This window comes from Sorex fumeus, unplaced genomic scaffold (assembly GCF_029834395.1).
Source record: "Sorex fumeus unplaced genomic scaffold, SorFum_2.1 ptg000037l, whole genome shotgun sequence".
NCBI classification, from domain to species: domain Eukaryota; kingdom Metazoa; phylum Chordata; class Mammalia; order Eulipotyphla; family Soricidae; genus Sorex; species Sorex fumeus.
Genome location: NW_026606094.1, coordinates 45,884,746 through 46,011,395, shown reverse-complemented (window position 1 = coordinate 46,011,395; position 126,650 = coordinate 45,884,746). Strand labels below are relative to the sequence as shown.

Here is a 126,650-nt window from a genome sequence, read left to right as displayed (position 1 = left end):
TATACCTTCCCACTACCATTATTTCCAGTTTTTGAGGAGAAAATATTTTAATGAAAGTGGGGAAAGAAAGAACATTTCTAAGATTTCCTTTTCTTTTCTTTTCTTTTTAAAGTGTATCTTCAGATTTCTTTAATTTCTTTTTTTTCTATTTTAATTTTATTGAATCACTGTGAGATAGTTACAAGCTTTCATGTTTGGGAAAAGTCAGATCAAAGTGGATTAAAGACCTCAATATCAGACATGAATCAACAAGGTGCATAGAGGAAAATGTAGGCAGAACTCTCCACGACATTGAAGCATAGCAACAGTTTTAAATGGACTGAATAGGTCTCTTCAGGTCCAACTCAGTGCAACCGCAGAGCATGTATCCTGTAGTTGAGGGGTTGCCCTGGGTTCCCACCATGCCGCCTTGGTGGTGAGTCACTGGCAAGATGGCCCTGCTGCCATTTCTTTCCCAGACCAGCCCACACCGCCCACAGCATATGGTGAAGCAGGGCCTCCCTGAGCATCAACTGTCTGGAGACCATGGATGGGCCGTGGCTTCATGGTCAGGTTCTGCTGGACTGGTGGCTGCAGCCTTCTTAGAGTGCCCAAGTCAGGAACAGTAGGAGCCTTGGTCCCAGTTCAGGTCGTTGCTGCTGTTACCACTGGGACCCGGAGGACACGGTGCCAATCTGGACCTGCGTCAACCTGGACTTGTGGGGTGAGTACATTGGCAGTCCTCAGGAGTCTGCAGGCTTCCTAACATCCCCAAAACACAGCTCTGCTTCTAGCAGTACTCCAACAGCTCAGGACCAAGTTTTTTGAGAAATTAAACCACGAAAGTAAGGTACGCAGGAATCACAGCCACAAACCACCTTCAACTCTGCCATATAAGCTCATTTATCAGCCTTGTTTCAGAGACTAAATGAATCTTGAAAAAGATCAAAAGCTGCGGTTAATCTTGAACCCACGCAAAACTGAATGAGAGGCACAGGGTGAGTTAGCCCAGTGCCAGCCTAAATAGAGCCCTCAGCAACTGCTTGCTCTCACAACTCAAAATTGCTACCATACCCTTGGCCTAACTCCACCATCTTGGAACAGACATCATGGAGATATTAGTCTGCTGGAATTCAGGTATGTGGGTTTTGTGACTGAAATGTATGGACTTTCTTGGATCAGGACGTGCTACCTCTCCCCACCTCCCTGTACTTTTGGAAGCCCCAGCAATCACATCCACACCCCAAAGCCACCACCATAAAAAACATTTTTATTTTTTAAAAAAACCTACTCTAGCTGTACCTTCCTGATAAAAATACTGAAAACTTTGACCAAACATGATGAGCTCTTAGCACCTATATTGTAAACCATGATACATAAACGAAAGAAGGGAAAGAGAGAAAGGTGTGTATGTATGTGTGTGTATGTGTGCGTGTGTATGTGTGTGTGTGTGTGTGTGTGTGTGTGTGAGAGAGAGAGAGAGAGAGAGAGAGAGAGAGAGAGAAAGGTGCCTGCCATCACAGCAGGTGCAGGGTGGGGAATAGGGAGGAAGGGAAATTAGTGACAATCATGGTAGAAAATGTGCACTGGTGAAGGGATAGGTGTTGGAACATTGTATGACTGAAACTCAATCATGAATAACTGTAATGGTCTATCTCATGGTGAATCAATTAAACACACACACATACACACACAGGAAATAAAAGAGGGGACAGAAATAGAAACTATGAGTTGTTTCTTAAAAAAAAAAAACAACCCCAGAAAAAAAAACAACCAAGACAGGGCCAATTTTGTATTTTACTCAATCATCTTATCCAAACATTTACACATATGAGTATGTGTGTGTGTGCCCTTATCTGTATGCAAGATAACTTCTCAAATATTCTTTGAATTAGTTTTTTCTTTTTATGTAATTTATTTTTATTATAGTTACAATATAGTTATAATAGAGTTAACATTTTTGGTTTTGATGCAGAAAGTTATTGCACTCACTACCACCTGTGTGCCTAAGATCCTCTCTCACTGTCCATATGTCACCTCTAGCCCACTTCATTCCTCCTTCCCTTCCCTCATAATTTGGGAAACTGAGTTTTATAATCGAAGGCCACTGGTGTGCCATCTTTCAACAGCCAATACTATTTTTTTGTTTTAGTTCCTACCACAAATGAGTGTGATTACTCAGTATTTTTCCTTTGATATGTTGCTTCCCCCGACCCCTTTCCTGGCTGGAGCAACAGCACAGCGGGTAGGTATTGCCTTGCACACAGCCAACATGGCCAACCCAAGTTCTATTCCTCTGCCCCTCTTGGAGAGCCCGGAAATCTAACGAGAGTATCTCGCCCACACAGAAAAGCCTGGCAAGCTACCTGTGATGTATTTGATATGCCAAACACAGTAACAACAAGTCTCATGATGGAGACATTACTGGGCCCGCTCGAGCAAATCAATGAACAACGGGAGGACAGGGACAGTAACAATCACTTCCTGTTTTCTGTTTTTGGTTTCATTTTGTTTGGGAGCCGTACCTGACAGTGTTCAGAATTACTTCTGGCTCTGCACTTAGGAATCACTCTTGGCATGCTCATGGGACACATGAGATGCCAAGGATTGAACTTGGATTGGTTGCATGCAAATACCCTGCCAGTTGCACTATCTCTGGTCCCATCAGTATTTCTCTTTTTCTCTGATTTATTTCACTTAACATATTATCCTCCATTTCATTGACATTGCAGTAAATTCAAGATTTCATCTTTTCTTCTATGTGTATACTATTTCACTATGTAGCTACATATATACATAAACATACACACAAATTGTTTATTCATTTTTTGTTGGACATTTGAGTTGTTTCCATATCCTGGTTTTTATACATACCACCGCAATGCATATCGGTGCATATTTATCTTTTTGAATTAATGTTCTTTTGTTTTGTGAGTAGATACCAAGAATAAATGAGTCAAGTGGAGCCCTTTTAACATTATACTGGTTTTCTCATGAATGCATGAATTCAATAACATTTTTATTGTTGTGCCAGAATTGAACCCAGGTCTCAGACATGCAAGGCAAGTGCTTTATTGCTGAGCTTAATCTCTGGACATCAATAACCCTTTAGGGGCTGGAAAGGTGGCCTCCCAAGTGGTACTCAGTTGGGTCACACTAGTATTCCTAGGGAGCTTATATGGGTTTGAATTCAGGTCTATGACTATTAAGCAATCTCTTTGACCATCAATAGTATTTTTTCACACATACTCATATTACATTTGAATGCAACATTTTATTTTTGCAATATTATACTTCAATAGAAGGCTGAATTGATTACAACTAAATTTTAGAGCTTTCCTGGCGTTAACTTAGAAATTTTATTACTGTAGATTTCCTTTTATTTCCTTTGATTTATGCAATTTTAAATTTTCTTAAACTTTTATCCAGAAGTTAATATCATATGTGTTACGAGAGATAGTGGGTACAGTACTTGCTTTGCATGCAGAAAACCTGGGTTCAATTCCCAATCCCCTATAGGTCCCCTGAGTCTAGACAAGATTATCCCTGAATGCAGAGCAAGGAGTATACCCTGATCACTGTCAGGTGTGGCCCCACAAATAAAAAATTGTCACTATTGCTGTCCTCCCGTTGTTCGATTTGCTCAAGTGGGCCCAGTAACGTCTCCATCATGAGACTTGTTGTTACTGTGTTTGGCATATCGAATACATCACAGGTAGCTTGCCAAGCTTTGCTGTGTGGACGAGATACTCTCAGTAGCTTGCCGGGCACTCCGAGAGGGGCGGAGGAATAGAACTTGGGTTGGCCATGTTGGCTGCGTGCAAGGCAAATGCCCTACCCACTTATATCATAAAATTATTAATACTTATAGATAAATTTGGGCTGGAGTGACAGCACAGCTGGTAGGGCATTTGCCTTGCACGTGGCCAACCCAGGTTCAATTCCTCCCTCCCTCTTGGAGAGCCCAGCAAGCTACCAAGAGTATCCTGCCTGCATGGCAAAGCCTGGCAAGCTCCCGGTGACGTACTCAATATGCCAAAAACAGTAACAAGCCTCACAATGGAGACATTACTGGTGCCCGCTTGAGCAAATCAATGAACAATGGGAGGACAGTGCTACAGTGCTATAAATAAATTTATTTTCATGTTTATCTTGTGAAGTTTTTCTACTTAAACATTCAGAAGTATAAAATGTGACTACATGGATTTTTCTCCAACATTTGATGGTATTCATATTAGGGTAGTTAAAAAAATAACAGTATAGAAAAATAACAGGACAAGATGTTAAGATTTTTTTATGTTTCCAATAATTAAATATTAAATATTTAATATTAGGGATTAAATATTAGGGATTTATAGCTAAAAATTCAAATATTAATTTATAGCTAATTTCTTGAGAATCTTGAGAAATCAATCACATAGCCAAGCTTTTAAATTCTTTATATTATTGTGGGCTGGAGTGATAACACAGTGGGTAGGCTGTTTGCCTTGCACATGGCCAACATGGCCGACCTGAGTTTGATTCCTCCACACCTCTTGGAGAGCCGGGCAAGCTACCGAGAGTATCTCGCCCGCACCGCAAAGCCTGGAAAACTACCTGTGATGTATTTGGTATGCCAAACACAGTAACAATAAGTCTCATGATGAAGACATTACTGGGCCCGCTAGAGCAAAGCAATGAACAACGGGAGGACAGTGCTACATTGTGTGCATTGTATTGCAATATTTTTAAGGACATAATTTGGTAGTTAAAAGATGTTAAATGAAACGTATATAAATTGGATGATCTAATGCAAAAACAAAGTATTAAAATATAAAATTTCAAAACTACTATGATATTATTTCACATCAATTAGGATAGCTAGTATAAATAATAAATAACAACTGTTGAAGAAATGGTGTATAAAGTGAAAGTTTTATGCACTATTGGTTGGAAGGCAAAATAATGTAGTGGCTATAGAAAACAGTATGGGGTTTTCTCAAAATAGTAAAAATAAAATTAATATATGACCCAAAAATCCCACTTTCTGGGCATATGTCCAAAAGAAATGAAAATGAAAAAAGAAATATATTATTTACGAATCACGAATCACGAATCACGACCATCCTGTTATTCGTCGATTGCCTCGAGCAGGCCCCAGTAACGTCTTCTTCATCCTAGCCCTGAGATTTTTTAAAAAGTGCTATATTCAAGGCTCTTTAGGAGAATGAGACCCATTTTCAGCTCTTAGAATATATTATTTACAATATCCAAAAAATGGAAGCATCTCAATATGTGTTATGTATTGTTTAAAATTATACCTATGTACACATATAATATTCCATCTTAAATTGGAAGGAAATTGATGAAGATGATGCTGGAGCGATGACAGAAATAGATTTCCTCTTTTAAAATCATGTTACATGTGACAACAATGATGAACTTGGTCCTTAAACTAAGTAAAATTATCCTGTCACAAGAAAGAAACATTATTTTCCCTCCTATCTACGGTATCCAAAGAAGTCAGATTAATAGAGACAAAGTAGAAAAGTGTTTGCCAGGGGATGAGGTGAAGCAAAGGGGGAAATGGGGAACCATTTACTGGGCACTAGTTTCTAAACCAAAAATTTTAAGGATGCATCGCACCACGATGTGCTTAACACTACTGACCTATATCCTTAAAAAAGATCAGTTGGTAAAGTTGACATAATAGTTACAAATGGAAAAAAAAATAAACGAATATAGACAGAACTGACTTTCTGGCTTGAAAGCGGAGTTACTGGAGTGTCATTGAAGGCTGACCAAAGCAGTTTCTCTTAAACTTGCCTTGAATGCGCTCTTAGAAGAACACGGCATGTGATTATGAGCACAGTGAGTATTGTGAATAAGTATCTAACACATTAAAACCTATAATCAAGCACTTACATTTTAAAAACATTTGTGACAGATTTAGTAAGCTTTGAATATAATAAAGAGAGGAAAATAAGGAGTAAGCTTTGAGATAATAAATAAAATAAAGTGTAAGCTTTGCGATAATAGGGAGGGGAAAAGAGCAGGCAGACGTGGGATCCTTGGTGAAGGGATAGGCTGCCTGCCTCTGGTAAATGCTGATTGTTTATGAAAAACTTCACTTATTTAATAGCCTCCTGCAAGCCCCAGAAAGCTGTTCCTTTCCGATTTCCTTTTGCCCTGAGGAAAGTTGCTGTTTCCATAGAAAAGGGATTCTATTTGTGTAACCTATACATTCCTTTCTAGCTGCAGACAAAAGAAACATTGTGAGGGAATTACTTTCACAACTCCTGCTCTAGCAAATGCCCTGTTAATAAGCAGCATTTTCCCTGTTTTGAAGTTAAACTCCCTATTTCTTCACTTTTCCACATCTTCTTTATATTTGGTTGAGGAACATTATGGTAATGTAAGGGACCAGAAGTTCAGTTCAAATACTGACCTCTCACCCCTCATCACCCCTTTCAGTTTTATGCTGTGGAACTTCTGGAAGAAATTTCATTCTTAATTTTACATATATCATACCCCAATTCCTCCCCTGAAAATGGTAACCATGGAAACTGTGGAGTAAGTAATTCGGTGACTTTTACAGAAATGCCTATATCTTATTTCTTTTGCCAAATCTGGAATGGCAATCATACATTTACCAGGAAATTATAGAACTTTGTATTATAAAATTCACTGCTATTATTTTTAGCATGTGTTCCATAACTATTTAACTGTATTCTCAGTAAGAAAATAATGATTTCTGTAATGATGACATCAGAATATATTTGTGCTTTGACACAGCAATATGGTGGTCAGTGAAAAAAGAAAAAGATTTGGATTTTATGACTTGTCTATATCTTTTCCTTATCTTCTGAGGCTTCAAAAGTGAATGCTATAAAGAGCTGTGAGTTTTCTCCTTTCTTTATTTTTAATTAAACACTGAAGTCATTCATTACACAAAATTGAAATAACATGGTAAAATGGTAAGGATGAGAAACCACATACTCATTAATTTGATTTAATCTTAGGTAATAATTTGATGCAAGTTTTTTCCAGTATTTTTCTTAACACTTAAAAAAGATAGCTAAGATTATTAAAGGCTTTTATTATAGTCGTGAAAGGATTACACATGAATTATGAGATGTACATGTACAATGTACAAAAACATGTAATTACAATTACATGTACAAAACGACTTTGTTTAATTATTTCTTTGTCACTAGAATTTATGAAAACTGTCATTTAGCATTTCCTCTTAATGGTGTGGTCTCACTTTTATTTTAGAACACTCACTTTGTCCATTAGCTATATAGAGCACTTGCAACTTTTAATTAGAAGTTTTCAATTTGAATTTATACTTGCTATAGAGGGCTGGAGCGATAGCACAGCGGGTAGGGCGTCTGCCTTACACGCGGCCAACATGGCCGACCCGAGTTCGATTCCTCTGCCCCTCTCGGAGAGCCCAGCAAGCTACCGAGAGTATTCGATATGCCAGACACAGTAACAACAAAGTCTCCAATGGAGACGTTACTGGGCCCGCTCGAGCAAATCGACGATCAACGGGAGGGCCTTTACCTTTACCTTTATCTTACTTGCTATAGAGAAAAAAAAAACAGACTTTGAGTAGCACAATGCAGAGCCTGAACTATTTGGGAAATACTGCAGATAGGTGAGTGCTATGGGGTTGAGGATGCCAAGAGGATATATAAGCAGTGATGAGATAAAACTTTTCTGGTTAAAGTTGGGTGATGGTTGTTCCTTGCATCTCTCATGTGAATGTACCTACCTGCATCTGATGGGGTTGGCTCTTATGATGATGGGGCATGATGACATAACATTGCCTTCAGAAAAAGTGGATTTTACTAATATAAACCTTCATAAAATTAAACGCTCTGGTAGACAAGTGAGATAAGTATTGTTTTTCTTGATGCTAATGGGTATTGTTTACCTATTTATTTTGTGGTACTGGTGGTTAAACCCAGCACGTCACATGTGCAAGACAATGTGCTCTACCACTGAGCTATATACCCACTCCTCTTATTTCTCTTACTTTACTTAAGGTGTGGTTGGGTATGCCAAACATTTCATCTTTACCTAAACATATATTACTATGGTACTCAAATTAACTTGTACTATTAGGATTTCAAATTAACTAAAAAATTTATCTGTTTTTTATTCTTAAAGTTTGATAGTAAAAATAGTTTGACTGGTGATACCATGAAATGAAGATAGGTGGGTCATCAATGGTAAAATTTCTTTCATGTGATGGTTAGAGTATCAAATACATTAAGCTTCTCTCACTCTAAGAAATATTCTTCAAAAGCATTTTTCTGTCCAAAATTGTTTTTCTTCTTCTTCTTTTCTATGTATTAACTTTAGTAGACCCCAATTGCAATGGCCATCCTTAACATATTTTTGTGGCTATATAAGTAGCATAATCTGTGGCCCAGAACTTTTAGTATAATCTTAAAATTAAATTTGAGTGAAAAATTAGTGGAACTGGTTCCAGAGAATATTATAACTAAAGCTAACTATGAATAAATTTGTAAATCTCAGAATCCTGGGATGTGCCTGTGGGGTAGGGGTAGGGTGGGGGAGAAATCACCCTGTGAAAACTTGATATTTTAGAAGGACACATTAGACCAGGACTTGGAAACTGGAAGTCATGTTCAGGACAGGTAGGTGAACAGGCTTCTACAAACCTTCTAAGTTCTGAAGCTGGAAGGATGCCGAGGAATTACTTAATATCATATCAAAAGTATCTTCAAGCACCTTAATTCATGAAGCTTCTTTACAACACACACAAAATGATTCAAGAAGGTATTTTGTTTTTTTTTTAAATTGAATCATAGGGATATACACATTTACAGAGTTGTTCATGATTGGATTTCAGTCACATCATGTTCCAACACCTGTCCCTTCAGAAGTGTACATTTCCCACCAATGTTGCCACTCTCCCTTCCGTCTCTGCTCTTTCCTTTTGGGCATTATTAAGATACTGAAAAGTTATCATATTTACCTACTTTCAACACTCAGTTATTGTCTAGCATGGTCATTTCCAACTATTATTGTCTTACTGGTCCATTCTCTATCCTAACTGTTCTCCGCCCCAAACACATTTGTGGTAGCTTCCAACCATTGCCCAGTGCTCCTGGACTCTGTTTTTTATTATTATTATTATTATTATGTAGGATTACTGCTATTTATTCAGCCACTGATTAGCTGATTGAATTGGGCATGAAATCCATCTTACTTTTTTTCTTAATTTTATTTATTATTTTTCTTCTTTATTTATTGAATCACTCTGGGAAAAGTTACTAAGCTTTCAGGTTTAAGTCTCAGTCACACAATGATCAAACACCTCTTCCTTCACCAGTACTCATTTTTCACTACCAAAAACCCTAATATAACCCTCTCCCACCCCTCCCAAAGCCTGTGAAGCAGATGATTTCCACTTAACTCTTCTCTACATTGATTACATTCATTATTTCGACAAAAGATGCACCATTATTGTTTAGAATGTCCCCCCCAACAATCAGAATTGCTGAAAAGGCATTGTGAAACACTTTGTTTTCTATAGCTGGTTATGAGAATCATATAATCTCGTGCGGCCACAATAGTGGCCTTGTAATTTTGGATTTCTGCAAAGAGCCAGATAATTACAAGATTGGTTTCTGTGCTTCTGGTGTTATGGCTGTGCCGGAGAGCCACTCGTGGGGGGCAACTCATGACTTCTGTAGGGCGCGAAGGACGAGCTGGCACGGCCCCCCTTCCCCTTCCCATGAGACTGCAGTTTCCCCATCAACGCCGGCTCATACCTGGCTTTCTTATAAGCTCTGAGGCAGCGGCCATCTTGCTGCTGGCAGGGAGGGAAAGGCGGAAGGGAGCAACACCCTTTCCCTCCCAGGGAGGCATGGTGCTGTAGTTTAATGAATGGTCCATTCACTTTTCTGACGCAAGCTGCCGGGCTCTGGATTAAGTCCTTTTGCCTCTGGAGCCATGGCCATGCCAGAGAGCCGCTCTTGGGAGGCAACTTGTGACCTCAGTAGGGCGTGAAGGACGAGCCGGTATCCTCCCCCTTCCCATAAGACTGTAGTTGCCCCGTCACCGCTGGCTCATACCTGGCTTTCCAATAAGCTCTGAGGCGGCCGCCACCTTGCTACCAGGGAGTAAAAAGGCAGAAACCTGGACTCTGTTTTCCCTAGCTTTGGATACTGGTCTCATACTATTTTTAAATAACCCACAATTGAGTGAAGCCATTCTATATATATCCCCTTCCTTCTGGTTCATTTCCCTCAGCCTGATACTTTCCATGTCCATCCATTTATAAGCAAATTTCATGACTTCAATTTTCCTAACAGCTGCGTAGTATTCCATTGTATAGATGTATAGATGTACAGAATTGTATAGATTACATAGATGTAGAGATAGCACAGTGGGTAGGGCATTTGCCTTGCACGTGACCCACCTGGGTTCTATTCCTCCATCCCTCTCAGAGAGCCTGGCAAGCTACCAAGAGTATCCTGCTTGCACGGCAAAGTCTGGCAAGCTCCCCGTGGCGTATTCAATATGGAAAAAAACAGTAGCAACAAGTCTCACAATGGAGACGTTACTGGGCCCGCTCGGACAAATCAATGAACAATGGAAGGGCAGTATAGATGTACAAAATCCAGTTGTCTTTTCTCAGGCACTCGGATTGTTTTTAGGATACTGGCTGTTGTGAATAGTGTTGCAATGAACATACTAGTGCTGATGATGTTTCTATTGTGTGTTTTTGGGCCCCAAGGTTATACTCCCAGAAGTTGTAATGCTGTGTCAAATGGGAGCTCAATTTCTAGTTTTTTGAGGAATTGTTTTCCAAAAAGGCTGGACCCAGTCAGAATTCCCAACAGCAATGAATGAGAGTTCCTTTCTCCTCCCATCCATTCCAGCACAGGTTGTTCTGTTCTTTTGGATGTGTACCAGACTCTGTGGTGTGAGATGATATCTCATTATTGGTTTGATTTGCATATCCTTGATAATTAGTGATGAAGTGCATTTTTTTCATGTGCCTTTTGGCCATTTGAATTTCTTCTATGAGAAAATTTCTGTTTTCTTTCCACCATTTTTTGATGGTAAAGGTAAAGGTAAAGGCCCTCCCGTTGATCGTCGATTTGCTCGAGGCGGGCCCAGTAACGTCTCCATTGGAGACTTTGTTGTTACTGTGTCTGGCATATCAAATACTCTCGGTAGCTTGCCGGACTCTCCGAGAGGGGCGGTTTTTGATGAGGTTGGATTTTTTTTCTTGTAAAGTTCTACCCATGCCTTGTGTATCTTTGATATTATTTTCTTATGAGATGGGTATTGGGTGAATAATTTTTCCCATTCTATGGGCTGTCTTTGTTTCTTGGTCACGGTTTCTTTTGAAGTGCAGAAGCTTCTTAGTTTGATATAGTACCACTTATTTATCTTATCCTCCGTTTACAAGCAAAATGGTATTTGATCTTCGAAGATGGTGTTTCATCTTTGAAGTGGTGTTCCCTCTTTGAAGATACCTTTAGCTTCAATGTCACTGAGCATTTTGCCTACGTTTTCTTCCATGCACCTTATGGATTCAGGTCTGATATTGAGGTCTTTAATCCATTTTGATCTGATTTTTGTGCACGGCATTATATAGAGGTCAGATTCTCAGATTCATCTTTTTTTTTTTGCACATAGCTGCCTAGTTTTCCAGCTCCTCTTCTTAAAGAGGCTTTACTTACTCCACTCCATATTACTTGCTCCCTTATAGAAGATTAAGTGGTCATAAATTAGAGGGTCTGTCAGGATATTCAACTCTATTCCATTGGTCTATGGGTCTGTCTTTATTCCAACATCATGTTGTTTTAAATTACTATGTGTTTGTAGTATAGTATGAAGTTGGGAAGGTGATGCCTCCTGTCTTCTTTTTCCCAAGGATTGCTTTAGCTTTTAATGGGGGTGGTGATGGTTACTTTTTCATATGAATTTCAGGAGTGTTTGATCTATTTCTTTGTAAAATGTCATGAGTATCCTTATAGGGGCTTAATTGAATCTGTATAATGCTTTGGGGAGTATTGGCATTTTGGCAATGTTATTTCTTCCAATCCATGAGCAGGGGATGTGTCTCCATTTCTTCCTTCTGTTCTCTTTTATTTCTTGAAGTAGCATTCTGTAGTTTTCTATGTATATGTCCTATACCTCGTTAGTTAAGCTGATTCTGAGGTACTTGATTCTCTGAGGCACAATTGTGAAAGGTATTGGATTTTAATATCACTTTCTTCTCTTTCAATATTTGCTTATAGGAAAGCTGTGGACTTTTGGGTATTTATTTTGTAATCTGATACTCTATTATACAAAGCTATTGTTTCTAGTAACTTTTTGGTAGAGACTTTGGGGTTCTCTAAGTATAGTATCATGTCATCTGCAAATAGTGAGGGCTAAACGTCTTCCTTTCTTTTCTGATTGACCTTAATATCTTTTTGTTCTCTAACTTCTGTGGCAAGTACTTCCAGTATTATATTTAATAGAAGTAGTGACAGTGGGCAACCTTGTCTTGTCCTCAATCTCAGAGGGCAGGCTTGTAGTTTTTCCCCACTGAGAATAAGGCTGCTTTGGGTAGGTGGTTTTGACTATACTGAGAAAAGTTCCTCCAACTCCTATTTTGTTGAGATCTTTACCACTGAGAGAGTGGGTTTTAAATTTTTTTTAAATTTTATTTTTATAAAGTTGTTCACAATATTTGAGTACATTTAATATTCAAACACCAATCCCACCACCATTACAACTTCCCACTACCATATTTCCATCCCGAACTCCAAATCCTGCCCCCAAAGCAGAACTGAAATAATTTTTTTGTATTGCTTGGTGTGAATAATCTGCTAAAAAATGAGACTAAACCTCATGGTGTTTCACTAATAAAAAAAATAAATTAAAAAAAATGAGACTAAAAGTTTCTTAGAGGAAAGTGTGTGAAGATTGTTGTATTTCACCTAGGATCCATTAAATCTTTTGATAAGGGATTAGTAATTTGATTGGGTTTAAAGCAGAAGGCAACCAATCTTAGGGGGAAATGTATTTATACAGATATATATATATATAAACATAGATAAATTTAGGTATACTTAGATATATATGTAGTTATATTTACATATCTATATATGTAAGCACATAAGACAGTGTTTTTAAAATGATGTTAAGAGTCATCATCTTTGTGCTATGCCTAGATAGCTGGAGAGACAGTATAGCAAGTAGGACATTTGCCTTGCACATGGCCCACTGGGTTCTATTCCTGACACTCAATATGGTACCCCAAGTACAGCCAGGAGAGATTTCTGAGGAAAAACCAGGAGTTAGTCCTGTTCACCATCACGTGCGGCCTCCAAACAAACATGCAAACAAAAACTTTAAAAACTGAGAACTGGTCATTAGTGGGAAATTTAGCAATGAATTCAGTATTGAGGCCGGACAAAAAAGGGGTTGGAGAGACAATGATGGCCATTCTGGTCATGGTGTACTGCTGAAATGTTTAATGCATGAAACCCTGCCATTAACAGTATTGCAAATCAGGGTGCATAAAAATAAAATAAAAATTAAAAAAACCAAAAATACTATATAATTGTTTGTGGACCCATGCTAAGACTCACTAGAAAAGTTAAAGTCCTCAACAACCGCAAATCAAAACTTTCTCAATTTTTAATTACTCCTATTTTTTTCATCAATGGGCAAAAACATTTTTCAGGCTATTATGAAAAGCTTTTCATAAATTAAAAAAAATACGCAGGGGTGGTGGGGGAGATGATAATTATTTCATGACACAAAGATTAAACATTTTGTTTTGTCATTTTAACATAAAATTTTGATTTTTTTTTGTTCAAGAATCTATTAAAGAGTATAACTTTTGGGTCTGGTAAGAACAGATTTTATATTACAACCATCAAAGAACAAAAACTGCATATTTCTGAAATTCTTCAAAGAAATGGATCAAACACTCCTGAAATTCATATGGAACAACAGACACCCACGAATAGCTAAAGCAATTCTTGGGAAAAAGAAGATGGGAGGTATTACCTTCCCCAACCTCAACCTCTGCTATAAAACAGTAATAATTAAAACAGCATGGTATTGGAACAACGGCAGGGTGGCAGACCAATGGAACAGGGTTGAATATCCTCACACATACCCTCAAATATATGATTATTTAATCTTTGATAAGGGAGCAAGAAATGTCAAGTGGAGTAAGGAAAGCCTCTTTAACAAATTGTGCTGGCAAAACTGGACAGCTACATGCAAAAAAATGGACTCAAACCTCTACCTAACACCATGCACAAAAATCAGATCAAAATGGGTTAAAGACCTCAACATCAGATCAGAATCCATCAGGTACACTGAAGAAAAGGTCGGCAAAACCCTCCACAACATTGAAGTTAAAGGTATCTTTGAAGATGACACTCCACTGACCAAGCAAGTGGAAACAGAGATAAACAAATGGGACTTTCTTAAACTAAGAAGCTTCTGTACCTCAAAAGAAACAGTGACCAGAATACAAAGACAGTCTTCAGAATGGGAAAGGATATTTACCCAAGATCCATCTGATAAGGGGTTGATATCTAAGATATACAAAGCACTGGTTTGACTCTACAACAAGAAAACAGCCAATCCTATCAGAAAATGGAGCAATGAAATAAACAGAAACTTTCTCAAAGAAGAAATCCGAATGGCCAAAAGCCACATGAAAAAATGCTCATCATCACTAATCATCATATCAAAACAACAATGAGATATCATCTCACACCACAGAGACTGGCACACATCCATCCAAAAGAACAAAAGCAACCGGTGTTGGTGTGGATGTGGGGATAAAGGGGCTCTCCTGCACTACTGGTGGAAATGCCAACTGGTTCAGCTCTTTTGGAAAACAGTATGGACATTTCTCAAAAAATTAGAAATTGAGCTCCCATTTGATCCAGCAGTACCACTTTTGGAATATGTCCCAGAGATGTAAAAAAGTACAGTAAAAATGGCATCTGCACTTGTATGTTCATTGCAGCACTTTGCAATAGCCAGAATCTGGAAAAAACCCTGAGTGCCCGAGAACAGATGACTGTTAAAGAAACTCTGGTACATCTACACAATAGAATACTACACAGCTGTTAGAAAAGATGAAGTCCTGAAATCTGCACATAAGTGGATCAACATGGAGAGTATCATGCTAAGAGAAATGAGTCAGAAAAAAGGGACAGACATAGAAGAACTGCACTCATTTGTGGAATATAAAGTAACAGAATGGGAGACAAACACCCAAGGATAGTAGAGATAAGGACCAGGAGGATTGCTCCACGGCTTGGAAGCTGGCCTCACATGCTGGGGGAAAAGGGACCACCAAGTAAATGATGCTTGGAGGGCCCGCTCAGTAGAGAAGGGACCACCAAGTAAATGATGCTTGGAGGGCCCGCTCAGGATGGGAGATGTGTGCTGAAAATAAACCATAGACCGAACATGATGGCCACTTAATAACTGTATTGCAAGCCACAACACCCGAAAGGAGAGAGAGAGAGAGAGCAAATGGGAATGAGCCTGCTACAGAGGCTGGGAGTGGGGGACGGAGGGGGGGTAGGATGGGGGTGGTGGGAGAGATACTAGAAATATTGTTGGTGGTAAATGGGCACTGGTGAAGGGATGGGTGCTCGATCTTTGTATGACTGAAACACTGAAATGTAAGCACGAAAGTTTATAATTCTGTACCTCACGGTGATTCATTAAAAAAAAAAGAACTGCCTATTTCATACTATGACTAAATAGATTAAATTGATTTTTACATTAGTAGTATAAGAATTGAGTAGAGCACATTTCACCAGGGCATAAAAATATAATTCTTTCATAATAATTTTATTAGTATTATTTTCTGGGTAATATTATATTATGGACCATTAACAAATCTCTTGATGCTGCCAATCTATTTTTCACAATATACAAATGAAAATTTACATGAATAACATTTTATGTATTGAAAATTATCTTTTCATTTGACAATTTCTTTCATGACTTTTCCTAATAGTGATGAGCTAACTAAACCTTACAAAACGTATCAAAGCAGCCTAAAATATTTCTAGCACCATAAAATATTGTTTTTTTGATTAGTTACGAATGTCATTTGTCAATTTAACATAGTACTATACTCTCAAAAGTTGTTTAGGGTTGGAGAGATAGAACAGCTGGTAAGGTGCTTGTCTGGCACAGGCCTACTCAAGCATCACATATGGTCCCTTGAGTAATGCCAGGAGTGATGCCTGAGAACAGAGTCAGTAGCCCCGAAAAAACAAAACTCAAAAAAATTGCATATTTTTTAAATAGAGTTTTTGGATTCTTGAGGTAGATGATAAGGTGGAATTGCTGGGTCATATGGAAGCTCAAATCTTGTTTTTGAGAAGCATCCATATTGTTTTCTATAAAGTTCTATCAGCCTACATTTCCACCTACATCAGGTACCACCAACAGTTTACCCATATCCATACCAAATACTGATTATTTTAGTTCTTTTTGTTGTGTGCCAAAATCACCAGTCTAAGGTGGTATCATCGTAATTTTGATTTAATTTTCCCAATAATATGTGATGCAAATGAAATGTTCAGTTTTACGCAGAGAGGCAGGAAATATAAAAATATTTAAAAATCATTATAAAATAAGTAGTAGATATTTGTCATTCTTTTTGGCTTGTTGGCAGTTGTAACATTCTATCTGTGTTTGAGGAATTTTTTTTTACCTTAAGCCATTGCCAACATAGAAGTTTTCCCATAATCTTAATGGTAAAATTTAATTGGTTAAAAAATAAATAACAGGAGCTTCAGGGAAAATACTCTTAACTTGTATTTTATTTAAATTTTTATTTATATATATTTTTATTCACTATCGCAATAGCGATAGCACAGTAGGTAAGGTGTTTGCCTTGCATGTGGCCAACCCGGGTTCGATTCCTCCGTCCCTCTCAGAGAGCAGGGCAAGCTACTGAGAGTATCCCACCTGCACAGCAGAGCCTGGCGAGCTCCCTGTGGTGTATTCGATATGTCAAAAACAGTAACAACAAGTCTCACAATGTAGACGTTACTGGTGCCCGCTGGAGCAAATTGATGAACAACGGGAGGACAGTGCTACAGTGCTACATATATTTTTATTACAGCACAGTGATCTACAAAATTATTCAGAGTTGACTTTCAGATATACAATGTTCTAATACCACTCTCATCACTAAGTGTGAACTTCCCTCTGTCAATGTGTCCAGCTTCCCTCCCAACACCCAGTCAGCCTCTAGCAATCACGTTTTTAAGTTTGGTTGTTGTAGTTTGTATCTCATGCTTTTAGTTTTGTTGGTTCTGTGGTTACGATATATAGATAAACCATACTTTACATTGTCAGTATGTTTGAGGTCCCTGCCTTTGACTCATTACTTCCTGTTTGCCTGCCTTTTCTACTCAGTCACACTGCCAGTTTCTTTCCTTTCTCAATTTCAAGTTCTTTAATCTAGGGACCTGGGTAATTTAGATAACCCTCCTTTGATACCTTTCATCCCCTTATCCTGTTATTCTATATACCACAGACAATTGAGTTCATCCGGTATTTGTTTTCCTTTTTCTAATATACTACAATTAATGTGATAACCTTCAATTCCATCCAAGTTCAGGAAACTGCAGATTTCATCCCTCCATGCACTTGCATGGTATTTCACTGTGCGTGTATACCACAACTTCATTATACATTCTACCTTCACTGGACACCTAGGTTGATTCCATGTCACAGCTATTGTGCTAAGTGCTACAATGAATAATGCTCCGAATATATCGTTTTGAATGAATGATTTTGTATTCTGGAGGTAGATACCAAGAAGTGGAATTTTGGGGTCATATGGCAGTTGTATTTTTATTTTTCTGAGAAATCTACATATTGTTTTTAACTTGTATTTTAGACAGAAGCATTGCATTTAGCCTCATTTATTTGGTCAATTAATTTATGACCAAAGAGCCAATAATAGATGTGGTGAAAGGAATGTTTTATTAAGGACATTGGGCAAACTGGACAGTGAGTCATATGCAAAAGAATGAAGTATGAAATTGGACCACTAGATTACAAGATACACAAAGACAAATTATAATACCCTTAGAAGAAGATATAGAGAGTTTCTGACATCAACAATCACTCTTTGCAATGATTTTTATTTATTATTTATTTTTTGGGCTTTTTGGGCCAGACCTGGCGATGCACAGGGGTTACTCCTGGCCCTGCAACTCAGGAATTACCCCTGGCGGTGCTCAGGGGACCATATGGGATGCTAGGAATCGAACCCGGGTTGGCTACGTGAAAGGCGAACGCCCTACCCACTGTGCTATTGCTCCAGCCCCTGTAATGATTTTTTAACCCCAAAAGCAAGAACAAAAAGTTCTTCAAAGGAAAGACAATCAAAAAGAAAGAAAGAAAGGAAGAAAGAAAGAAAGAAAGAAAGAAAGGAAGGAAGGAAGGAAGGAAGGAAGGAAGGAAGAAAGAAAGAAAGAAAGAAAGAAAGAAAGAAAGAAAGAAAGAAAGAAAGAAAACAACCTACTGAAGGGGAGAAATTATTTGCGAAGCATATACTTGATAAGAGGTTAACATCCAAAAAGTATAAAGAGCTTATATAACTTAATACCCAAAACACTGAAAACCTAAACTACCTGATTTTTATAATGAACAGAGGCTAGAGACAAGGGATGGAAATTTTGGGACACTGAGTGTGACCAGAACACCCATAAATACCTTGTACTATCTTTCTAGCTGCATTTTGTTCATTTTATGGACTACTTAAGAACAAGTACCCAATGATTCAAGGCTATGTAATAATCTTAATTCAGCAGTTTTCTTATGTAAGGACTGTTAAGGTTAGATATTAAATGGCAATGATCTTCCAGAAATTCACTTGCTCTCTCCAGTTATTTTCTTTGGTCAAAAATTACTTTATTTTGGTTAAAATAAGAGTAATTTTGTAAAATTTGTAATTTCTCTTGAGTTATTATGAAGCTTGTCTTTAGGTGTGTGTGTGTGTGTGTGTGTGTGTGTGTGTGTGTGTGTGTGTGTGTGTGTGTGTGCTTTCTTTAGGGATTAGGTAAGAATAGATTAAGAAATTTTGTTTTGTGATTAAAAGGGTTTCCTGGGAGTTAATTTGGGAGAATAAAAAGCCATATTTGTGAACGTTTCTCACTCTGAATTAAACAATACCAAGATGAGCATTTAAGAAATTCAGTTTGTTCTAGAAAAAAGCTCAATTATCAAAAACTAAGTTATTCACATTAGAGATTAAGCAGTACCTGATCACAAATGAACTAATTGGGCAATTATGGTACTACTAGTAGTTTGGAAACCCAGTTGGGGAGTCCCTGGCTACTCTCTTTTCAAACCCTTTGGGTCTCTATGGCAATGTTTCAGGGAGAGGTCTGTCCCCAAAACTGTATACCTTTAAAACCTAGTACATATCTGGTACATTTAGGAACAGGTAAAGGGAGATTCTCAATGTGTCAGAGAATAATATAGGTTTTGATAGCACACAATTTCTCAGTAGTAGAGCACTTGCTTTCCATATGTAAAACTCTGGGCTTCATATTCCACAAAAAAAGAAAAAATAAACTGTTTGGCACATTGAAATAAATTAATAAATTTAACGAACACAGACTCACCCCAACACTACAACCAAACACTCGTTTGTTCATTTATCTATCTTCTCATTCATCCAGGAACATTGAAAAAAAAGTATATGTTTAATACACATGCCAACACATGTTTATTTATTCATTCATTCATCCATCTCTTTAGTCTGTTTAAATAAGTCAATAAATTATTATGAATGCACACGTAGCACCCATCCTTTTACCCATCCATCCATTCATCTCTCCATCCATTCATTCAGGTTCTTCTCCACAGACATTCAAAGGAGCCAGAAAAAGTAATAAGATGGGAATTGGGTACATACTTAATTTTTCTGGAAAACTGTTAATGGCTTGGTAGTAAGTTATTATGTATTTTAAAAGCATAAATAAAATGTTTTCATATTTTCAGGTATGTATTCATTATTGAAACAATGTATCTTCGTGTTTTTTTTTTAAGTAGGGGCTATCTCTAGCAGGGTAGGTGGGTAATAGGGGTTACTCTTGACTCAGTGATGTGACTCTGGATTCAGTTCTGAACAGGAAACCAGGGTTATATCCTATTGTACTTTGGGGGCCAAGCAGAATGAGGATCAAACTCGGGATATCAAACATGTTAGGCATGTGCTTTAGGCTTTCTCTCTAGGCCTACATCTTAATTTTTAAAATATGTTCAAAAATGCCTATCTCTCTAGGCCTTCATCTTAATTTTTAAAATATGTTCAAATGAATATTTGTGTCTATCTGCCTCTACAACATTTCCTTCTTTCTTATGTCTTTTGATTGATCTGAAGATCATTAGTGTATTTAAGGTATGGATCAAAAGTAATTCTTAGGTTGGAAAGATAGTACGGGGTAAGGGTCTTGTCTTGCACTCAGACGACCTCTGAGTCATTGACCTCCGTGGATTGATCTCTGGTACCATATAATTTATCGAGCACCTTGAGGACTAATCCTTAAGCACAGTGCCAGCAGCAGCCCTGAGTCCCAATTGACATGGCCCCAACTTCCTCTTTCCCAGAATAAAAATGATTCTTATATAGTAGTTCATTACTTTTATATGTTTTATAAAGTTGTGTATTTTTTCATTTTAAATTTTGTGTTGCTGATTTATTAAATAAACTTTGAACTCAAGTCTCTAATCAACAAAATGCCGGCCTTTGTCAAGACTATGAATGAATATACATCTCTGTGCCTCTTTTTAAATAGGATTTTTTTCTTTTGGTGGTGGGGGACGGGGGTTGTACACCTGGCAATGTTCAGGGGTTTACTCCTGGTTCTGTAGTCAGGAATTAGTACTTATAATGCTCAAGGGACCATAAGAGATGGCAAGAATCAAACCAAGCCCAGGTTGGTGGAATGCAATACAAGCGCTGTACCCTCTGCTCTATCTGTCTAGCCCTTTAAATAAAATAAAAGTCATTTTGATTACTGATTTTAACTACATTAGCCAAGAGGAATTCTTTAGGAGTTTCTGCAATTACAATTAAAAAAAAAAACTTGATTTCTCTCTGGGAAGCCACTTCTTTTGTAAAATTGGTATGGGCTTCAACAAATATTGCCAGAATCATATAAACTGACTTATTATGATCTAAACTTTCTTCTGATCTAGTTGCATAATCTAATATAATCTTGAGATTTATCATCTATTTGTTAAATCATGCAGTTTATGAAGATATGTAGGGGTCAGAATAAGGCGCTGATGTTTAACAAAACAGAGATGGATATTATGTTTTATTTTCTTCTCCATGATTTCTATAGTGATTTGGTTTTCATGCCATATTGTTGAAATTATATGTAACCCCCTGGGTAGGCATATTAGGGTCATTTAATTGTATATGAAACCCCAAGCTCCTCAATACTATCCATTATCTCACAACAGGTGGGCTTCCAGATGGGGAATAGCCTCCATATAATGAAGCAGGGATTAATAGAGTATTTTACTTTCTTCTCATATATATTAGGGCAGTGATTTGACTTATGCCATATTGTTAAAATTATGTCAAACTCCCTCCAGTAGGCATTTTAAAGGCATTTACTTGTGTCCCATCCCCAATTTCCTCAATATTACTACCACCATCTGTACCCTGACAGCCTGAATTCTGGGTTTGATGGGTCATTATTCAGGGCAATAGAATTCCAAAGAAATGTGATTCTAGTTGTGTTATTACTCCAATTTTGTCATTATCAATATTATCTCTCCATAAACTGCTGTTTATGTCATCACCATGTTATATGAAACCAGCAATTCTTTAAAACTGCTAAGAATCCCCTTTTAGGTTTTCTATATGTAATTTATTCTAGAACTCTAATCATGTCATTGTATTCTGAAATCTGAAACAATGAGTACCTCATAAATGCCATTTGTGACTTTTCCTCAGATTGTTTTCAAAATCACTATTACTTTAGTCCTAACTGGTGTGTAAAAATATGCATGTTTCCACACATCACTACCTTATTTCATTGTCTTCCTGTTCTGTTCTAGTGTTATAATTTTTCTGCAAATTGCAACTAGTATTTGTATTTAAAAATTTTAATAGTATGAGAACAGAGTCACTGTTAATGGCCTGATTTTTTTCCTAGTGGTTGTTAATGTTGTTGACCCCATCCTTCCCACATCCAGCACCCCTCTCCCCACCTTGGTGGCCTGTTCTGCTGTTCAGTTCAAGACAGCTTTATTTTAAAGTTTTGCATCTTAATAGAATTTTTGTATCATATCAATCGTTATTATATGACTGTGTTTTGTGTGTTAAAATTCTGCAACTTAACTGCTTCTTATATAATATCAATAAGTTTCTACTATTTGGCTTTATTATTTATGTTCGGGTTTTATTGCTGGAATAATGTCATTTGTCAGAACATTATTCATATATGCTTGATAGTGGCAGTTCATACCACACAAACCCAATTCTAAATTCACCCCCCCTCCCTACCCTCCCATCTTCCCATCCCCCACCCATTCTATAGTTTCTCACTCCCCCTCTGCCCCACCCCTCAGTACATCTTCCTCACCCTTCCCCCATTCCTCCAACCTTCCCTTTACCCTCTTAATAGCTCCGCCCTGCCCTTTCCCATTCCCCTCACCCTTTCCCCTTGATGTTGGTGGACGCTGAAATGATCCGGGCACAGTTTGCACTTAACCACTAAATCTTTATTGAATTTTTATTATAACACCAATACAATATTAGTAAATAGAGAGAAATACAGTAAAGAGAATACAGGGATTAAATTGGGGAAGAGTCAGGAGGTGGGAAAGAAGGGTAAGGGTAAGGGAAAGAGGAGGGCAACTTGCAGGGATAAGCAAGGGTTCTTATTCATCATTTTCCTCTAATTTCCATGAGTATTTACCATCATCTTAGTCAATTTCAATCTAACAACTATTTCTCAAATGTTATCTATCCACCCAATAACTCTTAAAGGGGCTTTTCTTACCATCTTCATCCCAAGAGTTAATACCCAGAACAAAGGGCCTAAATTTAAATTATTTTTCCAATCACCTTTGAGCTTTTCCCTACGTAAGAGTGTTATCCATATCCCAGCTGTCCTAAAAAGGTTGACTTCCCTGCAGTTCCCTCGAGTTTTTTGAAATCCTTAAGGGTGGGTAAGGAATCACAAGTACACATGTTCACTTAAAGAGATATCTACTACATAGAATCATGCTAATTTTAAACTAATCCCACCCACTTAAAATCTAATAGTCCCTCCCATCCTAAACTACTTATGATTATATATGACCCTTATTACTTAAACTGATTAAACAAAAAAAAAAAAGACAAATTTTCCACAGACCAATTCAATAACATTGTACAATCTTAAACAACAAAGAACATTTAGTTCCCGCTGGGCTCTTAATCTTGGCAGGTGGTTCAGCCGCAGATGGTCCTTACTTCTCCCAGGTCTTTATAGTAGATTGTTCTCTGTTGCCAATCTTGGAATTCTATCTGATGTTACTTGTCTGTGGTAGATGACAACTGGATCAATTCAGGAGTCCAAGGAGGTACCTGCAAACTCAAACAGAAATCCAAACTGCACAATAAATATGTGCTCTCTCTTATAACTGTGCTATCTCACATGATCTAATCAGTCTCCATTTTCCAGTACCTTCCACAAATACTTTCTTGCTCAAACTAAACTGACCCTATGTACGAAAACTTCCTCCGTTTCAGTTTCTAGCATGATGACCATAGCTAGTTCTCACCAGGTTTGTTTTTAAATGGGAGCTTATTTTTCTTCAGTTTTTTTTTTGCAAACTGAAAATTGTAGCCAAAATTCAATCAGTTTTATCAATTTCTAAAAGAATTAGTTTTGCTTAAAATTCCAATGTTTTGTCTAATTTATAACATTTATGTTTTATTTTGCTCCCTTTCTTCTAACTTTAGAGATTAAACTCTATAATTTTTTCCATTTATGTGAATGAAGGCATTTCTGGGAAATGCTCCACCCAAATTAAAAGTATCCAATTAGCATAAATTTTTATCAACAAAAAATTAAATTGAAAGGAAACTTAGCAAAATAAGTCAAATGAGTAAAAGGAAACTTAACAAAATTTTATACTATAGAATTATCTTAACTTCTACATTTATAGATAGCATATATAGCAATAGTGCATAGTACACACTGCCCAAGTCTTTTACAAGCATCATTGAACAGCCAAACTTATGTCAGGGAATTTCTCCAGTTGTTGTTAACTTGCAACATCATTCCTCTTCCTGACAGTGGATGTTGCTCACTAATTCTCCAGGCTTTTGCTTGCAGTGAAGGCAAATGTCCGTGTGCACATGCTCGGGCTGCAGATTAGGCCTGATTGTAGGCACCCCTGCAGCTTGATGATCAATTGACAACTGTAAATTTGACATAAAACAACTTGAATGCAAATGTATGGAGGATGAATTGATACTGAGGTAAACTTAAGTGATGCTTCAAAAAAGTCAGCACAAATGCACCATTTAAAAATTACTCTAAAACACATGAGTGACAAGCTTTCTAATTCCATTGGAAAGAAGGGGGGCGGGGCTGGGAGTGCTGGTGGGGGCTGGGAAGGGAGTTGGAGTTGGTGAAGGGGGTGGGGTAGGGAGGGAAGCTGGGATAGGTATAGGGGGGTGGGGCTGGGAGGGGAGTTGGGGGTGGTAAAGGGGGTGGGGCTGGGGTTAGGAGTGGGGAAGGGAAGGGATAGGGAGGGGGGTCAGGACAGGGAAAATATTTCGAATTGAATAGCCAATTAAATATCTTCTTTTAATTTGCATATAATTTTTATGATTTTTAAAGGGCCAATTAATAAAATTGAAGTTATATATACTAAAGCAAAGACGGAAGATGAACAGAAAGAACTATTAAACAAAAACTCCAGTTACGAGGAGTCTCTCATTCACAGTGTTGTAAGTTCACAGTTAAGAATTATTTTCTCTACGTTACCAGTTTTAATTATTTTAACTAACAATAAGAATTGGATAGTACTTTGTAATTCAATGGAAATAATTTTGAAAGCACAGTCACCACTTAAAAAACACTGTAAAAGGACACTACTAACCTACAGATAAAAATTTTAAGTATTTTAACATGCAATAATAAGTGAGGATGATAATGAATATGTGAAGATAATGATGAGATGATGAAACTTCACCATTGTACTCCTTTTCATGATAGGCAATCTGAAATATACACCATGTTGCTTTCTACTGCTCAAACTGTATTTTGGCAATTGAAGACTATGCTGAAACATAGGCTCCATGCAACCTGCCTCTTCCTTCTCCATGCACAGGTGCTAAACGGAGTCTCAGCAACCAGGCAGGCAAGATGACACAAATTGTGCAGCAGCATTAGTGGCAGTAGTAAAGAATTAAACAGAAAGAGAGAGGTTAGATAGGAAGTTCAAGGTAGTAGCAAGGGACCAGGCTAAAGAAAGTCAGGCAGTCCCAGGTGAGCACAAAGCCTTCAGCATACAACTCTTGGGTTGTCCTGGCTTTGAGTCATTTGAATTGATTTCTGAGGCCTTTCATTCAGTGGCAGTTAATTATTGGCTCCATCCCTTAGAGAGTACCTCTTTACAATATGTGGACTCCAATCCTTTAAAACGTGGTGACATATCCAGTGCCCCATTTTTAAAATTCAGAGACATCCCTCCCAGACATAGGAGTGTGAGTCTGGGTGCTAAAATCATTTCCCCTCTCTAAGCATCCTAATGCTACAGTTTAGTGAGGGGATTGATGATGGAATGCCTAGATGCACATGGAGGCAGGCAAGGTCAGATGCTCCCAAGACTTGAGGTGATATTCTTTCATCCAATTAACAACAGTCATGAGAATTCTTTCTGAAGCAGGACAAAGAGGTATCATTAGTTCAGTCTCTTTTAAGAACTGGGTATGGGATATGAGTCCCAAATCAAAATGATTTGCCAGTCATTAGCCCTCATACATGAATGATAGGTGGTCACATTTCACAAACATCTATCACACCTGGAGCTACCAATAGTCTCTGGTTACCAGGCTGAACACTGTGGAAGCCATTACTGGCATGATGATGGTAAGGTGTTGTGATAAAGCCATAGTTCTTGGGTACATGTGATTTGCACCAGGATGTGAAGGCACACTCTTAACATGCAAGAGTCTGTCTGAGAGGGCACTTCCTTCTCAGGCCTGAGGTGTTTCTGTTGCAGGGGTTTTGCCTGCTCCTGGGTCAATTGCTGCTCCTTGAGAATTAACGGAACCATGAAAGTGGAGTTTGAAGATGGTGAAGTTTCAAAGGGTGCAGCATAAAGATCACGGAAGCCATTTCACACTGCACCAATAATTTTGGCTTCCTTCATAAGGCGTCGGTTCTCCAGTTACGTAAGAGTACCGAAACTGCAAGAAAAGTCATGTCCTCCTCCTCCTCCTCTTCATCTCTCCCTCCATTAAAAAAACAGAATTTCCTGTATTTACATTAGCTTCTCTGTAAATGCTCATTGAGGAATCTGGCAGCTATGATTCAGATGGTATTCGGCAGGTAAAACCCATTCTTTCCGGGATTCTCTGCAAAGTAAACGTGGATTTTAGTTAGATTGGCAGTACAAGTGGAAAACTGAGAGAGGATTTGTTGGTAAATACCCTATTTCTCCCAGTAAATGGTGAAAGACTTTTGGTTGTTAAGATGCATGCCAGTCCAGAGTGGTTCTGACCTTCTACAGCCATTTCAGAGAGGACTTGCCTCAGGTTGGCCTAAAGATACAGAAACCAGTTTAGCACAGTCACTGGCTGAGAAGCTGAACAGGAAACAATTTTGAGGGTAGAGATCCTGAAGGACATGGAAAGTGTTTACATAGTGCTGTAGGACGGCGGCGGCGGTGGTGGTGGCGGCGGCGGCGGTGGCTGTGGAGGTGGATACTGGGGTACCGGAGGCTGGCGGTACCAATGAGGATTCCAGGTGATCATCACGGGCACATAAAGTGATCGGCCATGCCCATCTCGTCCTACAGGATACCAGGCGAATCCTACTGGGTAGGTCGGGTATGTAGCATATGCAGGGTATGATTGATATCCAGGTATCTGAGGTACAAATTCAGCATATGTTGCCAGGTGAGCTTGGTCATCCAAATTTGGAATTGAGAGCCGTGGATACTGATTCTGGATTGTAAAATTGTTGGGAGCTCGGCAATCATAAGAAACCTGCAGTTTCCATCCTCTCTTCACCTGAAGAACTTGGGCTCCATTAGGTGCAATTGTTGGAGTAATCAGCCCATCTTTCACATTTCTGGCCACAAAATCTCGCAGCGCTGCCATTTCAGATTCAGACAGTGAGTACACGTGCCCGCTGGGAATACTGTGTGCTCCAGGTATCATTTCTATGTTGGGATCAACCAGGCGGTGATCTGGGTAGACGTGCTCATCTACTGGAGTGTACACATTCTGGACATAGTAATACCTCACTGGCTGGTAAACTCTGTATCCGTCTACTGGGTAGTAAAATGAAGGTTGCGTTGGTGGTGGGAGTGGTGGTGGTATTGGCGAATACATTCGGCAGTGGTATCGGCAATATTCAGAATCAAAGAAGATGGAGCGGCTGCTCCATGTGATGTTGGGATCATGTGTGCTCAGCCAGCGCACCCCCAGGACAACTGGGAAGAAGGGAGACTGGGTCACATCAAATGACAGCACCTCGCGGTGGTCTCCCAGGTCAACAATCAGGTCGTGTGTTTCATGGACAACTGGGCCTGATGCTATGGGACGTCCATCAATTGCTTCTACAAGTATTGGCCAGTCCTTGACTCTCAGAGGAATTCCATTCTGGGCAACATATTCGTGATCGATGAAGTTGCCAGAAGCACCAGAATCAATCATGGCTCGGACAAACAGGGTGTGTCTGCCGGGAAGATGAATCTGGAGCATGACTTGCAAATGCGGAGTTGAGGCATCATCTTGTGGGGACCTTATTATTTCTGGCCCGGTCGCTGAAGGTCCCTCTACAGCGGGGCCGGGGAGTTTCCCGCCGGTGAAGCCTTTGAGGCCTTGGCAGGACAGTTGTCGGCGTAGTGACCTCCATTCCCACAGTAGAGGCATAGGTTCAGCTTTCTTCGTCTTTCTTTTTCTTCCTGGGTCAGTCGCATGCGGGCACCTCCCACGGGCTCAGTTGGATCAACCTGCTGGTGGCCTGAGACGTTAGGCAACACCAGTGCTCGAGGTGGGGAACGCGGCTTACGAGCTGCAGCGGCTCTGGCCAGTCTTCTCTCAATGTGGATGCACTGGCCGATCAGCGCAGACAGTGACTTGGCGACTTCAAGGTGAGACAGCTCTGCCTGAATATGGTCGCTGAGGCCCTCATGGTACTGGTCAATCAGAGCGGGTTCGTTCCAATCCAGATCCTGTGCAATCATCTGGAAAGCGTTGGAATAATCGACAACTGACCCCATGCCCTGGCGCAGACGTCTGATCTTGCGTTTAGCGGCCTCCCGTCTCTGCGGGTCTTCAAAGACATGCTTCATTTCGGTCATGAAGGCTGGGTAGTTGTGCATCAGGTAGTGGGACCGCTCCAGCTTCGCAGAGGCCCAGCGGGCAGCACGGCCTGTCATCATGCTTGTCACAAAGCAGACACGGACCCGATCAACGGAGAAATCTCGGGTGCTCTTTTCCATGAACAGCTGGCACTGGGACATGAAAGGAACCAGCATGTCTGGGTTGCCATCAAACTTCTCTGGAAGGTCATCTGGGCACTCTTCCTCAAGGGGAATGGGTGGGGGAGCAGCAGCGGCAGCACCACAGAGCTCGATGTCATCTTCCTCTTCTTCCTCAGGGGGAGGCTCCACCTGCTCCCGAAGGGAGGTATTCTCCTCTGTCAGCTTCTGCACCTGGTTCTGCAGGTTGTTGTTTTCCTCGGACTGCTTCATGACCTTCTCTCTTAGGTTGTTGATCTCCTCAGAGAGATCGTCTCGTCTACGATCTAGGTTGGAATATTGGGCCCGTTGCCCACTTTGTGAGGAGGATGATGATGAGGAAGATGAGGACGAGGAATTGCAGGAAGAGGAGGGCTTGTTGGGATCGTTTGGGGGCGGTGGAGGAGGAGGAGGAGGGCAGTCGGGCCCCAGGTTGACGGCTGAGGTGGGAGGGGACCTCCCACGGGTGTGGTCGCTCCTGTGGAGGCCTGGATCCTGGCCTCCTCTTCCACCCCTCCTTCTTTTTGTTTTCAAAAGCTTTTTGTTTCTGTAAGTGAGGATAAAACATGCTTAATGAGGATAAATTCAATATGTACTTTCCAAGAAGCACAACACAAAGATCTTAGCATCTAGAGAATTTACAAAATACTTTAAATACATGAGTATTTAAAATATCTACTTTAAATACATGAGTATTTAAAGTGTCTACTATTGAAGTACTTTAAATACATGAGTTTTAAAGTACTTAAATCTAAAGGCAGTGCTTACATTGATAGCTAACAGAAGTTCTGTAAAGAGAAAAGCAGCTAATCAATTAGGACAATAGATAACAAAAAGCACCCTCTTTTTTGAATGTCTAAATCACCTTTTCATTTTCATTAGTCACCTGTTCATTACGATTCAACATTATATCACTTTATGAACAGCATGGCTACTTTACTATGAAAGAAAATTGAAACCCTCCAAACAAGTAGTTTTAAGTCCAGAGAACAGGACAAGAAACTTTGAAGGTATAAGTAGATATTCAAATAAATCCCACAACATGGTATCTTGTCATAATGAAGTTACATGAAAAACATCAAATATTTCAGTTGCTAGGGAGCCAAAGAGAAAAAAAGTGGAGATGAGAAATAAAATCACAATTTAGTCATGGGGTTGGGGGGAGAGGAGGAAAGGCAAGTATTCACATCAACTGTCACCACCCAAATCCAGAAAGCAATTGATTATCAAAAGAACTACTACAACCACAAGACCACAGAATTGTCTAAATGATTTCTCTGGCAATGATTTGTTTTCCCAAAGAGAATTCTTAAAGGGACAGAAATGGCACTGAGCAACAACATGTGTATCAGTGTCCCTCTACATTATGCAGTCAAGTTTTAACTGAAGGCTTAAAGGAGGAGCTGGTTTATAAAACGAGACATTCAAAGAAGCCCAATAATAAAGGCCTTTTATAATGAGGGTTTAATTAAGTAAAGTACATGGTAAGCATGCGATTATACATAATAATATAATTATTAAAAAGAAAACAGTAACTTTCTAGGCAAATGGGTTGATATTAAAATAGGGAGGGTCTACAACTATAGAAACGTGGCTATTTTTCACCTTGGCTATTTCTCACAATATAAATATATTTGCTTTTAAAAACTATTAGTAAAGCAAATGCAGGCGGGGCTTTATTTGTGTCAGTTTACAATCTTAAACTTTAAACAAGACTAGTATGCCCCACCTGAAAGTTTAAAATATTAGAGCAGGACAGAGTTCAGAGTTGTACCTCTAGGGTGACTGAGTAAGGTGGGGGTGGGGCGGGCTGAGTGGTAGGAGGTGTGAGAGGAGGGGCAACATAAATGTTCTTATTGTGATTACGTTGACACAAATCATACTAAATGATCAAAACCACAGAGCTCAATGTCATCCTCCTCTTCTCAGAAATTTATGAATTATGATTATTAATTTACAATTAATTTATGATTTTAAGTAATCTACAGAATCTGCATAGACATAATTCCTCAAAATAAGGTTAAATATATAACTTAGAGTAAGTTTTAGATTATTGAAAGTAACTTTAGAGTTGTGTATTTTAAGTTTTCAATAACTTTTTAATGAGCATCCAATTCTTTATTTGGAAAACTTTGGAAAGGGCTCACAATTTAAATACATAATATACAGAGCAGGCTGCCTTTTTCCACATGTTGATTTTGCAGTCCTCTCCACCTATTCTCTGATTTATCAAAGCAAAAATGAACATCAAATTAATTATGTAAGATTAAACTACAAAAAAGACTACGTGTTATTTGGAGAAGTTATGTAAAAACGTATTTAAAACAACAGGGTACAAGAGAAAAATGGGGGAGGGGTGTGGTAATCAAACAGGACCCTTAAATTATCAGTCCTGTACTTTTATGAAATCTCGCCCTCTCCCCAATTATTTGGGTACTTCAATTGCTTCAACCCTACTACCTCCTCATTCCCTGTTGGGATGATCTCTCCAGGGTGTGGCTTTACAGCAAGCAGAATCCTTAAGGGACACAACTGCTGTTCATTTTAATAGTTTCAATTTACTATTTATTTTAATGACTTGGGATTTAAAGTAAGTAATTGACACTCAAAATAAAAGGTTCCTTTTTAGGGGGAAAAAAATAAGAATCAATGTATTAACTGTTTCATTTCCAGCTCCTTAAAGATATTATATGGGTGACACAATATAAAGGCACAAAATAATGCAATGTTTATTTGTGTCAGTTTACAATCTTCAACTTTAAACAAGACTATTTATAGGACATTCAAAACAATAAGCACAGGTCAGGTGACTCAGGTGCCATTTCTGTCATACTTTGAAGAGTTCTGAAAAGGCATTCACAGCACGGCCTGGCACAATGTGATCCAGGTCAGAAAGGTTAACACCTACGTGGAAATCACAGTCACTGGGGTGGGGCCTTTACTGAGGCCCATGTCTGATGGTTTTAGTATCTGTAAAATGCAATGATAGGACAGAAATTACAATACATTAGCAAATCAGCAAATAATCACTATATTGTTTAGGGAAGCAGAAATATCAATTAAGGGTTTAAAATTCAAATGCATTAAGTAGATAGGTAAAACAAAGTAAAGGACACTGGGGAGGAGAAGGTTTACATTTAAATTACTTGGGGGATACATACCCCTTCCCCAAAGACATTTATTTATTTATTTATTTTAAATCCAGCACTGTCAAATTCGTCAAATTCAGGCCCTATAGGCTTATAAAGTCACAGTTTGAAACCCATAAATTTTAGGTCTTAGGCTCCTACTTCTGGGGTTGTAATCTGGGGTAGGACTTTAAGTCCTAAAGAGATAAACCACCCAGAGTTATCTATCCCTGGGGTCTGTGGCACCCTAGGTATGAAAGAGGTAACTGCCTAGATAAAGAAGTTTAACCATTAAGTGATAGATATAGGCAGTGGCTTATCTGTTTAAACTTATCTAAAGTTTTAAAAAGTTTAAGCAGCAAATTAAGTTCCAAATAATGTAGTACTAGGAGCACTGTGACTTGACTTGAATTACAGAACTGTATTTAGAATCCCCTATCAGAGGCTGGATTGGGGAAAAAGGGTTGAGACCCCATTCCTGAAACTTGAAAAGCCAAGTCACCTGGGACTTGGTGTCACCTTTACACACAGGAAAGATTTCAGTGCTAGTCTAAAGAATTTTGATTTATCTTTGACTCTTCATAATGACTTCTATAAATTTCTATTCCCTAAACACACTAAAGGGCAACAGAAACCAAAACCCACGTCATATTAAGCATCACATTAAAATATGACACTCAATTAAGCAAGAGTTTGTTTTACATTTTAAATACAGATGCAAATTTTATTAAAATACATGTTAACATTATTTTGAATCTCTAAAATATAGAAAAGCCAAAGGGTAGGGGGTCAGGGTAGCAAGGTGGTTAAAAAAGAATTGCATGTTTCCTGAAAGCTGTAATTATGCATCTCATAGTTTGTATATTTGATTGGAGGGGCTAGGATTGGTGGAGTGTGACAAATACTTGATACATATTTGTCCAAATATTTTGAGCCAAAGCCCCTAAATATGCCCTTAAAGTTCTGGCTCATGGTTTATAACAGATGGAACCAGGTTTCAAAATTTCTATATTTACTTAGGAACTTATACTTATGGCTGGCATTAAGGCATAAATTTGTTTCCTATAAATTTTTAATAATGCCAGCTTAAATTCTGTACTTTATAATGTAATTACATTACACTAATTTTAAATGGTAAATGTATACCATTAAATAATCCACTTGACCCAAACGTAAATAATTAGTTTTTGTTTTTTATTTTAATGAAGGTAATTATTTTGAGTGTTTTAAAATTAACTTATTTGTTGTATAACTACAGCTTACATTATTGGAGTTTAAAAGACATACTTTCTTTCTAAGATACTGCTACATGAGAGCAGTAAGACAATAAATGCATTGCTAAATGAGATCAGTAAGACAATAAATGCATTGGATAATGCAGGTCAGCAAAGCATCATAGGATACAACCAGGATTAAAAAGCCAGAAAACACCTGCAGACACCAAGAAAAAACATGAAATAAACTAATTAGTTTGGTTCATTTAACACATATTTAATGAATGCCTACCATGTGCCATGCACAATTAATAAATATGTAGGCAAATTAGTCAAGGTTAATCCCCTAGAGTTCTTAGAAGAAAAAAAAAGCCAGCTTCACAGACACAGCACTACATCCTCATAGAGGGCAATGTACCACAACCTATTCACCACTTAAAACTTCCAAGAAACACAGTTCAATTTGTTCCATTTTTGCATCAAATTCCAGTAGCTTTCACCACAAAGGTCCACAAGTGTCTCAACAAAATCCATAAATGTGAATCTAAATTTTTTTTTAATTTTTAATTATCCTTTAAGGTACCAGCCATGTCAGTTTAGAAGCACCTTTCATAACCCACTATCATCAGTTTATATTAGTGGGATTTATATTATTCAGTTTTATATATATTATATATTCATTAGAACACTTGTTTTGAAAGAGCTTTAATATGTCACATTTAATTGCTTCTAATTGTTCTTATTTATTTTCATATGTATTAGACACTTGTGGATAAAAAGCGAAAAATCAGTGCAGCACCGAAACCGCAGGAGGGCGGGGCTGTACATCCAGGCTCAGACCGTGAAAGCAGGCGGGGGGGGGGGGGGCGGAGTGGGAGGGGTAGGGGGCTCACAGTGCGCAGGCGCATACAGGTTCAGGGAGGCGGGGCTGTAAGCCCGCTCCACGGAGGTGGGTTTGGGGAGGAGCCAAGCTGTGGAGAAGCGAGGCTGTGGGGTGGAGTCTTGGGGAGCCACCTCATGGGCAGGCTCAGAGAAAGGGGGGCTCTGGAGGGGTCCCCTCAGAGGAGGGGCTCAGGGAAAGGGAGGGGGCCTTGAGGAGACATCTCCAGAGGAGGGGCTGGAGAAAAGGCAGGGGGCGGGGGGTTGGGCATCTGAAAGAGGCGCCTCAGAGGAGGCGCGCTCAGTGAGAGGGCGGCTTCTGCAGGATTACGTCAGAAGAGGGGGGGGCAGGGAGTGCCACGTCAGAAGAGGCGGGCCTCCATCAGGAGGAGGAGGGGGGGCCTGGGCCAGGCGCCTCAGAGGAGGCAGTATCTGGCGGGAGGGGGGCCAGGGTGGGGGGGGGGAAGGAGGCGCGCTCTCGTGAGGCGCGCGCGGGAGAGGCGCGCTGCTGAGGAGGCGCGCTTGGAGTAGGCGCTGGGTGGCGCTATGGCGGCTCTCTGCAGATACTGCGGAGAAAGCCCGCTAGAATGGGCGGGGCAAAGTCTGAGACTCGCTGCAAGCCTCTCCCGGGATCCCCCTCCCGCCTCCCCCCACCTCCCGCCACACACACACACACGCCAACAGCCAGATTCATTTCATGCATGAGAGCCATCACCCCCCAAATCCAGTCACCCCTCCCTCCCTCCCGCACAAGGCAAACCGACAGCTTCCACAAACTGTTGCTGGATGCCAATCCGCGCCACCACTACAACTACACCGCCACTCAAGCGCAGCTAGGGAGGCAGCCCGCTCTGCCAAGACCCGAAAGATTGCTTTTTGCACTCAAATCAGCGCCCCTTCACTCCGCTGCAATAGCAGGAATGGTGCGGGCAGAATGTTAAGCACTCATTTTTGCCCGGGGCTCCATTTTGTCTAACAGCACGACCATGCAAAGAACCATCCTGCCAAAACAAACAAACAAAAAAAGCCCAAAAAACAAAAACACCCACCCTCCCCACACAGTGGGAACCATTCGAAAAGGTGTATTAGAGACAAAGGGTGGGGGCCATCCCTCCCCACTTGCAAGAAGGTAGGCTAGTCTAAGTCTGCGGCTCACGCCTCTGGGGCTGATTATGTTTGTAGCGCAAAAGCAGTGCAGCTCATGTACCTCTGCAGCTGTTTTTACATTGTAGGGCATTTTAGGCATAAATTGGTCTGCAGCTCATGTACCTCTGCAGTTGCTGTGCCTCTAAGCGCAATGAAGCGCGGTTGTAGTGCTAATTGTGGGTTGGTAGCGCTAATCTTTTGCAGCTCCAATTTTGTACCTTAAGTGCAAATCACGCTGCTGCTCGCGTGTAGATGCAATTCGCACAGGTTCGCGGCACATCGACGCGCCCACCAGTTTGTAGCGCAATGAAGCGCCCATCGGTGTGTAGCGCCATCGAAACGCCTTCCCCCTTCGTAGCGCATCTGAAGCGCTTATTAGTTCGCGGCGCATTAAAGCGCCCCATCAGGCGTGTAGCGCATTTAAAGCGCTTATCGTTTTTTGATGGACGCGCCCGTTAGTTTGCAGCGCTTTGCGCTTCATAGCGCATTTATCGAGCGCATTGCAAAATCGGTCTGTAGCTCATGTCCGTCTGCAGCTCATGTCTGTCCGCAGCTCATATTCGTCTACAGCCAATGTGGGGGACTTGGAACCTAGAAATCAAAGCCCTGAAGGCTGGGTTTCTCCACTCTGTTCTGGGGGCACTGCCAGTGAAGGCGTGACAAGATTTACGTGGAGGCATTCGTGGGTGCTACTCCATCTCCCCGGATCCCGTTAAGACGGGGGAATGAATGTATTCTTAAGAAGAAAAACATCCTCACCGCATACTCACCACGCGAGGACTCCTCTGCGAAGACAGGAAGGACGGGGGTCCCACACCTGTGCCAGGCGTGGGCACCGCTGGGTGCTCCGCAGCACGGAGAGACTCCGGCTACGAGCCCGCTCAGCGGAGCTTTCTGCGAGGTTCGGTGGACCCTCTCCGCCGTTCTCCGAGGGCTCTTCGGGTTTCTTCGACACACACCAACCGAAGTTGAAGCGCGTGTACCAGGAGCGCCGATCGGGAGCCTTATATAGGCTGAAGCGAGGAGGGGGCGCCAAATCCCAGCGTGCCTCGCGGGTTAGGGGGGCGGAGGGGGGGGCGGGGCGGGGGGGGGATGGGGAGGATGGGGGTGGGGGCGCCCGGCGTGCTGCACCAGCCCGCCGCTAGAGGGAGTATGGGATTAAGAAGGGGGTGCAGGATGCTGATGCTGAACTGGCCGAGCTGGAGGAAAGAAGAAAGGGAGGGGTGGGGAGAATCGAGGACGGACGGCCTAGCCAGGCCAAGAATGCAATTGCCCCGGTGGTGGGAGCTGGGAGACCCTTTTGCTTGGACGGGACAGGGTCGGGGGACACGCAGGATGAGCCCCGCGACCACTGGCACCTTCTTGCTGACAGGTTAGTGTCTCTGCGCGCGACGGGAGGTCCTGGTGCCAACAGGCCTCTGCCTTCCCATCCCCCTCGCCCGGGTTTGGGGTACCTCGACACATTTTCTGGGCGTCAGCCTCTCTTGTTGGCGTCGACCCCACTGCTCCCCCCCCCCCTCCAGCACACCCCGCACCCCACTGTCTGGACCCTGTGCGTCTTTTCTCAGGCTTGACCCCTGGCCTTTTTTTTCCCTCTGCGCCCCCGCGGGCCCCTCCCTGTCCAAAGCAGGCAGAAATCTCCTCTCCAGTTTTCGTTCGCCCCATTCTCTGCCCCCCCCACCCCCACTTGGGTGCGGTGGTGGACCTTTGCAGTTGCCTTCTGCAACCCCCCCCAACAAACAAAAGAGCAAGAACACGAAACTGGGGTGTCGTTGACCATTTTGTGGGGAGTGTTACTCCTAAAAATGGGGTTTAAGGCCGAATAGAGCCACAGAGGCCGCGTTCTCGCTGCACAAACACGACTCTTTTCCTTGAGAACGATCAGGGAGAACAGTAAATTGTTCATGGAACACTCAATTCCACCCTCCTCCAAACCGCCTCTCTGGGCAGTCGAAACCCTGTTTTTCTTACGTGTTATGGAGCTGAGACATGGAATCTTGAAACTCTGGGAGCTAAACCGGGTATTCGGGTCAGGGTTGAACCCCGGCTGAATGCCAGCGACGCTGCAAACAGCACCGTTTGCCCCACCAAGAGCTGGATTTTTCAAAAAACAGACAATCAGAAACAGCTGTGGATGGCGGGCTTCGCTGGCTCCCAGTTAAGGCCTTTTTGGTGGTGATTGCGAGGTTTACGCAGAGACCTCGCTTTCCCTGCAAAACTACATCTTCTACCACCCGGTCCCGAAATCTTGCAGAGTGAATGAGTGCTTTCAGTCCCGGTTAACCGCAAGTTTAATCCTTTCAAGTGTGTTGCCGAGATTCAGCCACAGATATTTGTCTATTTTTTTTTTTGCGTCTAAACATACATATTTTGCGTTAGAGAAAATTGCAATGAAAATCTAGACCAAATACTGATGAGGAAGGATGCTCAAAAACAAGTAACAAAGAAAACCTTAGCACTAATTTCCATATTAGCGCCCGAGTGCTAGGCGCTGAGGAAAACTAACAATCTGTTGATAACCATAGTGAAATAAGTTTAAACGGCAAACCAAATTGCCTACAACTGTGTGATTCCTGAATCACGGATGAAACTCGTTTGTGTCTGAAGACTAAAACTGGGCATATTTTAATAACAGTGCTGTAGAGTGTTTTATTCTTAATGATAAATAATAATTTGGCCCATTGTGGATGACAAGGAGGCAGGGATCCCACTTAAGTCTTTCTAGGAATAAACAAACTGCCACATTTACAGAGATTTTACTTCTTATCAAAAAAAAAAATAAAAGTTGGGGTCAGAAATATGAGATGCAGATTTCCAACAATGAAAGATATTTTGTTTTCTGAGAAGTTGGGTGAACACAATTATACTTTTTGAGATTACACTTTTTGAAAGTATCTTTTAGTTAGATTCTTCATCCTTTTCTGAATAATTTCAGGGTTTCCCATGCTTGTTAACGTCTGTTCTGGTTATCCGACAGACTCTGATACTTAGCATCTTTTCTGATCCTGGAAATTTACTTTTCTGAGTTGTTAACTGATAGACATTCATTTTTTCAAAAAGTCACATTAAAAACCAATAAAGTTGGTAGGGAAAATTCAATGTTAAAAATGTACTGTAGGACTTTTAAGGTTTGATCACGTTTAAACCAACTTGGTTCTTGACAAATTTCAAACTGTTAAGTAGGATTCTTTGGGTAAATAAACAGTTTTATATTGCGTTTATCACAATAAAAGTAATTGAGTCACTACAAAATTCAGGACGGGGCTAAACTCCAGAAAACTGGGGGGAAAAATGAAGAAAATTACCATCCTCAGCAGTCTATTTGTTTTGAGGTAACTCTAGTAAACGTTGCGGAGTCTGCTTTTTCAGAACCTTTCTATGTATGTAGCAAAGAAATTTATATGCCTTTATAAACTTACATGTATATAATTTCTGAAAACTAAATATAGAAACAAATCAAGGTCCTTCTGTTATTTTTCCTTCCAAGAAACTCCTATATGTCACATCACATTAAATTTGCAATATTATTGTCTCAAATAAAACAATATTGATTACTTTTTCTAATTAAAATTTTAAGTGAAAAGCCTTAAAACCTTAGTGCATAAATATTTAAAACTAGAGGATTGATGATATTTTCTGACTTACTGTTCTAAGTGAAATAGTTAATTTTTTGGTGTATTTCCTTTTTGCTTATTCTTTAACTAGGTAAAAAATTTTCACTTAGAACATAATCTTCTGTGAAAAGTATAGAAAGTAGTCAAAACTTTCAAGGATCAAAATAACAAAAATTATGTTAAAGCAGAAGTATATTAATATGTTAATGTTATCTAAACAACAATGTAACATGCTAAACCAACGCTTAGAATTTAAGAGACTAATTTTAAACACTTTCTGACATTTAGTACTTTGAGTGAATTTTGTTTCTTCTCAGTTATTTGTTCCCATTGTTGAATTTATTCACCCATTTAGCAAAAGATTAGCTACAAAGCAAAAGAAATTAGAAATGTACATTATTTATTTTATCATATAATAATTGGGTATTTGGACATGTTCATCATTTTAATGAGAATTTGCTTTGAATCTATGAAACTGTTGATTTAGCATCTATTTTTAACTTTCAGTGTGGTAGAAAAAATATATTTCAAAACAATGTGAGATTTTTCATTTTCTAGATAATAATGACTTTCTGCTTAAACCATTTCCTATTTTATGACAGTTTGATATGTCTTATGAAGAAGCTGACTGACTTCATGTATTTAGATTAATTTTTAGGATATTGAGAAATTGTTTTTCAAAGAAGTAGAAGTTTTGCCTGTCAAATAATAACTGGAATTTCTAGTTGGGCATTTTATTTATTTTTTAAACAATTTTCTGAGGATCTATGAACTTTCTGGTTTTCCCACATGTGTTTGGCTTAATTTTTAATGTGGTAGGAGAAATTTCTAAGCAAAGTCAGATTTTCAGTTGTGGAATAATTGAACTTTCTAACTGGAGATTTTATCTCTTTAATGATAACATGTTGTGACTTTATGAGCCTGTTCTGCTGATTTACCCGTGTATTTGACTTAACTTCTAGTTAAATTTCTAAGCAAAGTAAAATTTTCTATTGTCAAATACTAATTGGAGTTAGTATTTTATCATGTTAGTCATTTAAAAAATAACAGTTTGACATGAATGTAAGTGCTATTGATTAATATATTTAGTTTGACTTCTAGTATGGTTGGAAATTATATTTCTAAGCAAAATGTAATGGTCACTTTTCTAATAGACATTGAAAATAGCAAGAGCCCGCACTAGAGAAAACTGGTGAGAGAGAACCTTAAAGAGATAAGGTTAACTTTTATCCAATTTTTAACACTGGCTTTTCCCTGGTGAAAATTCTGCCCTAACCAACATATAGAGAAGAAATTACAATTTATTAAAAAAAATTCTCAGATAGATTGTCTGAGATTCTAATAAATGCTGCACTTGTGGATCACGTTTTCTCCAAAATAACTAGTAATTTCTACTAACCAACCTTCCTTCTTCCTTCCTTCCTTCCTTCCTTCCTTCCTTCCTTCCTTCCTTCCTTCCTTCTTTTTCTTTTCTTCTTTCTTTTCTTTTTTCCTTCTCTCTTTCTCTCTTTCTTTCTTTCTTTCTTTCTTCCTTTCCTTCTCTCTTTCTCTTTCTTTCTTTCTTTCTTTTTTTCTTTCTTTCTTTCCCTTTTTATAAAACTAATTGTGCTTACTTTCACTGACCTTTTCTTAGACCGCAGCCTTCATTTTGTTCTGAATACTTAACTGAAAATTCTTTCGCTCATCTCATTTTTTACTCTTAGTGTGAAAAAGAACTCTAGGTGACTAGATGATGTTTATTTATGTCTCTGTTAGACTCTTTGGCTGGAACTTTGATTTAGTCCAGAGTTTTATAGAAATACTCTCACGATAATTTCTCCCTCCACACGACCCCCCCACCAATCCTTTCCAACATCTCCATTATAGACAGAGAATCAGACGTGACTGACAGACGGGTGGGCAAACTATACATTTGCTAGATATCCAGGATTTTCTTAACATCTGAGTCTACAATCCAGTTTTGACTTCTGTCTCTCTGATTTCCAGAAAAATTAAGAGCAAGCCAGCAATGAAATAGTAAGAAAAGAAAGAATGGTTGTATATAAGAATCAACAAGTTTTTTCAAATCTTTTACTGATAGGATTTTCAGGTTGGTAGGATTAGAGAAATCTCAATACTGTTAAAGCTGTTTCACATGACTGTCTTCAAACACATTTCTCTCTAAGCAAGATTTTCAGTATATTAAATTTACAGAGCAATATCCCTGTAATAAAGATAGTGCTGAATAAAAACACAGTATCCCTAGTCGGGCACTAACAAACATTTCTATTGATGCATCTTTGTGCCTCATCTTTGCTTCTCATCTTTGTTGCTTTTTATTTTTTTCATGATTATAATTTAACTGGATGTAGTTTGTTTGCATTTTCTTTTGAAAGATAAACAAATTCGGCTTTCAGCGAAACATTTCTCAAGGCTGCAGGATGTTCTTATGTGTGAGATGATGTGGAGACTAATTAATAGGGTTGTATTGTAAGCGTGAGGCAGGCTGAACCAGCACTGGTCAGGTGTGGGGCTACTGCGTTTGAGTCCGGGTACAGTCCCTTGTGAAGGATCACAAGCTTTATCTTGAATTGTTTCTTCTTCAACTTTTTAATGATTAGTTGGAGATTGTGGACATTTGTTTTTAAATCCATGGATGACTTGAAGAGGAAAATGGTTACAAATTGATGATCAAATATAGCAGTAACATGGTTTAAAGGGCTGCAATGCTATGCTGAAGCCGAAAGATATTTTATAACAGTAAATGCATCATAATCCATTGGTATGTACTGAAGGAGGTGACTATATGGTGGCAGTGTTTTGAGGAAAAAGAAGACTAATATGAACCAGCAGCATGGCCAGGCTGCCAAAGAAATCAAATTTAGCTTCTGGTAACAGTGTAGTGTCCATATGTCACAAAAATTAATAGTACCCTGCTCTAATTAACCACATCTGTAGTATTGTGTCAATTTCTGGCTGTCACATTTAAAGGGAGATGTTGACAAATTAGACAACTTCCAGAACTGTCCATGGGGATAGCATAGAGTCTGGCAGTCCTGTCATAGAAGGTATCCTCAGAGGGTCTAGAAATGTTTAGCTTAAAAACTAAAAGTAGACATGTACTTTTCTGTTTGCTTCAAAAGAAGGACCTGGCCTTAGTGGGTGAAAGATAGAGGTAGATTTTAACTTGACGACTTTCTAATAGTTCACTAAGGAGAATTAAAACACTAATGCCTTTATTCTCTTTTTTCAAAATATCAGAAATACCTTCACCACCACCCTGAATATTGATTTGAAATCCATAATAACAATTTAGGGTAAGGCAGCAAAACTTTGTCATGAAAACATTTTGTTTCTTAATAAAAATCATGAAGGGATAGTCCTGGATGCTGAAGGCTGATTTCCCACAACTGGAAAATAGTTGCTACAGAACAGTTTAAGGAAGTCCTTTCTCCTCTCTTTGCATTTCAAACTTGAAAATTTGAGAGGAGACTTCAGGTTTTTAAGGGTATTTTTTTTTTCTCCCTCTCAAAGTGTTCTGACCTTAACTTGCTTCCTATATTTGTTTATTTTCCTGGTGTTTCTTGTTCCGAGGGCGTGTGCTCCCAGGACAGAGTGGCTGTGGATTGAGGGGGTGCTCAGGGTGAAGTGTGAGCTAGGCGAGCAAGAGCTGCAGCACAGCTGGCCTAGGACAGTTTAGCCCCGGGCTGCTAAAACCCAGCTGCCTCTAATCCAAGGGGAACTAGGAGGCACTTCTCCTTTTTGCACACCCCCCTCAAACAGCCTCCTGTTGCATACAGTTGCAATCCTGAGCTTTTCATGAGAAAGTAAAATCTCTCTGTCAGAAATACCTTCTGACCCAGTACTTCTCTCTGTTTCAATTTAGCCTATTTTCTGATTGCCTCAGGGGCAAATTTGTAAACACAATCAAGTCTCAGGGCAGACTTTCCTTTCCTCTCCCTCTGAACATTGATAGTTTCTTTGGCTCACCCTGGCTCTAACTTTGAAAAAAATGTAATTGCTCAGTATTAATTTGTGGAGTAGACACACAGGTGACTCCATTTCTAAGGCATGATAGATAAAGCTATAATGTGACAGAATCCACAGAAATTGCTTGTATGTTTTGGAGCCTTGCAAAACTAAGGCGATTCTGAGGAGAGAAATGTGAAGAAACAAGAAACCTTTTTCAGTCATTATTTTTTTCTAGTCAGTTTTTTCTATTTCTTTCATTCTTGCCTCTTCCCCCGTACCCATAACTTTTCCTTCCACTCAAACTGTTAAGTGAGAACTCTCCAACTGTGTGTAGTATATTTTTAATGCTGAAAAAGCTTTCTGTTTTCTCTTTTATAAAAGTGCCGCATGCTTTTGTGGGATTGTAATATTGTACTGGGCAACTTGTGATGGCCCGCTTCCCGGTCATTGAAGATGCCACAGGCGTTCCGTTCCTAGGCTGAGCTCACATTTCCGAGAGAAAGGCTCAGAGATGAGTTTCTGGCTTATCACCACTCACTCACCTGATCCGAAGGCGGCTACTTGCAATTCCTTGAATGCAATGTTTGCTCCTACTTCTGGGCTGGAGAAATAAAGCATCCTCAGTGTTTAAATTTAAAACTTAAAGTTATCTTGGGAAATAATAGTCTCAAACATGAGTTTCTGGCATAATTATTAATGTTAAATTCTTGAATAAATTAGTGTTTTAGTGCTGTTTGCTTTCTTGGGTCACTTAGGCACACTTTTTGTAACTTCATCAAAGAATCCGTACGCTATATTATGCAGTAGCTGTATAAGTGCATTTTATTATTCATCTTTTCGCACAGTCTTTCTACTTAATTGCCCTGGATTAATCAGATTTTTCGAGTAGCTCTTCCGACATTCTGTACCATGGAAATCACCACAGCATCTGTTGTGACATAAAAAGCAGACTTTGTTTTCTGATAGATAAAGCTGCTGATTTTTAAAATGTTTAGGAATTAGGCAGCTCTGGTGTAAATTCTTACCCATTCTTTAGCTTTTCACTTACTCATCTGGGCACCACTTTGATTGTTATGGAAATTTGGGTTTTACTGCGAATTTGAAAAATGAAAGCACAGTTAATTTTCCTATAATTTGTTACTTGAAATATTTTCATCCCCATTTTCTTTAGCAATAAGCATAGATGTCATCTTTATCTTAGAATGCAAAAGAAAAGAAAAAAATTGGTCTCAAAGTTTTTGTCTTTCCTCCCTAGCAAATTGGTGTTTCTTGCTTGCTGTGTGATAAAATGACATTGGTTTTTTCTCTCCTATGAAATCGAAGTTAATCAATGTAGCACTTTTAACAGCTTTCATTTTCTGTAGTTATAGAATTCATTCTAATCAAAGACTGATACTAGAAGCAGAACAGGTTGCTACATACGCTTATCAAAATTTGTCTGTTTTACTTCTAGGAGTTTAACATGTAGAAATACTAATGAAAGTCCTCAAAGATAAAAGTCTAAGACTCTTTAGTATAGTATTAAGAGTAATAGTGAAAAACTTTAAAAAAAGTGGTTATATTAACGAATGATTATTTTCTTCTATTTCTGGTTGGGGTAAGAGTAGGCTAGCTTTGAGACTCCTTGTTAGAGGTTTGGGAATACATGCATCTAATCATTATGGACTTTGAAATTATTGGGAACTTGCATGCTCTTATTTGAATTATCTTTATTAAATATTTATCAAAGATGATTCAAATAAATGTACATATAAATGTGTCCTTGGAACTATGATGAGTACTGCAAATACTGTTAGAATTTCTAAGTAGTGGACTTGTTTGGGAAGATTAAAGAAAGAACTCCAAGGTAACACTCAGATCTGAAGGATGAATAAACGCTGAAAAGGTAAAGAAAAAAGGTATATTGGAGGTAAAAGGAGGGCTTTGTAGAAGCCCTAGGGAAGGCAGAGCACGGCAAATAGAAGATGCTGGGGAAAAAATCCAGTGAGGTTGAGCCTAGACGAAGGGGAAGCATGATATGGAAGAAAGATGTCAGGGTGCAAATTTTTCCAGACTGGTTAGATTGTCATAAAGAGTGCAATTTTTACTTTAAAATGTATGGGAAGTCTTTCAAAAGGGTTTAAATAGGATGCGATTGTGTTTGCATTTCAAAAAAAGCACTCTGGCTCCTTTGTGAAGGTAGAGTTAGAGGGTTATTAAATATATGGTCTCAGACAAATTGAGGCTTCTTTTAGTCAGGGCAGAGATGAGTGATCTGGACGAGAGTGGTGATAGGGAGATGCAGTTAAGAAATATATTTTGTGGAGTAAAAATCACCGTTAATGAGTAGTGGAGTGAATTTGGAGTAGAGTATCAGGAGGCTACATTAAGGATGATTTCTAGTTGTAGTCTGAAGATGAGGAATGCTGGAAGAGGACCAGATTTTAAGTGATAAATTATACATTCTGCTACTTTGGATAGTGTGAGTTCAAGGTGGTTTTAAATAAGTTTTGATTATAAATTTATTAATTATAAAGCTGTTCAACTTTAATTTACAAATTAGTATCACATAAACAAGTTATAGATATATGGGATTTGAAAAAAAATGTGATCCCATTACATAAAAGTAACTTTTTTTTAATGCTTATATACAAAATGTTTGCATATGCTTAGAATGTGAAAAAATGCAAAAGGTGGATATTTTAGGCAAAGGCACTGCAAGGATAACTATAGTTACATGAAAGAAATTTTGTATTTTTTGCTGCCTGGTTAGACTATTTTACTATATTAGAATGAGAATGATTCCTATAATAAATATAATAAAAATTTAAAGTAAATGAGAGCACTTTTATTATTGTGTTTTTTAGTTGAAAAGACCTTGTAAACATCATTATATATTTTTGTTTTGAACAAAATTTTTCCTGCAGTTTGAAAAACATAGTTTCTACAGGCTCTAAACCTTTGCCTTTTAATCCTTTCCCACCATATTGCACTATTGTACTGGATTTCAGATAGTTTATATATCATTTTGTACTGTGCTTCGTATTAATTTAAAAACAGTCCAACAGATGAGAGCATTATATTATAGTGGCACTGTTGATATTATCTATTTGTTTGCTAAAGGTTTATTGGTGCTCCTAATTCATCTAATATTCCTGAGAGATAAGGCAGACACCATTTTTAGATAGTGGATGCCCAAATTTATGTTCCCAGTATATATGCCTTAATTGGACTCTTTGCACAAAGAAATGAAAACATGAAAAACATTTTTTCTTTGGTTGGATATTTAATTTACCTTCTAATTTTTATTTCACATGTAAGTCAAAATGGAATCTTGTGCCCATACTTTAGTTGTACTATTTCTTTAGAATAAAAGCCTAAAAGTCTGCGAGTATGAGTAGCAGTAGAGTTAGTTTATTAGACCTGTATTTCCTCAGAAGGGAACATCTACATCTTTTTATCCTGCGTGCAGTTCTGGGAATAAAAATTTGCAAAAATCTCATATTTTAAGTCCTCTAGGAAGTATGTGCTGTTTAGAATAGTTGGAGCCCCTGGGCTCTGCTCATAGGCAACTTCCACTGTGCCTTAGGAAGTTAATCATTTTTTCACATGACTTTTAATTTTAAAGAAAGAAGAGTGCTGTAATGACAATTGTAGTAACATTTTAAAATTTGAACATGTTTTAATTACATTTTTAAAAACCTACAATTTATATTAAAGAATCAATATAATAGCATCTCATATTTTATCATGATCATCATCGTGTTCTGGGCATTCTTACAGAGATTTTCAACGTATTAGCTTGTTTCATTCTTACAGTGTATTTATGCAATGCCAGTCTCCACTATTATGATTCTATTAGATAAGGAACTGAGGTACAGAGACATTGAGTAACTTTCCCAATGGACAGAAACCACACTTTAAACCTGGACATTCTGTCACCAAAGATTCTGTTGCTAAGTACCACCTCTCTGTACTCTACAATTCTAATTTATTCTAAATTCTACTATGTTACTTAGTGTGTGTCAAAATTGTGAAAATCTAATAATTTTAATTATATTGAATAATTACTATATTCTGAATGGATAGGTTTTTCAGTTTTAACAAAAATTGAAGTCGTTTTATTATGTTCTTTTTTTTTTAAGTCTTGCTTTGACACTTCTCTTTAATAATACTTTTTCCTGGTACTGTTCAGCTTGGACTGAACAGTCCTCCGTAGCAAAACATTTTCTCCCCAAATTGGTTCCAACTTGCTTTTTCACTTTTGTTTTTATTGAATTATGTGTGTGAAAGTATATGTGCTTATAATACATGTGATTAATTTCCATTGCCATTTCCTCAATTTTTACTATCCAGCAGTCTGAAGAAAATTATTTTCTCTAATAAAAAGTAAGTTGAACATGACATACCAGTAATAATAATATCTTAAATTGCATAAAACTATAGCTTACAAATTGCTCTCCTGTTCAACCATTTAAGCATTATTAATAAATAGATGACAAAGACTGCATTTAGCAGAGAAGTCAGTTCAAAATCCAGCTTTTCCAGTTACTAAATATATAACCTGGGGTAAGTTATATTATTCCCTAAGTAAAAAGGAACTAATCCTACCTTCTTCATGTGATATAAAATTCAGTTAATATACTCCGTACCGTCAATGTAGTGCCTCACACATTGTACTTAAAGAATGGTAGTGACTGATAATGCCAGCTAACATGTTTTAGAAAAAAAATGAAAACAGTGTTTTAATACAAGCATGCTTTTGTTTTATTTTGTATTTGGGCCACATCTGGTGGTCTTCAGCGCTTATTTCTGGCCCTGCTCTCAGGTTTCACTCCTGGGGCCCAGGGGACAATATGGTGTGCCAGGGATCAAGCCCAAGTCCTTCCTTGTGTGCAAGACAAGTTCTCTATGCTCTGTACTATCTCTCTGGCCCCGGAAGAGGTAATTTTTAAATTATTATGGGTAATTGTCTAAAAGAAAAGAACAGAAAATATTTAAGGCACAGTTATGGGAGTGATGAGTGAAGGGATAAGAAGTTGTAGGGGACATGTACTGTATATTCAGTTTGTGGAAACAAAGTCCATGTCTCCTTTTAATAAAATGTGAAAAAGACAGATGACTCTGGACAGAGAAAGACTTAACTGTGGAGTTCAAAGGTGAGTATTAATCAGATTAAATTTCATTTGGCATATCCTGCTATTTGCATACTTAGATAGTAGGTTGAAGTAACTTATTATTTATTATTTGTATCCCTTGACATTTTGATTAGCTCATCAGCAATCAGTCACTACTATTCACGACTCTTCAGTTGCCTTTATTAAATAGCAAACCACCCATCCCTCAGTCAGCAAATTATTCAGATTTGGAAAGAGTAATATCTCTTCAGAGAGTGTCTGCCCCAGGACAGATGAAATGTAGTCATGCTGCTACAAGACTCAGAATGATTCATGGAATCTTGAGACAAACTTTGTGTTATATGGTTTCTAGGGAAATCGAGCTGATGCCAGCTACTTTTGCATTGATTCAGGACTTAAGAATTTTGGAGTAAGGGGGCCAGAAAGATAGCACAGCAGGAAGGGCGTCTGCCTGCATGAGTTTGACCTGGGTTCAAATCCCCGGCATCCCATATGGTCCCCTGAGCACTGCCTGGAGTAATTCCTGAGTGCAGAGCGGAGTAACCCCCTGAGCATTGCTGGGTGTGACTCATAAAGTCAAAAAATAAAAAGAGAGAGGAATTTTGGAGTTGGAGTGTGGAAGCATTGAGGAATTGGTTAAATTAATTTTCAAGATCATCTAGATAATTGGGTGAATCTCTTCTTAATTTAGGCCGTGTAAATGTACTTTCAGTATGTGTGCTATTGTTTGCTTTTGTGTTTATGAATTTGAGCAAAAATCATGCGGGTCCAATTGCAGCATGGATTATCATGAAATCAGTGAGCATAGTGGAGTTCTCTCTGGATTTCTGAGGATGGTCTATTATCTTTGAAAGGAGTCTATATAGGATAACCTTTTATTTAAACACTAGATTTAATTTTGGAAAAGTTATGTATAGAGGAAGCATTTTAAATTTTGTCTCTTTTTTTTAATTCTATGGAAATATGTTCTCACAGGAAAATGCTTTGGTCCTTTTCTAATAAAAATCAAACTTTAAAATGATTGCTTTTGGGGGCTTGGGATATAACTCAGTACAGGAGATCCAGGTTCTGTCCTAAAATTTAAAATAATAAAACGCTAGCTTTATTTCATGAGTGTTCTATACTTTTCAATGTACAGGTTACAGTAATTTTCTGTAGAAATATTGGAGTGAATTTATGATCCTAGACACACAAGGAGAAAGAAATAGTTATTTCTGTCATCAAGATTTTCTCCTTTAAAATGTAGCACTTGAATGTTTAAGTGACATTGGCTGATAGAGCCATGAAAAGTTGTCTATTTAGATTTATTAGACTCATCCTCTCTGGTGAAAGTAGAATATTTGGATGAATTAATATGAACTTTTAAAAAAGTGTTCTCGAAGCTTCTATTTTTTAAGCATTTGAGAAACCAGTCACATTTGTTACTTGAGTATTCATAAAAGCTGTCCAGATTACTTTGATACTTATGGGACCTAGAAAATATAATCTATGAGTTTTTGCTTTTCTAGGCAAGAATGTGCAGCGGCATATGTCTTAGGATGACTATAAGGCAAAACATTCCATAAGTATCCATAAAGTACAGTGAATATAGTTTTGTGTTTATAATTTTCAGTAATTTTATCTACAGTACAGTGACTATCACTTGATTAGAATAAAGGAAAGAACTTATGGGGTCCTTGAGCATTCAAATAATGCCTTCTTGCTCGAATTTACAGAGGTTTTTCTAACAAAAAAAATGGAATAGTGGGATTCAAAGAATGCCTGATGTCTACTGGATTTACTCCATTATGCTTTAAGATCATGTCTGTGCAATATTTAATTCATAAGTATATTTTTTGGTTTTAGTGGATTTATTTTTGGCTTGGGGGCCACATCCAGTGTTCCATAGGAATTGGTTCCTGCTCTGTGATTGAGGATAGCTGATGTCAGTGATGGGGACCACACCTGGGATTCCAGTATACTAATATAGCTCCAAGTTTTCCAACTATTTCCCTGACCCTCGTAAAAAAGGAATTCCTCGTAATTATTAAAGGGTTATTATTACTATTAAATAATTATTTGAAATAATTATTTTAGGGGCTGGAGCGATAGCATAGTGGGTAGGGCATTTGCCTTGCACTCGGCCGACCCGGGTTTGAGTACTCTGCCCATCTCGGAGAGCCCAGCAAGCTACTGAGAGTGTCCTGCCCACATGGCAAAGCCTGGAAAGCTCTCCATGGCATATTCAATATGCCAAAAACAGTAACAATAAGTCTCGCAATGGTGACATTACTGATGCCTGCTCGAGCAAATCGATGAAGAATGGGAGGACAGTGCTACAGTGACAATTATTTTAGAATAATAATTATTTTTAATATCAACCAAGGCCAGATAGATACAAAAGGTAAGATTTGTGCCTTTCACAGAGCTACCCTGGGTTCAATCCTAACACTGCAAATGAACCCCCAGCACCACCAGAAGTGATCCCTGAGCATAGCCAGTTATGACCCCCACCCCAAACAAAGAAATGAACAAAAAACCCCAGTATTAATACTAAACAAAAATACATGAAGATACCTTGATTTTAATCAGGAAATAAGATGGATTTAAACATCAACAATGCTTCATAAGTCCACTTAATATGCATTATTAATATGCAGAGAAAAATTGGGTGACTTGTTTCTTGTCATTGTATATTGGGTCTTCCCATTATCCAAATTGAGTCCAGATATTCTTGTACATTGGCCTCTTCAGTGCTGCAGTTGGAGATGGGAGGTTTTCAGTTCTAAAATATGGCCTAGATTTTTCTAATATAGTCTGTGCAAAAAACTCTCTTGGTTTCTGTAGGCTTGCTCTTAGTCTTCTACAGTTCATATTTAGTTGTGAGAATTCCCTGATGAATGAGTATAACCCACCTACCTTGACTCTCCATGGTGGAGTCTTGAGTATGTGTTTAAAATATTTTATTATGTATAGCACAGTGGGTAGGGTGTTTGCCTTATATGCTGTCAACCAGTCCGAACCGGATTCAATTCTTCTGTCCCTCTTGGAGAGCCTGGCAAGCTACCATGATGGCAAAGCCTGGCAAGCTACCTGTGATGTATTGGATATGCCAAACACAGTAACAAGTCTCGAAATGGAGACGTTGTTGGGCCCGCTCAAGCAAATCGATGAATAATGGGAGAACAGTGCTACAGTACTTTGGTACATATGAATATAACAAAGTATATTGTTTTAGAGAGCTGTGTAGGTGTTCTTATATATAACCAGCATGTTGGAACCCAGCAATTAGGAGAACCCTTAGTAAGAAAATATTTGTCACAATAAAATGTTAACATTTCCTTTTTGTTGTTTGTTTTAGGACCACACCCAGAGATGCTCAGGGTTTACTCCTGGCTCTGTGCTCAGGGATCACTCGTGGGAGAGCCCAGAGGATCATATGGAAAACCCCAAATATTAACATTTCAGATCCTGTTTTAGTTTCAATTATTTAGGAAAGGACTCTATTTTTCATCTAAATTTAAAGGGACATATTTCAGTTTTTAAGTACATCAAACACTTAATTCGGCAAATCATCCACAAGATTTTTTAGTAGAATTACTAGACTTAAGTTTAAATATTTATTTTAATTGCTTAATTATTACAGTGTCCATTTCAGATGCTCCACCCAGTGGAGCCATCGGAGGTTTTGGTGCTTGGGCCCAGAAGTACATGCTTGGGATGATGCGTGTTGTGAGGGACAGTCAGAGCCAATATTGAAATTCAGGTTCTCACACGTATTAGGCATGTGCTTTTACCACACGAGCTAGCTCCCCTCTTCTAAGTTTACATATTTTAAAAGTTAGACTATCAACCAAGCTGTCTACTTGGTAGGACTTTTGATTTCCACTTCCAAGTATCACTAAAATTGTCACCCAGTGTGTGTGTGTGTTTAATAACTTGGGTTCTGAATTGTGTTCTTCTTACATTTTAGAATGTTTCTTGATGCCCCAAGTAATGATACCCCAAGCTTTCATTTTGCTCTTGCTTTCTTATTCATCAACTGTTGCTTTCTTGTATGCTTGGTCGCACCCAATTTAATTATTCTTGTTTTAAAATTCATGAGTTACTTTCCTTTTGTGTACTAGTAGTCTGTTTCTCTTTCATAATGTCTTTTCCTCAATTTATGAAGAAAATGTTTCCCAACATTAACAAAAAAAATACTCCTCTATTTCATGTTACTTTTCCTTCTCTAACATTATTGTATCTGAGTTTCCCTATCCTGGCCAAACGTTCGTGAAAGATTCATTGCATTCACTGTATTTACATCACAATTTTTTTGTAGTTTTTCTTCTTCTCTTTCCACTTTTTTGGAACTCTGCTTTCTAGTACTCATTAATAAATTCTCATTTTTCTAGTTAAGCAATCTTTTATGAGCTCCCATCCTCTTTGCTGAGATTGCGGAACATACTCCTCCACATCTCCTCCATTGACACATGTGATGCTTCAGGCTCAGTGGTCTGACCTTTGCCATTTTTTGTTTGCTTGGTTTTGTGGGGGGCACCCCTGCAGTGCTCAAGGCTTACTCCTGGCTCTTTTCAGGGAGCACGCCTGGTAGGGTTCAGGAGACCATGTGGAGTAATGGGGATTGAAACTGGGTCAGCTGTGTGCAGGATAAGCACCTTAGTGGCTGTATTATTGTTCCAGCCCACATCTCTTTTGCTTTGCCGAATCACTCTCTGCTTTTGAAATGGAAATGTATTAATACATTCTTTTGTTATCACTGTCCCTTGCACTTTCTGTGCATCCTTTCTTGGTATATTTCAGCTCCAAGAATTAAAATGACTTGGGTATACCTTAGGGAATTCTTGGCCTATACCCAGAGAATGTACCTGAGCTGGCTAAAGGAAGGAAGAAGGGGATGGAGACCTAATTTGTAAATAGGAAGATAGTATTCAGATATCAAATAAGAAAGTTAAGTATGAAAAATAAGGAGAGTAAACCATAAGATGTGTAGTTTGTATGATAAGAAATGTTTGACATATTGGCCAAGAAAGCAAATTTAAGAAGTTCACTTTGAACATAAAGACCTAGTGGCTGTTACCTGGAAGCTTGGTATTTTAAATAAATTGTCTAGGGCAATAATTTCTCTAAGTATGAATTTCAAATCTGCATTTGAGGCCCCTTAGATTCTCTCATGAAGCTGAGCTTTATTCCCATCTCCCATTTGAATGGTTTTTCCTTGAGCATTAACAGTCACCTAAAATTAATATATCCCAAATTAAAATCATCTTTATGATGAAACATTTTGGGGGTGGGGGTGAGGTTAGTTCTTAATGTATTACTATTGAAGAAAAATATCAAGTCATCTTTGGTTTCCTTCAAGACATCTTTATTTTTCTTTTTAGTCCACAATTTAGTAATTTGAAAAGTATTAGCAGTATCATCTCCATAATGTCTTATAACTGGCTACATCTGTTCTTTCTACCACTGATTTATTGGCTGGCTGTTATCCTGCACTTGAGAAACATCCCCCTTATTTAGCACCCTGTAACCCCACCTCTAGTAATTGCTGCCACTGTATTGTTTCTAAAATTCAGCTATGAATTTAAACGATACTTTAAACTTAAATCATTTATAGACAGAGATAATTGATTCTTCCCTCAGTGCCCTTGTAGCACTTATTAATATATGTGTACATAATTATTTTCTATATATAAACTGCAATTCTGTACATAATTATCAGATGCAATAGCATGTAAGCTCCTTGTAAGGGGCAGGAATTACGTATTGTTTACCTTGAGCTCCATATATTCCTGTATTTACATGTAACATATATTTATGGCATGAGATTAAACAGCTAGTTGAGCTAGAAGGAATCGAATTCCAGTTAATACTAGGTGATCTGTGATGGTCATTTTAATTTGACATTAATTTTATTCTTGTGCATTTTTTATTCTGCAAAGCTTTTTTATTAAGCTGTGCTGATGGCATAGATGGAACATTTAACTGGAAGACCAAGCAGGCCAACAATTTTATTATCAGCAGAAAAATGGCTGCTGGGAAGAAAGATGGTGAGTTTAGGTTGTAAATCTAAATCCCTTTTGGGGAGTCAATTAAGTGTCTGCTTCCAATAATTCCGTTTGCTTTTTTAGTCATATGTGGACTTTTTTTTTAACAATTTGGAAAAAATTATAAATTTTGTTTTCCTAATCTTCTAAAATGTCTTATGCACTTTATGTTTTTAATCCATTATCCCACAAGTTTTTTTCTCTTTGTTGTAGCATCCCGTCCCTTTATTTTAACTGAAATAATCCCTGTTTAACCTGTTGTTGTCCCTTTTCTAGACACTAGCTTGTCACTCATAAAACTTGTCCCAGTGTGTTTATTATTGCTATTTGTAACACTGAAAATCTTTAAGAAGTTAATTTAACATAAGTAATGTTAAATCGGTGTATATAACTTTAGCAAAATCATCAAAAGATAGTTTTACTAATTAAAAACAATTTTTCTATAAAACAAAAATTGGTGTGTTTTTGCAAAATGATTAAATTGCACTGCATTTTACTGGAATTATGACCCTTTAAGATTGATTATTCCCTCTAAATTTTTATACCCCACCTATAAATATGCCTATTAGCAACATTCCAAAGCATCTGAATGCTTTCATCGAAGAAAAAAAAAGTAGTCAAAGTAGTCAAAGGTTAGTTATCTTAAAAATACCAATTATTATCATCTCAGCTTTCACTTGATATTTCTTTTTTTTTTTTTGCCTTTACAGTCCACCTTTCTAATCCTTATGTCCCAACTCCCAGAAACACAAGACAAAAATTAGTTACATGTGATAATAAACTTTAGCTGAAGAGTAGCCAATTTTCCATAACTTTGGTCTAGCTATAGTGTCTATGGGGCTGGAGCGATAGCACAGCAGTAGGGTGTTTGCCTTACAAGCGGCCAACATGGCCGACCCGAGTTCGTTTCCTCCGCCCCTCTCAGAGAGCCCGGCAAGCTACCGAGAGTATCTCGCCCGCACGGCAGAGCCTGGCAAGCTCCCAGTGACGTATTCGATATGCCAGACACAGTAACAACAAGTCTCCAATGGAGACGTTACTGGGCCCGCCCGAGCAAATCGACAAACAACGGGAGGGCTTTTACCTTTTACCTTATAGTGTCTATAATATAATTTTAAAAATGTTTTTAAAGAATTCTATACAATAAAATACTCTATTGACAGATAAAATATCCTGGATTTTTATAAGAGTGACACCTCATTTACTTCATATATCCCTAAAGTAAGAGTCACTAACATTTTTATCAGTTGTTACAAAACTTTTTTTCAGCTATAAACTTCTACCTCCGAATCTGTTTCACAGTAAGATAAAGACTCCCTATATGTCTTCTACACCCCCTGTTTTTGAGATAAACCCATAAATATATTTGTTAATAATTAGTAAGAATAAGGGGGAAAAAGTAGAATTTTATCACAGTAACTTTTCCACAACTTCCTTAGAGATTCTCTCTGGTTTCCTTAAGAGAATCGCTCCTGACTACCCTGAACTGTCTGGTACAGATGAGGGTAATCAAACTCATTAATCAAAGTTAGAGTTTCACCTTCTTTAGCACATCCACTCTCCCTGTTTTTAAGTCTTAACAGTGCTTGGGGTCTGGGAGGCCCTCTCCTGACAGTAACTTGCCAGCCTGGCCAGTGGTTCAGTAGTACACCTGAGGATGAGGTGCTGCTCAAGCTCTCTGTTGCTTAGGTGATTATGCGGTGCCAGATTGAACTGCATTTTATCCCTTAATTGTTCTATTACCTCCAGGCCTACTCCTCTATTCTTGATATTCCAAACAGGAACCCATAAGACTCTTCTAAGCTTCATACCATTACAGTTCTCTTTCCCCTTGTTTTTCTTCTCTTTAAGGTCCCTGGATCTTCTCTTGGGCATGCATCTTCTGTTCTTATTTGATTTCTCAAAAAGATACTTTCTAACCAGTTTTAAAACAGTCATGTTGTTGTGATCTACAACACAGATATTTTGCTCTCTCCAGGAGATAATATGTTTATCTCTTCATATTTTAAATTTTCATGCTCCAATTTAACTTCAAACTGAGTTTCTTCTTGGAACCTGAACAATAACTTAAAATAGAAATGATTGATATACCTCAACTCTCCTGAGTTAACTTGCTTATTTTATTACATTCTCATATTTCATCAGTTTCTCTTGAATTCATCCATTGAACTTTTCACTCCTGTTTTTTTCTAAAATATTTTAAACTCTTTCATTATAGTTTTTATAAACAAAACATAGGTGGTAAGTTAACTTGCTTTATGGTTAATTGTTCGTGTAGCTTATGTAACTAAAGTTTTTAAAAAAATTTTAATGTTTATTAAGTGACATTACATTATATAAATTTCAGACATGCATTAACATAAACCAACATCTATATATACTATATTGTTTGCCAAGAAAAGTCTGATATTTTTCTTGTTCTTGATCATCAATTCCAATCCTTTCTTGATAATTTAAGAGAAGACAACTGACTACAAGTGTATTTCTATTTTGTTTGGGTGTTTTTGTTGATGTTTTTTAGACAATACGTGGGATTTTGATTTTAAACTACACACAGGGATTACTCCTAGCACTGTGCTAGGGGATCACTCCCAGCAGTGCTCAGGGAACCATGTGTGATACTGGTGACTGAATCAGGGTGTTCCACATGTGTTTTGCATGTAAGTACCTCTTATACTACACTACTAAGGGCATTCCTATAGAGACTCAAGTTTAGCGATTTATTTTCTGTGTAACTTTTCTTTTAAAATTTGAACATTTTTTTTAAAAAAATCAAATGGTTTCCTAAGTCTCTAGCAGCATGGTGGTGCCTTCTTTGTAGAGAAAATTTTTAGGAATTTGGGATATATCAGATCAAAATACTTGGTGTCTTTCTTGTCTTTCTTACCTTAGTACGCATTAAGGGTTAGAAAAATCATAAAAGAGCATTCAAAATCAGGTCTCTTTCTGGGGTGGGTAGAAAAACGTAAAATTTACTCAAATTATTTAAAAATAAAATAAGTCTTTGCAATACTCATTTATATGCTTAAGCATCTTCAGAATCTTAAGACAACTTACCTTTTAAAGCAGGTTAGCTTTAGGGTTTTTTTCTGGGGGGTTGGAAGAATAGGGAGGGAACTTGTTTGTTTAGATTTGGTCTATACCCAGCAGTGCCCAGGAGCTTCTTCTGGCTCAGTGCTGGGCATTACTCCTTACAGTGCGTAGGGTGCTCTCTTTCTCTCTGGCCCGAGTTGTAGGTTTAATTAATAAACTTTTCTAAATGAAAAAGAGGAAGTAAAAATAATATTGTCCTGATTTTCTAATTACCTTGAACTTAAATGTTAACTTTTAATAGATACTCATGGGAAAGATGTTAATATGTACTCTAAATTATTGGGTAGAAATCTTTTCTGTCATCTTAAAGGAAGGTCCTCCTCAACTTACTGACCCAAAAAATAGTGCATGACTTGAAAGTAGATGAATCCCTAGATTATGCTCATTTTCTTCATTAGAGAGTAGCAGAAAGTGCCCTAGGGCTGAAAATGTACATTCTTCTTTTCCCCCTGAAAGTTGGAGAAGTCAGGGAGAAGGATCACAAAGTTCCAGGACTTCAAAATACCATCTTCCAGATATAAGAGTTTCTCCTGTGGTTATGAGGGTAAAATGGTTCTTCTAAACATCAGATTTATTTTTTCTTTTGGCACTATAATTTGTGTTAACTTCTTCTAATTGTGTGACATAATGAACATAACCTGAAGAAATGATAGAATAAATTTATATTATCTGGAGAAAAAAATTCTGGTCTTAATTTAAAAAGTTAAATGTATATAATCTAATTGGATTATTGGAAAGAGTTATAATGATAGAATGTACAACCACCAAATTTATTGCCTTATGTTTTCAAATTTGTAAATACGTAACTACTGACTGGGGTTCAAGTCTTGTTTATCAAGTCTGTACAAATTCTATAAGTCATGAAACTTTCTCTTAATCTCTTTGGATTCAGTTTTATCATCTGTAAAGAAATGAGTTCTCCAAAAGAACAAATGTATTCCAACTCCTATTGATGGTATCTATCAAGAATTCTGGGTTAATTAGAATGCTGAATGCATATCTAAATAGGAAGTAATGCTTTGATTTGTGTCTTGGAGGATATTTTGCATGCCCCGATAGGATGACATCTAAAGCCCTTTTCAACTGCAGTGTTCTGTGAGACAAAGTTTATTGATCACCAATTAACAATGGTTTGCAACCACTTTGCAACTGACATTTCAGGGGGAAAAATGATCATTATATGGAAAAATCAGAGTATTTAAATATAGGTTAGAAAAATGTTTTGGCAAGGGGTCTTAGGGGTGAATTTTATTTTGGGTGGAGGAGATACCCCACGATGAAACCCTTCTGCTTTTTGTGGGTAGTGGGAGAAAGTATCTTCTGCTCATCTAGAAAAGTGATCTATTTCTATTAAAGGAATAAAGTTTTAAAAGACAATTTAATACCTTCTCTATGAGGAGTTCTATGACCTAGGCAGAAACTACTTGGACTGAAAGAAAAACAGTAGCTGGCCGCCATTATATAAATGACTGACTTGCAGTGATTTGATTTTGAATAAACACAAAGATAGAGGACAGATTGCTGAGAAAAGCTTTGGGTTCAAAGCCAAGCTTTGTAAAGTTGGATTTATAAAAGGTAAATCTTAGTAAGAAAATTACTTTTGAAAACTGACTAGATGTTGATGTGTTTCAAAATATTTTAGGTAGCAATAACTAGTTTTAATAATTAAATATCAATTTAACAAAAATACTATATTAAAAGTAAATTAGGGAAAAGACCATAAGTTTGTTCAGGCTCTGAAAGCCTTGAAAAGATTTCACTTGATGAAATGATAGCAGATAGGTTCATCTATAATTAATTCTGATTAATTGGTTGGTTATAGCTTCTTCTGTATATATACTGGAGCTCTGAACCTCATAGTGAGATTTTAAGACTATAAAATATGAGACAAGAAATTGTATTTTTGTCAGTGCTTATAATTTTTAAATTATTAGGATTGATAATAAAATAAGTTTAACAATTGTGGTTTTCATACAACTTTTTTAAAAAATAAAATTTCAGGGGCTGGAGTGATATTACAACAGGTAGGGTGCTTGTCTTGCATATGACTGACTTGGATCATATCCCATGCAGTCCCCCGAGCCTGCCAGGAGTGATCTCTGAGAGCAGAGCCAGGAGTAAGACCTTAATTCTGCTGGGTATGGTTCAAAAACCAAAAAAATTTTTTTTAAAAATATTCCAGTTATTAACTTGAGTAGAAAATTATGTCTGTTCTGTAAATCGGATTTTGAGGAATGAAAGTATCCAGTTGCTTATGCAAAAGTTTATTTTATAAGCTTATAAGCTGTTTCATATATATGATCTTTATTTCCTGTGTATCTTAAACATATCTGATAATTTTCTTCATCATCTTTATTTGGTTTCTCCCAGATAATGCCATTAAGATAGTAACACAGTTGGGCAGTATGCTCTCTTACTTAAATAATTTGTGTTTAGTTAAAAGCACTTTTCTTATGTTTCCTACATAATAGCTTAAATCTTAAAAAATTCTGAGTATGAGAGGCAAATGAACAAAATTGAAATGCTTTTAGAAATATGTTTTATTTCTTAGTAATAAAATTCTTAGTATAGTGTGGTTATTGCTAAGAGTAGTAGATGACTTAATCTCTTTGTTTCAAGTATGAGCTATATTTCTGACAGATCAAATATGTAATAACTTATTTTATACAACACATTAAATTCATTTTGATTTTACAGTCTTGTTGACTTAATAAATGGGTTGAATTAAGACTTTCTATGGTATTATTATTGAATGCAGTCGGTACGTGAAGTTTATGCTGCCATTTCCTTAAATACTGACTTTATCTCAATTTTAGTAAAATTATCTATCTAACCAGTAGTGTACTGTTTACTAAGAACAAGGAAATATACCACCAAAGACTCTTCGGATGCTGCAAATGCAGCTTCTGTTTCTCATGGTTAGCAGAGCCTCTCCTGTGTTAGAGAGTACGAATTTGTACTGACTCTAATATACAGTCTCACACATTTCGTAGTCTGTATCCTGAACCTGCAACAAATTAATAACAGCAAATTCGAAGGGATAGTGAAATTGCTATCGGAAACATACTGATAACAATAGATAATGACAGCTGACAGTTGGTCTACAGATGAGAAAACAGAAAATCTATAAACACACAACCTTAAAAGGCATTAGTGAACCAGAACCCGCCTTCACTCTGTATCGGTAACTAACAAGGCAACCAGTTCATAAAGGCTTCACATAATAAAACCGTATAATGATTGATCTGCCAGATGATGACCTTATATCATCATGAAAAGGAACAAGCTGGATTCTTTTATAATTCCACTTTAAATCTTGGATATTTCTTTTTCATAGAGATCCTAGTACGTTGAGATTTTACTATAATCATCTAAGCCTTTAAAAAAGTAGAAAATGATTATATAAATGGGATTTTTGAAGTGGATAAAGCATCTATAATAGACATATGACAGGTACCTCAATAAAGGTCATTTAGGTATAAATACTGACAAAAAGTGTTTTCTCCTCACAGATTTCATAGGGGAGATGGCTTTAAGATTTAAATCTGGTCGGAATGTAAAGGGGTCTCATAGCAAGCAGCTTGTTTATATCCATAGCCGTGTGCTTGTTCTTGGTGTCGGTACAAATAGAACTAGTCAGTGTTCTTAGAACTTTTTGTAGAAAAGGGACTATGTACGTGCCTATGTACGGGTACATGCCATTAAAAGTAATCATTGTTATAATTGTGAATTTAATATACTGTGAATTCATTAGCATTACACCACCACAATCCTTTCAAAACTTAATGTTTACTAAATACATCCCAATTTGCTTTTGTTTGAAGTAATTATAAATAAGCACACAGATGCACGGCCTCTTACTTTCATCACGATGTTGCTTTCATTGGGAGAAAATTTCAGATGGACTATTAATAAAAGAGGACAGGATACTATTTAGCTAACATGAGACCCCAAATTACTTAAAGTAAGATTGTCATCAAAATAAGAGAGACATCACCGTCTGTTACTTGGCTGCTGGCTCTCTGCTATCACACAGTATACAGTTAAAATGACTTATAGTTTCTGTACAGTATGATTAAAACATATTGAACAAAGTCTTATGAAAAAAATATTTAGGCAATGCAGTGAAGAGACATTAAAACTAGTTTTAAAGAGGATTATTTAATTAACTGGATGCTTTTCCCATACCTGTTTGCTCTACCCAGTTCAGATACCTAATTCTCTTTTAAAAAAAATGTTTTCAAACTTTACCAATTTTTGCAGATCTAAAAACCTTTACTATTTGAGGGTGATGTTATTGACACCTTGTGAGTTGTACTTTTGGTTTAATTATTTCCCGCAATTAGTGATGATGGATTTGAAAGAATTTAGCCACACACTGGGTTTCTAGTTTCATTTGTATCCAATGGCATGTATTTACAGAGGTAATGGATTTGCAGTTGTAGACATTATAAAGCCATGCCATACAAAGGGAGGCCAGACTCTGTGACCTCAGTTTGATTAGCATAGTCCTGTACACATGTATATTTCAGATCATTAAATTTTAGTGTTATGTATTCTTTGAGAGTTTAAATTTGATTTTCCAGACTTGTTCTTAAGGAAAACAGCTTACTGTTTGTGAGTGTTGCCTAGACATACAATATGTGAGTGCAACATGTGTTAAATGTTAGTAACATCCTTTGTAGGTGTTAATACAGATGCTATCAGCATTATGTATGAAGCTCACACATAAAGCAGGAGCTTATGATTTTGAGTTCTGTGTCCTACATGGAAAGGAATGAGGCATAAACACTGCCCAAAGAGCCTCTTTTGATAGTGTATTTGCTTTGTAAGTAAAAAAAAAAAAGTAAAGGCAGGGGACACTTATCTGATATATATGGGTGCCCATAACTTAAGCTGGTGCTAGAGAAAGGAAGTATTATTTTCACAAACAAAACATCGTGGCTTAGTCATTTTCCATTTCTAGATGATGAACGTGTGCTACATCTGTATCATGTTTTTCCCAAAGTGCATGGCATACTATAGTTAAAATGAAGCAGGCTTTACTGTGGAGTTGCCAAGGTAACTGACCAGCAAGTATGCAGTTCAGCAGATTGCAGAAAGGCAATTGAGTACACATGAATAAAGAAATGTGCATGTCATCTTAAAACCCAGGAGGGCTATGGAACATTGTGGTTTAGCTCTGTAGATTGTAGAGATGTTTTTTATGAAAGCTGAAATAGAAATGTTTTATACTAGTCCTTGAAGTGAGGTGATATAGAGTGGCAGGTACCCTTTTACGGTTTTACTTCTGGCCCTGACTGGGGTTATATAGAAAATAGAATCCTTTCAATGGTATTTTATCTAAACAGGCTTCCTTTATTCACTTTATGAAGAAACTTTTACCGCCTTATGGTAGTGAAAATTAAACTGTTATATAAATTAGAATTAATTCAAATTGAATAATCAAAATTTGAATTTAGGGTATGTGTTTAGTGCACAAACAAGGGATCTGTTTTTACCTCTACAATGCTTTGTGTGAGAATGAATTCATCCATATAGTAGGCACTGATAAAATTATTTTGGTATGCCAGACTCTCTTCTAGGTGCTGAGAAAAATAACAAAGGTAAATAAAATTCACTGTCAGAGTGTGAGGTATTTTAATGTTCGAAAGTGTGATTTACAGAAACTTAATAAAAGATTCTTTTAGATTGTTTATACTATTCCTGTACTTTGAGTGTAGGATTGTGGTCAGTCTGCAATATCAACACCTTTATATATAGAATTAAATAACTTTTACAGTAAGAATACCAAGCTATACTTATACTTCTTTTCTTTCTAGTTTTTCTTCTTCCTACCTGAAATATTACCCCATATCTATCATAGCTACCTTAGTTCTCTTTCTTAAAAGTGTTCCAGTGCCCCAGGATTGCATTTTTCACCATATTTTTATCACTTTAAATGAAAAAATACTTTCATCTCTGAATGTCAGCATCCTGCTAGTATTTTAATAATCATATTAAGTTCTATTTTTTTTAAATAATTTTTTTCAATTCTTTTCCACTGTTACTTGCTTCTCACTGTCTTTACAGGTATTGCCAGGACAGTGTAATCCTTTGAGATAATACCCAGTTAGGTGGGCAGTATTCTGCAAATTCAGGTGTTGAATTCATGAAAAGCAAAGTCTAGGTTTTCTTTATCTTCATTTCCCCCATAGCACCTAGCATACAGGGGAGGTTTGAAATACAGCTGGCGGATCCAGGCATCTAGTATTCTATGATTCATTCATTCTCTTTGTTTAATAGATTTTTTCCACAGTTTCCACGGGTGAGTATGCAAATTGTTCTTGTGTAGAAGTTGGGTGCCCTAATTGCCTTAAGAAGACTGCTTAAGAATATTAATACAAAATGAAGCAGCAAAAAACAAGTCTCCAAAACTTATTTTAAACGTAACTTGCAGCTTAGATAGCATTTAAAGTTGTGTTTTTAGCAGTAAAGCTATGGATATATGAATCTACAAACCAATATTTTAGCGTAGTTTCCTGTTTGGGGAAGCCATTCACCGAAGAGTATGGATGAGTTTTTACAAATAAAATAAAACTTTTTTATTTCTAATTTTGTGCTGAAAAATGTGTCAGCTGTCTGGCTATCCAGTACTTTTAGTCATTTGTTGCCTAAGATGAGTAGTTTTGGGATACTTAAAGTTAATTACTCAATTTTAAAATCTCTCAGTGACTAAGAGAAAGAACCAAACTGATAAGGCTTATTTGTTTAAAAGTTGCAGCCACTAATCAATCAGGAAGCTATAAATCCAAGGAGTTTGTAGGGGTGACAAGGTTAACGGCAGTAATATATTGGTAGAGATGATGAGATCAGAAGAAAAACAATGGGTAGAGCCAATCAAGCCAATTAGACCATTTTAATCATATATCTTAAGTAACCAACATATGATGAAATCTGTTCCTTTTCAATTGAATTACTTGTTCTAAACTTTATTATGTAATTTTTACTACTTATCTAGGCCGTATACTAGATTGTATGAATTACTGTCACTTAAGGGAAAATGTAACAAGTCATTTCTAGTAGTTATAGAAATAGTAATACTCATAAAAATGCAGTCCATTTAATAAGTATATCTGAAAGCTATCCTATATATATACACATATATATGTGGACTTTATCATATAGTCATGTGCTTTGTCTAGCAAGCAAATTCTTTTTTTTTTAATTTTTATTAGTGAAACACCATGAGGTACAATTGTAGACTTACAGATTTTTGTGCTTGGATTTTAGTTATACAATGATCAAATACCCATCCCTCCATCAGTGCCCATTCTCCACCACCACTGATCCCAGTACACCTCCCACCCCCCAAGCAAATTCTTAACTTTTAAAATTTACTTCATATACTTTGAAAGAAGGAAATAAGGGAACTGCAATTATCTAATCAGTTCTCATGATATATTTCTCTTAAAAGTTATAAAATATTTTATGGTCAGTTTAATATTTAGTAACAATTTAAAATATTGAACATGTTCATTTTATTTTTACATTGCACCAGAAAAATCTTGGAACACAGAAAGTTGAAAAATGTTGCATGTTTTGTTCTAAAATCACCTCCCTTTAAAACAAACATATTAATAGTATCTTGTATGTTGCTTCAGTTTTCCTAGAAATTTCTAAATAGTGATGTCCTCCTTAATAGTAAGTTGAATTATCAAGAACACATCTTATTATTTGTCTATGACATGTTTTTTTCTTTGTGCTTTCAGTATACACTATATTCTCAAAGGTGCACTCTGATCGAAACGTATACCCATCTGCAGGTGTCCTATTTGTTCATGTTTTGGAAAGAGAGTATTTTAAGGGGGAATTCCCCCCTTACCCCAAACCTGGTATGTTCTTGGTGGGGAGAAAAGTACTTAATTAAAAATTTTTTTTCAATGACTATTTTATGTGATATATATGTATAAAATGTTATTAACTATTTCAAATTGTATAGAAATGTGGTAATTTGATTGTTCTAAGGTATTTCTCATTTAATATGATAAATTTAATTACAAAAGTAAGTAATTTGCTTTCAAATTTTAAATTAAGCCTATTTCTGGTTCCTTAGTCTTGGGTTTCTGACAAATTATTAATCTTTATATAATAATTATTATAACTGTCCAAATATGAATTTTTATATTAAATTAGATTTTCATGTAATATATTGATTTTGAGGAAACTAAGCTGTAGATGAGAATGGAATGTGGCATTAAATATTCCTTTAAAAAAGTGTTTATGTGATAATTTTATATTATTTCTTAATCAAGATTAACTTTTCCTTCAAAGTAATTCTAATTATAAAATCTTATTTATACTGTTGTTTTAAATATATTGTATTGCATATTCTAAACTTTATTACAATTACTATAAACATTTTTATTGAATATATGATTAGTAAATTCTCTGAAAACACTCAAAGCATTGTGAACTATGTTTTTAATAGCATTAAAAAAATGGTGTTTTCATCAGTTGTTTTAAAGTGTTCTCTTATGAGGCACTCTCCTTGCAAAACTGTTTGTTTTGAACAGAAACTCCAACATTTGAGAAGAAAGAACATAGTTTCTGGAGTCAATCAGGATTAGATTCTAGCTTTACCACTTAATATAAGCTTGGAAAAATTACTTACCATAGAAAATTACATATTCCATTAATAGAATTTGACTAATAATAGCTCTGCTTTCATAGTGTGTTTGAAAATCAGATGAAATGGTGATTTTAGAGTACATAATACAGGGATAGGAAACTATTAATAAATGATGCTATTAGTATTATTAATAAATGTGATTGCTAACATTAGACTTGTAACATCATTTTAAAGTCATTCTGTAATTTTTTAAAATTACATCTTTTCATTATAATTTAGAGATATCCCTAAGATTAGTTTCACAGTGTACAAAATTTTATGAAAAAATTTCTCAAGAGAATTACCTTAGGAAATTTTTCTGAAATGTAGCTGTCCCATAGCAGAGCTTTTCCACTCCTCCCTCCATGACAAAAAAAAAGATATTATTTCTATTTTTAAAGAGCTTATTTCCTTGTAATACCAAGTATCTATATAAAGTAAAAGAATATACATGACCAGACTATTTGGGGGGCTGTGTAGTTTGCTACAAATGTAAAATACTTAGTAATATTTTAATTTGAATTACTAAATCTTTATGTTTGAAAATAATTCCCATAATCTAAATCCTGTGCTGCTTTCTAGGTGAGATTAGTAATGATCCCATAACATTTAATACAAATTTAATGGGTTACCCTGATCGACCTGGATGGCTTCGCTATATCCAAAGGACACCTTATAGTGATGGGGTCTTATATGGATCTCCAACAGCTGAAAATGTGGGAAAACCAACAATCATTGAGGTAACTTTAGAAAGAACAAAATCATATTTTTCATTAAAACATTTGAGTCTCAAATTTTGAAATTAAAATTATATGGCTCTGGTTTTCAGTATTTTGTGCAAGAAAACATTTGAGATAACACTTAAAATGTATTATTTCTTTTCTACAAGCTATTGTTTTTGTTTTATGTTAGAACAGCTTACAAATTAATGAAAGTAACAAAAGACATTGAAAATGATAAATATACATTTTATTTCAGAAAGAATTGATAACCTCGAATATGTATTTGCTTTCAGTCTTAATGCTAAAATATTTTTGTTGAAAGTAATCATTAAGAAAGCGTTTTTGAGTCACTACTGTGTTCTAAACATTATGATATAGAAAGCTGTGATAGAAAGATGACTAATAAGTTAGTTCTATTATTATATCTTAAGTTTAGAAGTTGAAACATTGAAATGGAAACCAAATTTAATCAATACGGTAGTAAACCCTTATAGTAAGGTGTTATTTATTACAGAACATAACGCAATAAATAGGACTTCATAAACTAAAAGGAAAGTTGTCTTTGACAGAGGAAACAGTACATAAAAACCTTTGTGGTATAAGTAAAACCACATGGTTTCAGAGAATTTGAAGCCTCTAGAGAGTGAGATGGGAATAGTTGTGTTGATGTTGGTAGGGGGAGATCCTTGAGCACACAGTACGCCTTGCTAATGTTTGACTTTTATTTTTGGCCACTCTGGTGTTACTAAAATTCTTTATATTTTTACCAATACCTCACAGAATACCCAGAAGATATTAAAATTTTTAATGACAAAGACAGAACATTGAACTTTTAGAGAAATTAGTAATTTTTAAAGGGGAATCAGTATTAATATTAAAAGCATGTTACTATTTACTGTATCAAAAAATATGAGACTTAAAATAACAATTAATGCTAGGTGAGTCCAATTGTAGTTTCAGGCCTTCTCTGATCTTATTTAGCTTCTAGTGTAATTGTTCAATCCCATAGGGATTTACTGGTAGAGACCAAGCAGTGGCATAAGAATTCAGGAACCTTTTTTTAAATTTTTTATTAGTGAATCACCATGGGGTGCAGTTACAGACTTACAAACTTTTGTGCTTGCATTTCAGTCATACAGTGGTTGAGTACCCATCCCTCCACCAGTGCCCATTTTCCACCACCAATGGTCCCAGCATCCCTCCCACCACCCCCACCCTGTCCCCTCCACCTCACCCTGCCTCCTTGGCAAGGCATTTCCTTTTGCTCTCTCCTTTTTGGGTGTTGTGGATCTCATGTGTCAGGTTTTCTATCAAACTCTTAATGGGTATCATATTTTGAGTTTAATCTCCAAAGTTTTAATCAACCCTTAACTAAGGATATGAATCTCCTTTTTTGACTAAAAAGGGATAACTTTTCTTTATTGGAAGTTTTTAATAATATGACTTTTCAGTGATTTCTATTAGAAAATCTGTTACTTATGGCATTTTGACACAGAAATATATGTAAATATGGGAAGTAAGGCTATTCTTATTTATTTTCAAAATATTTAGCAATTTTGTGTAAGAGATACATATATGTAACTAATTACATTTCTAGATGAATGCAAACAAATAGCATAATCATCTTTATAGGTATAGCAAAACTAATGAAATTTGATACCCGTTCTTGATGTAAGAGAAAATAGTTCTTAATAGACTTAAAATCAAGGTGAGCAGTCTTAATCAAATAGATTATTTATTAAACATAATAAATTGCAACAAACATCATTCTTAATGAAAAAATTTTAGAGGCATTCCATTTGAATTCAGAAACAAAGAATAATACCCTCTATCATGGAATATATTGAAAACCCTGGCTATTGTAGTAAAGAAAACAAAAGAATTAAATCTATAAGAATTTGAAATAAAGAAATTAAAATTTTTGTTCAAAGTAGAATTAGAAAAATGAAAAATGACTCTAAGATACTTGGAATAAATCGAAGCAATATAAGATCTGTGTGAGGAAAATAGGAAAACTATATTAAGAATACTTATATAAATAATAAGAACATTTGAGGATAGGAAGACTCAATTATGTAGAGATCCATGGTTCCTTGATTGACCTGAAGTTTCACTGAAATTTTAATTAAAATTGCAGTTATCTTTTTCATGTAACTTGGTAAGCCAACTTTAGGTTATGTTTGCTGCTATTATGTTTAAGCAAAATTTTAAAATCTATGAAAAAATTATATAATTATACTCCTTGGTATTTGTTGTTGTTTGTTGCTTTCATTTTTGATCACACCCAGTGGTCCTGGGATGTTATTCCTGACTCTGTGCTCAGGAGAGATCCCTGACAGTGCTTGGGGGACCAGATGTGGTGTGGGAGACTCAACATGCAATGTGCCACATACAAGGCAAGCATCTTAACCCTTGTACTGTCTCTCTGTCCCCTCAAGATGCATTTAAGAAAGAAAAAGGGAGAAGGTGAAGAATTCATTCCAGATTTGAAGATATATTTATCATATGATCGATACAGATTTTTTAAAATTAATGTTTAGAATAGGCAGTCCAGAAACAAATTCATATAAGTAGTTAGTAATTATATATGTTTGAAGAAATGGTGTGGAAGTGGATGTTTATCGAATCATGTTCAGAAATCTGATTAATCATATGGCAAAGATAAAATTCGGTTCTTCACAGCAAAAAATCACAGAATATTATAGGACTTAGCCATAGACCATTTTAGCACTAAATAAGTAAATAAAAATCTGGTTATTTTCACTTAAAAGATTTATAAATTTCTATTAAATTGTGTTTATCAAATGAAACCATTTAAAGAAAAGGTTAACCACCAACTGGAGGAAGATATATTAAATATATACAGTTTACAAATAACAAGTATTTAAAATACCAAACAAATACAGCAGTTCAGTTAGAAAAAATATTTCACTAAAGAGGAGATACAAATTCGGATAAAAGAAGCTTGTCATTAATGAAGAATATTTAATGTAATGCCATAGTGAAAATTTTGTGGGTAGATACAGTAATTGGCATAGCACTTTGAAAGACAGTACTGAATATTTCACATAGTATCACTGTAATAGGTTCAACTATTTCACTTCTAGGCATATATCCAAAAATTTCACATGTAAATATTTACCTGAGGCACTTACAATCATATTCATTGAGCAATATTTGTGTAAAAAAATACTGGAATCCCACAAAGCAGTGGATACCTAGAAATTCATCAAAAGGAGCATAGAAATAAATAGTAGAGTGTTCAGTGACTGTTTATAATAGCAATGAATTTATCTTATTACATTTTTATTTAAAAATTTTACTGATTAAGGCTCTATAATTTATAATACCTTTAATAATGGGTTCTTATGCATATAATTCCAACACCACACCCATCACCAGTGTCCCACCCTCCCCCAAGTAACCTTAATGCCCCTTCCCCTTCAAGCCTCCCCCAACTCAGTTGTGTTCTCTCATTGCATTACCTTTGGGCCTTTGAGCAACAGTGAATTAAAGCTTACCCAACAAAATGGATAAATGCTTTGAATGTAATGTGTTTTTAAAAGTCCTAGAAGGCATTGCTTACCATTTTAAACTCCAGTTTACTACTGTTTTTTTTTTTTTCGGGGAGAGGGAGGGAGGAATGAGGGGTGTTTGGGGCCACACCAGATGGTGTTCAGGGGGCTTTCCAGATCTGTGCTGAGGGGCTCAGGACGACCTCTGGCAGTACTCGGGGGCTAGATATGGTGCCAGAGATCCAACCATGGCATGCATGTAAGGCAAGTGCCTTATAAGCCTGGTATCATTCTCACTGGACTGTTACAAAATGTTTTATCATAGCTCAAGTGGCACTTCCTGTACTACCTCTTTGGCCCAACAGTTTACTATTTTTTTAATAGGTGCTATCCCCTGCAGTGCTGGTGGAAATTGTTGGCCCCACCCACTGTTGCTCAGCCCTCTGGTGTAGGCAGATGGCTTAGAGTTTGTGCCCAGGGATCAAACTCAGTGCCTTACATATGCTGTACCTCTTGAGCTGTCTCCCTGGCCACGTAGTTTACCATTTTTATAACATTCAAAACCAGAATATTTTATGTATGTATGCATTAATTATTAAACTTTTTTAAATGAATGGTATAAAAAAGTTAAAAGTGGCTGCTTCTAAGTTGAGAGAAGCAAGGGGCTCAGATAAGAGAGAAATAGTGGTAGTGAGCCAGGATTCCCAGTTCTCATGTTCTTATACCTTATTACTAAAGTAGAACTATTGTGTCAAATAATCTGTTCATGAGATAATGGTGAGAACTTGGCATAACTTTCTCTGGCGCAGGTAATGATTTCCCTGTGAATAACTTACGTTTTTATTCTTACAGTAATGTATTTATTTTACTCTAAACATTCTGTTAGTAATATTGCTAAAAAACAAACAAAAAATAAGCAATCAAGGAGCTATGCAAAGTTTAAACTAATGTTTAGCCATATAAATCCACTGGTTAATTTATTCAGTAGTTATTTATTAAGCTTCTGAATGAGAGTAGCTACTGTTCCTGAAATAAGCCATCAAGAAAGTATGAATAAACATGCCTGCATGCTTCTCTGTTATGAACGGCTTTTACATCATCACGAGAGGTAAAACCTGGCTGAAGATATTACAGTACTTAAATATCTCATCGTGAAGAACTGTATTCTGTTATAACAAAATTAAATATTGAATTGAATATATATATATTTTTTTGCGCTCCCCTGAATTGAATATATTTTAAGATAAAATTCTTTCTTCTGATTATTCTCCAATCTCTTCTGTCACTTGTGATTTAAAAAAAAACTTTTTTGAATCTGTGAATTTTATAAAGATGAACTGTGTGCTAATTATGGTAATACTAGCCATAAAAATATTTGAAAAAAATAAAGTGAAACTATCTAGTCTTTACTACTGACTTTTTACCTTTGGGGTATTACAGCAAAGTATAAAGGATTGAAACTTTCCCATTAAACTGTAATTAAGATTTTTATATGGTAAGCTTTTTAAACCATTAAGATTCCCAAATAAAACTGTTTTGATTCTTCTTATTTGCTTTCGGTGAACAATTGTACATAGATTTTATTATTTTAATGAATACATTTAATTTTAATGTTCAACTAATCAGTCTTTTACAACAGATAGCAATCTGAATTAAATCTAATGAAAATTTTATATCATGAAGAAAAAAGTTCTTTTAACTTTTATGAAATAATATGCCTGTTAGAAAATTACCTTTTAGACATTGTTAAAGGTTGGATTATACTTAGTTCAAAATTCTTATCTTTAGTGTTCTCTCAAGTACTTCACATGAATGTAATTTAGTTAATTTAAACTCATAGGTGATGTGGTAAAGAATCTGTGGTCTTTGATTTTAAGTGCACAAGAATTTCTTCTTGGTTTGAGTCAGTTTTATCCTACTCTTTGTCTCAGTGCCAGCTAGAACTACAGTCGCTTCCAGAGGGCTAGTGCTGGGCTTCTAGGACTCTTACACAAACACTGGGGCTTTTTCTGAGGTACTTCAGAACTGTCTGAATGATTTAATTCTGTTATAAAGTTAATTGTTCCTTGATTTTTGAATCCATTTCCGGTTATTGGACTTTGCTTTGTTGTTTGCAGCCTGTTGTTTCTGAGTTGACTTTGATGTAAGTTCATTGACTCTGCAAATGTTTACTAATATTTGACTTTGCAAAGCAATTGATTTGTGTTTTTGAGCATGTGCCATATGCTTTATAGTCTGTGATCCTTGCTGTTTTACTCATATAGTAAATGAGATATGATTCCCAAAATGTTATTTATGACATTTTTGATCGGTTGGTGTGCAGTTTAATACTAAATGCAAACAGCACAGTGATATGCTTGTTTTAAAGTGTGCTTCCCAGTATAACCCTTTAATTTCTATTTAATAGTAAAACATTTATCATTAAAAACTTTTTATAACAGCACTGGTAAGTAATTCATAATGTTTATCTACTTATTAGTGATGCATCTTTGTTGTTATTACCACTTGATGGTCTTGTATAAATGAGGTTCTCTGATTTTACTTTTTTTTGTTTTAGAATGTAAATAGCTATGACTATTTTCTCATTGTTAATCTCTGATTCTTATTTTAGTATATTTGTAATAGAGAAAGTGGAAAAATAACAATTTGGAAAAAATTTTTCAGTTTGAATTTGTTTTCCAAATAACATTTCATTTTCCTTATAATTTTCTTTTTCTGATAGATAACTGCTTACAACAGGCGTACCTTTGAGACTGCAAGGCATAATTTGATAATTAATATAATGTCAGCAGAAGGTAGGTATGGAAAACATTGCAGATCATCTGACCATTTCATTATTTATGAAAAGTATTTCATTATATTTTATGACTAAAGTATAGTGAAGGATTTTTAAATACCATGTAATGAATGCAATAATTAATTAGAATAATACAGAAATAAAGTTAAGTAATAAATAATTTGTTACAAAAGTAGCATGATGTTAGAATGCTAAAAAACTCTGAGTTGGGGATTCAAATGAGACCACTATTTCCTCTAACCTTGAATTCCTCACCTGTAAATTGGAACTAAATACAATTTCTTGGGCATAACAGATAGTACTGCAGGTAGGGTTCTTGCCTTGCATATAGGCGACCTGAATTCGATCCTCGGCACCTGATATGGTCCCCCTGAACACTGCCAGGAGTGATCCCTGAGCACAGATCTAAGAATAAATCCTGAGCACCTCTTGGTGTTTTCCGACAAAAGCAAGATAAAATATATATGACTTCTTGACTTGCTCATTTTAGCCCATGTTTTCCCTTGAACATGGATCTCTCTTTTTGCTTTCTCCACTCTGGAGAAATCCATGCTCTCTTGAACATGTATTCCTGCATTTCTTTTTTTTTTTCTTCCCCCATGTCATTTTTTTAATTTTTGGGTCATACCCAGTGATGCTCAGGGTTTATTCCTGGCTCTGCACTCAGGAATTACTCCTGGAGATGCTTGGGGAACCATATGGGATGACAGGGATTGAACTGTGGTTGACCATGTGCAAGGCAAATGCCGTACCCACCGTATTATCACTCCAGCCCCTCCCCTCAAGTCTTTCCAAGTAAATTTTGTGCATTAAAACTCTATCTTGATTCACTGGGAAAATAATATAATTTCTCCCATAAATCGGGGTTAAGGATTTCATTAAGGACTGAAATGTACTTAACACAGAATTGAGTGCCAAATGCATGATCTAGTAATTATTAGTTTTATTATTTTGTTTTAAAACTTATCATAGCTAGAAGTACAGAATTGTGTGTGAAGTGGTAGAGTTCACAAAAGACATAAATGACTGATGATTTATTATGGGTAACATTCTTTCCTAAACAATCATGCATCAATAATTACTGGAGTCTATAGGCAAGTTAGAGTTATATGCTCGAATTTTAAGTGATTCCCAAGGATTTAGAAGGCTAATACAGAAGATATTTCTGAACATTACACTCAGAAATATTTAACTATACTTTGATATTTGATTAGGGAAAATGTATTTTGGTATTTGATTAGGGAACTTTTTAGTTAAAATTTGTAAATCAAGGTCTAATCTTTTTTATAATATCAATTGATGGGTAATTGATACAGTATTATCTTCTCCTGCAAACATTAAAGCAGTTATACATCATGGATGTGGGGACTATTACTTCTCTTTTCTAGCACAATTAAAATGAAACAGGTATGTACATAATATTTTATCAAAACCTATTAATTTGAAATTAGTGATAATTCAGTAAAGAAAGGGGTAAAAATGGTCTTCAAATAGACAAAAGAATGCAATTTTAGTATAACTATCAATACAATATGTAATTGGGGAGATGGTTTGAATTTTTAACACCTTCATGTGAGTTTTCCTAGGTTTTTAGCAGTATCAATTGCAGACAATAGTATCATAGTTTAAAATGTGTATGAGATCATCTGACATTTGTCCTCCCTTTGACTTCTTTAACTTAACATGATACTGTCTAGTTCCTTACCCAGGTTCCATCCCCAGTATCCCATATAGTCCCCAGAACACCACCCGGAGTAATTCCTGAGAGCAGAGACTGAGCGTCTTGGGTGTGACCCAAAAACCCAACAACAAAAAATTTACAAAGTTCATACTTTCTTGGGAATCCATAAATAATAGTTACATAGTTACAATTTAATAGGCTTAAACCAGTAACCTCACCATTATGCTACCAAAGGAATGCAAATGAAACTCTGTCAAGGACAGGTGTTCTTATAAATGTAAAGGCAGCCTTGTCTATGGGGCTGAACATTCTAATTTTCAAGTCTGGTCTCAGTTTTATGGTTCATGATACTTAAGACATCTGTGTGTAGATGTTGCTGATGTGCAGGAATCTCTTTGAAGCAGTTACTGATGGGAAGCTGGAGGCACTATTTAAAATCAGGAGTTGAGAGAAAGTGAGAGAAGGAGAGTGTATAGGTTTTGGGAAGTCCTTTAGTATTATTTCAGGAAAAGATACGTTAGTACATTTTATGTAAGGGTACAGTGGTACAAAACTATTAAAACCATTGAATTCAATGGATATATTTGTCATTGCAGTTCTCGATGCAAGTGTGTGTAGAAACTAGAATGTACATCTTTGAGTATGCCCCACACATACCATGTCTTCCAGATAATACTAGGAAAAGAAATAACAAGAGTTGAGTACCAGGATGGCCATCTTCAGTTTGTCTCTCTAACCAGCTGTCTTCTGCTCTCAGAGACCTTATGGGAAATTAATCAATGTAGGATCACACAGCATGGAGTGTATATAGAATGATTTTCTAAATTAAGTTTAGTTCTTCAGAGGCTTGCCACCAGTCTGTTGGCCTACTTGTTCCCTTGGCTTCTGTGATGTCCAAATATAGCAGGCATGGGATTTCCCCAAAGTTAGAAAGCTGTTGTGACTCATCTTGGGAGACCTGGCAGAGTAGTTGGCCTGGTAGAGAGCAGACAGCTGCGGGCCTAGAGCCTTCATTGGGTGTGGCAGCATCAGGTCTCAAAAAAAAAAAAAAAGATCCTTGCAACAGGTCTCGAGGATCAGAAGAAGACAAAAGTATCATGGTTATCAGAAAAAGGTCTTGTATGTCTTCTACAAAAGTGGGTATAGAATGCTGAATGAAGATGATAAATTTATGAGACCCTAAAAACGTATATTTGTTATTATTTTATAATAGTATTTATTGCCAAGAAACTTAATTATATATTTATTATATTCTTTATTATACATATCTTTATTATATATGTATGATTATTTGTAGTTTAAGGGGGAAATTTGGCATGATTGAGCTACTCTTTATCTGAATAAGAACTCTGTAAAATTAAAAATATCTATGTCAAAGAGAGTATATATGTCATAGAAGGTGCATCTAGGGCATACATCAAGTAGATTTGCCCAGACTATAAGAAGAATGAATAACAGTGTAGGCAACAAGTAAAGAAACTTCTGTGGGGGCCAGGGAAATATCTAAAATGGCTGAAGCACGTGCTTTGCACACGGAACTCCCAGATACTACCCCTGGTGCAACATGTCATCCTGAGTCTTGCCTATCTATAGTGTCTCCCCTCCCATATCACTTCACACACACAAGAGCCTTCTGTGACTAGGGTTCTGAAATACTCAATAGATGTTACTCTTAAAAAAAAAAATCACTGACGAAAGTTCTAAAGCCTGAGAGAGTATCATCCCTAACTTTATGTGTGGTATCAAATGTCCTTTAATATGAAAGAAGCTTCATAATAAATGAAGTCTTCAATATTTCATCTATTTTAATGTAATTTTTATCTTTTATTTACCAAAGAAGAGTATATTTTATAGATGTTCAAGTTTTAATTAATCAGAGGATATCATTATTAATAGTGATAATCACTACTGGGACCTTGAAATCTGTGTATAGTCTAGAAACATTTCCTTTTCTTTTTAATGGAAGAATTGGGATTATTCATATTATCAGATCATTGTAATAATTGCTATTTTTTCAATATCTTATAAGTTCTTATTCTATGCTTTATCATCCATTGAGCACTTTATAATCACAGTTTCCCTTAGCTTAGATAACAATTCTATGAGGTAAATTCAAGTCATGGTAAATTTCCTTACCTCTCTCATGGTCAGCCTGCTCATCTAAAAGTAATCTCTCTGTATGGGCATGAAGAAAAGGTAGGGAGAAAAATACAAGTACATACTTGCCATTGAGTTGTGAGGATAAAATATTATAATTCACCTCAGTCTTTAACTTGCCTTGTAGTATTATTTAAAACTGCCTTAAATTATTAAACAAAAATAAATGTTATATATATACACATATGTAAATATTTTATATAGGGCTCTCACTTTAGGTGGCCATGTGGTACTAGGAATTAAATTCAGAACCTCACACACTCTAGGCATGTACTTTAACACTAGGGCTATCTACCCAGCCCCAACTAAAGCATTCTTTATATTAGTAAAACAATCAGTTATTGGAAATTGTTCATTGATTTGATCGAGCGGGCCCAGGAACATCTCCATTGAGACACTTATTACTATGTTTGGCATATCAAATACGTCACGGGTAGCTTGCTAGGCTTTGTCCTACAGGCAAGATAGTCTCAGTAGCTTGCTGGGCTCTCAAGAGGGGTGGAAGAATCAAACCTGGGTGGGCCAGGTTGGCCCTGTGCAAGGCAAATGCCCTACCTAAAGGCCCTAAACTGTGCTATCACTCCAGCCCTCACATTAACTTAACTACTGAAAATCTAGTTTCATTCATCTTCATACATTTGTCCAGAGGAATTTTTAAAATTTTCCTTATTTGTTGTTTTGGGGGGCTAGAGTGATAGCACAGCGGGTAGGGCGTTTGCCTTGCATGCAGCCAACATGGCCAATCTGAGTTCGATTCCTCTGCCCCTCTCGGAGAGCCCGGAAAGCTACCGAGAGTATCTCGCCTGTAAAGCAAAGCCTGGCAAGCTCCCCATGACATATTCAATATGCCAAACACAGTAACAAGTCTCATGATGGAGATGTTACTGGGCCTACTCGAGCAAATCAATGAACAACAGGAGGACCGTGACCATTATTTTGGAATGGTTTGGGGCCATTTCAGGCTGGAGCGATAGCGTAGTAGTAAGGCATTTGCCCTGCATGCAGCTGGACCGGCCGAGCCGGGTTCGATTCCTCCAACCCTCTTGGAGAGCCCGGCAAGCTACCGAGAGTATCTTGCCCGCAGGCAAAGCCTGGCAAACTACCGGTGATGTATTTGATATGCCTAACACAGTAACAACAAGTCTCAAAAAAATGGAGACGTTACTGGACCCGCTCAAGCAAATCGATGAACAACGGGAGTATAGTGTTTGTTTGTTTGTGTGTGTTTGGGGCCATTTCCAGAGGTGCATAGGGCGTAGTTTCAGCTCTGTGCTTGGAGGATGATCCTGATGATCCTCAAGGAACCAGGGACATACCTGGGTTCAGCTGCAGGCAAGGTAAATACCTTAACCCCTTTACTATTTCGCTGGACCCAGAGGGATATTTTAATGATACGATGGAGAGGGGAAAGGTTAATCTTTACGGATATAAGACATGAAGTTCATGAGATACTTATATTTCATCTAGATAATTACAGAGTTATTCAAAGAATAAAATTGATTTGAGAATTATTTAAAAATATAACCAACATTTACTTTAGTAAAAAGTAATGTTTAATATGCTCAAATAATTTTTTTTTAATCACTGTGAGAACAGTCACAAAGTCTTTCAGTTTAAGTCTCGGTCGGTCATACAATGATCAAATACCTGTCCCTACACCAGTGTACATTTTCCATCACCAAGAACCCCAGTATACCCCCCTCCCACCTGCCCCCTACTTTATTCTCTCTCTCTTTATTCTCTCTCTCTACTTTGATCACTTTCAATATTACAAGAGACCCCACATTATTATTTGGAATTTTCCCCAACATTTAGACCTGCCAAAAAGACATCTTTAGATAATTTTTTTCTATTTCTGATTATGAAGAGCATATGATGTCATGTGGCTGCAATAGCGACCATGTGAATTTGGATTTCTGATATTTTAGTAATAAGCATAGAGGGATTACTTCCAAAAGCCCCTGGATTCTGAGATTGGTTTGTATGCCTCTGGGATCATGGTTGTTCAGAAGCCGGAGGATGTGTCTAAGGGTGGCAACCCGGGGCATTGTCATGGCGGGGAGCAGGGTCGATTCCACCCCCCATCCCATGAAGCCCCATGTACCTCATCAATGCAGTCTCATACCTGGCTGTTCAATAGGCTCTAAAAGATGCAAGACACCATGCCGCCACTGCTAGGGGGAACAGGCAGAGGGACAGACACCCTTCCCCTCCCAGGGTGGCATAGTACTGTAGTTAAATGCATAGTCCAGATGCATTTGGGTTGGGCATTATATTTTGCTCAGATTTTCCCAACACCATTCAAGCCTGTCTTTCAGGGACAAACACTAGATCGTTTACTTTTCATTGATCACTTTGCACATCAGGAAGTGTCAGTTCTGAAAACAGTCCTGGTACCCACATACAGAGCCATGCTTGTAGAAGCTCATGGTTGCTGGGATTTCATCTGGAGAAGGCAGGGAGACAGCACCTACCCCATCTGGGACGTCCCGGTGATACCGGCTCAGTATGGGGCCCAGAGAATTCTATGGGAGTTGTCGAGCCTGCCAACCAGTTTTCTTTTTGCTGCTGTGTGCTGTAAATGGCTCTGGGGTTAATATGCTCAAATAATTTTGAAAAGAAAAAGTTTCTGAGCATATAAAGAGCCCACAAATGAGTCAGATAAGCTGCAGTATCATCTCTGTTTGGAAAAGGTATTGCTCTTCAGCAACTGCCTTGCTTGGTTCAACGGGAAATTGTACTGTCTGAGGTGGTCATGATAAATTTTAAGATGTGTTTGAAAAAATGGGCAGTTTTAGAACACTGCAAATATGAAATATTATTCCATGTAGAGTTCTGGGTACTCTCTTACCCAGATACATTGTCAGATAAGGAGGGCAGGCCACTGATGAGTTTAAGGCCGACTTTTTTTTTTTACTCCTTTGCACAAATCATGTAAAATATCCTGCTGCCAGTTGGATTTGATTATGTTGTAGTTCTATTCCATTTCAGGTGTATGTTATATATTAAGATATATTCTATTATCTAGAAAGCCTTTATCATTAGTGTTAACATCCTTCCCAAGATTCATATTGTGATAGAAATCAACAAATTGCACATCATTCTTCTGTTTTGCTTTTTGAAACACTGCTTTGTTAAAGTCCGCATATCTTTTGTTTTACCAAAATTAGAGTTCCCTTTACCATATCAAGCAGAATTCTTCATTAAAAATATGAATGTAGAAGAAATGCTGGCCAGCGAGGTTCTTGGAGACTTCCTTGGGGCAGTGAAAAATGTGTGGCAGCCAGAGCGCCTGAATGCGATCAACATCACCTCAGCCCTGGACAGGGGCGGCAGGGTCCCGCTTCCCATTAATGACATGAAGGAGGGGTAAGCAAACCTTTATCTCACTGCCTTAAATATAGATTTTAAAACATGGTGATCTTATCAAACCCCATTACGTATAGAAGATGACCTGCTGCATTTTTCTTTTTAATAAGAAATAGGTGTTGTGAAGATACACAATTACTAGCAATTTTCTATATTGACAAAGAAGTTAAATTAATCGTTCTTTCTATCTGATGTTCCATGTTCTGTGAAATCTAATTGTAGATCAGGATCAGCATCATAAATTACAGCACTGTCTTTTGTTCCTTGCGTATAAGAAGCTGATTATTTAGAGTCCTGAATTTCAAAGGAAATTGATGCCCTAGTTATCAGCGGCAGAAGGACATGCAGACTGCTGTAACTTTATTCTCGGAAACTATTTCTTTGCCTTTAACATTCTTTCCACCATGTGTCTTTGACTGATGGCTGGGTGGATTTGAAACCCATTCCTAACGCCTGGCCTTGTCACTCACAAGTTGCATGCATGGCACTGGGCAAAATGCTGCAATCCTTTGTGCCTCAACTTCCTCATCCTTATTCTCCCTCTTTACTTGCAGTTTCTGTAATGATTAAAGGAGATAGTTCACTTGAAACAATGTACTTGAAAGGGATCTATCTGTTCTTGAATTTTGTAAAGTAAGACTTAGACCCTGCAACAGTTAAACATTTCTTTTGCCTGAAGAAATTGAAAGGCTTGAATGTCAATGTTGAGTCAGACTTAATCTTTAATTTCTAATCTATAGGTTGAGGCAAATCTGCTTTCTACTCCTTCTACCCCCTCAATCTATAAACCTGTGAAATGTGGAATAAATCACATTTTCTGCAACATATCCCTTTCCAACTTCTTCTTTATCCATATTCCTGGCAACAGTTTTTCCAAAGATGACAATCTGGAATTAACTAGAATGTCTGGATTAATTTAAGGATTTAAGAGCTTTAAAGGAGAACTTCATCAGAAATAGGGGGAAAGATCACAAATGGACATAGACGAAGTGTGAGAGAGTAGGCAGAAGGAGGATAAGGGATAAGCAGTGAGGTGTAAAGACTAACTTACAAATTTCTGAATTAAATTCTACCTTGTATGGTTAGAGTAATGGATTTTGAAGTCATTCAAGCACATAGAGAAGTGCTTTGAGAAAAATAGTTGCTTTATCTCTTTTCTATCTGTTGGTCAACTTTCTTTATGAAAATGTAATTCTGGAGCCTGAATTATACCTCACAGATACAGCAGAGTTCAGTTTTCCATTGCATAATTAAAGTAGACCTGTGGAAAGAGATTAATAGGGGTATTTCCCCTGCAAGCATTCTTCAGACAGGGAGTCTTTTAAATAATGCGTTCTACCATGACTGACTGTTAAAACAGTGACCTCAAGCTATTAGGGGAAGCAGTATGGAAACCCAGTTTCCCATAGTTGTGTCTTCTCTGGTTTCACCCGTTCTCTAATGAAATTTCAGGCTGCGCCCATAGAAGCACTTTCAGAGGTGGAATTAAGCAAAATTGAACTGAACAAAAACAGTAAAGCAAATTCTGACATAAAGTGTTTCCCAATGATATCTAACCTGAGAGTTGCTAACAGAGCTTAATGAAAAAATATAGCTGGATATCTGGCTTCCTGTCTCCCTAGAGATTCTGAATCTTTGAGCCTGAGACTGGACCTGAGCCTGCGACTCTAAATAAAGAACAGATTTTTTTTTGTCCTACAAGTACTTGTTAGAGAATTCAGCCACTAGTTAAGTGACCCCTGACACCTGCTAGAGTGTGGCATGTACTGTCAGCTATCTGAGAGGGTCAGTCCCATGACATTTCTTTGGACTCTGTTGTCTCAGATCCCTTCCCAACTTGAAATGCTTTCCATGAGTTTTAATTTAATGTTAAGCCTAACCTTACAAAGTATTCATATGAGAAGTCTTTTAAAATAGCATTTCTATAAATTGTTCCCAGTGCTCAGTCTTATTATCTCAGTGCACAAATGAAATACTGTGCTTCAATATAGAATGATTTTGTGTGTTTACTTATTATACTATGTCATGGTATTAAAAAGAATTTTAACTGGATTGCCTAATTATTGTGTTTTCTGGATACTTAGCATGACTTTCAACCACTGTTTTAATAGGAAAACTCCATAACTTTCTGATTCTTCATTGCAATCACATCTACTAACTACAGATATTTTAATCTCTGATTTACAGGCATTATTTATATCAAATATGTTTGTTAAATTTGATAATCTTACGACAATAAGCAACAAATGACTAAATCATAGACTTCTGAAGTAAATATATGCCCTTCCACAGCCTGAACCCACTCTTCAGTATCGTAGCTCCTCATCCTATTTGATCTGATTTTTTTTCATCTTCGCATATCTATGAAGCTCCCCTGCTTCTAAATCTAACAGAAAACAGTTTAAATGGTTTACTTTCAAGTGACTAAGCTCTTCCAAAGGACAGCTGAGCCTCTTGAAGATTCCCTTTCACTTGCAAGGCTCATGACTAGAGGGCATCTCTGGGTGCTGCTTTGGCTCAGGTCACTGAGCCAGAACCTAAGGACTGGTGATGTATCCAGCCAGGGACAGTAAAAGTAGCAGATTCATATTTCATTCCAGGCATGGCAGACCTGCCAACCCAGGATGAGTGATGCAGTGTAAATGGTGGCTATGAAGGGAATGATGGGGTGTGAGGATTAAAGAATATGCTCACTTTTCAGAAGTGATTGCCATACTTACCATGATTTCTTCTGGTTATCAAAATGTGTGTATTTAGCTTCAGTCAGTAACAGAGAATCCTAGCTTATTCTCAAAATCAGCATTTATCAGCCCTTTTCCAGTTATGACCCATTTTGGAACTTTCTTTCTGTGGTCCCTTTTGTTCTACTTGTTGGCCTCTTGAAATATCCTGGAAGTCTATAGGGGCCTATGCTCCCTGTTGAGACATACTATCCTAGAAAATCTCATAAGATACTATCTCTCTAATGCATAGATACTATCTATCTCTCTCTTTTTCTGCCCTACTAATGCCTCATCTGTTAAGAAAGACAGTGTTATCAAATATTTTTCCGAAGCAAGTTTGTGGTTCTGAGCCAATCTTGAGCATTCAACTGAAATTCTCCCATTTTTAGTGATAAATTTAGGTTTGTTCTTTGTTCCTAAATTGTACACTTCCTATAGTTTTTAATGAGAATATCCTTTTTCATGATGGATATTTGGTATGATGGAATTATGGTAATAAAATGATAAAAATGATGGTATGGTAATAAAGTAATAGAAATTATAAATCTTTATCTCCACTTTTATAAACATAAAAGTTAATGAAATTAGTGCAACTTTTGTCTGATATTACTTTCCTAAGTTCTATGCATAACTCATTTTTTCATAGTTTAGCATTAATTATTTTTATGGGGGAATAACATATTAGCCTGTGGAGCACACTAATTTTAAAAATACAATCTATACTCTTAATCACCAGGGGCTAGGCAAGCAATCAAATAATTATAAAACAGTATGTGCCGACAAGTAAGCTATTTATAGAGAAGGTTGCTTCTCTACCCCAGGTGTATGCTTGGAATGAGTTCATAAAGGAGGTGAAGCCTGATTAGAATTTAAAATATGAGCTTGATCTGAAAAAAGAGAAATGGGGATTCAAGCAGAGGGAATAGTTTGGGAAGAAGTTCTGAGATATGAAAAGATCCCGGTGGACTTGGAAATCTATTTAGCTTAGAAATTCAGGAAAAGGATCCATAAAGAATAATCACCAAACCAGATCTTGTAAGATCTTGCACAATAAGAAAAAATGTTCCGGGGTCTGGAGCGATAGTACAGCTGGTAGGGCATTTGCCTTGCACATGGCTGACACAAGTTTGATTCCCAGCACCTCATATAGTTCCCTGAGCACCACCAGGAGTAATTTCTGAGTGCAAAGCCAGAAGTAACCCCTGTAAATTGCCGGGTGTGACCCCCCACCCACACACACACAAAAAAAGACAAAAGAAAAAATGTTCTGAGGCATTACTGAACTGTGCAGAAAAAGATTCATTGTCACTGTCCTCCTGTTGTTTATCTATTTGCTCGAGCGGGCTCAGTAAGTCTCCATTTTGAGACTTGTTGTTACTGTGTTTGGCATATTGAATACATCATGAGGAGCTTGCCAGGCTTTGCCATGCAGGCGAGATACTCTCGGTAGCTTGCTTGTGGGGCTCTCCAAGAGTGGCGGAGGAATCGATCCCGGCTCGGCCAGACTGGCTGCACACAGGGCAAATGCCCTACCACTGTGCTATCACTCCAACCACACAGAAAAGGATTAATGTTAAAATTATTTTAGAGAAATAATACTTACTGCATAATAAAGGAAGGACTGGTAAGAGGGAATGTTGAATGGAAGTAGAAAGTGAGGTTTTTAAGGGTCCCAGTAGCATCCATGTTGCCTTCCAGAAGGACATGAACTGCTTGAGAGACACTGGTTAGGTGTTATCAAAGAGATGGGTGTCAAAATGTCTGATTTATTCTGATAAAACCAACTGGAGAAGACAGACTAGCTCAACTGAATTCATCTTAAACTTCTGGCTTCCTGTAAGGAAGAACATGACCAAGACATGGAGCAGAAGTATCTTTGCTCAACCTACCATCTCTTTAAAAAGGAACAAATCCTAACTCCTCTCTCTGAAAGCACAAAAATTCTCTTTCAAACAAAAAAAATTCAGAAAGGTCTGAGATTTGAGTACCAGTTTCCTCTTCAGATAATTCATTCGTGCTCCAAGGAAAAGGAGTAAGCAAGTATTAATACTGAAGTCTAGTGCTGCTCTTCATTTAAAATTCTATATTAGACACTCTAATTTATTTTGTGTTTTCTTTAATATTATTTTTTGCTTGCTGACATGCACAGAATAAAGAAGTAGAGTGAACATGCAGAAGGTAACGTGGGGCATTTTTTTAAAAGCCCAAGAATTCCCAGCTAACATGCAACATGTGGACACATTCATACCTAACCATTCATTACTATAACACTATAAAGAATAAAATATTTAGCTATCCAGGAAAAAAATACATTCATTGTACCCGTTCATCTGACTGTTGCTGAACAAAGCATAGTTTTGCTTTAAACATTTTATCTGCTTCTTGGTTCTCCACAGCTTATGTGTAAAGACCTTGGTAAATGTAGTATATCTCAAGGTAGACTAAGCTGTTTAAACTGGAAGAAACAAGGTTCTTTATTGAGAACATATTCAAACTGGTATGGATAGAATATGGATCTTTATTGAGAATTGCCAGGTGGGGCTCCCCAGCACTGCTGAGTGTAGTCTCTTAAAAAAAAAACACAGGTTGGAAACCTATTTAAAACTTTTGATTAATTACCATGATATACAGTTACAAGGCTGTTCATGATCAGGTTTCAGTCACACAATATTCTACCCATTCCTCCTCCAGTGTATATTTCCCACCACCAAGGTCCTCCGTTTCCCTCCTGTCATTCCACAGCCTGTCTCTCTCTCTCTCTATGGCAGACACTTTCCTTCTCTCTCTCTCTCTCTCTCTCTCTCTCTCTCCTTGCCCTCTTTCCCCTTTTAGGCACTATGACTTTTAATACAGATATGAAGAGGTTATTATGTTTGTTTCTTTACCTACTTACAGCATATAGTTTTTATTCAGAGTGATCATTTCCAAATGTCTTTGTCAGAGTGGTCCCTTCTCTGTCCCAATTGCCTTCTCCCCAAGCACTTGAAGAGGCTTCCAACTGTGGGCCAGTCTGCATGGCCTGTGTTTCTATTGTCCTTGGGTATTAGTCTAATGTTGCATAGCATTCCATTGTTTAGATGTACCATGTTTTTTTTTTTCAACTAGTCATCTGTTCTCAGGCACTCAGGTTGTTTCCAGATTCTGGTTATTGTGAATAGTGCTGCAATAAACATAGAACTGCAATGGCATTCTGCTGTCTGTTTTGGCGCCCCTGGGGTATATTCACAGAAATGGTATGGAAGCTCAATTTCTAGGTTTGTGAGGAATGCCCATATTGTTCTCCAAAAAGACTGGACCCATCAGCATTCCCACCAACAGTGAAGGAGAGTCCCTTTCTTCCTGAATCTACACCAGCACTGGTTGTTCTTGTTCTTATTGATGTGTGCCAGTTTCTGAAGTGTGAGATGATATCTCATTGTTGTTGTGATTTGCATCTCACTGATGATTAGTAATGTAGAACATTTTTTGTGTGCCTCTGGCCATTTGTATTTCTTCTTTGATGAAATTTGTCTTCCTTTCTTCTCCCCTTTTTTTGATGGGGTTGGATTTTTTTTTCTTGTTCAGTTCTATCAGCATCTTATAGATATTGGAGATTAGCCCCTTATCAAATGGGTACTTGGTAATTTTTTTTTTCTAGTATATGACTTTCTTTGTACCTTGGTCATGTTTATTTTGAAGTGCCGAAGGTTCTTAGTTTAATGTCATTGTTACTGTCATCCCGTTGTTCACTAATTTGCACAAGCGGCTGCCAGTAACATCTCCATTTGTTCCGGTTCTAAGATTTTGGCAGCCTCTCCTTACTCATCCTTCCCAATGCTGCTGTACTGGTGGTTTTTTCAGGGTCAGGGGAATGAGGTATTATTGTTGCTATTTTTGGCATATCAAATACGCCACAGGTAGCTTGCCAGATTCAGCCGTGCGAGCGGAATACTCTCAGTAGCTTGCCAGTTTCTCTGAGAGGGACAGAGGTTAAGCCAGTATATCAGAGAATGCAAGAAAGTATGTTAAAACCAAACACATGTTTGCTGCTTTAGATACATCAGTGGGTTAGACTATAAGAGGTCGTGCTGCCATATTTGCAGCCATGCATTCAGGAGCTTTGTTTTATAGTCTCTGGATCTTAGCCGTTGATGAGATTACATGATGCTGGGGGCAGTTTGTGGGTGTGACTGCCAAGCTACTAGAAGATCTTAGGGGAAAGGCCTTTAATTTTTCCCCATTGAGATCATAATTTCTTTGGGCTTGGGATAGATGGCTTTGACTATACTGAAGAAAGTTCCTTCAATTCCCATTTTGGTGAAGAGTTTTATCATGAATGAGTACTGGATCATGTCAAAAGCTTTTTCTGCATCTGGCTATATGATCATATGATCATATGGTTTTTATCTTTTTATTGATATGGTGTATTATGTTGATTTGGGAATGTTAAACATTCCTTGACTCTCTGGGATGAATCCTACTTGATTATGTTGTATAATCTTTTTGAAGAGTTAATGTATTTGCTCATATTTTTTTTGAGGATCTGTGCTTGTGTTCATCAGAGATATTGGCATCTAATTTTATTTTTTTTATGATGTCTCTGCTTTATGTGTCAGGGTGATATTTGCCTCATAGAAATTGTCTATTTCTTTCTTTCTTTTTTTTTATTTTTGGGTTACACCTGGCGATGCACAGGGTTTACTCCTGGCTCTTCACTCAGAAATTACTCCTGGCAGTGCTCGGGGAACACATGGATGCTGGGAATTGAACCTGGGTTGGCCTCATGCAAGGCAAACGCCCTATGCCCTGTACTCTTCCTCCAGCCCCAGTGTTTCTATTTCTTACTTATGTTTCCTGAAAAAGCTTGAAAAGGATTGGCAGTAGGTTCTCTTTCAATATTTGAAAAAATTCGCCGGTGAATCCATCTGGGCCTGAGCTTTTGTTTTGGAGGACTCGATTTCCTCAATGGTGATAAGTCTGTTAGGTGTTCCAGAAGTTTTTGGGTCAGCATTGAGAACCTGTCCATTCTTTTGAAGTTCTCTTATTTTGTGGCCTAATTTTCTTTTTTTTATATTATAAAGTACATTTTTTAAAAAAAAAATTATTTGTGAAACACCATGAGGTACAGTTGTAGACTTAAAAATTTTTGTGCTTCGGTTTCGATTATACAATGATCGAGTACCCATCCCTCCACCAGTGCCCATTTTCCACCACCACAATCCCAGTATCCCTCCCACCCACATCTCCCCGCCGCCATTCCACCCTGCCTCTGTGGCAGAGCATTCCCCTTTGTTCTCTCTCTCCTTTTGGGTGCTGTGGTTTGCATTGAGTGGCAATCATGTTCGGTCTATAGTCCACTTTCAGCATGCATCTCCCATCCTGGGATGATCCTCCCAACACCTTTATTTAGTGCTCCCTTCTCTATCTGAGCTGCCTTTTCCCCTAGCATGTGTGGCTGGCCTCCAAGCCATGGAGTGAACCTCCTGGTACTTATCTCGGCTATTCTTGGGTGTTAGTCTCCTATTTTGTTACTTTATATTTCCCAGATGAAATGCAATCCTTCTATGTCTGTCCCTCTCTTTCTGACTCATTTTTCTTAGCATGATACTTTCCATGTAGTATTGTGGCCTAATTTTCAAAGTAATCTCTCATGCCCCTATGAATTTCTGTAGTTTCGATTGAGCACTGTCCTCCCATTATTCATAGATTTGCTCTAGCGGGCCCAGTAACGTCTCCATTGTGAGACTTGTTGTTACTGTGTTTGGCATATTGAATATGTCATGGGTAGCTTGCCAGGCTTTGCCATGCAGGTGTGATACTCTCGGTAGCTTGCCAGGCTCTCCGAGAGGGACAGAGGAATCGAACCTGGCTCAGCCAGGCTGGGCCGCATGCAAGGCAAATGCCCTACCCTCTGTGCTATAGCTCCAGCCCCTATAAATTTCTGTTTGGGTTTATTACGGTTCTCTCTCCTATGTTTATTTGTGAGTCTTGCTAGTGGTTTGTCGATCTTGTTTATTTTCTCAAAGTTCCAGTTCGTGGTTTCACTGATATTTTGGGTTGTTTATTGGGATTCCAGATCATTGATTCCTGTTCTAAGTTTTATTATTTCTTTTCTTTTGCCTGTTTTAGGCTCTTTTTGTTGGTCATTTTTCAAGATCTTAAGTTATATGTATGGACTTTTTCTTCCTTCCTGATGAAAGTTTTCAGAGATATAAACTTTCCTCTTAATACTGCTTTTGCTGTGTTCCACAAGTTCCTATAGTTCGTGTCCTCATTCTCATTTGTTTCCAGAAATCTTTCGATTTGTTCTTGGATTTCCTTTCTAACCCACTGGTTATTCAGTAGAGAGCTGTTTAATTTCCAGGTGTTTGATTTGGTTCTCCTTTTCTGTGGGTGATTCACTTCTATTTTCAGTGGATCATGGCCTGAAAAGATAGTCGATATAATTTCTAACCTCTTATTTTTATAAAGGTATGTTTTGTGAATTATATGTGGTCTGTCTTAGAGAATGTCCCAGGTGCACTGAAGAATGTGTATTTAGCTTTTGGGGGATGATAGTCATATATATATATATATATATATATATATATATATATACACATGTGCATATACACATATACACACACGTATATACATATGTGTATATAATACACACTTATATATATTCATATATATATTAAGCCCCTTCTCTTGCATTTCTTCCCTCAATTCCTTGCTGAGCTTTAGTCTGATTGATCTATTGAGAGGTAACAAAGCATTGTTGAAATCTCTACTATTGTGTTGGTATCAATGTCTTTCTTCAAGTCTATTAGCAATTGTTTTAAGTATTTTTCTGGTCCCTTACTAGGTGCATTTACATTTAGAAGTGTGAGTTCTTTCTCATGCAAAGATCCCTTGATCATTGAGAAATGACCTTCAGTGTCTCTTATGATCTTCTTCAGCCTGAATTCTATGTGGTCTCATACTAGTATGGCCACCCTATTTTTTTTGAGGGGGTTGTTCGCTTGTAGAATTGTTTTCCAACCTTTCAATTTGTGTTTGTTCTAACTGTTCAGATCTGTTTCTTGCTGACAGCATAGTGTTGTGTTCAATTTTCTAATCCGTCCTGCATCTCTGTATCTCTTAATTGATGTGTTTAGCCCACTGACATTGAGAGAGATTATTGTTAAGGGGGTTTGTCCCATGTTTCTGCAGGAGTTTGGTGTGTTTTAGGAGGTTGTCTTAAAGTAGTCCGTCTAGTCCTTCTTGTAACAGTGGTTTTTAGTCTTAACGAGTTCTTGAGTTGTTTATCTGTGAAGCTGTTTATTATTCCTTCAAATATGAATGAAAGTCTTGGTGGGTCAAGTATTCTTGGTGAGGCATTCATTTCATTGAGGGTTTTTCCCCCCTCACTATATCCCACCACTGTCTTAGTACCAGAGGGTTTTGTCTAATAAGTCTGCTGTAAATCTTATGGATGCTCCTTTGTAAGCAGTTTCCTTCTGTCTAGCTGCTTTCAATATTCTATCTCTATCTCCGGTTTTCATCATTCTGATTAAATGTGTCTTGCAGTATTTTTATTAGGATTTCTTTTAGCTGGTACTATTTGGGTCTCCTGGATCTGGGTGTGTACTCATCAGCTTTGGCAACTTTTTAGCAATGGTGGCCTTGATAGTTGCTTCTTCATCAGGGTTTTCCTCGTGCCCCTCTGGTACCCGAATGGTTCTTATGTTGTCGTTCTTAAATACATCCAGTTGGTCTCTTATAATCTGTTGGTTTATTTAGAGACTCTTTTCCATCTTCTGCTGTTGACTTAATATTCTCCGTACCTCATCTTGGAGCTCACTGATTCTGTCTTCAGTAGCTGTTACTCCGCTGCTGATGCCTTCCAGTGAGTTTTTCATTTCACCTTCAGAGTTTTTCAGATCTGCCGTTTCTGTTTGATTTTCATTTTTCCTCATATTCTCTTTTATTTTATTGGCAGTATGTTTTATTGTTTCTGTGAGATCCTTATGCATGCATTCTTAACAGCTCCATTCTAAATTTCTTGTCAGAGAGTTTATATAGCTCATCATTATTGGTTGGATTATCTGGACTAGTATCTTTGCTCACAAACCTGGTGGGTTTCTGTATTGCTTTAGCATTGTGACCCTTGTAGTTTGGATTCTTATGCTAAACAATCCTTTTTTGTTTTTTTTCGGAGTGGGAGGGAATGCTGATTGAAGTAGGGGCTATTGACATTGTATAGTTGGCATGGTCAAGCTGTCCTAATGGGTTCCAAATAGGAGGCTAATTAGTGGTTCTAATGGGAAATGATGAGGGAGATTAACTGGGGGCTGCATTGCTCAGCCCCCTGCCCTTCTAATCAGAAATATCTAGAAGTTAGAGCCTTGCAGATTGCATCAGGGGTCATGCCTGCACACAATCCTCAACTCCAGGTTGAAAATGTCTACAGAGAAAGTGCTGGTGAGATAAGTGCTTGCTTTATATACAGCAATTTCTGGTTTGATCTCCAGCACTGCATATGGTTCCCTAAACACCACCAGTAGTGATACCTGAGCACACAATCAGGAATAAGCCCTGACAATGCAACAAAAAAATAGTGAATACATTTTAAAAAATGTAACTAAAAGGGAAATTCATTGTCTTCTTCAACATAGCATTTAATCTTCATTTTCTTATTTTTCCTACTTTTTGGAAATATAATTGACAGAAAATTATGTAAATTTAAGATTCATATCACAGTGATTTATATATATATTTATTTATATAATATCAGTTTCCCAGACTTATTTCAATCTTCTTCTCCTTTTCAAATCATCCCTGGAAATGTACTTTCTTTAGGTGAACAACATCACCCCAAGTTTCACCCTAGCCTCCTACTGCTCCCTGAATGATTCCAGCATCCCCAGGGGAACAGTATTACCCCTTTTGGGAAACATTGCTGTAGGTGGTAAAATGACCCCCATAATGTTTAATTCATATTCTTAATTTTTTTCTTGTGATAACATTTAAGATCTACTCTCTCAACAGCTTTAAAAATCGACATTTGTTGAATTTGTTGGGGCCAGGGTAACAGTACAGCAACTAGGGCATTTGTCTTTCAGGCAGCTGACGTGGGTTTGATCCTCAACACCACATATAGTCCCCGAAGCACTGCTAAGAGTGATCCCTGAGTGCACAGCCAGGAGTAAATACTGAGCACAGCTGGCTGTGGCCCCCAAACAGTATAGACCTTTTTTGTGTTTAAACATACTGGTATAAAGATGTTCATTTTTTTAACTTATTCAACAATTTGGCAACCTGTGAAGAGTGAGAAAAACTGGATTTGAGGAGGACCATTGAAGTTCTCCAGCATCTCTCACTATGGATATGTTGACTATAATTAGAATTGTTATAAGTAGTAAGGGATGAAGTGGACAGGAATATAAAAGAGTATTCTCAAGAAAAATGTCAAGACGGGTGATGTATTATGGTTATTCTGTATATTCCCTATTTGGAAGGACTAGAGTCGAAGAGTGATGCTTAAGTTTCTGGCTTGAACATCAGGCCATGTCAATCATGGAAAGAGAAATTAGGAGGAGCAACAAGTGGAGGTGGAGTGAGGTGATGATGAGCTCAGTTTGGAACATATTAAGTTTGTGAAGTTTATGATTCATCCAAATAGAGATTAAAGTAATTTGGCAGAATATGTCAAGTGTCAAGAAATGTTTCCACTTGTGTGCATCTTTTTTAAGATAGTGACATTAAGAATAATCAGAGAGATAGTCTTCGTGATGTTATTTGTAACAGAAAATTGAAAGCAACATATTTTCAACTCTGGGATAATTGCTAAGTGAATCATTTGCGCTTAAGTTATATTGGCATAAAACTATAATTACAAAGGGCTATACAGTATGGAAAATTCTTACCACACATTAAGTGAAAAAGCAAGATACAAGGTTATATTTTAGAGATGATTGCAATTAGGTTAAAATATATGCATTTGAGAAATGTTTTGCAAGGTACATTGGAAAATGAAAATAGTTATATTGCTAATATAAACTAACTGCTTTTATATCCCAAGTTTTATGCAACATTTTAATATTGATTTTATAATTTGAGAAAAATTAAGTATCTTGAGGTTCCAAAAACTCTCATGCCCATTTTTGTTCTCTTGAAATGAATTAAAAATCTTACTAATTATCAATGCAAATCAATGTCATCTACAGCAGAGGACTGTTAACAATAACAACTTAACATGTATGTATATATGTACACATATACATATGTATATGTGTATATATATATATGGTTTGCAATTATCAATCACAAATTTGTGATAGAAATTAGATAAATGCGCTTTTAAAAATAAAGACATTTTATTTTATTTGAAGGAGTGCCAGGGATATATGGCCACACCCCATACATGCATAGACTGTGCTTTACCACTGAGCTACATGCCTAGCTACAACCTATCTTAAGTGGAATACATTTACATCCATTGCTTATCAAAATATTTTGACACTAGTTTGGGCTGGAGCGATAGCACAGCGGGTAGGGCGTTTGCCTTGCACACAGCCAACATGGCCGACCCGAGTTCGATTCCTCTGCCCCTCTCGGAGAGCCCGGCAAGCTACCGAGAGTATTTGATCTGCCAAACACAGTAACAACAAAGTCTCCAATGGAGACGTTACTGGGCCCACTCGAGCAAATCGATGATCAACGGTAGGGCCTTTACTTTTACTTTAGTTTGTTACGTACACTTGTGTTCTGAATTTTTAAAACATTTTAATTGAATTAACATTGTATTACATCATTAGATAGGTTTCAGGTATATGTCATTTTATATACTTTATTATTTTCACCATCAAAAGTTCAGGTCCATCCTTCATACAGTTTACCTGCTTTTGCCTTATTTACCTACTCTTCTTCTTTTCTAAATTTATTTTTGTTTTATTTAGTTCTGTACCACATATGAAATACCACATATGAATGAAATCATGTAGTGTTTGTTTTTTTCTGTCTGATTTAGATTACTATATCATCCAGGTCTATGCATTTAGTTGTAAATGGCAAGATTTTTCTTTATTGCTGAGTAGTGTTTCATTGTGTAATATACCACATATTTATCAAAAAAAAATCTTTGAAAGACAATTATATTGTATCCAAACCTTGCCTTTTGTAATAAAATTGCAACAAAGACAGGAGTATACATATCAAATTAATGTTTATAGCACAGCAGTAGGGTTGCCTTTCACGCAGCCAGCCCGGCCGAGCCGGGTTTGATTTCTCCGCCCCTCTCGGAAAGCCCAGCAAGCTACCGAGAGTACTCGCCTGCACAGCAAAGCCTGGCAAGCTCCCCGTGACATATTCAATATGCCAAACACCGTAACAACAAGTCTCAAAATGGAGACATTACTGGGCCTGCTTGAGCACATTGATGAACAATGGGAGGACAATGCAGTGCTATTTAAAATTTTATTATTGTTGGTGCCACATCCAGTAGATCTCAGGAGCCATTCCTGCTTCTCTATTCTGGTGGCATTCCTGCCAGTATTTGAGGATCTTATAATACCAGGGATTGAACCTATACCTCCTAATATGAAGCATGTGCTAAGCTCTTTGAGCCTTCTCTTTGGCCCCAAGAATGTGATATTATTTCAGGTAAAAACCTAAAAGGTTAAATGGAATCATCTGTAATGTGTTTTCAGTTTGGGGACAGGCCTTGGCAGCAGTGTTCAGTCATACTTGGCCTGGTGGTAGAAGTCTGATGATTCAGTGCCCAGGCCCAGTGCTACAGTTGCCGCTTAGGCCTGGCAATGCTGGGAGCCATGAGGACTGCTTTGGTGTTGTGATGATAGAGACTAAACACAGGGCCTTGTGCATGGAATATTTGTGCCATACCCCTTTGCACTATCTTGCAGGCCCTGTATTTTTATTCCTATAATGGTCTACCAGTTATGTCCACATTGGCAGTGTATAGGTTTCTTTGGCTCCTCATCCTCACTAATGCTTATTATATCTATCAGCCTTTCTCATAAGTATGAAATTATTATTTTGACTTGCATTTTTATAAAGTTTTTTTTGGGGGGGGGAAGAGGCTTACCAAGTACTCCTCAGGGAGCCTCAGGGGCCACTTCTACAGATGATTGACCTATTGGGCTGTTCAATAGTCTGATGAAATAGTGCTGCTCAGGCCCTGTGGTATTAGATACCAACAGGGTTACCTTGACTGTGTAAGGGGCCACCAGTGCAGCACTTGGCAGTGACTTGGGGGCTTCTAAGGCTGAAGCTGGCATTGTAGGGGAACATGTGGTACCAGGGATCAAACTAGGATTGAGCACGTATAAAGCATGTGTCTTAGGCCTCTTTTACATATGTACATTTATTTTCTCCCATTTAATAGGATGTCTTTGCACTTTGATAACAGTTTCTTTCACTGTGCAAAAGCTTTTTATTTTCATGTGGTCCCATTTATGTATTTTTGCTACTGTTTCCCTTGCCACTGGAATCAGGATCCCATCTCTGGGATCAATTCACAGAGCATATCACATATGTTTTTCTTACATGCATTTAATGACTTCAGTTTAACATCAATCTTTAATCTACCTTGATTATATGTTTGTGTGTGGGGTATAGCTAATGCAGACTACTCACTGTTAGAGATTGGTCTAGTTTTATTCTTTTGCATTTGACTGTTCAGTATTCAGAATAGCATTTACTGAAGAGATGTCCTTGTTTTATTGTGTGCTGTCAGATCCTTTGTAATAAATTTTCTGTCTATATATCATTGAGATTATTTCTGGGCTCTCAATTCCATTCCATTGATTTATTTTTTATTTCTTTCCATGCTTTTAAAAAATTATTACTACTATGATGTCTCCATTTTTCTTCTTTTTTTCAAAGATCGGCTTTGCTATTAAGGGACTCTTGTAATGCCAAATGAATTTTATAAATTTGTGTCTATTTTCTGTAAGAATGCTGTTGGGATGTTGATGTGGATTGCTGTGAATCTACAGATTCATTCCAGGAATACAAACATTTAAGTGATGTTAATTTTTTAATTATGTAAGCATGGAATATCTATATATATCCTCATTTATTTTGTTCTTTTTTACAAAATATTATTGTTTTTAGTGTATAGGTTTTTTACCTCTTTAGTTAATTATATTCTTAGGCATTTAATTCTTTCTGATGTGGTTGTAAATATGATTATTTTCCACATAAAGCTTTCTGCTTGTTGACTCTTCATGCAATTTGTGCACAGAAATGCAGGAGTATTTTACCTAATAATTATATAGGCTGAACTTCACTATATTACTTCAAATAATTTATCACTTTAATCTGGGATGTTCTATCTATATTATCATGTTATTTGAAAATAGTAATAGTTTTATTTCTTCCTTTCTAATTTGGATACTTCTCATTTTCTTTTCTTGTCTAATTACTCTTACCAAGACTCCCAATACTGTGTTAAATACTAGTACAAAAGTGGGCATCCTTGTCTTATTTCCGATGTTTAATCTCACTATTGAATGTGTATTGACACATGGCCATTGTTATGTTGAACTGTGTCTCTTCTATACTCATATTATTGAGGCTTTTATCTTTTTAATAATTAAATGATCTTGTCAAATGTTTTTCTGCATCATTTATATTTATTTACTTGATAATGGTCGTATGTTGAACCATTGTTACATCTCTGGAATGAGTCCCACTCATTGATCATGCTATATGATTCTTTAATTGTATTGTTGAATTCACTTTGCTACTACCATGTTGAGAATTTTTGCTTATATTTCATAGGATAGTGGTATTTCATAAGATAGTGATTATGTGTGTTTGTGTATGAGAGAAATAGAGATAAAAAGACATGCTTTCTGATTTCAGAATTGGGGTAATGTTTGGGGCCGGAGCAATAGTACAGCAGGTAGGGCTTTTGCCTTGCATGCAGCCAGCCAGGTTTGATCCTCAGTATCCCATATGGTCCCCTGAACACTGTCAGAAATAATTCCTAAGTGTAGAACCAGGAGTAATTCCTGAGCATTGCCAGGTGTGGGCCAACTACCAAAAATAGTAATAATAATAACTAGGGTAATTTGGCATTATAAAATGTGAATGTAGTTGGAAGGTTTTCCTCCTCAATTTCTTGGGAAGAGAACTATACATATTAATTTTTCTTTGAAGCTTTGTTTTAATTCATTTGTGAAGCTGTCAGGTCCTAGAATTTTGGTTTTAGGGAGGTTTTAACATTTGTTTTTAAATTTTAGGCTGTTATATTAGTGTTAAAGTTTATGGTATCAGTATACAAAATTACTGTTCCCACCCCACCACTAATATGCCTATGAACTTCCACCAGTTTCCCTATGTCACCTCCTGTGTAATTTTCTTTACCCACCACTCCCCACGACGTTCTGTAGTTTGTAATCCAAAGCAAAGGGTTTTAGGAAGACTTTTGATTACTATTTCAATTTTGTTATTCAGATTTGTCATCTTTTCAATTTATTCCTAATACAGTTTTAGAATGTCTGTTTTGTTTCTTAAAAAAATGTACACTATTTTGAGATTTATTTGTTGTCATGTAATTGAGGGCATTCTCTTATAATCTTTAATTTCTGTAAGATACGATTGCTGCAAAATCTATTTTAACATCTCTTTCACCTCTGGTCTTCAATTTTCTTTCTCTATTTTGTTATTCTGGTTCAGTGTTGACTTAAAACATATATAGGCCTCCAACGTGGTGCTAAGGAGGTCCAGAGTGCCCTTTCTCACCAGGGTCACTCTAAGATTCTCAGTCAGTCAGACCAGTAGTTTAATGAAAGAGCCTAAGAATATGTAATGTTTGGGGGGACCATGTGGTATTAGGAACAACTTGGGTTGGTGCACACTACACGTGCACACTGACTGCGGTACTCTCTTCCCGCCCCTGTTTGTCTTTTTAAAGAACTAGTTTTTGGTTCCATTGATCTTTTTAATTATGTTTTTAATTTCTGTTTTATTTCTGCTCTGATTTTCTTTTGTTTCTTCATTACGCCGACTTTCTGTTTCCTTTTTTCCTTCTCCTTCTAATTATATTAGGTGGATGCTTAGATTTTTTTATTTATGGTTTTTTGTTTTTCCTGAGGCAGCTTCTATTACTGTAACTGCTCCTCTTAATACCACTCTTGCAGTGTCTACGGTTCTCTTAAGCCGTGTGATTTTTCATTTGCTACAGGTACTTTTCTAACAAAATTTTAATTGATTTATCATTGGTCTATAATAATACGTTTTAGAAGTACAGCTTCTATCTCCATCGGGATATATCCCACAATACGCCTGCCCTCATATTTCTAGTGCCAATCATTTTTATCAGATTAAGCCCCTATATATCCATTCACTCCCACCCTCTTTCCCTCTGGTAATGACCAAATTGTTCTAGATCTAAGAGTTGTTTTGTTGCGTTTTGTTAGCTTGCTTTATTTCTTTGTGTACTTAATATGACAGAAATTTTCGACATTTGTCTTTCTCTTTCCCAGGATTATTTCCCTTTGCATAGCCTCTCAAGGTCTTCTGTATTGTAAAAACAAAAAAAACAAAAAGGAAGATTTCATCCTTTTTTAAAGAGTTGAGAAGAATTCTATTAGATATATATGTGTATATATGTGTGTGTGTGTGTGTGTATACATATATATACAGAAATAATTTTGGTTAGTTGCCAGTGTGCATTTAAGGTTGTTTCTATGTCTGGCTATTGGGAATTTTGCTAAATAGAAATATGTATGTTTTTCAAATTTGTTTTTCCTTGTTCTTTACATAAATACCCAGAAATGGAGTTTTCAGATCATCTAATAGTTCACTATTTTAGGTTTTCAGGGAGTCTCTGTATCATTTCCCACAGAATTTGCACTAATTTGCATTCCAACTATCAATGTCTGAACTCAGAGAATCACACATGTGAAAATAAGTGCTCTCCCTATCCCTTTAAAATTGCTCTTTTGTCTGTAAATTTTGTTTATTCAAACTGTTCTCACAGTTGTGAGGTGATATTGCTATGGGTAAGACTTTTGTTTTCCCAACAACAATTTATGTTGAAATCATTTTCTATGTCTTTTAACCATCTGTATGCTTTCTTTGGAGAAGCTTCTATTTGGATCTGCCTGTTGTTTCCGCCCACCCCCATTGGTTTGCTTTTTAATTTATTCCCTTATTTTATTTTATTGTTACAATGACTTAGGTTGCACACTTTATTGTGGTGCTGGTCGGAGATTGCAGACTTGTGTCGATGATTCATGCTACCAGGGTCATTGTTGGCATGTATGTTGGTGCTGAGTATATGCTCTACCACTGAGCTCTCTGTGGGCCCTCAATTTGAATTTTTTACATTTGGGGGGTGGGGGTGAGAACCAGCCAGGGATATACAGAGTTTAATCTTAAGTCTGTGTTCTGGAGTCATTCCTGGCACTGCTGGGGGGAACCAATCATATGTGGTACCCAGACTCAGACAGTGTAAAAGGCAGTTACTGTAATCCTGCACTATCTCTCTGGCTCCCAAGTTTGGTTCCTTATATGCCTTTTTTGGTGTTAATTTGTTTCAGAAGCCATAATCTTTTGTGCTGAGGGTCCAGGACTGTTCCAAATAATGTCCCAGAACCACTAAGTGGCCACACCAGGCAGTGCTTGAAACCACCAAAGCTGCTTCCAGCAGCGCTTTAGGGGCCAGGCAGTGCCAGGATGCAACTCAAGGAGTAAATAATGCAAACTTCACCACTTTGAGCCACTATGCCAGCACTTTGCATCTTTTCTTGCCTTTGCTTGTTCTATATTTTCCAAAATATATTGAGTAGCAGTGATGATTGTAGAAAACCCTAAGTGTATAGTAAACTGGGTTTGTCACATAAGGCCTTTAATATTTCAAAGCTGTTTTTTCTTTCTACCTAGCCCAATAGACCTATTATTACTGGGAATGGCTCCCAGAGTATAAAGCACGTAACACAATGGAGTTTAATCAATTCATAAAGTTTTATATTCATTACCATATTGAATTTTATAGCATTTTCATCATCCATTATCTCCCTTTTAATTCTATTAACACAAACACTATCCTTAGCTCTGAGCAGATGTTACTTGCTGTCTATATTTGCTTGTTCAGGACTTTTATATTAATGGGATCATATAATATGTAGTCTTTTGTGATTGGTTTCTTTCATTTAACATGATGTATTCATGCATCATTCATGTCGTGGAGTATATAAGTACTTCATTCACTCTTTATGACTATTATTCTTAGTATGGATTTTCCAGCTGTCAGCCATTTGTCATTTGATGAGAATTTGGTTAATTTCCACTTTTTGACTGTTACATAATAACTTGTTGCTATGAGTATTTGAATATTTTTATACATTTTAATTTCTCTTAGGGCTTATGCTGTGGAGTAGAATTGGTAGATAGTTGAGATGGCTTAACTTTTGAGGAATGGCCAAACTCTTTCCTTGTTGATAGAAAGTATTTTTAACATCATTAATGCGTGTAACAAATACTTGTGTACTTTTCTAGGGAAGACTATTCTGATTCTTTGGCTTTTTGATGGCAGAGTAGGGGGACACTCCCAGACTGTACTGGTAGTATATCCTACTTCTTGATAGGGATCACTCCTGGCAATGCTTGGCTAACCAGGTTTAGTGAGTGGTTCCAAGTCTGCGTCTTATGGTGATGGTGGTATTTGGTGTTTGAGGACCTCAAGAGGTAACCTGGTCATACTCATGGTGCCTTGAGTTGCTGGGGTTTAAACTAAGGTCCTGCTACATGCAAAGCTTGTGCCTCTGATTACTGGGCTATTTCCCCAGTAGTTATTTAAAAGTTGAATTATTTGCTACTTAAAAATGGAATGATTTATCTCTCTGTTATTGAACTGTAAAATTCTTTTATATATTGTGAATATATGCTCCTCAGGAAGATACATAATTTGCAAATTTTTTCTTCCATTTTGTAAGTTTGCCTATTTATTTTGCTTGTCATTGTCCTTTGAAGCTAAGGGTTTTTGTTTTTATTTTGTTTTGTTTTAGTAAAGTGCAACTTGAATACTTTTCAGTTATTGCTAGGATTTTGGGTTTAATATCTAAGAAACCACAACATAATCCAAGGTCACAAAAGTTTATGCCTTCTCAGTTTAATAATTTTGTAACTTTGTACTAAATCTTTGATCTATTTTTATTTTATTTTTATATTATTAAATACTTGTTCTATTTTTATTTTATTTTTGTATTGTATGTGGTAGGAGGTTAAACTTCATTCTTTTTCTTTATGCTTTTTGGGTCACACCCGGTGATGCTCAGGGGTTACTCCTGGCTCATGCACTCAGGAATTACTCCTGGCAGTGCTCGGAGGACCATATGGGATGCTGGGAATCGAACCTGGGTCGGCCATGTTGGCTGCGTGCAAGGCAAACGCCCTACCCGCTGTGCTATCGCTCCAGCCCCAAACTTTATTCTTTTACATTTAGGTATCCTGTTGTCATAAAGAATACCCTTTCCCTTTTTCAGTTACCCTCCTCCTATTAATTGTCTTTACGCTTGTTACACCTTAGTAATTATAATAGCTTATTTCTGTACTCTGAATTTTCTTCCATTGATCTGTATGTCTGTCCTTTGTTAGTACCATATTATCTTGACTACTGCTCTTTAGTAGGTTTTGAAATTAGTAATTGTGAGTCTTCCAACTTTTTTTTGTTTCAGGAATTTTGTGTGTATGGATAATTTTGATCCCCTGAATTTTTATATGAAATAAAGGATCAGTTTGCCAATTTCTGCAAAGAGAACAACTGGAAGTTTGGTGAATTTATTTCACTTAATGTCTCTATAGCATTGACATTTGGAAAAGAATACTTATTTAGAATAACTTTTTGGAAAGATCTATGAGCTTTATCTATTCTAGTCTTGCTCCTAGATTATTTTGTCATTATCACTATCTTTTAGTGTGAAACTCTTCCTCTATAATTGCCCAGATATACATCACAAACAAATGTTATTTGCCTCATATTGTTTGCCAAGCAGTGGTTTTATCTTATTTTAATCCCTTTGGTGGAAGATTAAGAGACTTTAAGGGTCTAAACAGTAATAGTCTGTACAATAGAAAAAAGGTGGCATAACTGTTGGATAAGCCTTCCTAAAGTTCTTTACCTCCAGGAATGTAATTTCACAGTATCATTAAAATAAAATCAGGTGAAGTTGATAATAAGAACATTAGTTATTATTTTAATGAGTATTATTTTCTAATCAATTTAAATGCAAGTAATTTTATTTACCAAATATATATCACCAGAGTGTGATTAATGATTTAATGATTATTTTGAGTTAAGGGTGAAAAAAATTTTAGAAATTAGCATAAAATCAAGAGCATGCTTGTTCTCTAACATACTTAGTAAATATTAGTTGAATAAAGGAAAGAGTGAAAGAAAGCCCCTACATGAATCACTTCTTATAAAGCTCAGGTCCGTACCTTAGGGATGATTCTAGATAATCCTTCAATTCAAAAGGGTAAATCCTGCTTTCAGGGTAGATTGTTTTTCAGTGTTTCCAATTTTCTTAAAGGATAACCTGAGAGTTTCACATTTCTACAGCGTTTATGTCATGGTTGGTGCAGATGTCCCATTTTCTTCTTGTTTACGAGAAGTTGAAAACCCACAGAATCAATTGAGATGCAGTCAAGAAATGGAGCCCGTGATAACATGTGATAAAAAATTCCGTACTCAATTTTACATTGACTGGTGCAAAATTTCATTGGTGAGTTTTTACTTTATTTTGGTTTTTTGCAGATAAATGAAGAGTGATGTGACTTAAGATAACATTTGACTAAAACCTCAATTACTTTTAGAAACAAATCCTAAGGTTATTTATTTTTTTTAACAGCTATTAACTTCCTTTGATTTTAAAGATTTGGCAAGCTCTTTGATAGTGTACCTGTTTAGAAAAGTCTATTTCTGTTTTGTACTCAATCTATTCTTTATTACTTGCTGGGGTTGGATTAGCATGTCAGGTGGTTCATATGATCCCCCTGGACATCCAGGTGGTTGCTAAATCAAGATATATTATGGTGTTAGTGCAATATGTACAAAAGGTCTCAACTGTACTGTCACTGCCCAGTGATAGAAGGAGAAACCAGATTACAAAAATAAATCTAAAAATAAAGCAACATTGTGTTTCAAATTCCCTGAAAACTCAAATTGTAGGGAAAGTTCAAGAGATACAATTCTAAATTCAAAAAGTTAGACTGGTCCCCATGGTTCCCATAAAATAGCTTGAAACTTCATTTTAACTAGCACTACCTAAGAAAATATGGGTAAGATTTCGTATGTGTGTTATATATGTATATACTTAACATTTTACTGAAAATTATTATCATATAGCTATCTGGAGAACATGAGAGTTAATTTATTTCTTTAGTGGCATTGAGACTTAAAGCTGTCAATGATTAATGCTTGATGGTTAGTGAATTAGGTCTAAGTTTAAAACTGACATTTGAACAAAGTTATTGACACATAAACACAACTGTCACTTCCTGATTTAGAGAAACAACTGCAGGCAAGTTTCCTGGATCCCAAACCATGAGAACAGGTCACTCACGTTGCAGTGCTTAGCACTTGTGTTCCTTGGCCCTGGACTTCTCTTTCCAAGTACTTTGTGTCTGAGCTTTGCCTTCTGAAATCGAGTCAAATTATTGACTTCTGTGGTATATTTGTATTATGGCTAAATACTGAATTTTCAAAGCTTAGTGTTTCACTCCTTGTGTTAATAGTACAAACATGTGAAAGACGTGTCAGCTGTGTTCGTAGAAGTAGGGACTTCTTGCCAGTTGGTAGACAGTAGGCTCTAACAACACCATTTTATTGTGTTTGTACTGTGACATGTTTAAGTTTGGAAATATTATCTAATTTTTTAAGGTTTAAAAATAACTTATGCTTTGAAAATTTTGTTGATGTTCTGTAAGACTTTTTGATAGAAAAGTGGGAAATTGGGGGCTGGAGTCTTAGCACAGCAGGGAGGACATTTGCCTTTACCCGGGTTCGATTACCAGCATCCCATATGGTCCCCCCGAGCACTGCCAGGAGTAATTCCTGAGTGCAGAGCCAGGAGTAACCCCTGTGCATCACCAGGTGTGACCCAAAAAATAGCAAAAAAGGAATAGGGAATATTTTAATTTTTTCTCATATGTATTTATTGTTATATCACATTTTGCTCCAGAAGATTTAAGAAAATGTAAAAAAAGAGTGAAAATAATAAAATATAACAAAATGGAAAAATTATAGGACTTAAAATTTGTCAGAAAAATAAGCCTAAGAGCAAGTTTAACAGCAAGCTTTCTATATCTAGGATTAAAAAAAGGAAAATCATAAGTTTCTTAATTTCCATTTTCAGAGAATATGGATTATTTTTCCTTGACAGAGAAATGAATTTTGGGGCATTATATTTTTCAAAGAATTCTTCAGTGGATTTTTGGTGGGAAAGGATGTTGAAAAATGTAAATAACTCTCCCTAACTTTATGGTAGAAAGAAAATGTAATAACAAATTTCATATGGATAGCTTTTTAGTGTACTGTAATAAAATACTTTAATATAATTTAATGGAACTCAGTGAAAGCAGTTCAACTAATACGGATGTAAATTAATGTAGTGTAAATATTGTATAGTTTTTTTTAATTCTTGAGTTAGAATTTAGTAAAACTAGCATTAGATGGTTGCAGTCTTCTTAACTTTATTTTCTAGAAACTATTTTGGTCTGATAAACGACAAAAAATTCAAAGTTTAGTCATTTAGAAATTGTCTTATTTTTCTTTTCTCTTTCATTCACCTTAGAAACAGAATTTCATTCGTGACTGTTGACCAGTTCATGGCATGTTAAAATCTACCCTAGTGATTAATCATTAGGAAGAAATTAATTTACTTTGTGGTATGAGGACTTCTGCTTTGGAGGAAGGAAACTGAAAGGGGGGAAAAAACTACACACAGCTTATATATGTGTATAATTGCACAATATAGATGCGTATGTTGTGAGTAGGATATAGCAAATGGGCATATAAAGATAAAACTCCCTTTAATCTATTTTTTTTAATCATTACTTCTCTCTTGCTTCCATAAACGCAAGGTTAAGGTCATAAAGAATTTGGAAAAGGGTGCTTCTTAGAAATTTGTCATGGAACATTTTGATCTGTCTAATTCTTAAAATCTCATGTTTGCATCTGTTAATTTTATATGTAATTTTTTTCTGTATCAGGTTGATAAAACAAAGCAAGTGTCCACCTATCAGGAAGTGGTTCGTGGAGAGGGGATTTTACCTGATGGTGGAGAGTACAAACCCCCTTCTGATTCTTTGAAAAGCAGAGACTATTACACGGATTTCCTAATTACACTGGCTGTGCCCTCGGCAGTAGCATTGGTCCTTTTTCTAATACTTGCTTATATCATGTGCTGCCGACGGGAAGGAGTGTGAGTACTTTAAAACACTAATAAAAATTATAGAAACTACTAAGATAACAACATATAAGATTCCATTAAAAGCCAAGTTTCATTTAGCTCATAAAATACTTTATAAATAAATTGAGATTGTGTGTTCAAGTCAAACTGTAGTACTTTATTCCCTTAAATGAATTAAAATAGTTTTGAATATAGTAAACCAAATTAGGGAATATAATCACTTTATTAAAAATTATTAAGACTAGTTTTAAATTCATGCTGGCAAAACAGTCCCAAGAATAGTGGACTAGATAGTTTGTTAATGCAAGTCCATTCTGTCTTAGCTGAGTCTGCAGAATCTATTGATATGGTAATTGCGCTGTAAATTAAAAAACAAAAACTTTTTACTTTGATCAGAAATGAGGGAAAGAATTTTTTTTAATTCTGCTGCCACACCACGTGATACAATTTAAATATACATAGAAATATAGGAGAATCTTAGAAGTAAATTAAATGAAAATAAAGGTTTCATCTCAGTAATAAAGTCTTTGTTTAATAGTACTTTCAGGACATCTATGTCAATTAAAATAATCTCCCAAAATTATCTGGAAGTCAGGGTAATAGAGTAAAGGATAAAAAATTTAATAAAGCAGCAAGTAACAAGTTATTCCATTTTTACATGTAGCCCAATTTCATTATGTCATAGAATTTATTTCTAAGAGCTTGATTCTTAATCTTCACTTTTTTTTTATTTTTCTGTATGTTTCTCATCAGTATTCCATCTCCGTATGTGTATTCATCCAAGTAATGTCATAAACCTGGTGGCAAATGCTGCCTGGTTGCATTTAATAGTAACAAAGTCAGCATTTCCACATCATACAATATTCCATGAGCATAAAGTTTTAATGTTCCAAATATCAATGCTATTATTTAATTCACAAATTTTGTTTTGTTTCTAGGGAAAAGAGAAACATGCAAACACCAGAGTAAGTGTCTTCTTTCCTGTTATTTTCTTTATCATTTTTTTCACTTCTCATTTGCTCATCATGCTCCATCCATGTGCATCATGCTTTTATTTTTTTAATTTTATCATCTTTCATAGTTTATTTCATAAATGTGAAAGCTGCTTTCTAAATAGAGTTATTTAGGAGGGCTAGAAATTAAAAATTAAAAAGTTTGAAAACTAAGTCTCTGTAGATAAAAATTAAACCTAAAATATTTCAGACTCAGACTATTAACTTGCCATTTATATTATATGATTTCCCAATCTACATTTCTGTAAACCAGAGAACAGCTGAAAAGACCTTTCATACAAGTTTTCCTGAATCTACAGTAATAGCCTACCATAAAATGAACCTTCTGTGAGTATTTATAAATGCCCCACCAGAAGCAACAGTATAAAAGCTATGGTAGTTTTATCTTAATCATATAAATTAAATAGAATATTACTTTTTACATAGAGCTATAATATTAACACAGTGCTTTATAGCTTAGTTTAATGAGAATCTCATCTCTATCAAAACTTATAATCTCAGTTTAGTTTTACTGTCAAATAAAGTATGTAACATGTGCCTCTTTCTGAGATAGCTTGTAGAATACCCAAAGTATAATAATACTTTATTTTAAAAAATAAAAATATTTTGCAACTTTTCAGGTAGCTCATTCGTCAGACTAATATATGATTTTAAACATATGTTGTTTTTTTTTGATATAGCATCCAACTGGTACACCACAGTGCTATTCAGAAATCTACCAAAGAGCTTCGTGACATGTCCAAGAACAGAGAGATAGCCTGGCCCCTGTCAACACTCCCTGTGTTTCACCCTGTAACTGGGGAAATAATACCTCCTCTACACACAGACAATTATGAAAGCACTAATATGCCATTGATGCAAACACAGCAGTAAGTATCCACTTGAACCATAATTATAAATATGCGTGATATACATACTTAGTGACTATAAAGATCAGAGCTGTCATTTCTGTTGTTTGTTTATGAAAAGAAAGAAAATACCAAAAGGCTACAGATAGTGTAGCTTCCAACCCCACTGTGTTGACCCAAATACATAGAATTATTTTCAAGACGTGCTTTTGTTTTTCCTCACTTATCCAAATGCGGTAACATTTACATTAATATTTAAGAAACTTAAACTGCTAGTAAACTAATATATGTTTCCTCAAAATTAGTTAATTGTGAAAAGACATGCATATTCTACCTAAAGCGTAACAAATTTGGGGCCAGAGCGGTTAATACAGTGGTTCGGGCGTTTGCCTTGCATGCAGCTGATCAGAGTTCGATCCCCATCATCCCATATAGTCTCTCTAGCCCACCGGGAATAATTCAGAATAACCCCTGAGAGTAACCCAGAGCAATAATCACAGCACTATGTAAAAAAATAATGTTCTATTTTCAGGTGTGGCCTGAGAACAAACAAAAAAACATGACAAACTTATTTAATAACTATTATTGAAATGACCTGCTGCTGATAACCTATATTATAGAAATTTAGAACAGAAACATCTAATTAAAAATTTTATCTCAGGGTAAAAGGATTTTAGGGGTTTGTGTGTGTGTGCGTGTGCGTGCGTGTGTGTGTGTGTGTGTGTGTGTTGTGTGTTTCTGTGTGTGAGAGAGATTTGCTTTCATATCAAAAAGAGTAGTTAATAATTTGGGTTATAAATACTTTAATATTTATTCATTTATTTGTAGTCTCAGCACTTATGTTTATTTATTCAATTGTTTTCTCTATATACCACATGTTAGTGTAATCATGTGTAGTTTGTCCTTATCTGATCATTTACCAAGCATAAAACCCACTAGGTTCTTCCATTTCATTAAAAATGTAGAATTTTATATTTACATTCTTATTAGTCATATATCAAGTGCTTATTTTTTAACCTAGTAATATAAAGATGAAAATTTGAAGATTAAACAGTAATTCTTTAAAATGTATATTTTAGACAGACTTGACAAATTTGTATAAGATCCTGTCACTGTCACTGTCACTGTCCTCCCATTGTTCATCGATTTGCTTGAGCGGGCCCAGTAACGTCTACATTGGAGACTTTTGTATAAGATCCTAGGAAATATAAATGCATAATATTTTCTCCAAAGTCCTCTAATTTAATCATGTATTTTGTATTAAATTGGCCAAGATATGTGTTTATGTGTATGTGAGTAATTGATTCAGGTAATATTAACAGTGAGGAAAATTGCATTTAAAAATTTGCATTTCAGAAACATTAATATTCTGTTCAGGACATACATAATAAGTTTCACAAAATTTAGTTGTATTGAATGGAAGGGATTGATTTCTCTGCCCTTTAATGATTAGTGGGTCATCATAAAACCCACTTTACTACGATTAGATAAATTAGTCAAATTTCAAGTATTGTAATTGCACACAATTTAGCAATCTCTCCTGCATATTTTAGGTGAAAATTATGAATAGCCTTATCATTTACATTCAAAATGTAAAGAATTCTTTTACATTTTTATTTTTTTATCCCTTATATAAGAGTGCTAAGAATGCTGATAGTTTGAAGAAAAAAATGATAAATTACTCTAAAGAATTTTGTTCGCTTAAACCATAAGAATTATCAGGTTTCTTTTGTGTTGACATGTGTTGTGAATCCATAGTAAATGATCAGAAGTAATTCTTAAGTATTTTTAATTTAAATAATATTGCATTTTAAAAATTGTAGTGGTTTCAGTTAATTTTCATTGTAAATTAACAGCTATGCCTGTCTAATGAACTGTAGTAGAGAAATATTGCTAGTTTGCTTGCGAATGTGATACAGTAGCATACATATTTGAAGAGGTATAAAGCTATTCTAAAACTCTGTTGTAAAATTGCCTTGATAAAAGAAATCAACTTTTGAATATGCCACATTCTGGTAAACACTAGAATTGTATTTTCAGAGATAAGTCTTTAAAGCACTATAGCAGTGTCCTCCCATTGTTCATCGATTTGCTTGAGTGAGCACCAATAATGTCTCCATTGTGAGACTTGTTACTGTTTTTGGCATATGAATATACCACGGGGAGCTTGCCAGGCTCTGCCATGTGGGTGGGATACTCTTGGTAGCTTGCCGGGCTCTCTGAGAGGGCCGGAGGAATTAAACCCTGGTTGGCCATGTGCAAGGCAAACGCCCTACCTGCTGTGCTATCACATCAGCCCAAGTCTTTAAAGAACACTGGGAAATACTTCTATTGGCAAAATAGCAATGCTATCAATTTTATTTTATTTCAGTTTTCCAGAAGTTTTATTTGGTTAAAGAATCATGATTTACAGTTATTAATATTCAAGTTTCAGACATATCACTCTCTAGCACCAATTCCACCACTAATGTCAACTTCCCTCCACCAATGTTCCCAAGTTCCTATCCCATACCCCAAAATGCTATCAATTTTATAATAGAGAAATACTTGTTATAATGTCTTGGGGACTTGAACAGTTTGTAAATCAGTAAAATTCTGTTATTTCTAGTGAACTTTCAGGGAGAGGGAAAAGGTGTGATAATTTTTAAAGTGTGCTTTCTACTATATATCGAGAATAAGAATACTTATTTTTTTTTAATAAGTAAGGGGCTACCTGTAGAGGGAAAAAAATCTGAGTGGCTAAGATTTTTCAGTGTTGCCACATATATTCATGCAAAATAAAATTTTATATCTGGTTTATAACAAATTGCATCTTATTCTTCCATAACTCAAGACTATCATTGTTATTGATTAGCCATCATAGCCACTGTGTTGATCAGATGCAAATTATTTTTTGAACTTGCAATGATTTGTCTATGTATTTTTAAGTCCAGAAAGCCTCCATATTATTCAGATTTCTGCTAATGGAAAAACTCCATTAACTAGCACTTCTATATAAATAGGGTACATAGATAATTGATGATGCTCACAGTGATTATTCTGAGGCACTGGAAGATCATCAAGTGCGTCTGACTCATCAGAGGGAAATTAAATTACATTCAGTGTAGTTCTGTGTTGAGTGTACATTATCTTTCTTTTATTCTTGGAAATGGATAATATGTGCATGGTCTCTATGGTAACTCTCTATAAGCCAGAATATGTGATTAACCTCATTTTCCAACCATGTCAGATAATAGGGAATTTATTGTATCAGGTTTGTCACAGTTGTCCTTTATACAAATCTGGTTTTTGCTTCTTACCTTTAAAGTAGAGCCATGTTTTTGAAATTTCATTTCAGCACCAAGTATACATAAATATTTTTGTCATTTGAGTTGAATTGAATTCTCAACATTAAAATGAGGTATTCTATTTGGTGAAGTAAGCAGACATATACTTAAATGATGCTCCCTGGTATTTATTAATTAACCCTTACTAAAAGGGCATGCATTTTATCACTGTTTATTTACTTATCATAATAGTACTGAACTTATGATTTATAAACAATTTGGGTAGCTATACATTAATTCATATTTATTTGTCAAATTTAGCACCAGAAATTTTCAGACAAGTTAGATGGCTGGAAGTTTGGCTTCTGAATTAAGACTCAAGAATATTCAACACTTTTCTTCAAAATTGCATAGAAACTAGTTCTAGTCATTTAAGTAACTTGATCCACCTCAGAAACAAAAAAAAACTTGTAGCAGTGATGTAATGGAGGACTTCCCCAGTTGTTTTTCACTGATATAACAGTATTTCATTTTTGGAATAAAATTTCATAGGGTTTGAGATGGGCATCAAAATTAGATATTAAAGGCATGCTTTATCATTTACAGATGATAAAATTGAGGTAAAGTTAAATTAAGTCAATAACTGAAATTAGATTACTGTATTATCTATCCAGGTCTGTGGTAATGGACTTCAGAAAGATATCTGATCTAGGTAAAAGGCAAGATGATTGAGCAAATAGTGCAAAATGATAACCAGTTCCTGATGGGGAGATATAACTCAAGCTCAGGAAGGAGGGATTTCATCTGTACCATATTCATTATACTTTTCAGATTACAGGGATCAAAAACTGCTGAAATAACTGCATAGTACAGAAATGTACATTAAATGAAACCTCTGCGTATATTTTGTGGTTTTATAAATTGAAGTACTGTTAATGGGATTTTTTTTTTGACTCTTTGGGTCACACCTGCCGATGCTTGGTGGTTACTCTTGATTCTGCACTCAGGAATTACACCTGGCATCGCTCTGGGGACCAATGGGATGCCAGGGATTGAGCCTGGGTCGGCTGTGTGCAAGGCAAACTCTCTACCACTGTACTATCACTCCAGCCCCTTGGATTGTTTCTTAGATCTTCCCATCATCTTGATAGTCATGAGAACACTAGCTAGGTGTGCTGAAATGTATTTCACCTGCCCCCATTTCCTCTCCCATAGTTGTGTTTTTGCAGAAAGTAAGGAGAGTTTTTTCTCTGGTAGTAAGTTCCTGATTACATGTGAAAGTTATATTCTAAAGTAATTCCTAAAAGTAAAATTGCTTTTCTTAAACAATCGCTGTTATGATTAGGTGTTAGTTTCTATCCAAGGACTTAAAAATATAATACAGATTTGACAGATAGTCTTTAAAAGTAAGCCTTGGTAGTCTTCAGAAAATACCTTGGTGATTTTTTAAAAAAAATTAAATTTTAAGTCAGAATTTTACATCCAAAATGGAGTATTGAGCAATTATCTGGTCCAGATGTTCCCAGATGAAGTCAGGCTACACACACTAGTTCCACTTATATATCACAAATCTTAGGATCCTGCTTCTAGGAATTTGGATGGAGGTGTTATGCTGAAGCAGGAAAAATGAATGAGAGTCCCTGATTCAAAAACTTAAAGGACTAAGGTTTTAGGATTCTGGGGAAACTAAATTGAAATTTCTAATATTTCTGTTGAGGATGATGAGGTGAAGGAGGAGGAGTTATTCATAATCCTTCCAATAGAATTATTTTATTTTTCATAGTGTTCTCGATCATTAATTATATTCAGTATTTCAACACCGATCCCACCACCATTATTTTTTTTATTAAAAAAATTTTTAATAGTGAGACACCATGAGGTACAGTTGCAGACTTACACATTTTTGTGCTTGGGTTTCAATTATACAATGATTAAATACCCATCCCTCCACCAGTGCCCATTTCCCACCACCACAGATCCCAGTATCCCTCCCACCCCCTATCCCACCCTGCCACTGTGGCAGGGCATTTCCTTTTGTTCTCTCTCTCTTACTGGGTGTTATGGTTTGCAAAAGAGGCAATGGGTGACAATCATGTTTAGTCTATAGTCTACTGTCCGCATGCTTCTCCCATCCTGAGAGGATCCTCCCAACACCTTTATTTGGTGTTCCCTTCTTTATCTGAGCTCCCTTTTGCCCTAGTATGTGTGGTTGGCCTCCAAGCCATGGAGTAAAATTCCTGGTACTAATCTCGGCCATTCTTGGGTGTCAGTCTCCTATTTTGTTACTTTATGTTCCCCAGATGAATGCAATATTTCTATGTCTATCCCTTTCTTTCTGAGTCATTTCGCTTAACATGATACTTTCCATGTAGTACCACTTGTATGTAAATTTCATAACTTCATCTTTTATAACAGCTATATAGTACTCCTTTGTGTAAATGTACCAAAGTTTCTTTAACCAATCATCTGTTCTCGGGCACTCAGGTTTTTTTCCAGATTCTGGCTATTGTAAAGAGTGCTGCAATGAACAGACAATTGCAGATGTCATTTCGACTATACTTTTTTGCCTCTCTGTGATATATTCCCAGGAGTGGTATTGGCTGGATCAAATGGGAGCTCAATTTCTAATTTTTTGAGAATAGTCCATACTGTTTTCCAAAAGGACTGAACCAGTCGGCATTCCCACCAACAGTGAAAGAGTGTCCCTTTCTCATCACATTCGCGCCAGCACTGGTTGCTTTTGTTCTTGTGGATATGGGCCAGTGTCTGTGGTGTGAAATGATATCTCATTGTGGTTTTGATCTGCATCTCCCTGATGATTAATGATGTGGAGCATTTTCTCATGTGCCTTTTATCCATTTGGATTTCTTCTTTGTGAAAGTTTCTATTCAGTTCACCTCCCCATTTTTTGATGGGGTTGAATGTTTTCTTTTTGTGGAGTTCAACCAGTACTTTGTATATCCTTGACATTAACCCCTTATCGGATGTGTATTTGGCGAATATCCTTTCCCATTCTGTAGACTGTCTTTGTATTTTGGTCACTACTTCTTTTGAGGTAAAGGCCCTCCCGTTGATCATCGATTTGCTCGAGCGGGCCCAGTAACGTCTCCATTGGAGACTTTGTTGTTACTGTGTCTGTTGAGGTGCAGAAGCTTCTTAGTTTAAGATAGTCCCATTTGTCTATCTCTGTTTTCACTTGCTTGGCCAGCGGTACCACCGTTATTTTGAACTTTACCACCACCACTCAAGCCTGCTTCACAGGCTGAAGCTAGAAAATATATTTTGTATTACTTATTATGAATAGCATGAGATATTGCATGGCCACTTTTGTGGCCTGGAATTCTAAATTTTTTAATAATTATGGTCCAGAGACATCTCTGCAGCGAGCTGCTCAGTTCTGAGATTCATTTGTGAGTCTCTGGATCATGACCGTTAATGCGCTTAAATGGAGCAAGTTCGTGGGCGAGACAGCCGGGACTCCAAAGGGGTCAGGAAGGAGCGGCGTGTCTCAATTCCTTGAGGCCTGGAGTTTGCAGTCACTGGTCCCATGTACCAGGGTTTTTCATTGAGTTCTGGAGATTTGCGGCCACCAGGGTGAAGCTTGCTCCTGTCTGAGGCAGCCTAGTGCAAGGCTGGAACCTATAGAATTTTTTAAAATATATTTCTGATTCCATTTGAAATATATGTACTAAAGAAAAGGGTAAAAGAGGGGTGTTTATGAACATTATCCAGAACTTTATTATTTTGAGAACTTAATTATTATTATATCCAGAACTAAATTATTTCCTAAAAAATAATTTATTTGTCAATTTTAATGTATTGCATGTTTTTTATTTGGGGAAGGTAGATCTGTCTCCTTGTTCTTTTCTTATAACAGCACCATTATAAATAGATTTTTTCCTTAACATTTTCATTGACTTTTTTTTAAACTTCTAATTAGAGGAAAGTGTCCCAAAATTTTTCTAGGAAGAGTTTAATTGACTGTATAATAATTTCTTTATTACTATAGTAAACATAATGCCTAGTGCAGAATAACTGTGTCTCCAAAAAATTTTAATCTTTTGCAATTTACAATGTATAAAAGTAGATTTAAGTCTTCTCATTTATGAAATTTAGTACTTACTTAATTATTTTCACTTTTTTGGGGGGGGAACATATCTGCTATGTTCAGAACTTACTCTTGGTATCCTGACTCTGCTCTCTGGTATCACTCCTGGTGGGCTCATGGACCACCTGGGGCCCTGGGGATCAAACCCTGGCTGGCCACATGCAAGGCAAATGCCCTACCCACTATACTATTGCTCTGGTCCATATTTTCACTTTGCAAAAAGTGTTACTTTGCAAAAGATATTTCTGAGACATTGACTTTTTAAAAGAATTTAGTAAGTGTACATAAAAATTTATACAATTTGAAGAGAAAACAGCGGTAGGGCATTTGCCTTGCACGCAGCCAGCCCGGCCGAGCCGGGTTCGATTCCTCGCCCCTCTTGGAGAGCCGGGCAAGCTACCGAGAGTAGCTCGCTTGCACGGCAAAGCCTGGCAAGCTACCCGTGACATATTTGATATGCCAAACACAGTAACAACAAGTCTCAAAATGTAGATGTTACTGGGCCCACTCGAGCAAATCGATGAACAATGGGAGGACAGTGACAGTGACATAAAAATTATAGATGCAACTTTTCATTGATAAAATTGGTTCCGTAGTTTTGTCCTGCTTCAGTTTAAAACTGTTTCTTTTTAAAATTTTGCATTTTGGCTTTGCTCAAGCAGGGAAAAATAAAGAAAGTGAATTTGAGAAATAGTACATCAGCTAAGGTGCTTGCCTTGCATGCATCTTACCTGGGTTCAATCCTTGGCACCCAGTATGGTCCCCAGACCATTCCAGGAGAGATTTCTGAGTAGAGCCATGAGTAAGCCCTTAGTACTGCCAGATGTGGTAAAAAAATTGAAATAAAATTTTTTAAACAACGTAGGTTTTAAAAATTTAAATCATAGCGATTTTTCATTTTTCTTCTTTTATGCAAATAATTCGCTAATTAAAGTGGGGGTAGCAGCTATATTAAAAAAGTTAGGAAATTCAAGGTCTGAAAATTATGAATTATGTTGAAATGTTTGGAAGTTATAATATATTAAGCACTATACTGTTTACACTGTCCTCCTGTTGTTCATCAACTTGCTCAGGAGGGCACCAGTAACGTCTCTGTTGTTTCTATTTTTGGCATATTGAATTTGCCATGGGGAGCTTGCCAGACTCTGCCATGCGGGCGGGATACTCTCGGTAGCTTGCCGGGCTCTCCGAGAGGGGCGGAGGAATTGAACCTGGGTTAGCCATGTGCAAGGCAAATAGCCTGCTGTGCTATTGCTCCTCTATACTATTTCAGAAGATATTTTGTATTCCATTAATTAACCAATGTTATTTATGTTAAACCCTGGTATATAGATTTTGTGGAGTTTTGCAAAACACTTAACTTTTTTGGTTTTTTTTTTTTCGCTTTTAAGTTTTGAACAATTTAGGAATATAATGGATAGATAATCATCAACCGTACTGATGGAATTACTCTCTAGGATAACCAAAGATGTCAAATTGCCTTAAAGCAGTGTGCTCTTTCCAAATCACTTATTAATTTGCAAGTTATTACTTTTGTTTTCTTAAAGAATGAAGTTTGTGAAATTTGCATAATTTTCTATTTAAATGCATGTAATTAATGGTAGTAAAAGTAGAAAATAATTAATGCTGATTATTTAGAGAATTATAGTTTCTTAAACCTTTTTCTAAATAATACAGTTTACACATAATCTTTCAGTTAGTTCATTAATAACTTAATTATTCTAAGTAGTTTAATGAGTTTATAAAGATCTCTGCTCTGAATATTATGGGCCTCTATTGGAAGTCAGCTCCTGCCCTCCTCTGTGGTTGTCTTTAACATCCTCTTTTTACTAACAATGGACATTCTTGTATTTTCTTCTACTCCACCTCTACTTTATTTTCCTTTGGTGGTGGGGGGAATCTCACAGTCATTTCTCAGAAGTTTCACATGCCACAGCTGTATTCCTGACCAACTTTGCTTGCAGTTTAGTGCTAGAGCCAGGAATGTGGTGCTACTCTCTACTCTCTAGTAGAGCCTCCTAATGATGCTTGGTAGACTACAGAGCTACATTAGCAACACTCAGGATACCATTTGGTGCAAGGGGATGGAACCTGGGTTAGGTGGATGTAAATCCTATTCTCTGCTTTGTAATGGTAGAAGACTTAGTAGAATGCCCAGGTACCTCCCTTCAATTCTTAAATGAAATACTTAAGTGGATGGGTGCTAATGTATTTGTATACCCATGATAGGGATATTATTAGCACCCACATGCTTACATGTAGTTAGAAATTTATGCAACCACAATAATAGCTCTGTGTATACATTTGAATTTTCTAGGAAATTGTCTCTCCATATAGTTTTAGTTGGGCATTTTTGTGCATACATAAGCACTCATATATACCTCATGTACCTTTCATTTGAAGTTGTGAGAAGTGCATGTAGCGCATTCAAATTTACTCATTTAATCATATTTCTCCAAATATTTTACTAGTTTATGCATGACACTTTCTCCACCAACCATATCTCTCCAACCTAGCCAATAATAGCCATTGCTATTTAAAAAATTTAGCAGTCTGGCAAAATAGGATAAAACAAACTACAGAAGAAAGGACAGGTAATGAATTTACTGAGAACAGTAGTTTCAAACTGTGTTGCATGGAAGGCTAAGTTGGGCTAGCCAAACAAAAGAAAGAGGTGCAAACCATCTCATAAGATAAGGATTTTCAGTTTATGGTATCCTATATCTAGGATAGATTTGGTATTTTAATTTTGTAAAAGTGTGTAGATGTATTGAACAAGTGTTTGTATGTAGTGCATCAGATTTGCTATATTAGTTCCTAATGTAGAACAGGAACAAATTAGTTACATCTGAGTAATTAAAACACATACCTATACCCATGGGCTGGAGCGATAGCTCAGCAGGTAGGGCATTTGCCTTGCACGCAGCCAATATGGCCGACCCAAGTTTGATTCCTCCGCCCCTCTCGGAGAGCCTGGCAAGTTACTGAGAGTATCTCGCCCGCACGGCAGAGCCTGGCAAGCTCCCCGTGATGTATTCGATATGCCAAACACAGTAACAAGTCTCACGATGGAGACGTTACTGGGCCAAACACAGTAGCAACAAGTCTCACGATGGAGATGTTACTGGGCCCGCTCGAGCAAATCGATGAACAACGGGAGGATAGTGACAGTGTGACAGTGACATATACCCATGAAACTGCATTTTCTTTTGGGGGTTTATAAATCAGTCTTTTTAATTTAAAGACCAAAACTATGTAAATGTGTTATGTGACATAATGAGAGAATAAACAAACCAAGAGAAATGAGTCCTGACACCACACAAGGATAAGTGAAACTATCCCTATCCTTAAGAGGAAGAGTAGCTACTAGCAAAAATATAATGTAATTGTTGGAATGAATTATTAAGTAACTTCCCCAAATTGAATTAGATTTTGTTTATTAAAATAGTATATTTTATATAGGACTTTGGCTTTTTTTTTTAAAAAACTCACTAAAGTCAGTAATATTACTATAGATTAAGTTTAAGCAGTATTTAAAAAGCATATCTTTGTTTTCCACATTGGAACTTGTATTTGAAACATATTATTTGCCTGACTGAAATGATTTCAACCAATATGTTTCTTGGGTGTTTCTTAGAAATTCCTTAGGGGCCCCTTCAGTGTGTGGGGCAAAGAAAACAAAGCAGTTAAGATTCCTGGCTCTCTTGTTTCACGGGGGCAACCTTGCATCTATCTCTTTTGTAGCTCCAATAATTCTGCTTAGGATTTCAATTAACCGAATTCCATTGCTGAAAAGAAACAAAACAACCTAAAAAATTCCGGACTTGGATCAAGTCTTATTTGGTAGCAAAGGCTGCTGATTCCCAAAATTTCTTTCAGAGGGTCTGAATTGTACATTTTGTAATCTAATTTGCTTGTCAAAATTTTGAAGCTAAATTATTAGAATTTATAGGCATGTGAATCTTTCTTAGTATCTTTATATGTGCTCATTCAAAAATTATTTGTTGCAAGATTATGCTGGGAATATGGTTCTTACTGTTAAGGCACTTTGAGACATTTTAAAGTTATATGAATAATAATCTCACAATAGCATATATATGAAAGATTTACATTAAAGATAACCTAATTGTGTGTGTGCGTGCGTTATTTCATTATTTAAAGAGTGGGAGGAATCGAATACTTAGTATTAAGATTTTTTTAACTAGCACTGTAGCACTGCCTAAATATTTTTAAATTTACTTCTTGTGAGATTTATAAAATACTGGGCAATAAGTGTCCACTGTAGCAGATTTTGAGTTCAGTTAGAAAGAACTTAAGAGAGCTGGATGCATGCAGTAGGTGGCAGTAGCCATGATGGTTAATTGCTGTTTCAAGCAGACAGGAAGACTACAGAAATCAGGTGTGTGGATAGATTTCTGTGCCAGGTTTCTGAAACTTATTCCACTCTTCATCCTTTTTCACCTGAGAAATTTTTATGTGACACCATATATATGTAGGTATATAAAATAGATATATAAATTAAAATTATTCATAATAAATTATACATTTATTTTAAAATCATTTTTAAAAGTCAATTGCAGAAGCTAGAGTCTAGGCCACACTGAGAAACCTGAACTTAATTTGCAGGTAGGTCTAAGGAAATATCAAAGTGATGGTTATTTGACCAACATACTTAGGTGTGTATTTTACAAGACCATCTAACAGCAATGTGTAGAATGTATTATTGTGGAGCAAAATGAGGGGATAAAAGATTAATTCAGATTAATTGAAAAGGTCCAGTAAAAAATGGTGATGGCCTCAGCAAATTAGCAATGGGGATGGGGAGGAAGAGACAAATTCAAAGAAACTGAATCATCAAAAGTTCTCAAGTATTGAATACAGAAACTGAAGAAGAAGGAAACCCTAGCTCACATATTTTTCCACCACCTCTAGTTGTGTGACATAACTTCTATGCTTGCCCCTCTCTCACCCTACCCCCCCCCCCCCACACACACACATTTAATTCTGTGTCCTAGGATTTTTGTAAGGTATTTTAGCAGTGTTTTGGTTTCTTTATTTCTTTCTTTCTTTCTTTCTTTCTTTCTTTCTTTCTTTCTTTCTTTCTTTTTTGGGGGGGTCACTCCCAGCAGTGCTCAAAAGGTTCATTTGGTACTAGGGATTGAGCCTGGGACTTCTACATGAAAACCACGCATTTCAAACCAGCGAGCGGTCTCATTGGCCTGAAAGAAGTGTTTTTCAACTTGTTTACAACTGCAGGTGTCAGTCTAAGAACTGATAGTTGGAAAATGCCAATTTGCAATTATTGTACGAAGTAGAAATTCTATGAGGTTTTCATTATTGCTATTATATTACTTGGAACTGAGTTCCTCATTTATAAATTCACGAGGTTTGTGGAGTAGCTGTGCCAGATTAGATGATTTCTGAGAACATTTCTAGTCAGAATGTCTCATTAGAAATGTCTCGTTGCAGTGTGTCTGCATTCCATTTACATGTATGTTAAAAAACAGAATGTTAATCCTTTCTAGGAACTTGCCGCATCAGACTCAGATTCCCCAACAGCAGACTACAGGTGAGTACTTAAAGTAAATTGATACTTTTGGGGTGTGAATCTAAAAAACTAGAATGATAATTTTAGTTTTATATCATTTATGAAATTTTATCTTGACCAAGTAAGTGAAAACAGTTGTGTCATTCCTAATTCTAGAATTTAAGAATAATGGCTTATTATGCATAGATTGGCATCAGAGTTATAAACAAAGGTAAAAGATCTTAGAGCAAAAGCACCCCTGGAGGTCCTGTCTAATTAAGGGAGCCTGAATAAAATCCCCTTACTTCAACCTTCGTTCCTCCTATTCTTCCTCTTGGTATGAAAGATTCTTAGCTTGGATGCATCCAGGATTTGTCTCAGTAAGTAAGCAGCTTGAAACTGACTCTTACAAAAGTAAACCATTGTGACTAATCACTGAGGCTTCAGGGAGGTAAATGAGAAATGGTTGGCCTGGTTTAATGCTGCTTTCAATAGCAGTTATGACCAGTGACAACAAGATGACTGATAATTCTTCCCCTGTATTATTGTATTTCCCTAATTCTTTCTTTAAGTTTATTTATTCCAGGTGTTCCTAACAAACTTCCACAGCTAATTACTTCATTCATCTTGATACTGAGTAATAGCTTACTCATAATTGTTTTCTAATTGGTGCCTGATTCCTGGTTCTAATTGCCAGGCAACCAGTAATGCCTTTGTAGTTCTACTAGAAACTCAGTTTAAAAACTGTAAGTTGTAGGTGGCATTCTAAGTATGAATAGTAGCATTGTGGTAGGGAAGCTATTTAGTAAGTCTCTGAAAAACTTAAAGCACATACAGAAATATATTAGATGCTCTTATTGAAAAATTATTTTCTCTTAATGCTTTCGGGAATATAAGGAGATTTTCGTTTGACAACTTTTCAAAGATTTGAGGCAAGTATAATGAAGTTGTTTATCAGATTTTAATTATGAGATAACATTTATCAGAATTTTCTGCCACAATTTTGATTGCTCATTTTAATTAAATGCTAACGTGTTTCAACAAGACTGTTCAATATATTGATGTGGTTGTGCTACTGTGTAAGCATTCAGGAGATTGATGAAGGAACAAACTTTGTTATAAGTATGTGTTACTTATAAAGGGCAAAGAAATAGATAAAGCCCTTCTACAACTAATGTCATGAATTTTCTTTTAAAAAATTGTGTTTCTGCAGTGGAAATGCTGGAATCTTTTCTTCATTAATTCCATAGACTTTCATCTCTCTTAAGTTGACCTTCAGTAGTTATTTCTGGCATGAAGACACTTTTCAGAAAAACAGTAAACATTTTTTGCATGTTTTAAGAATACAGCTATCTCCCACTAGGGAAATTAAGGAAATCTAAGTGGATATTAAGGAGATTTATTTGATAATTGTATATGCTTTAGCAATAAGAATTGTTAGCATACTACAGTTTTGCATTAAGCAGCACTTTCAGATATAGGACAGACAATTTATGCTTTACCAACTGTAATAAGAGCCAAAAAGTATCCTTAGGGGAATTTTAGGTTCTTCCATCTAATTTTCTAAATTATTTTTCTAACACAGTTTTTGGGTAACTAATATTTTGAGTCAAGGAAGCTTTGATCTTTTTTTCAGTTAACTCTGTAACTCATTATCTTCCTCCCTCCCTCCCTCCCTCCTTTCCTTCCTTCCTTCCTTTTATAATCTGGAGTATATTAGTGAAAGTACACTATCACCTCTCAGTTGTTTTCTTGTTGTTCCTAATTTTGATGTATCCCCAAAGTCTCAAAGTGCTAAATGGAAAGAAAGAGACCTCCGTAGCATTTTTATAACTTTAATAGATTATTGTGATTCTGAATCTGAGAAATGTAAAAGTAAATAGAGTTTTAGCTTCTGGAGGGAAGAGTTAAATGGGCTGTTTATACTCCTTATTCCTGTTCTGTTCATTTGAATGAAAATTTTTTTTCTCAATTTCAAAATTATTTTTATGTCTTCACAATAGTGGAGTCAGTGCTGTCTGTGTAGTTTCATGAGTTAACAAGAACTTTTCTGTTCCATTATCCTAATTACTGCCACAAGGAGGCAACAATATGTTTATATGATTATCATGAAATAATAATTTGCTTTGTCCAAGTATTTCAAAACACAGCTTTTTTAGGAATGTAATTTAGTCAAACTTTGTCAAAGGAATCTATATTTTTAAGTATTATTTAGTTGTTTTCTTTGAAATATTCATAAGAAATTGAAGAAATGAACTAGTTGTTGGTGTTTTAATCCTGGATTTAAGTGCTTGCAGGGTATTAGAGCAGTTAAAGGTTGATAATAGCACTAACTTTTGGACTAGGCCCAAGCTATTATGTTAGATGCCCTTTCAGGTTCTCTCATTTTCTTTGCCCTTCTAATCCAAATGGCATTTTCTTAAAAACCATGATTAAAAGATATAGTCATATATCCTGCAGTCAATTTCATTCTTTTTGTTTATTGTGGGAGGAATTTGGAGGCCATGTCTTTTGAGAACTTTGAAACTTCATAGTTCTGGTACAAGAAGGAAATTGCTATATTAGAATCTTCCATTTTTTTAAAAACCAACAACAAAAACAAATACAGAAAAATAATGCATCATAATGACTTTAAATTGTTTAAACTAACACATGCCCATATTCATTCTTACATATTATAGGTAAATGGTATTCCTGAAGAAAGAAAGCTGACCGAAGCAATGAATTTATAATCAATTAAAACAGCAGTTGTAGCTTATTTCTTCTCTCTTCCAATAATGCATGAGCTTTTCTGGTATCTGTTGTGCATGTTGACAGTATTATGTATGTACCAAATGATATGACATGATTTTCATTTTACTAATTCATTATTTTGTACTCAAAGCATTTTTGAAAATTTGTAAAACATTGAGGAATTTATATTTGTTACAATAAAAAGTGATCTTTAAAATAAATATTATTAATGAAGCCTAGTGTCTACTGAAATTTATTTTAGAAATATTTTACCTTTCTATTTATTAGGAATATTTTATTTTAGGAACAGGCTAATGAGTTCATTCTTCACTGAACAAGATTATATTAAGCATACCCCGTAAATATATTAACATTTGTGTGCTTTGTGTTCTTGGTGACCAATTTATTTAAATAATACTTTATTCCTGTAGCCTATAAAGCCTATAAACCTCTGCTTGAAGTGTTTCAGGTTAAATCTTGTTTCACAAATTATATAGCTAAAGATTCCTAGTTCAAAAATGACTCAGTAATCAAATATTTTGTTTTAGAAACAAATCAGTAGCCATTACACAGAAAGAAAAATTATCTATTCATTGTGATGTGAATTAGATCCAAAATCCCAAGGTCCTTTAAAACATTATTTTGAAGGCCTCAAAAAATTTCCTTATTCAGTATCGGTTGAATTCATACACTTTGGATCACTCATAAACTATTAGATCAGTGTGCTCGTCAGGCAAACTAATAGGGTATTTTTGTTGCTAAGTGTTCTGGAAAACTTTCTCCCACCTTTGGAAGATTTTTGTGTAGCCTATAGATTTATCATTGGACACAGATGTTCTAATCTGATATCTAATAAATAGATTCCTGCTACAGTGAAGTTCAATAATTAATCTTTAAAGGGAATAACGTACTATATCCTTGGCATTGGAGCGTCCTTCCCCCATTTTTCTCCTTAAATTTAATAGAAGTTGTAAGTTTTATATTTTCCTAATATTTATGTTATGTTCTTATTTATTTCCAGGATAGTTAACAGCATTGCTTCTCTTTGTAGAATAACAGACAATAAAAAAGAAACAAAACACATTGTATCTTCAAAGTGAAATATTCCAAAATATTCCCTGAACATAGAATCAGGAGTAGGCCTTGAGCATCACTGTTGTCTCTCCCCAACAAATGGGGATTCTATTGCCATGCTGAAGATTTATATCCCAACAACACACCCTGGATGTGGGAAAATGATGGTCTAGTAAGTTTTGGTTTCCAAACATTAATTCTAGTTATGATACCTCCTTTCCAGCTGATTATAGTAAGACATTATCTAAAACAGACAACTGCAATTTTATATGTGTGTGTGTGTATATGTGGCAGGAATTTAAGAAAAATCAAATATAAATCAAAATATCCCTTTACACCTGGAACAGGGAGACGGTTCAAATGTCTGGGGGACATACTTTTTATTCAAGAGGCCCGGTATTGATTCCTGGTACTACAAGGTGATTCCATAAGCATCACTAAAAGTGACCCCAAGAACTGAGCTGGGAGTAAACTCTCAGCATTCCTGGGTATGTGTGTCTCTTTACAAAAAATTTTTGACTTTTTTCCTCCAAAATATAGTCGCCCAATGAATTACAACTTCCTCTTGCAGAATTTCACATTTGGTAAATCTGCCGTGATAGAGTACCAAGTTTAAAAAAAAAAACAAAACAAAACAATGCTAAGCTATCAGCTGAGGGATTACTTGGAAAACAAAACCCATCATGCTTAGAACCTCCAAATACTTAGCAAGTAGTTGGTGTGTGGATACTTGAGGTTCAGTGGTCCAAGATTTAAGTTGGACTGCAACTGTTAGACTCAGAAAATAAATCATTGATAGAGATATGGATGTATTTATAGAGTGACAAAATATCAACACAGTTAATTTGAAAATATGGGAATAATTGAACTGTAAAACTTCTTGAAAAATCTTAAATGATCTCAGAATGGAAATTTTTATATGTAGTACACTAACCAAAATAAGGTGAATGGATAAAATGACAAGAATGTAATGCAATTAAGAAATTAAATTAAATTAAGAAATTAAAGAGGAAAGAGCACTGTTCAGGTATAGAATATAGAATAACTGAAGTTTTTTTGTCTTTGAAAAATAATTTGTATATATAATTGACAGAACATGCTGATGAATTAGAAATGCAGGTGAGGAGGAATCAACCTGCTTAGTTTCTGGCTGTAATTTTGATCCATTTTCTGAGTTTGAGATTTTTTGGGGGAAATATATGAAGTATAAAATCAAGAGTTTAGTTTTTAATATTTTTTCTAATTACAAAGGCCAATTCTGAGTAGGGGAAAGAGCCATCTCAGGAATTTTTAAATGTCATCTGCCAAATTTTTGTGTATATAAGCTTGTTGTAAAGCCTCTGAAACAAATTTTACTGGCTACAACAGATAGAATTAATAAAACATTAACTAGCCTTGTATATTAATGCTTGGTAGTGGCTATATTAGTGCAAAGTGTTCAAAGGTTCTGTCATAGATAAAGATCATGAAGTTCAGAGGTGTTTTTTCCAGGTGAATGTGTAACACAGAGCTATCTTAGACAAACCTAAAAGGTACAAATGTGTTTCAAAAGTAAATAGAGTTATGGCTTAACTTAACTATGTTATTGAGTCCTCACCCATAAATATAACTGGAAAATTGAAAGTCATCATTAAAATCACTTCCTCTTTGCATTTGGTATTTTAAAGATTGAGATCATGAGCTCCCAGATCAAATCATATAGTTAGGGTCATTAATATAAAGGAGTCATTTGTTGATTACCCATAGAATTCCCAGAGTCGGAGGAATGTATATTGATGCTGTGTTTTGATTAATGATGATGATAAGTTAGACATGTAAGGATTTTCTTCGAACAGTACATATACTATCATTTCTATAAACTCTGTATGAATTGCAATTGAACAAAGTTTGTTTTGTTAGAAATTTCAAGTGTCTGGGCTATAGCAATAGCACAGCAGGTAGGGCGTTTGCCTTGCATGCCACCAACTCGGGTTCGATTCCCAGTATCCCATGTGGTCCCCCAAACTCCACCAGGAGTGACTCTTGAGTGCAGAGCCAGGAGTAACCCCTGAGCATTGCCAGGTGTGACCCAAAAAGAAAAATAAAAGAAACAGAAATGTCAAGTGTCTAACAAAATATGGAATGGAAGATGTATCCTTCAAATAGATTATGCCAAATATATTAATAGCCTATTTTTGGGTATGCATTTATCTGCTGCTACCGTTCTGCTGTATAACAAACTCCCCCCCCCCACAAATAAAGAATCATCTTCTGGATCAATGTGGGTCAACTAATTAGGCAGCATTTGGTTAAAAGTTTCTCATGGTCTCACTTGGATTTCTGCTTGTGTTCTTAAGTTAGCTGATTATTAGCTTATCTAGAATGACCTTAGCTGGGACACTGGGAAAACTTGTTTTTTCTACTTAATGTCAATACTTTAAATAGTTGTAAAGATATAGAATTTTATAGTATATTGTTATTTTAAATTATTAATTATAAAATTCCTTTATAACTAAAGTTTTGTAGGACAGTTGCATGAATAGCTGGTGATAAAATTTTAAAAAGCACACAAATTGTCGGATGTACATTTTTCAATTTAGTAACATATGTAGCAGCTAAAGTTTTGATAAGCTATTTATAAAATATTGTCAAGTAGGTAGTCATCTGAAGCAAAATTAAGTGGAATTCCATATCAAAGAGTAAAAAAGAAAATTGCAAGTGGTGTGCTTTATCACTTTGGAGTGGAGAAATCCTCTTTAACTTTTGAAACGTGGAACTCAAAAGATTGACAAGGTTTTTTTTTTTTTTTTTTTTTTTTGCTTTTTCGACTCACAACCAGCCATGCACAGGGGTTACTCCTGGCTCTGCACTCAGAAATTACCCCTGGCGGTGCTCCGGGGACCATACAGGATGCTGGGAATTGAACCCGGGTTGGCTGCATGCAAGGCAAATGCCCTACCTGCTGTGCTGTTGCTCCAGCCCTGGTTTTCTTTTTTTTTTAAACTACAAAACAAAAAATACTATCAACATAAGATAAACAGAAAAAATATTGTACCTTATATTTTAATCAAAAAGGGTTAATCTCCAAAACATAATTTCTTGTTTTTTTCTTTTTTGTTTAGCCAACATGAAATTACAAAGTTGTTTATGATTGGGTTTCAGGCATGCATACTATGTTTCAACACTGATCCCTTCACCTGT

At 36.5% G+C, this 126,650-nt stretch overlaps 2 protein-coding genes across 9 annotated transcripts; one reads left to right on the top strand and one right to left on the bottom strand.

The window, feature by feature from the left end:
• Window positions 1–25,996: 25,996 nt before the first annotated feature.
• Window positions 25,997–36,104, bottom strand: PEG10 (paternally expressed 10). The gene is given in 4 exon segments (XM_056118068.1): window positions 25,997–28,071; window positions 28,074–29,278; window positions 31,640–31,701; window positions 35,858–36,104. Coding segments are annotated over 3 exon segments (2,421 nt in total). The 5' UTR covers window positions 31,684–31,701; window positions 35,858–36,104; the 3' UTR covers window positions 25,997–26,899.
• Window positions 36,105–36,278: 174 nt separating this feature from the next.
• Window positions 36,279–122,630, top strand: SGCE (sarcoglycan epsilon). 8 transcript variants are annotated; one of them, XM_056118052.1, is made up of 13 exons: window positions 36,280–36,470; window positions 53,705–53,812; window positions 64,654–64,776; window positions 66,135–66,292; window positions 72,512–72,584; window positions 79,595–79,793; window positions 102,051–102,213; window positions 104,702–104,913; window positions 105,840–105,866; window positions 106,595–106,783; window positions 119,662–119,705; window positions 120,561–120,595; window positions 122,345–122,630. In XM_056118052.1, the coding sequence occupies exons 1-13, from the start codon at window positions 36,281–36,283 to the stop codon at window positions 122,393–122,395; spliced, it is 1,572 nt and encodes a 523-aa protein (XP_055974027.1). In that variant the 5' UTR covers window position 36,280; the 3' UTR covers window positions 122,396–122,630. The 8 variants fall into 8 exon arrangements, with proteins under 8 accessions (XP_055974030.1, XP_055974027.1, XP_055974028.1 ...); XM_056118053.1 differs by lacking the exon at window positions 120,561–120,595; XM_056118056.1 differs by lacking the exon at window positions 53,705–53,812 and having other exon boundaries at window positions 36,284–36,470.
• The last annotated feature ends 4,020 nt before the right edge of the window (window positions 122,631–126,650 follow it).

Bases quoted from the DNA above. Each gene is read 5' to 3' on its own strand.
- SGCE (XM_056118052.1), top strand. From the start codon at position 36,281: ATGCTGAACTGGCCGAGCTGGAGGAAAGAAGAAAGGGAGGGGTGGGGA. The intron at 104,914-105,839 runs GTGAGTACTTTA...TTTTGTTTCTAG, and splicing joins TGCTGCCGACGGGAAGGAGT to GGAAAAGAGAAACATGCAAA. The intron at 119,706-120,560 runs GTGAGTACTTAA...CGGGAATATAAG, and splicing joins TCCCCAACAGCAGACTACAG to GAGATTTTCGTTTGACAACT.